This window comes from Cottoperca gobio, chromosome 24 (genome assembly GCF_900634415.1).
Source record: "Cottoperca gobio chromosome 24, fCotGob3.1, whole genome shotgun sequence".
NCBI classification, from domain to species: domain Eukaryota; kingdom Metazoa; phylum Chordata; class Actinopteri; order Perciformes; family Bovichtidae; genus Cottoperca; species Cottoperca gobio.
The window spans coordinates 11,580,350-11,717,069 of NC_041378.1; the positions used below are offsets into that span (position 1 = coordinate 11,580,350).

Here is a 136,720-nt window from a genome sequence, read left to right on the forward strand (position 1 = left end):
CTCAGCTCGCAGTGAAATGAAGGGAAAATGAAAATGAAATGAGCTGAGCTTCTCTCCTGATCCTGGTCTCAGCTCTGTCCTCTGCTCAATCTCATCACCCCCCCCCCCCTGTCTCCCCTCCTTCCCCTCTGTATCATCCTCCTCCTCCTCCATCCTCCCACCTCCCTCTCCCCCCTCCCTCCTCCTCCTCCCCCTCTCCCTCCCACCACCCCTGGGTAATCAGCGTGCTCTCTCATTCCGTGGCACACGGAGACACATTGATCTGGCAGTGCGCACTCACGCTCGTGAACACACACATATATATACACACACCCCCCCCCCCCCCCACACACACACACACACACATACATTGATCTGGCCCGCAGGTCAAGTTCAATAGGAACAGCCAAGCGGCCTTTTTTTTTTTTTTTTTTACAGACTGGCTCTGCGGTATACTGCAAGGAGCTCTCTTTTTCTCTCTCTCTCTCTTTTACACACACACACACACACACACACACACACACACACACACATACACACACACACACACACACACACACACACAAACACACACACACACACACACACACACACACACACACACGCCAATGCAATACATGCACACTCTTCCTTTCTTTCCTTTTTACACACACAGACCCTGGCACCTGAACTTGACAATAAAGGTACACTAAATAAATGAACTCAGATATTCTCAAGCATCCATCACCACTAATTTTAACACCTTCAGTGCAAAATGAGTCTCATGGTCATAAGTCAAATCCAAGGTTAAAATTAGATTAAAATATTTTGGTTGATGTCATTTGATGTCATGTCAAGTCTGGATATGGTTTTGGTCAAGGTTTCACCTATGTTAAAGTAAAATGAAGTCTTGATGAGCACACACGGTCCGCTTCTGTTTGGTTCATATTAGACACAAAACATGACATTTATTGCGAGATCAGGCTGTTAGGAACATGGTGTAAATACATGCATGGTACAACGAAAGAGACATGAACAGAAAGACAAAATCAGAGAAACACTCATAAGACACATAAGGCAAGATCTCAGTAAGCAGGAGCATGCTGGGAGTGTTTGGGAGGGGGAATCCCACTTGACTAAAATCTCTCTTTTCCTCTCTCTCTGTAAAATTTGTTTTACTCTTTTATGATTCTGAAGTAATTTATCCCTCAGAGAGAGAAGGAGGCAGACGGACAGACATACATAGAGGGAGAGACAGCAAGGGAGAGAGAGAGAGAGAGTCCCACATTTGGCACTACACTTTGATTTAGCGAAATAAATTTAATCTTGTTTGCTTTATGCAAAAGAAGCGGCGTCGGCATCGACTTCTGTTGATTTCCACTGGAGGCAGAAACATCGCTAATGGGAGCTAGCGCCGCACTCACCACAGCTACAGGGCTACGACACTAACCAAATTAGCCTCATGCATATATTTAATACAGACCTGCTACACAAATTAGCCGAGTAGTATGTAGCCTAGCACCTCTCCAGTGAGGCTTTGAGATCTGAACTGCAAATTAATTGGCTAGGTTGCCTCCAAGAGTAGCTCCTCTGCTTTTCCTCCACCCTGAATTATGCCTTCCAATTGCCGAAATACATTTGATATGCATGGAAAAAAAAGTGTGTAAAGCAGTGTTCCTTCACAAAAGCAGTGTATGCTTTCATTCTTTCACATGTGTGCATCTGCCACTCATATAATGAGAGCAGCGGTTATATTCTTATGCAAGTGTAATTTCCTCAACATACATGCTAATAACATAAAGAAGTACAGCCCTGAATGTAGAAAAAACTCTGTCTCATACAAGCCTACTGCACTGCTTTGATTCTGTATTTGACGGTGAATTTGATTGTGTGTAGGAGTCACACAAATTCCACATGCTGAGAGACACTGTAATGAACTTCAGCAAATCTGTATCCCATGGTAACTAAAGAAAGGAAATATGGGGGGGGATTACACCTGGAAAATGTGATTCCCTGAAAACTGTCACTGCTAAGTAAAGATACATATAGAGAAGGGGGGGAAACTATCTTGATAAGAAAGAGAGATACCCCATTTGTGCGTGTGTGATCGAGATAGAAAACAAGTAAGAGAAGAAGACAGAGATTAGTTTGATTACCACACAGAGAACAACCATCATTGCTCCCCAAGGTATCTCCCCCTATCCATCTTGGTTTCGATCCCTGGACATACATCTTGGCTCAGTTTCAGGACAAGAACTTTAAATGTAGTTGTGGTTAAAAATCAAGCCTCGCACCGTCACTATTAGGTAGGGCTAATTGTATTTCACATTTTGACCTTGATCTTGACCTTAGACAATGTTAAAGACCGTTTTGGTAGCATTGAGATTAATTTCAGTACATGAAGTGCCCAATTATGGTTACTGGGAATGATTCCAGATGGGGTGAACTGCTCAACTTATTTCATTAAGAATAACATGATGTGGAAAAGTACAAGAAGTTTTTCACGTTGTTATTCACGCTGACTTTTATGACAGGACATGAGGTTATAAACTTCTATTTTAGTTTCTGCATAAATTCAGAAGAACATATCTTACTTTTTCCAAACTCCAGCTTCTAAATGTGTGCCTGGCGTGGGTGCTGTACGTTGCAGTGGAGGGTGGGGGTTTGTGTGTTTGGGATTGGTTTAGAAAGGCGACACAAAAGTAAGAGGTCCATTGAATAGAGGCCTCCCTCTGCCCTGCCCCCCACCTTGTAGGCCGCAGTGTGGTGGCAGAATAACTGGGGTCTCTGGTGGAGGGACGGAGGGACGGAGAAGAAAGCTACAAATGTGGTAATGTGGAGACAGGACAAGTGATAATGTCACAGGAACATTTGTGGAATGTGTTTGTTCAGAGAAGACATTCATATATTGTATTCTGTGACTGAAATAAAAATCTAAAATTATATCTGCACGGTATAAAATAAAATCCACCTCTCATTTATTCATCTTAAGAAGGTGTGGACATAATTTCTAGCTTTGATATTGCAGTTTTCCTAATCAAGCATGTAATAAAAATGTAAAAAGAAAGTCTTATGTCTGTCATAATTTTTTCTTTTAAAGTCATATTATAGTATGTCTTATAAGATTCCATACAGCATACAGTATGGCATAACATTTTTATAAAAAGTAATAGTATAGTAAGCCATAAATGTCCTCATAAATTTCAGATTTTGAAAAAGTCATAATTGTTTTTATAAAAAAGTCATAGTATATGTCGTGAAAGAATCATAGCAGGTGCTCAATGATTGACAATGTTTCCCTGAGGTTGAATCTTTTATGTTAAAGATGTCGGCCATATTATCTGCCAAGAGAATTCACCATTGTTTTTTGTTGCTGCTGAATCCACCAGGCTTCAGGAATGAATTACTGTTTTTGTTCTGTTTTGTTTTGGCATGTCTTTTTTGTGTAGCATAAATGGACTTGTTGTAAAACCCTTTGATGCAGAATGACAATAAATGATTCTTGAATCTTTGAGCATAGTCAGCAAAAATACCATTAAGAACTGTCATAGTATAATATGAAATTAATTATTTTATAGTATGTAATAAAAAATCGCAAAGAAACGTCATAATACATTATATCATAAAAAGCCATAGTATAGTATGCCATGAAAAAAATCCAAGTATAGTATATCATTCATCATATTTTTAGTATGTATAGTATGTCAAAAAAAGGTCATAGCAAATTAGTGGCACTTCCTACTTCCTTACGTCAGGTGACGTTGCTTAGGCCACGCCCATCTACAAACTTTCATTTGGGTTTCAACTACAACCCTGTAAAGTTTTGCGACTGAAAGATCTGTCAACAGACATATAAACACCTGGACAGTAGGTGTCTCCACGACCACATTTTGCAGTGATGACACACACACACGCTCACACACACGCACGCGCGCACACACACACACACACACACACACACACACACACACACACACACACACACACACACACACACACACACAGAGAGAGAGACCCACAAGGTGTAAACAATAATGCTTTTGTGGCTGGAAATAAATAATACATTAAGCACTAAAATAATTAAGAAGTACGTAGGCTACCAAGAAAGTAAAGTGTAACTCACTTCCATATTCTCACTTTTTAAAGTACAATTATTGGGAGTTACAGAAAAGTAACTAGCTTCACTCTCAATAAACGGCGAAAATATGATCAACTGAATTGGCCCAGATCTCCAAAGTTGCAACTCCCTCTTCCTCTTTTTTTGCCATCCTCCTCCTCTTCCTCCTCTTCCTCCCCTCTCCCTTCCTATCTCTCTGCATCGCTGCCATCCCTTCATCTCCAAAACAGGAGAGCTCACCTTCGGCCCCCCTTCTCTAATTTGTAATTGATCAATTTAGTAACTAGTGTTTGCACCTGTGAGTCATCAGTGTAGCCAATTGATCATTTCGCTTCAGCATTTTGAAGAACAATGCTGTCCGCACGAGCACAAGAGACTTTAGTTATGAAGATTGTGCCAAATGCAGTGAATCGTGTGCAGGGGATTGTTTTTTTAAAGTGGGATTTAGAATTGGCATCTAAGTGAAAAGCGAAAAATGTGGCTGCATTTTTGGAGAACTGGTTTCAAGGGTTTGGGACGGGGGTGTCAGGTTTTTGTCATTGTGTTTCAGGTTCAGGTGTTAGCATGTAAACAGTTCAGACAGAAGATTTATTAAAACACTTGTGAAACAAACAATATTATTTTCTTTAACATGTAAACATTCTTGCTGAGAGTCAGATAAGAAGGTAGATACTACTCTCGTGTTTGCAGTTAGCTTAGCTTAGCTTAGCACATAGACTGTAAAGAGGGAGAAACAGCAATCTTGGCTCTTTCCAAAAGTAAGAAAATCATCAGCTCATTAACACAATACATCTTTAATCTGTATGAAGCATAACAACGACAAGTTGTGTTTTTTATGCAATAGCTTTTCCCCCTATTTACAGTCTTTGTGCTACGCTTAGCTAACCGGCTGCTGGATGTAGCTTCACGAAAGCGAGCGTATTTCTCAAATTGTTGACATCATCAATTTTACAGTTTCGTGCTTAGAAATCTGTCCATGAATAACCCGTTTAAGAAAGAGACATAAATCTCTGCATAGGTAGAATTAGCTGATCAGAAAATAGCCGTGCAACAGTTTTTCCTTGCTGTTGTCTGTCCATAGCTACATTGATTAGTATCGGTAATTGATACGCAGACCTGTGCTTGTAAGATCAATCGGAGCAGAGATGTCCGTCCTCCATTAGGTTGTGAAACAGTCAATCATGCGTATCAGCTCTCTGTCTATAAGTCATTCTCCCCTCTATTATTGCTGTTCTGTGTGTGTACCCGCAGACTTTGTTTCTCACACACATTGCACACACATTGGCTACACATGCTGCACCTCCTCGAACACATTTATGAAAGCTTTACTCACTCTGCTCAGCCCCATCGACGAGTCCAAATTTACTGCCTCAATTTCCTAACTAGACAGAGTGTATATCCACATTGATACAACTAGATATGTTGCTACTCAAGGCCCATACAGCACTCATTCATATCGACTACACTCACATGGTAACCCATTGTGTGTCAATTTGCATGGATAGCTGTAGATTTATCTGTACTGTAGGCCATAGTGCCGACTTGTGTATGGACGTGTATGGAGATTTACTTCTGTTTTAACCCCAGGGTTAGCCATCAGTATTGATTGGAACAGACTTAGCCTGATTTTAATCCCTGCTTGGCCCAAGACTATCGATCAGGGCGCTGAGCTTTCAAGTGGGTTTAACGACCTACCTGCCCCTCCTCCCGCCCCTCGCTCCCCTGTTTCTGATGCTTTCTTTTTCTACTTGGGTGGAAAAGGGAGAGGTTTATTATTACACCCCAAAGCAGAAGTGACGCGGGGTGTTAAGCTTGCACCCACAAGCCCACACACTCCTCTTCCAACACCAAGCCATTACAGTAGGCTGTGACAGCAAGCTGCCTATAAAATATGACTGCACTCCTGCTTTTCCTATCTGGAGTTTGTGTTGGACATTATAAAGCAGGAGGCGAGATGAATCTGTGCACCGCGACAGCAATGTCACGGCAAAAATACCTGCTGGTGAATTATGACCACTCACCTAGAGGTAGGAGCGTCCCTTTATGTCTTTATGGGTTCTATGAAGACAGTTATATGGGACAACATGGGAAGTCTTATAGGAGTCGTGGTGCCTTGGGAGTTGGGGAGTGTTGTGAATTTATAGTTCTACAGAATGGTCACCACTCTGATTGGATCGGCACAGTAACGATGCAAATGGATAAACCTGAGCTTTAAAAGTATTCAAGTGTGTGTGTGTGTGTGTGTGTGTGTGTGTGTGTGTGTGTGTGTGTGTCAGTGTGTGCATTTGCTTGCCTGCGTGATGCAGAAATACAAACATTTGTCATTGTGTGTTTATGGTGTGTGTGTGTGTGTGTGTGTGTGCGTGTGTGTGTGTGCGTGTGTGTGTGTGTGTGTGTGTGCGTGTGTGTGTGTGCGTGTGTGTGTGTTTGTGTGTGTGTGAGGGATGGTTACTGTGCTTGCCGTTTCTCCTCCATTTGTCCTCCCAGAGGCAGATCAGGCGAAGGGGAAATAAATTGGAGAAAGAGAATAAATCAATGCTAAACTGAGCACCAGTGAGACCTTCTAACCCTGAAACTGTCACACTCACACACACATACACACACACACACAATGTACAACCTGTCAAGGGAAAATGGTGTATAGGTGCACATATCCTTACAAACCTTAACTCACACACACAAGCTAAGAGAGGCGAAGAGAAAGGGGGTTTCTGCACTGGTGTGTATTGCATTTACTGGCACTTTCACTATTTACAGTGCACACACTTCAACTATCACTACCACTTCAACAGAAATTATAGCTGCGCCCAGCTTCTACACATAATTGAGACTTTATTCCATTTTTAATAAGGCCTTTACACAACGGGGGCGTGACAAACACGAAAATGCGAAATATGCATCTCTCACACTTGAACCGACAGTTCAATTGCTTTCACTGCTCATACTTTATGCTTACATACACTGACAATACATACTGTATGCCTACAGGGCTAAGACCTGAAATCAAAATTTCAACCGCTTTCTACCTCTGTGACTGACACTTCAACTAATTTGTACTTTTCAACTGGCAACTCCATTCACACTGCACTTAAACTATCTCTGGCACTTTCACTTTTGTTATAATTGCAACTGCATTCATTACTTTTAAATGGCAGTTCAACTGCTTTCACTGCTAAATTCTAAATAAAATTTTTAAATGTTTTCCGTTTCATTTCACTTTCAAAAGCCACTTCAAACCCTTTCAGTGCTTCAACTTCAGCTGACGCTTAAACCGCTTTAAGTGCTGCAACTTAAATAGAAACTCCCGTTCAACATGGCAGATGCAAATAAATTACATTTTAAGACATTTAAACCTGTTAACAATGTTTGCACCTGCAATTCTTAGCATAAGCGAGCACAATTAAATTAGTCTTTAGGATTGTCTCACACAACTCTATCTGTCTCTCAAACACGCACAGCAACAAATGCACACCAGTGCGCATCATATCAAAATAAAGACATCAAGTTTAATGAGTTTGAGGAAACAAGATGGATGTATTTTCTGACTACCCTAACCCTTCACAGATACTAGCTGCACTGTACCGAGCTGAGGCTACGCAGTTCAGGCTACAGATGGAGCCGAGCACTGGCGGTTGGGGGACAGAGGGAGTGTATAGATTGGGATTATGGGGGTGCATTGGGGAAAGGCTCTTCACTGTGTTTTCTATTCAACCTAAGTCCTCTAAGACCTCCTCATCTCTTCTGAGAGCAGCAAGCTGAGATCTGATCTAATGCCGAGTACCACATGTGAGTTAGTTTGTGAGAGAGACACAACACTTTGATGAGAGCCTGCTGGGGATGTGAGTGTGTAGAAGTAATGAACGAATTCAGAGTGCGTGTGTGTGTGTGCGTGTATGCTTGTGTGCTTACGTTTAGGGGTGATGAAGGAGTCCAGGGTTTATATATTTCTGTGTGTGTGCCTTGTGACTGTGCACTCTCCCTCATCTCTGAAGGGCTGTTTGGGGTATTCTGTGCAGGTTTTGCTCAGGGGGGAGGTGGGTTCTTGGGGTCTTGCATTCAGATGTAATTAGCCCAGACAATGGCCTGGTTAAAGCTGGAATCCTTCGAGCCCCCTCTCCCTTTGATTGTGTGGGCCAGCTGTGGAGGAATGGCCATTATCTCCCTGTGTCCGGCAGCATAAAGAAGCCCCCCTGCCCCAGTTACCCCTGTGTTAGGGTTCCCACAGGGGGAGGGACATGGACCGGTCACACACTAGTGTGGAGAAAGTGAAAGCTACCAGAATAGTGGTTTGCTTGCAAACATTCAATCACATAAATGGCTTCACCTCACACTTGAACCACTATTTCTTAAACTAATGTGGGAGAGCGGTTGGCACTATTTACACGACAGCAAAAATGTATCTTTTCACATCTGGATTTGACTTGAATACAGTTTTAGTGCTGCACTTCTACACTAGAAAGAAATCACTCTTAAAATCAACGTGTAAGAAGACACAGTCGCTATAGGTGGATACAATGTGTTTGTTTTTGTTCCACCTGTGTGCGTATGAATTCTAAATATCTCATAGAGAGTTCTGCCTGCGCATAGGGACACTTAGGCCCATTAGACTTGGGAAGAAATTGAATCTTTACAGCACTGGGGCCATATAATTACTGTTAATTTAACGCTCAGATTCTTCATCATTAACTCTCACTCTTGAATACAGAACACAGAAACACAGACAGTATGTGTGTGGAGCCACTGCATGTGTTGACAGCATACCCAGCCCTTTGACTGAATTAACAGCGACCCCTTCGTCTTGTAAGAACAGGACTTGCATCGTTTATGCGTTATTAAGTCCTATAATTGGGCAGCCAGTAGTTTGCATATTAGTCTATTAGGGTAATATGTTTTGCCTCTCTCAACACACGTCTTGCCAGAGCCCCTGGCGACACATTTGGTAATTCTCAGAATTACACCCTAATCATAACCCAGTGTTCTTTCGATCTCTATAACTCAATGTGCGTCAGTTTAAGTCTGCGCATCCTCAGCTTGATTACATTCAAAGTATTTATCAATTAACCTATCTCTTCAAATTTTGAATTTTATTGTAATATGGGCTTTAATTAATGGTATAAAAACACATTTATTTAAAACAAGTGTTATTGTCTTTATTTTTGGATATAGCTATGACTTTAAATTTGCAAAATGAAATGCACAAAGATTTGTATTTGTGTCCATGATGTTGCACGGCACCTCTGTTTGAAGGTGAAACTTGCATATTTTTTGTCCTTTGAGGTTCCTTTAACCTCTTAATTGCTGTTATGTTTTACAGCCGCTGTCCCACTTTGAGCCAATAAAATCACATCTCCTAAATACCAGTAGTTGACAAAGTAGGTCCAGGGACCCCCCCAGGGCTCTAAAAGGGTTTCAGGGGGGCTCAGCAGAATGAGGATTAGTTTAATTTCAATATTGTTGCATTCAGTTAAAGATGGGACCAGCAGATAGTGCAGAAATTAATGCTTTGATGAATTTTCACTAACCAACCTTATCTATCCAACTCTTCATACCAACAGTGCCAAGAGACAAACTGTTTGATCAGAGTCAACACCTTCCTGTGTTGCAATAATACTCAATAAGAACTAAGTTAAAGTAGTAATACCAGTGTATTTAAAATAAGATACTTGTAATACAAAAATTACCTGGTTGAAAGTGCAAAATTAATGTATATTACTTTATTTTGTTGGGCTGCATTCCCAAGTAAGCAGGATTTTAATGTTGCAGCTGGTCATGGTGAAGCTATTTGTTGCTAAGTTTTATATGTTGGGTAGTTTAATTAATGCTTCACATTGTTTAGGCTCTACATTTTAAGCTATTACATACAAAACTAATTAGGTAGTAACTATAGCTGTCAAATAAATGTAGTATATTAAAAAGTACAATATGACTGTGACATGTAGTGAAGTAGTAGTGAGTATAAAGTAGTATAAATACTCAAGTACACAAACAAAAATGTGTATTGTGTACTTGTGTATAGTTACTTTCTAAATATCAGGCAGACATTTTTAAAGTGTTTGTCATGGAAAAATTGCCATCTCTATTTTTGTGCATCAGAGGGTAACGATAATTTTTCCTCTTCAAAATATTGAAAATCAAGGCCTGTTTCTGTTTTGGTAGGAGGTTTGGAAAACTTAGCCTCGCGTGCCAGTGTGTGTGCATCCTTCTCAAAGTTTACCCAACAAGCAGGTGGAAGGGGGCACGGTGGGTGCAGAGCAGGCGGAGGGATCCATTCTTGCAGCCTCCTCTCTTTTGGCCCCGAGCTGCCCTCTCAGCTCGCCCCCCATTATTTGTCCCGACGGCCGAGCGCGCGGCCCCAATGAGCCCTTTGGAACGGAACGAAAAGAAGGAGCGAATTGCAGCTGTGACGTGGGCGTTGTTGTTCCATTCAACGCGTTCGCCATGGCAACGGGGCAGAGGCCCTGGAAGCACGCATCCCCTCTCTCTGGACAGCGTCCTGGAGGCAGAGAGGCAGCTGGAAGTTTCTCCTCACGATCACTGTTTACTGTTTCATTCGGCAAAATACCCCAAATTCTACTTAAAACGCATGAAAATTGTATTAAATTAAGGGTTGGCAGTTTTTTTTTGTATTTGGACCCTGAAAGTTCATAAATGTGGCCAATACATCAATTAATGGGCAAAGTCTGTATATCTTGTGCGCCTTTTACGCACCGATTCGACGCACGAAGCAATAAACGTGACCTACTGACCCAGATCAATAGTAATAAAGTACTTTTAAAATAAACACTTTTTTCTTTTTCTTATTGCTGAGCTTCTTTTCTGTGTTTACACTCTGCAGCCTGATTTCTCCCTCCACTTTGTACTCATGCATGCTGCAGGACTGCTAGTATTGTTGGGCAGAGTGATTGGGGTTTCTGTACAATCTCCCGTGACCAATGAGCGGGGTGCTGTCAGGGGTAACCACATCTGTCAACCGTTCTTGGCCAATAAAGAGCGGAGCGAGGCGGACCACAGGTGCGCGCCTCTGCGTCCCCTTGGCACAGCGCCCGGGAGATGCTGGAGAGAGACGCCGAGCTGCCCCGTGGCGCAAAAGAGTTACTGTCAAAGGCAGCCTCCTTTTAACTCCAGCTATCACTCTGGCTGCGATAGTTATGGCGACCGCAACATCCAACCACTACAGCGTCCTCACCACCCCCAGCAGCGCGCCGCCGCCGCACTCGGAGTCCGGGAGCATGCAGCAGGCGGCAGCATACAGGGACGCGCATACCCTGCTCCAGAACGACTATAGCACGTTACCAGGCGGTGGACATCCGCTCAGCCACGCGCACCAGTGGATAACGGCGCTGTCTCACGGTGACAGCGGGGCGCCCTGGCCATCTAGTCCCCTCGGAGAACAAGACGTGAAGCCCGTGCTGCACGACAGTGACCGAGAGGAGCTGCAGAACTCCAGCAGTCTGCAGCAGCAGCAGCAGCAGCAGCAGCAACAGCGACACCCTCACCTAGCGCACCAGCAGGCGCATCACGACGCCAGAGCATGGCGAACCAGCACAGCCACCACGCACATCCCCGGTATGGCGACATCTGAGGGCCAGAGCCTGGTTTACTCCCAGTCCGGCTTCGGTCTGATGCCAGGGGGAGAGCAAGGAGGGATGCACCACCACCCCCTGCGGGACGAGGACCACCACAGCCACAGCCCGCACCTCAGTGAACATGGAGGCGGCCCCGGGGCCCACCAGCAGTCTCTCTCACACCACCACCAGCACGGACATCAGGATCACTCGGACGAGGACACACCGACCTCCGACGAGTTGGAGCAGTTTGCCAAGCAGTTCAAGCAGCGACGCATCAAGCTGGGCTTCACCCAGGCGGACGTGGGACTGGCTCTCGGGACCCTGTACGGAAACGTCTTTTCTCAGACCACCATTTGCAGGTTCGAGGCGCTTCAACTCAGCTTCAAAAACATGTGTAAACTCAAGCCCTTGTTGAACAAGTGGCTGGAGGAGGCGGACTCCACCTCGGGGAGCCCCACGAGCCTGGATAAAATCGCGGCACAGGGACGGAAAAGAAAAAAGAGGACCTCCATCGAGGTGGGCGTCAAAGGGGCTCTGGAGAGCCATTTTCTCAAATGTCCAAAACCAGGAGCAGTGGAGATCAACTCCCTGGCGGAGAGCCTGCAGCTGGAGAAGGAGGTGGTGAGGGTTTGGTTTTGTAACAGGCGGCAGAAGGAGAAGAGGATGACACCCGCTGGGGCACTGATACCAGGAGGAGAGGACATGTACGGGGACACCCCTCCTCACCACGGAGGTCAAACTCCTGTGCAGTGACCCCAGTCCGATATTCTGAGCAAAACACGGACCCCTTAAGGAGGAATAATGCCTTCTTATTTTTTTTATTCTCTGTGCTGGACCGCTCGGAACTGGACCTCAGCCAGTTTAAATGTCGGACCCACGGACACACACACAGTGGGGATATACAGTGGCACTCAAGCACTAAAAATAACAGAGAGCTGTATGGAGAGGTTTCATGCCGCGGGACTGCCGAGCATATTGGGATATGCGGCTGGTGTGTGCTAACCAAAAAAAACAAAAAAAACAGCGACATTGAAATGCTTTTCTATACCTTCTACTGAGGTGCCAATGTGTCGTTATGTAATGTGTCATTAAAGAAAGGCAGACTGTGAAGTGGGCACGAGGTGTCCGCGGGGAGGGGGGGGGGGGGGGATATAAAAACAAGCTTCGGGCTGGATGATAAGTCGCAGTCAGTGTGGGTAAATAAACGCCATCTTTCCATCATAACAAAAGCAACAGGGGTTCTTCGCAGCTCGTGTCAAGAGAGGGCTGAAATGGCAGACACCTGCTGTACAATGTTCAAAATCCAAGCCAATACCAGCCAACTGCTTTTCTATTATTATTATTATTATTATCATTATTATTATTATTATTATTATTATTATTATTATTATTATTATTATTATTATTATGGTTATTGTTATTATTATTATTATGATGATGATGATGATACAATTCTGATGATACATCGACATTTAATGTGATGTATTAATAGTAGTGTCAGCTGCATAATAATAATTTATTTACATTTTAATGTTCCTCCCTTGCTTTAAAAAGTCGTGCTTTTAGACAATAATGATGATGATAATAATAACAATAATAATAATAATGTTATCATAGAGACTGAGCATTGGTTCACTTTAATGCTTTTTCTTTCTGTGCAGACATTCTGTGCGCCTGTTTACAGTGTGTTTTTGCTGTTCGTTATTTCTGTACTTTTCCAAAATGCTGTGAAGAGAAAGACCGAGACTGTCCGGCTGGAACACTCAAAGCAATCCAGCTCATTTTGCCTTCCTTTTACTAAGAAGAAGAACAAAACTGAATATATCCTGGTACCAGCTCTGGCCGCAGTGGCTATACTACTACTACTGTGTGACTCACTCATCCTCTGAGAAGACTATTTGTGGGATGTATCTCCAATTGTTTTGGTTTTTTTGTATGGCTTTGTTCGTTTGTTTGTTTGTTTGTTTGCTCAGTTTTTCTCTGTCAGTCTGTGCCAAAGCACAAACACAGACACGTGTTCTTGTGCCACTTAAATCCTGTGATTAATAACCTGGTCTGATTGTGGGAGGTTATTGAGGGATGAATTCTCTCTCTAAAATCTTAAGAAAATACAGAAATTCAGAAACTCAAATCCGACTGAAGGATGTAAATGACTGGGGAGAAAATGTAATATTTTAATAACTCATAATGTGAATTTTAGACAAATTCCATGAGTCGTTTTGTATTTCAAAACTTTCTGAATGTATTATGCCCAGTTTACAATGTCAGAGTCCCTCTTTTAATTATGTCATCGCTGAAAATATTTAAATTAAGCATAGCAATATTTTACGCATTTACACCCACCAGGGCATTTTCCTTATAAAAGGGTATATACATAATAATCTGTCCTTAATTTAAATAATACACACTATTTCAGTAATCTAAAAACCCTTATTATAATTCTGACTTCATACCATGTAATCCTTCAGCTGAATTTGAGCTTCTGAGGTAAAAAAAAAAAAATCAAAACCAAAACAAAAATATCATCGACCTGAAATCTGTGATCAAACGAAGAGGAAAAAGAAATCAACGATTGCACAATTTCTATATGCTTTTTTGTCATTAAATCGTATTTGTTTTATATAACACTGCAGTCTTTGCATGTTTATTGAGCCTTAGGAAAAGTCGCAACTCTGGCGACAAGCTTTTTTATTGATCTATGTTTTCTTCTTGCACGCGCGCTTTGCATTATAATTATGGATTTTATCAAACCGTCTCAGCTGCTTAAAATTGTCCTTCAAAGTGTTTACTACCGCTGATCTGCACTGATACTGTTGTGAGGACAGATATCCGTGAAGATGCTCAGACAGACGGTCAATGGGTTGAAATTGAAACAACCCGGAGCGTTAATTAATATTTTTATCAGGATAAATATGAAAACTAATGCTCAATTCTGTTTGCTCACAGGCCTGCTTATAAAGAGGCCTAAATACAGGTGTAGGGGAGAAACTGGTGCATTACACACTATAGGCCTATACTTATTAGTGTATTATGTGCAATCTGGCCTGCTGCCTTCATTATACATACTAACAAATATATAAACATGTATTATGTATCATTCTGATGTTCTTAAAAATAATTTGCATAATTATAGAAATGCTAAATTACACATATCACACTGAAATATTGAGTGAAAATTAAAATAGTTTTGCAATTGGAGAGCTAGGAAGCCTGTGACCTCAGTGCACATTTAAAAGAGTGGCATTGAACATCATCAGACATTTTTCAGTATTTTGTTTCAGTAGGATTTCTAGTCTATTTTTGACCTGTTAGAAATTGTGTTTCATATTCTTCAGCTCATCTTCTTCCTTACTCCTTTCACCCCATGTTTAATATTTGTTACATGTTTGGGCTGATTGAAATCAGAAACAGCCTGCTGACGCCACCTAGTGGCTGTTAGTAGTTAAAGGCAGGCTTGGGTTGGCTGGAGGGTGGTTGCTTGATCATTAGTGAATGTTGAGTGTTTATGTGACAATGCTCCTTTCTAAATTATAATTTATAACCAGGGCCATGGAAACAATTTAGTCATGCTCTCTGTATTTTATTCTGGGAATTTAGGGGGTTTATCAACCCGATAGGAGTTTTTACAATTATTCATTATTCCACTAGAATTAAATTATTGGCTGCTTGTGAAGGGCTATGAAACTTTGAAACTTATATGTTGGCAGATGAAACGCTATATTTCACAGATCGGTAATTTCCGAATCATTTTACAGTGCATTTCCTGGATATAATCATGTAATCTGGTACTAATTAAAGGGAAACTATAGACAAAGTTCAAAGAAACAGTTATTTATGTACAAGCAGTTAATTGATTTTAGTGGAATTTCTTTGAAATAGCTTATCCATTCAAATTAAATTTGAATGGGAATATAAATGAAAGAATAACTATGGAAAATATAAATAATTTTTGGTGGGTCGGGGGACTCATGACCTCAGTAAATCCCGGCTACGGCCCTTTATAAGTAAATAAGTAAGTAATTTAAGTAAAGACACTTTTATTTTTTAAAGCCAAAGATCACAATTAACACATTTGGTTAACTAGGCTTTACAATCTGTACATAATAATAATAATAATAATAATAATAATAATAATAATAATAATAATAATAATAATAATAATAATAATAATAATATTATATTTATAATATTGATAATATTGATAATAATAATAATCAATGATGGAAGAAGTACGAAAAGTAAAAGTACCGTGTAAAAATATGTACAGAATGGCACATATCAGAGTTATACATATAATATTACTGAATCATAATTAGTGATGCATTAATTTGTTCATCACTAATTTCAATTAATTTATATCTTGGTCATTTATTAGTTGATTTATGTTGTGTATTAATAATCTAAATCAGCGGAGTAAAAATCAAATCAAAATCTAGGAGTAAAAATATAAAGTAACATTAAATAAAAATACTCAATTAAAGTAAAAGTACTTCAAAACAGTACTTACATTACTTTACACGGTACAGTACATGAGTAAATGTTTATAGCTATACATTCCACCACGGATAACATTAAACTAATTTAAGAATAAATGGGAATTACAACTTCAGAGTTAATGAAAACAAATAACCATCTTTGTTTTCATTTATTTCCAATGAATTTCTAAACAATCAGTTACTTCTTTCATCTACACCTATAATATCCAGTCTATTATTTAGAACTCTAAACCAATATGTGCAATTTTAGTGCAAAAAAGAGAAAATTGAAAAATAATATTTAGTAAAACAAAATAAAAAATGAATATTTGTGTGTTGTGTGTTGTGTGTGCGTTACAACGGGTGTAAACTCCCTGGGGGGACCCTGTTGCCTGGATTATGTCCTATCAGCAGGCGACCATCTGCCCTGCTCACGGCCCTCACGCTTGTACAGGCATCCTCTGCATTATTCATATTTTTAAACACACACACACACACACGTTCACTCCTCCCTGCACACACCTCACCACGTGTTAGACACACAGACACACACATAGACACACACACACAACCTCTGACACTGTACGTCTCTGACTCACCAGAGATGGTTTTATACTCCGGTGTCATTGTCAGTTCTGAATAGTCTCCTCCGTCTAATGTGGAAGGAGATCTCCCAGGGATTCTGCACAATGGCCACAGAAATTCAACCAGCCAAAGTCATCAAATATCATTCCAATGTTTGTCTCTCTTCCTTTTCATGCCCTTTCCTCACCAGAACCCACACTCCGTCTCCACAGCGGCACTCCCACGACTTTCTCTTTCTCTGCCCTCCTTTTTCCTCTCCGTTTCTCCAGAGCTCCTGCACAAGCACAAAGAAAAGGGCAGAGAGCTAATCTTCAGCATTGTTGGGTGGGCTTTGTATTGTCATATGGTAGCAGGCACACAGGGAGAGGGATTATGAGACAGATTTATGCCAGAGCATATCCACATCTAAGTGTCGAGACAGAGCTTTTTCTTTAGGTACATGTGACTTTTCATACAACACAATAACTGAAACAAAACGAGAGGAAAATACCACAGCAATATTTAATGAAGTATTATGAGTAATCCATTGTCATACAGCTTTTTATCTCTAGATATGATACATTCATAAGAATCTTTTTTTTTAAATGGAGTACAGAGCTATTTATTTGCATGTTTGCGTTTTAAATTAGACTTTTTTTCCCCCCTGGTTCTCTTATTTACAGTTGATGAGATTCCACAGGTGTTTCAGCACACACGGCACCACGAGACAATATGGCTTCTACAGTCTACAAGCAGACATCTCGATGAGAGTGACACACACTGTAGGGCTGAACCCAGACCTCTGACCTTTGACTGCTTAGGAACACTGAGACAGATGAAGTTGCCCACAGACACAGATTTGATCCTGTTATAGGTCCACTGATCATCAGCTGATCAGCAAACGCTGACCTCACCATGCTGATCTGAGCTCCAGCAGTCAGTTTGGTATTTCACCTCAATCTTTCATGGTTTTTTTTATGGATTCAACTGGACATGAAGCTCTGCAGAGTAAAACGTTCTACTTTTGACAGTGAGATTTGCAGCAGAATGAGGGACTGTAATATTCGAACACAATGACATCGATATCATGATATGAGTATAACATTTACCACGTGACAGCTCGAAACATGGACACGCATGCGATTACGGCAATGACTGGCAACGTGAAAATATGCAGCTCGTTCAGTAGAAGTCAGAGAATCTACAGTATTGCACTAACAGACGGATCAATACACTCGATTGACTCTCGGCCGTAGAAGAAAAACATGTGTAAACAGAAGAAAAGTGCAAAACAATTCACAATATTATTGTTTCTTAAATTCAAACACAACCACCGTAAAAATCAATAAATATAAACACAGAATAGACCAAATAAATATGACATATAAAAACATAAGTCATATGCTGGCACTGATATAAAGTAAAGGAGCTTTAGGAGTCAGGTTCCATAATCTGACTAATGATGACAGAAAGCAAGAACATGCAGGCGAGGGTTTTTTAAGACACAGAATGTAATTTTCAGTTCATTTTCAGACTATATTATTGTATTTAAATTCCTCTGCAGCACACACACATAAAGGCTTCACCATCTTCCTGCTAAAGGCTTTGATTTGAAGCCAAACTTATTGATGTTTTCGACATTACTTTGTTAAACAGAGAACCCAGAATGTCTTAAAGTGAAGGAGCCACACAGAGGAAAATGGTGATCTTTGCTGTCATTATATTCTTTACCATCATCGACATCTTACTTAAACAAATTACACCAGGATCACATTTACGGAAGAATATTTCTGCCACGCCAGAAAAAGAAAAGAATCAGTGTCGCGTTGCATCGTGAAAAGTCTTTTGTTGGAACAAAATGTTTTTTCACGTCATAACACTTTTCTTGTTATACCAATATACTATTTATCTTGTTATATAACATTTCTTATTATAACGTGATAAGTGTTTGTCTTAATAAAGTGGAAATATCTTTTTTTAAACATTTTGTTATCACAATAAACATTTCACTTAATAACGTCACACTCTATCCATTTTTATTTTTCTGGCATGGCAGCAATACGCTGACGTCTTACTTATTTCACAACACCGCTACATATAAATGCTACGTATTTACGTACTTATTATACATTTCAAGGAGAGCCTGACTGATGCTAGATTTTAGATTTAAAAAAGATCTGTAAACAATATTTTGGCCTCAATTTGGTTATAAAAGAATTGCAACTAAGATGTGTAATGAGCATGTGACATTTCGCAGTTGAAACAAACTTATCAGTGCCCTCTAGAGGACAAACGATGTAATGGAGACAGTTTCTAAATGACATAACATATTTTTGGCGTTACTGTGCTTTCTCACAATACAAATACTATATATCTGCATTAAGGCCTGGTCACACTGGCATTTAAAGCGGCAGAATTTTTGCAGTGATTTCAATTCATTCCAATGGATCCGCTTGCAAAGTAAGTTCTACCACCTAACAAGAAGGCGTGTTAGGGAGGAAAGGATTCGGCTGTGAAACGTCACCAGTGTGCCGTCATCCACACACAGAGGGTGATTCACAAGCATACATACTGTATACCCCTCGCTTGCATCAATATTAGTAGCCTTAACACACAACATGTTGGTATGTGCATTTGCTGAGTGACAAACACACATAAAACTTGCGCCGAGGCATCACACACCCCAAACACCTCACAGCCTAGCATAACATTAACCCGTTATTGCTTCACATCAGGTTTTCTGAGCAATCCAGTATCCATCCCAAAAACAACTGCTGAAAGAAAGAGAAAAAGTCCTTCTTCAGGATCAATAGGCTACATCTGAGGCACCGACGAACAAACTGCATCATTAAACTGAAGGAATAAGCCAACAAACCAATGTAGATAGCATCATCTATGTGAAGTGTAAAGGGAGTTTTTATCGGCACGTAGCAGCTATGCACTTTCCTTCAGGCTATCTATTACATCTATTTCGATGATTGTATGACTCGCTCTCAATGCTTGAATGCAGGTAAAATGTCTTTTTAACCTAAAGCTACTGTCCTCAATGACATTCCTGACAATGTGTGTTGTAACATTATGATTCTTACGTGGGGAAAAAATGCTGCTGTTTTTTTTGGTAAAATAATTGTCTTAATAAGACAAAAGATAAGTGGTAATGGCAGATTGCAGTTTCCTATCCATTATCTTCCATTAACTTTTCCCTGCACTATTTAAATATGGGCAGCAGGCATTACTGTACACATAGCACAGGAGGTCATCATACTGATCCTGGACCAGCAGAGTGTATTCATGGAGACTACTACGAGACGATTTGAGTCATTGTGTCCAACACAGAGAAGAAACACCTACAGTATTTACACCATATGACAGAGGGGGTGATTCTATATATGCAGGCTATCTATACTATTTATACTCATATATAATCTATCTATTAAATCTGATCCATTTATATATTTACACTGACTTGCATTCATTCACATGAATCCCTGTACAGCTCCCTACGTGTCGATGTCATATCAGTACAAGGCGTTAAGGGTTAGTCAAAACACACACAAGGCTGGGCGGTGCAAGTTGCTACGAGGGACGGTGGGGGGGGGTCACGCACACACTGTGTTGCCATGGTTACGGCGACGCGGCGACAGGTGGAAGTTGTGACTGCAGATGATGTCGACCGCGTGGAGGAGTTTCTCAGCAGGAGCGTCATTTACTCCTGGTTTTTGAATCTTGTTCTTCTTCTCTTTCCCTCCACTGCAAACTTCTCAGCTTTCTTCTTCTCTCCTTTTTCAATGATTCCTCCACTACAGCGTGCAAGTTAGACCTCAACGTCCTCAACTTCTCCACTGACACAGGAGACACCAACACTACCTCCCCAGATATGTTCTGTTCAAAGAGGTGGTGGGGCATGTGTACAGGTGGGACGCAGCTCCCTCCTGTGGTGTGCGTACGATGTGCGGTGTTACTACACGTGGATGTTTTGTCAACACTTGTCTATTTCAGAGCACTCTGTGTCCATGTCAGAGTCATACAGCGAGAGGCCTGTTGGGTCGCTGTCGGGCGACAGAGGGTCCTTTGGCGAGTGCGTGTCTGACGTGTGTGTGTGTGTGTGTGCATCGTCCTGGAAGGTGTCCGTGCGGGAGTAGAGGCCCAGATCAGGGAGTTTAGAGGGCAAGCCGCTGTCCTCTGAGCTGTCGCTGTAGCAGAAGTCCTCCAGGTCCACGAACCACTCGGGCCAGAATCGCCGGCGGATGCGCTCGCAGTACATGGCCAGGTTGATGAGCTCACCTGGGGGAAGACAGACAGCTGAGTGAGAGAGGTGCTCTGAAAACATGTCACGCACAAATGTTTCTTTCTTCTTTTTCCTAAAGTTGAGTGTTTGAGCTTCACTGTGTAGAGTTTGACACCAGAAGGCTGTTTTCACATTCATTAATAAAAAGTGATTTATGTCCAGCAAATAAACTTGTGAAATTTTAAATATTTGCATATTCCCATAATCTGGGATTTTTAATGAGGTAGAAGGATGTCAATTATATTTTATATATTTTATTTCTTTAAATAAAACATGTCAGACAGAATATAAGAGTATTTTGTATGCCTTTGTACATGTGTGGAGGGGATTTTTAATAGAATAATTAATCATTTAATTAATTTCTCAGGCAAAATTACCAAACATTATCTGGCCACCCTCTGAATTTGCTTCTTTTTGTTTTGTCGTATGTGATAGTAAACACATTATCTTTAGAAGTGCTGGTAATAACTTGCAGATTAATCAATAATTCAATCGTAAAAACTGCAGGACTGACTAACATCATTTCTAAGTCCAGTGTCAGGAAATACTAACGAGTCACATGATGAGAGAAAGATTGAGAAAAGAATATTTCTTCTACACTAAATGTCTTCTCAAATCTTTTAGTTTTACTTAGCCTGTTATCTAAAATATACTATCACTTTTTGGTTGCTTTTTATATTTGTAGACATTGCTTGGCTTGGAAACCAGTGCTTTCATCAAAGAACAGATTTTTCCTTGTTCAGCTGGGCAAATATGCTGAACATAGTATATATAAAATATTCCGGCAGAGATTGATTGATTAAAAAATACAAGAAAGTGCCGTTAACCTTATAGTATGTATACATATAAAGTAGAGTCAGGAAGAAAATTGATTAAATATGTACTATATAGTATCTATCCACAGAAGTTGTAAATTCCTATTTTGATGAACTCACCTTTAATCAGATGTTCCGGTCGTGTTCCTGGTAGCGTCCACATAGCAGGGGCCAGGTGGCTGAACACTGCAGCGTCTACTGTTGAGAGCTTAGAGCCCATAAGATACTTCTTATCACCTTAAAGCGCACACAGAAAAACAAGATAATAACACAATACAATCCATTTGGAGACGTTCTTTTAGTTCAACCTTTTGGGAAAATGCACCTTTTGATATTCTTGCTGAAATTTAGATAAAAAGATTGAAACCACACTCATGTCTGTACGCTAAATATAAACCCAGAGGCTGGTTAGCTTAGCATAAATAGGTAGTTTGCAAACACGTGACAAAACTGTGTGACGTATGCGTGCGACGCCATGTTGGTTGGCAAAACAAATCAACAATGGCGTCTAAAGTGAACAACAACAACTCCGACTTCTTCAAAGTATTGTGACTCTCTGGAGTCCTCTGCAAAGGCAAGATTCAGAGAAAAAGTCCAAATTTGCGGCCGTGACCCGTACACGCTAAAGCCGTCGGATTATATTGAGGATTTAGATTCATTACCGCCGATTGAATATCCGGATATTGTGAACTACCTTGTGCTACAAACGTCGTGGGCAACCAACGCACAAATGAAGGCATACAAGAGCTTAGATGCTTATAATTTCTTTGTTTCTGGCTGGGTTGGTAGTCTTCTTACCAAACCAGTGAAAGATGACAGGGTGCTCGTCCATGCCCGTGTAAATCACTCTCAAAGAGCTCGAGATACACCGCTCAAGCCGTGGTTTGTGAGTGACCTTACTTCTCCATATCGCTGACCAGGTAAATAAGGCACTTTCTTTACATGTGATGGTAGCCGTTTGCTCTTTTCTTCTGTGCATGTTTTTGTTTTGCTTATTCTTGAGACTACTTCACTTGCGAAAAGCGAAGCACCAATGTGAGAACATGCTTCACTTAATCCAACCATACAATCACAGTGTGCGAGAATAACATCGCCGCTCTTCTCTTACAGTGTTCGGGTATATCATAAGCACAAATGTTTAACGTAAACATTGAAAACATAGCTTTAGCATGAGCTCTTACCAGATATAAAGTGGACGCCACACACACGGGTGAATTGTGCTTTTTCTTCTGTTAAATCCTCACGAGTTATGTTGCTAAACCACAGCTTACGGCGTTCGGTAGACAGAAATTCATCCCTCTTTTGTGGATTGTTGTTTTTGATGATTTTATGAAATCTAAAGAACCGTTTCTCTATCGCAGTCTTAGTTGTGTATTCCAACCAACATGGCTGACTTCCGGGTTGGGAAATAAGCGTGACGTCACATGGACACGATCTATACTGAAAACAGGGGCAAACAGCTAGCCTGGCTCTGTCCATACATACATTTGTACAGAAAATGTTTCCAAAGAAACTTCTGGCCACACTGCAAAAAGCATCAGAGATCAAATGAGTTATGAAACTTTTACCTTAGCGAGCACTTGTCATGTAACAACTTCACATCACAGCTCTACTGTTATGTATTGAGTTTAGGCTGCAATGCTACCTTTTCACCACAGGGGTTCAGTATTGTGCTATTACTTGATTTGACAAGTACAAACATGATGTCCCTGGTTATAGTTCTCATGGCACACATTGAAAAGCGATTTCAATGGTTATACTTTGCCAATAAAAGCTGTTGTTCTGCTTGCAGGGTGACTTGTGTGAACACATAGGCGACACAAATTGTGACAAAGTCTCACAATTATAAAGTGAATGTATTTAAGTCTCTTTGGATACAGAGTGCACTCATAAATGCTAAAGACATCATAAATAAAAAGGACTGATTTCTATACATCAACCAAATAAACAAACATTTTCAATCTGTCATTTCAATTAAATAAAGAATAATCCTTTTTTTGGGAACAACGCTATTATAAAGTCTGATCTAATTGGCTATATATATAGTCAATCTAGTTTTCCCAAATTCTATTAAATTTGTCCAGTTCCAATCTGAAAGAGAAAGTAAACTTCTCCATCATACATTATGTATTCCTGTGTAAAATTTTGAGGTAAAAGCTTTCTTTGTGTGTGTTTTATTTCCAAATTTAAGTTGACTGGGTTGTTTGGGTTAACTCATATTCTTCTCTGCAAAAACTACTCCCAGTCGATCATAATAACCCCCACATTAATATTATACCAGATTCTAATCTTCCAAATGAGGAGCGGCATTATTTATAAATTTAAAACTAAATGTTTCCAGATTTCTCACCTAGTAGAGTGGCCAGGGTGCGCATGTCCTTCTCCATCAGGGCGTAAACCTCGTCCTCAGAGAACCGTCCGATCCCGTGCCCGTACATCTCCCTCTTGACGATCCCGCCAGTCAGGTGACTCAGGATCCACTTAAGCAGGTCGCTCAGCGGCCCGCTCACTGACAGCATCTTCTGGGTCTCCTCCAGGTTGTCCACCCACTGACAGTAAGCTATGGTCCTGCAACACAAACACACATGTGCATTTGTACAGACGCACACACACATATATCAGGATGAATATTCTTCTACTGCTACTAGAATCGACAAAAAATAAAAAAATAGGCTGCAAGTTAGCAACATTTTACAATTATTAGTTTTAAGAATCATCTTAACTCTTATGCCTCACTTTGAAAAAGTTGCTTTGATGTCTTAGAGGACCAACATGTCCATGTCGGAAACCATAAACATATTATAGCCTATATTAATATTCTTTATCTACTTTTATTATTAAATATATTCTGTTGATTTTAAATCAACTTCATTCCAGATCATACTGTAAGTACCACATTTAAACATTTTTTAGAATAGTAACGCTTTAAATGCCTGTTTGTTTACATAATGCCACTGTTATGAGTCAGGAATATGATAAGCAACAACATTTCATTTTTTGTGCATGAAACCAGAAAGATATCATGTATTTCCCCAAACGGCAAACATTAGAAAATGGCTCAATCTGGTGGAAAAAAGTAAAAACTACAATTTTGAAGCCAGGGCTCTCGATTGAAAGCCTGATATAATAAAATGATTTTATGCTGTAATGGCTGAGGGATCAAATATTGTGGTAATGGGTTTCAATAGGGACAATATTCCCATTCCTGCTCCTTATAAGCAAACTGTCCTGTTCTAAGAAAACAAAAACATTCAGGTTGAACTTCACTGGTCCCTCACCAGTAGAAATGCTCCTCCACCATTTTTGTGATGGCGCGAGACATGGCCTTCTCCTGCGGCGTCAGGCTCTTGTTGAGGCTCGCGCCCAGCCTCTCCTCCAGGAAGTCTATGATGAATTCGGTACCAAACACCTGCTCCTGGTTGTACTCAATCCACGGCATCTTTCCCTGTGGTGAAAGCTTCCCGTCAAAGTAGTTCTGAGAGAGAAAAGGGATTCAGGAAAGAAGAAACAGAGAAAAGAGAAAGTGGTTGGTGATTGGTAATAAGTGAATTCAATTGGAATTCAATCAAGACAAAACCTTTAATTATCCCTTTCAGGAACCTGAGTGATGGTAGCAACAGAGACTCAGAGTTTGACAATAATTAAATCACCCCAAAAGTAATTACAACCAAAGAAGAAATGGGGATGATTAAAACATACTCACACTCGGTTATAAACATGCACCGTTAGAGTGTCACCTTAGGAGAACAAAAGACAAACAGGTGAGGTTGTCGTGCAGACACATAAGCACGGCTGTACCTGGTAGGGCAGGTCAACCATACGGAGGTAGGTCTCCACCTTAAGGCAGAAAGGGGACAGGGATGGGACGCCAGTTTTGGGCCTGGAGAACTGGTGGAGTATGATGGCATCTTTAGAGTCCAGCTCTTCCTCCTTTCTGTGTGGAAGACAGAATGACAGAGCTACAGATCACGCAGAAGGAGAGGCTTGAAAAAACAACAAACAAACGTGTGTGAGTGAGTGAGTGAGTGAGTGAGTGAGTGAGTGAGTGAGTGAGTGAGTGAGTGAGTGAGTGAGTGAGTGAGTGAGTGAGTGAGTGAGTGAGTGAGTGAGTGAGTGAGTGTGTGTGTGTGTGTGTGTGTGTGTGTGTGTGTGTGTGTGTGTGTGTGTGTGTGTGTGTGTGTGTATGTATTTGTACTTATGTTGTAGGAACATAATCCTTTTCACAGTCACATTAAGGGGACTTGCCTCCCAGTTAAGGACAAAAAGCAGGTCCACACAACATTGAAAATTAGATTCTGGTTAGAAGATTAGAAGTCTGGGTTAAGTACCTACTTTCTAGTGGTAATGGCTAGGACTGCTGGGAATTAGTAGTTTTATTAATGAATAATATTCCAATTTAGATTTTTTTTTTTTTTATAACATCACAAAATGTCAGTCACAGTTTGCCAGAGTCCAAGGTGGCACCTTAAAATGTCTTGTTTTGTACCAAACAAATTCAGTTTACTATTACAGAAGAATAAAAGACCGCACATATTCCAGAACATAAACTGTAGCCAGTGAATCTGATTTAAAAAGAATTAGGGCTGGGCAAAGTATTAATATTATATCGATATCATAATATGGGACTAGATATTGTCTTATATGTAAATATTTTGTGAAAGCATCAATAGTCAACCCTACAATATTGTTGTGGTATCGAGGTATTTGGTCAAACATATCATGATATTTGATTTTCTCTATATCGCCCAGCCCTATTAAGTTGTGTTTAATCAAATGATCACAAATTAAGATGTACTTCCATTGTGCTGGTTATACTGGACTTCGAGAAATAGTTCAACATTTTGGTATGTTATTCACTTAGATTATGTGATACCACTCTAACATCTGTCTGTTAGCTACAGGTTAGGCAAAAGCCTGGCTCTGTCTTCGGGTCACAAAATCCATCTACCAGCACCTTTCAAACGTATATCTCACATGCAAAGCCCCAAGTGTAAAAAAAAAAAAGGCAACAATGTGGTTTCATGAAGTTCAGACTATTTCTTGGCTGGTGACTTCCTGGAGTCTCTTTAACCCCACAGCTGCTAGCTGTTACCTCGTTTTCAGTCTGTATGCTAAGCTAACCTAAGAGTAGTAAGATAGTGAGCAGTAAATAAATCTAATGATCTGTAACCAAGAGTCTTTAACTGCGCCTGAGTGATTGTCAGCCATGGGGCATTTATAAGAGCCAAGGGAAGAACTGCGCTGTCAACATAATGAATCATACACTTGCTAAAGGTTATGGTGCATTGACATGGATACGGTTTGGAGGCTACTTCACGGACAAGGGCAGCAGGCCCTGCGAATGGCAACAAATTCACATGTGCACAACGCAGAATGAAAGGGACCTGTCCGCCGTGTGGAGTGCTGAAACGTAAAAACAGAGCAGAGGAGCTGTCTATTTCAGCGTGGTGCTGAAATTCCCGCTCTCTTTTAAATAGGCTGGTTTTGGTGCAATAAACTGACAAAGGTACCGTACAATGAAGCCTAGTCTACAGTGAGGGGCAGAGCTGTAATGTTTAACGTCAGACATAACCAAAACAACCGGAAAACATGTCCCAAAAGCGGGCCAGCCACTCCGTATGAGCTCCATCAAAGTGGATATTTCACTGCACAACAAACAGCCTGTTATTTCCGTATACAAATCGACCCAGCGTTAATGGTAGCTATGAGTATACCGGTATAATGTATGTAGGGCCTACACACCAGAATGTCACCCGCTGTGTGTTGAGCTTGAATAATTTCATATCACTTTAACATCATTTTAATAAACATTGATGGTCAATGATGAATTATCCTTTTATTTTCATAATGACTGTGTGTTTGCTGGTTCGTCAACAACAGTGGGCCTGGACTGCAGGTAACCCGGGCTTCTTCTTTTTTTAAAGGACAACCGACTCAAACCCTCCTTCAAAATTAATAATAGTGAACACAAATATATTCCTATATATCATATTACAAATCAATTCACAACAGCCCTGCCTGGCAGTTGTTAATAAGCTATGTGTGGGACTTTGGCGTGCGACTGTTTACATCAGATGGTTTTTTTCCACATAACTGCAGTGCTTTAGACTGAAACCAAACACCGGAACGTGCGTGTGGAGCAGGGAGGGGAGGTCACAATATAGCAAACACAAGATGAACCTATGTCGCCTCGTCCTTGAGATCAATTGAAAGTGACCCGATGTCAGAGTCTATTATGTCAATTCATATGACAAGAGAGCTGCTAGAAATAGGCCTGGAGACTAACCTCTGTAAAACAACATTAGAAATGAGCCGTTACCCTTTTGTAATCTTTTTAAATGACCGTGAATATAAACCGTGACCCTTGACGTATAGGTCGCTCGTGTCATTCGGCTAATTTACAAAAGAAAGCCAATAAATAAACATAATGTCCTAATGTGTTTGCCTGTTGGGGGAGAGGGGGGGGTTACGTTACATCACAATCCACCCACTCACGATTCCCTTATTCTCCGCTCTTACCCCGCCCAGCCTTAGATTAAGTAATATCAAACCACAGGGGGGAAATAAAGCAGATCTGGGAGATTTGGAGTGAAAACATGAACAGAATAAGATCAACAGTGCTGAGTGTGGATGCCTGAGTGTGTATTAAGACGATGAGCTCTGCAGCATGTACTGTGACTCCTCTCTTTGACTGCCTCTGTGTTGTTGGTACCTGATTGCCAGCAATTCGTGCAGCAGATAAGCAGCGGCAGCGAGCAGAGCCCCTCCAGTCAAATATAGCGTCTTCCGCCACCACGAGTCCGAGCCCAAAGCTGACATGATCCCGCCGTAGTCCTGCAGTGGGTAGGCGATGATGTACCCATAAAACGAGAGCAGCTCATCGGAGTCCAGCAGGCCGGAGGTGAAGCTCTGGTTCTGGGCAAGATCAACCACACAAGACCGCGTCCAGGCAAACCCGACGCGCCAGTACATGCTCTCTGTCTCCAGCCACTTTCCGCCTCACTCTGGCAGTTCGGGGCTTCATCAGCGGGGGCTTCATGGTGCAGAGGGCTGCAGGTGCAGAGCGACTTGGCGAGGAACAGCCGACTAGACACAAGCAGCCCGCCCGGAGACTGTCCCCACAGCGGGGTCGACATCCTCCGCAGCCCGCTAGGAGTCGGAGCTCGCTGGCTGTAGCCTCCCTCCTATCACTTGTCAAGTTAGACAAGTAAACAATGCTACCGGTTGGGTCTTTCAAAATAAAGGTCAATTATGCGTTGCAACATTTTAAGAGTAATGTTACCAATATGGCCACTAATAATAACCTTATAACGCAACACAAAACAGACAGGAAAATATGTTTGAAAATAAAATGCACGGCATAGAACATTAATAAAAAATACTTTTTTTGTGATATGGTGATTTTTGATTAGCTATGAGCTAAGAATAGTTTTAATATATATATATATATATATTTTAAACGTACACTATTTGAATAACAATTAAACTCCAGAGACGATGCATAGAAAAACACAAAACCTGTCTCTCACTGTTGATAAAGGCGGTGTGGTGTTGCTGGGATGCCACAATTTATCCATTATTCTTTTGTTGTGGCACAACTGTTACATATTATTTTAGCTTCACATGTCTCCACCCATAAAAGGTATTTATCATGAAGCATTATTCCCCATTCATTAAACTATTTACACCTGTGGTACTGCAACATGTCAAACTGTCTTCCAAGAATAAGGCCTACTAGTTTATCTTTACAGTTTCACTGCTCAACTCCTTACTCTATGCAATAATTTTTCTGGTTTTGCTACATTACGTTTTCCTTCTCTTAAGTAATAAAACTGTTTTATGTTGAAGGGGAAATGCTCCAGCTTGCGGCAGCGTTGACGTTTTCCTCTGCTGACTTCACGCAGCTAAAGTGACGTCACGGGGACAGGCTGTACCCCATGGTACAAACACCTAAAGGCGAATACAGTAAATACACCTTCTGGTGCTTTTCAGTGAACGTTTCTTTGACCAAAGACAGGAGAACATGTATAATTTATTGTGTCCACTTTAACTCCAACCACTCTGTTATGAAAAATATATACTTGTTCATGTCAAAACTGATTTGTAATATGTTTTATGTATTCTTTGTTTCTGCCACTAGGGGTCCTACCACAGCCTTTGTGTGGAAGTGACATTGAAGTTATTAGGTAATGGCAGTGAATATGACTTTTGTAACATGCTGGAAGATTCCCCAAAGTCCAGCTTGAATAACAGCAGTGAACCACTTTGTTTTGCACACCATACATTTTTATTACCATAAATGATCTTCCAAAAATGATAAACAGAGATTTTCAAGTAATAAAAAACAATGTTGGGCAATGTTTTTTACCAGAACCAGTAAGATTGTTTAGGTTTGGTGAAGCCCTTTACATTTTCAGACCCATTCCCCAGTGAACAGTCATGTAACAGATGGCGCCTGCTGAAGAGGAGGAAAATGCCTGACGGCAACAAGGCTGCATCCAACTTGCCTCAGTGGCTTCTCTGTCTCACTTCTCTTTAACTCAGTATGAGAGTGACGGGCTAGGGGTGTTTAACAACATGTTTTAGTACCTTTTCAGTCATTATTCTAATAGTGACACAATTAGGTGTACAGGAAGCCACCGAGGAACGAATTTAAAGATACATCCACGCAACGCCACAACATCCGTCCCTAAAATGCATTTTACAGTTTGCCTGAACAGGACAATGTGTTTTTATGAAGGGTTTTCTCTGTAACCAGCAGCTTTCATTTCGTAAGGCTTTCAAGCACCTTGTTTCGAATACAGCCACACACAGCTCCCACTGTATTACATCACAAAAATATAGACACATCTACAGGTATATGAACACATCAATTGCCACAATTCATCGATTAAATAGATGGCAGATTGAAAATAAGAAGAACGAACAGCCAAAAGTTTGAAGACAAATCTAGAACGATTGTATCCAATAAATCTAAGAACAGTCCCAAAAAAGGCCATTCTTTGACAAATTACAGACAAACGTTTTACAAATTATTGCTTTACGCAACACATTATTCTACAACTAAAGCAAAATAAATGAAAAAATAATTACAATAAAATGAAGAATAAGCTTTTAAGCAGATGAACAGAATCATGACGGTGAAAATAAAACAGGGTCACTTTTATCTGAAGCGCTAATACAAAGCTAAACCAGCTCATCACTTCCATTTCATTTTCCTTAATTAAGCCAAAACTTGAAAAATAAAATAAATGAATAGAATTATAAGGCTATTTACAAAAGATAAGAGGGAATGGGATGGACCAGGTGGAGTTGTCATGATTCAAAACAGTTGTTCCTGCCATTGTTCATGATCAACCAGGAAAGACCTCACAGGGTATTCAATCCCAGTTTGCACAGAGAGGTATCCAATCAGGTCGGCACAGGATCAAATCATTTTACAGAGAAGACTACTATAGTCCCTGAGGAATGACTGGCCACTCACAATGTACGCGCACACACACGCACGCACACACGCGCACACACACACACACACACACACACACACACAGTACTTGTGATAGTTTTCTCGAATCCCACGGAGCTTCATGAAAGGTCTCGCTCCTCTGGGCTGTTCAAGGATGTCAGGATCATCACAATGACATTAAAGCAGGTTTTCCCCACATTCTTAGCCCCCCACCCCCCCTTACTTCCAAATGTTCCTCAGTTTTTAGTTCATTTCAAGTCTGGAGCACAGAGTACAGAGCCTCATCCAGATGACAAAACTGTCAAAGATCATCGTGTGCAGAGAAGGGAAAAGTGAAGATGTGGCTCTCGGAGTTTGTTGGGGGGTGTTGGTCAACGCATCACAACATCACAATGGTCGTGCTGTGTGACATTGTGAAAAATTATCCACCCTTCTCTACATCAACATTATGGATTCGCTCAGAAATATAGACGCCGCGCTAAGACTGGCTGTAGGAGTTGCTTTGGTTTCCATTGGAGCTCTGGTCGCTCTCACTGTGCACAAGAGACAGATGGAAGAAATAATTACATACAGCTCATTGAGATATAGTACAACAAGTGCAATTTTGCTGCCACCACCTACACACATGCATTCGCACGCACTATTTGATCTTGTTTATATCTTAAGTTCTGGATCTTAAATAATTGTATCATGTTTTTATTGCAAAGCATTTTGTACCTTTATTTTTGAAAGGTGCTATATAAATAAAGTTATTATTATTAGTGTAAGTTGTCTAATTTGGCAATATGCAATGTAGTTATATGTTACCATGAAACCAAGTAACAACCGCTTTGTGTATGGTTCAAACTAATGTGCTATGACAGCAGTCAGTTTACCTGTTAGGAGGAGGTTTGGGCTTCGGCATCTTGTTTAGCACCGCAGCGATCTCCTTTCTGTCATCAAAGTTTTTCCACTGGTCGTAGAGCTTCAGAATGACACGGATGATCTCCAGGATCTTGACAGAAAACACACACACACACAAAAATAAGTTAACTTGGCGCCACAGCTGCCGCAGTGATGTTTACAAAACAGCTCCTAGTTCCAGTCCTAAACTCAGAGTGGCCAAGTAAGATCATTTTTTGGTAATCGACAAAGTTTTGTAAAAGTATACATCCTTATTTAATATTATCGCATTAAAGTAATAAGTCACACAACGCCATTCGCAGCGTTTCAGGGTTTGAGACTGTCGGCTTCGCCTCAGACAAAGCTTGGAAAGGGCCTCCCATCACCCCCTTTAGTTTACTTAGTTTCGCTCAATTCCTTTGTCCTATAGGATCGTGATTATGTTATTTGATCCCTTAGACACTCAACAATTGAGCGAAGTTTTTTTAGTTTCTGACTTTGGGAATTTGACCGTTTTTCCCACTTTCCCCAACAGTACTGTATCTCTGAACTATCTCTTTAACAAAACACATTTGGGCTATTCTGTGATCCTCTTTTGAGTCTACTTTGAAAACTCCTGCTCTACTTCACAATGAGCCGACACAATAATCCCCTTGTTGTGCCTTCAGATGGACAACAAACACTTGTTTCATTGCACAAATTCCCGGAGATACAGTGTTCGGTGTCACATCCCGCATAAATTCACTTTTACAGTCAGATGTTCTTAGATTTCAAACATCATACAGCTTTTCTCATGTTCAAATATTTACACATGAAGTGATATATTACACAGTACATGATCAGTCTGTGTCTGTCTGACGGTGCGTTTAATGTCTAAATCCCCTTCAATTGTCATTTCATTTATTTGTGTGTGATATTTGGGCATTAGCAATTAAATGTGTTTGTAATCCTTATGAAAAACACAGACAGCTGAAAACCAGACTGTGGCCACCAAATGCACAAAAGGCATGCCAAAAACAACAGTGGGCAATGTTGTAACAAAAACAAGTGACGCGAAATGTGCAAATCTATTACAAACAAAGATTAAAATCTCCTAACAGAAACTGCCTGCATTCATCAAGTGCTTGTACAACACCTGTGGTGATGTAACAACCCATAAAGATGACAACACTGGGAGGTTGCATATAACTTTCATTCTTAAAAAAAGGGGTAGACTAACATTTTTGATTCTGGGTATTAATATCCCTTTCAAATGTGACAGTTTCTACAAGTGTCCAGGATTGAGGCTGTGTCTCAACTTTAATCTTTAACTGAAGCCGTTCTTACTTTGTCCATGTCAACAGAGAGCTCGGAAAACCACTGCCTGGCATCTTTCTGCTGCACCACACAGGCGACATGCAGACAGGCTGCGGGAAGAAGAGAGCTGGTCATGTTACATCGAATAAATCTCATTTCAAGTCACTAACCGCATTGAATAGCTGCCATGAGAAAAATAAAATGGGGATAAATCTTACCCAAGGCAATCATGAAGGGAGGGTAGAGCAGACACAGATCCGTTCTGTACGTGTCGTTCACTATTCGCCTGGTTCAGATAGATCACAGCACAGACACTGAGTAAGTCTACCAATAACGGCTAAATCTAGTATTCAAGGATGTCAAAAGAGACATGTACACAGAGAGTATCGTACCAGGCCAGGGGCAGCAGCATGTCTTCCTGTCCCATATCCTGCACGTACTGCAGCAGTGGTCTGTAGGGGTGGTACACTATCAGGCAGCAGTCCTTAAAAAACAAAAGATTAGATGAACAAATAAGTAATTCAACCAAGCATCAAGCACTGAGCAACATACAGCCTACAGTACAGTAGCAATGATACAAAGCTCTGTCCACTCACCATCAACTCCAGAAGGTAGAACTCACATTCTAATATCTGTAAAGAGAGAAATTATCATCAGTCCGGTTAAACTGACTTCAATGCTTAAAAGAAAACAAACATGACAACTTCCTCATCGGGTCGAACAAGATTTTATTTTTTTGATGCCACTCATATACTTCATTTGCAAAAATAAAACCTTGCCTGGTTGAAAACAATGCAACTTCATGTCTCTTTAGGTAGATCATGAAGTTTCTTGCATTGTTGTGCAGTGCATGTTTTTTTACGAGTAATGTTGTGAAGTTCAAAGCTTTTGCTCTTCAATATAATTTATATGAAATATGTACAATCTATATTTTAATTTGAACTGCAATTGTATATACTTTATTTTGACTAACAGAATAATGATCAACACTCGTGAAGAACATTCCCCAATTACAAATGTAAGGAGTCGTACAGCCTTTTAAAGAGTAGAATTCAAGCTCTTTTCAAAAACACTCTCAAGGTACCCAAACCAAACACTTCCAGACTCTTGAGGCAAAATAAACAAGAATTCCTTTATATGCACAGCAATCAATGTATATTATCACCGTTTACTTTACCAGCTGTTCATATTATCATGAATGTTTGTTTTGATCATGATTATTTATTGCTTAGTGTCACCACATCTGAGGTCTGCACTCTGAAGAGAGTTCAACATACCCAGGATACCTTTTCAATATCTGGCTTCAATAACCCTGTGACACTAGGCACAACCACAATTCCACTAAGTGTTCCTAAAACAGTAGCTTGATAAATCAACCCAGGGTCTTTCAGTCTGGCTCTGACCAATCACAAACAGGGACAAGTCAGCTGTCAGCAGAGAGTCATCATTTACAAATGAAGAGCAAACTACAATATTAGACAAATACGAGGGAGTTCAACACATAATCCAGGCTAAAAGTAACACAGATTAAACTGCCAAAGGCAGGAAGGACAGCTGACAAAGTGTAAATAATAGATATATGATATCACTGCCCACCAACGGCACGAGTAGATCTCGCCATCATTACATTTGTGTATTCAATTGAATGAAAGTGTTGCTTAGATGTATTCTTATAGAATATAAAGAGACATTATTCATCATCTTGGGGAAATTATGATGTGTATGATAATATTTTAGTCTTTCAGCTGCAAGTGTAAAACAGACTTGGGAGCAAATTAAAAAAAAAATACAAAAACATAATTCAAAGCGGTAAGCAGACTTGCTTCCATATCTTTGTACTCTCCCTCAGCATAGGCCTACACTACACGACATCTCGCACAGCAACATACAGCTCATGAAGGAAAGTGAATATAAGATATGATTTGTTTTTCTTAGGTAGCATGACATTCAGGAGATGTCAATGCGAACACATTATTGTTATATTGCCCCCATATGTCTCCGTGCCACCATCACCGTAACCTTGTCAGCAGGTTGGATATGACGAATTACGCGTAGGAGTTGCAGCACCCCGCTAACTCATTCTCTGCTGTGTGAACCACTCCCTCCTTTTGTCGCTCTGCGGTGGCTCACTATAAATAATAGTTTACACAGCTTTCAGACAGGCAGCGTGTGTCAGAACAGCCCAGGTGACGTCCTGACAACCGGGAGGAGGTGCTGAACAAATAATATACTGACGGTGGACACCACTTGACACCAAAGTGAGAAATGTTTCGCAGAACAAATGCATGCTCGCGGGTAGCCGTGGTCGAAGCCATCTCCCACAGCAATTCGATTTTTATCGGAGGTTTGCGAACATTAGTTGTGGAATCTCGCATATTGATAGACACTGACATGGCAACACTGTGATACAGTGTAAGGAGCTCTTGGAATGCTGTAATGTAGCACAGCACTGCATAAATAACTTTGCAGAGGAAGCAGGAAAACAATCAGGTTGATTCATAGCATAGCTGATTATTGGACTGGTTTTGCAGGAATACTTCAAAATGACCATTTGTATATCAATTACTAAAGCAGTGTTACCTTGAATTCTTGAAGTAACTTTGTTTTTCTAAAATGCCTCCACGGTGAACGAAGAATCAAAAAACTGAGAGATCTTGATTAATTGAGATAAATTGGGGGCAGCATTTAACAACAGCAAAACATCCGTTTACTTGTGCAGTAATTTTCCAAGTCTCATTTAATGCTCACTACATCCTAAAACACAGAAATAAATTGTACTATTTAAAACACTTCCACACAAACAGTGCTCATACAGCCGTGTAGCGCGTCTGCACAAACTTGAGACTGTTTATGCAGAAGTGTTTTAAATAATAAGGTTTTAGCAAAAATGCATGTTTTCAAGACTGACCCTTACTCAAACTTTGTGATGTGCATCCTTTTAAACACACATTTAAAACACAATAATTTGTATCTTGTATTTGTCACAGTGTTTTTAGATCGCTGACAGCGTTATGACTTTACTGGTCTTCATTAATTTGCAGTATTAACTGTTAAATGAATGTTATTTCTATTGCTAGTCCCTCTGGATAACAGCATCTAAATGCTTGAAATATAAACTGTTATAAATGTTACTTACATGATTCATTCTGTAAGGGAACTCCTTGGGAAAGGCATAGGAAAATCTTGTTTTCACTGTTTCAGAAAAACAAAACATCATTATACATCTCCACTGAAGAAGAAATACAATTTGAGAGATTTGTATTACTTTCAAGTTTAGGAAACATGTTACTTGACACTATGTGACTTACACACAGATGTTGCTGCAGAGATCAGCCTGGTATTGGACACAACTCCAAATTCCTGAAAGAAGGTGAATGTTTGAGCTCAGTTCAAATTAATATAGCACATATACAACAGGAGATACTAATTTACTGTAAACATCTTCCCTGCTGGCACCACAGAAACTTCCATACCTCAACTTTAGAAGCCAAGAAAACACAGGTAGGAGCCATGAGCACTGGATCTATACTTTTAAGGGAATACCTGCAAGCAAGAGGAGATAAAGATTTCTCAGCTTTTGAAGAGTAGGATTTTGCCACAAAGAAATGCAAAGGAGATCGGGTAACAATGAAGATCATAGCTCAGAGCTACAATATGTATTATACATTAAGGGAAAAATAAAAAAGGTGTTCACAAGCTAAGCTATATTGAGAGTATCAAATATCAAACAATTGTTGCCCACTATCTTATAGTTTTGGACAATGATGATAATATATTTAGATGAGATTCTAATCTAAACTTGAGGTGTGTGATATGGGTTCAGAGAAAATGATAGCATTAATAATGTGGATTTGATGGCCGAGCAGACTTAGTCACCTATTCAGATAAAGGTGTGCAACATGTAGTGGAGCTGTAATTGAAGTTGTAGAACCACATTGCTATAACCTAAATCCCAGATTAAATGTATTTCAATATCAATTTGTGAGTATTATGCCAATATACATCTTCCTAACCTTGCATAGAAGCGTTTGAAGTAAACAGTTGCAGTAGCAATGACCTGCTGCCGCAGCTTCAGATGCTCCCCTAAAGCTTGGATCACTGAAATAGACAGAATTACAGATTAAATAACTGAAGACAAAATAGCCTGAATTCATTATCTAGTGTTGGGTTGTGAATAATAAGTACAAGTACACAGGATTTAAAAAAGGCAACTACAATAGCCATATAGGAAAGTAGGAAATACAGTCTAATATACTTCAGTAAGACTGTACAAGTAACATGCATATTATGATGTGTTATTTAATGTAATCTAAAGTAAAAAATAAATGTCGTTTATCAAATAACGTTACCATTGGCAAAGAAGATCTGCAGCTTCCAGTATTCCTCTTCGGTGAGAAACTTCAGGTCCTTCTGTCGCTCTTTCATCAGGTCCTGCTTGTCCAGAACCCACTGCAGACTTTGACGAGATAAAAAAAAACTATTTTTTAAAATACTCATAGATACGTTTGTTATTCAAACTGTCATCAACCAAGCTAGCGGGTAGCACAACACACACCACTGTTAGCTTTGTATATTGCCGTCGCAAAGCATGAACAATATAAAAGAAAGCTAGTCTTATTAAGCTTTTATATTGAAATGTTTTGCTTTCTGTCTTTACTGAAATTACTCTATATATATATATATATATATATCAGAGCAACAGTTCAGGAGAAGCTGTTAGCGTAGCCGTACGATGCAGCCGCACAGACACAGCTAAGCTAGGCCTCACAACACAGACAATGAATTAAAAATAAAGATGTAACATTTCACATTTTTAATACAAACTTACTAATGGGAACTTTGCCAGAAGTTTCCCGCCATGTTGTAGCAGTTGAGGTAGAGAAAGACACTTTAAATTGGTATAACTTTCCTACACAGAAACAGATAGCACAGCCAAAGTAGTTGAGCTAAGCAGACACTGGAGTGACATAAAGAAACGTCCCGCAGAAGAAAGCAGAATAAAATGGGATGGTTCCGGATTATTAGTTCCGCCTTTAAAACGTCAAAACTATTTTATAATAATAATATAAGTATAGGTTACAGTTTATATGGCTATTTTCTTGAATGAAAAATTATGGGTGGAGTGATGAATGCATGAATGGATGGGTGGGTGGCTTGACAAATTGATGTATGTACTACAAAATTAAATACACTGAGCAAAACATCCAACGTAACATTATTCATCAATGTACAATGTGTGTACAGTTAATGTGGGGGCACATATTCCTATGCAGCTGAGTCATCAACAGATAATGTCATTATTATACAATTAAGATTCTTTCAACCTCCTAAGGTAATTGACGTAACCTTGATAGATGTTTGTAGGGACATTCATCCTTGGGTTGGGAATGTTCAACATTCCTCTGTAGTGTTTAGGGAAGGGCTGAGGGTATAAAGACCTCACCACGGACTAAAAGGTATGAGTGACCCGTTGCCAGTCCACAGTTGAAGTTGCAGAAGTTACAGGAGTGTCAACATGAGCTGCAGTCCAGAGAGGATGTCTTCATACCGCCGCTATTTCGAGGGTGTCTTGGCCCCCCCTCCTGCCTACCAGCTGCGGGTGTCCAGTCCCTCTCCCACCCGCAAGGAGACCCGCCATCGGTCAGCAAGCTACACCCGGAGTGGTGGGTCGATGGGGCGCAGGGCCATCTCCAATAAGACTCGCATGACCAAGTGAGTCACCTGCAGGGGGGGGGAATTTACTCAGATATTTTACTTAAGAAAAGCTAGCAATACAAACAGTGAAATATTGTTTTACAAGAAAAAGCCATGCATTCATAATGTTACTTAAGGAAAAGTACAAAAACAATTATCATCAACATATACTTAAAGTACAAAAATAAGTCAATTTCAGAATAATATATATTATATAATTGAATTCTAGCCTAAGTATTGATGCATTAATGTATTTGTTACTTTGTTGTTGCAGCTGGTTAAGGTGGGGCTTATTTATTCATATATATCTACTGCCTGGGAGCTTGTGAATTAGGGACCAACAATGTATTTTCTTTATCCATAATAATACATGATAATTGTATGTATTTGTTGATTATATTTTGTATTAATAATCTGAATCTGCAATTAAGAATAAATAAGTGTACACTATTGTCCTTTTTGTGGAGTTGAAGTATAAAGTAGTATAAAATGGAAATACTCAAGGAAAGTACAAGTACCTCAAAAGTGTTCTTAAGTACAGTACTTCAGTAAATATAACCTACTTATTTACTTCCCACCACTGGTCACTTGTCATAATGTTGACTCCCATTCACTTGTATTTAAAAAGTTTTAAGTGTGCAGCAAAATTAAATACTTAATCGTAAATCACTACATTCATGATCCTTTGGGTTTTCGTGCTCCCTATGCAGCTTTAATGAGATATAAAGTTATTACAGTGTGTGTGTGTGTGTGTGTGTGTGTGTGTGTGTGTGTGTGTGTGTGTGTGTGTTTGTGTGTGTGTGTGTGTGTGTGTGTGTGTGTGTGTGTGTGTGTGCATAATAAGCATTGAATGGGCTTACATGTCTTATATCCATAAAATCAAAATGTTTCAAATGTTTAATCTAGTGGAAACGCATGTTTACAGCAGTGTGAGTATGGGAGCGCTTTGCTTTGGTATGACCATGGGGCTTGAACCAAAACTGGACCTGGATGCGGCTGCATCAGAGAACAAGGCCTTTATGACGACTCGCACCACCGAGAGGCAGGAGATGGTCGCCCTCAACGACCGCCTCGCAGCGTATATTGAAAAGGCAAGAGGACCGACCGCACACAGGCATACATTTGCACATTTGCTCATGTATCGCTCCTTAAATGCTACACAAAGCATCTTATTAATTGCTTGACATCTTTGCCATCTGACTCCTTTTTTGCTTTTTCCATCCTGAGCTTACTGTGTTCTTCAATTATTTCTACATAAAACATTATAACAAAAAGCAAAACATGTATAAAACCATCTACTGTATTTACTTAGTTTTTGTACTTTGAACTTGCAATCATCAGGTAGGTCTATGTCTCCTCCTTCTTGTAGGTGCGAACCCTGGAGTCAAAAAACAAGCTTCTGGAGGCTGAGATTGAGGCCCTGAAGAGCCGCCATGTCAGGCCCTCAGGCATCAGGCAGCTGTACGAGTCTCAACTGAAGGAGCTCAACAGGGACGCCGAGAGAACGAGAGTCCAGAGGGTGAGGGAGGTCATATCTCATGGTTGCAACATATTTAGATGATGATTACATGATTACTATACTACTATAGAAGCCATTTGTGGTAAAAAAAAAATGTGGTAACACTGGTACTGCATTTGTTTCATTTAACAACTGTCTGATCATTGCATATCTGATCTGTACAGGATATGTCTCTGGCAGCCAAGGAGGCGATGTTGGGCCAGTCGGACATGCTGAAGGCCAAATACGCAGAGGCTGTGGATGCCCGCAAACAAACGGAGTGTGACGTTGAGAATCTCCGTTCGGTAAGAAAGTGTTTTCACAACTTCGAATGTAATGAGAATTAAAACGAGGCCTATGAACATAATTTGGCTTTTATTTCAACAAAACCATTCAAACCTTTTGCGGTTCAATGTCCCAGGATGTAGACAGAGCAACCTCAGCACGGATTGCGCTGGAGAAACAGCTGGAAAACCTGGAGGTCCAGCTGGCCTTCCTAGAGAGAGTTCACAAGGAGGTAATGTATACTTGTCTCTCCATCCACACTGCATACTATATATATATATATATATATTTCAAGCATCATTTGAATGTTGTATATGAATTAATATACAATTATTATTTATACAGCACCTTTTTATGCACAGAATATGATTTATAATTCAGCAGCAAAAACTAAAACACAAGTTTAAAAGCCATACACAAGGAATAAGGGAGAAAAGGAGCGTTTCTATTATCTAAAAATGAGAGAAAATCATAAAAGATTAAAAACAGACAGCTGCTAGTTAAAGGAGATCCACTGAGAAAACATGTCTAATATTTCCATATTCTTTTGAGTGCTGTGGCTAAAAGTAGCATCCCCAAAGGTTTTTATGGCGGCCTTGGGAACAGTTACAAGAACATCTGTGGAGGATCTTAGTGTTTGTGGAGGTTCATAAAATAATAGAGAGTCTGTGAATAAAAGGGGGTGAGGCTATTTAGTGCCTTAAAAGAAAGAAAGAAGGACTTTAAAATAATTTCTAAAAGATACAGGGAGCCAGTGCAGGTTGCAAGAAACAGGAGTTATATGATCTCATTTTAGTTTTTGTTAAAACCCTGGCAGCAGCTTTCTGAATGTGCTGTAGTTTTGCAATGGCTGCTAATAGTAGGCCATTAAATAGAGAGTTACAGTAGTCAAGAAGACTAGAAATAAAAATATGAACTTTTCAGTGTCTTGCTGGCCCACCCTATATTACGCATATGATAAATGGCAGATAAACAAATTAAAATAATCTAAAATGACATATATCGCTATTCTTCTAACTCTGGTTGTTTGTCATCCATTGAAAGGAAATTGAGGAACTGGTGCAGCAGATCTATACAGAAACCTCCAAGGTGGAACTGACCTTTGGGCTCCCGGATCTCTCCTCTGCTCTCAGACAGATTCAGTCTCAGTATGACAGCATTGCTGCCAAAAACCTACAGGTAATGTGAATAAACCACATGAAGGAACTGTGTTGCGTTCTAAACAGCATGCAAGAAATACAAAGCAGTTTTAATCTCCTGAAACCGTTTGTTCTTCTCCAGGAAATGGACACTTGGTACAGCTCAAAGTTTCAGGACCTGAGCAGCGCCTCCTCCAAACACGTTCAAAGCACTCGAAGTATAAGAGAGGAAATCGCAGGCTATAAGAAGGATGTCAGTATGATTTCCTGTTCTTCTTTATGCTTACTACCAGTAATTGTTAGCATGAAACAGCTGTGGGTGTGTGTATGTGTATAGCTTCTCAACAAGCAACGTGGATTGGAGTCCCTGAAGACGAGGAACGAGTATTTGGTGGCTCAGATTCGTGATGCAGCTGTAAAATACAAGAAGGAGAAGGAGGCCCGGCAGGTGACTGACATGATGTGACATTTGCAGGATACAGTAGATATGTTAAATGCATTTAAAGACCTTTTCTAGTGATTCTCTGACCCAGAACTCCTTAAAATAAAGAAGTGTTGTATTGCATTGCATCAGGAGCGTATAGAGGCAATTAAGATGGATCTGAAGATAACCAAGGAGAAGATCGCTCTGCTGCTGCGGGAATACCAGGACCTGCTAAATGTAAAGATGGCCCTGGAGATTGAAATCACGACCTACAGGTGAACAAAACACAACCGCATGCTATTCCCGCAGTATGTGAACCGGACCTGTTTTACATTTAGTAGAAAATGTATCGTTTTGTGTGCAGCCTTCGTCCTAACTTCACTCCCCTGTTTATTTGTTTCAGGAAGCTGATCGAGGGGGAAGACAGCCGTCTGAGCATCATGGTCCGAGACCTGTCCCTAACTGGAGGCCTGCATCTCACCTCCGGTGTTTGCATGCATGCTGCCTCAGCTTCAGTCTCGGATAGCTCGGCCACTGCTGCCACTTCAAAGATAGACGGAGAACCCGGTGGCACGGGCAGTAGCGGGGCTGAGAAAGGTGACGCCCAAGTGGAGATGGCATCATCAGACACGCAGACAGACGGTGACTTAGGCGAGCAGGCAACTGAGATGTCTGAGAGGAAGACTGTCCTCATCAGGTAAAGGGTGACTTTGGCACAGAATGGGATCATGCAAAAAAAAAAAGTATTTCTTAGTTTTCTGTTAAGAGAGAGAAATTGGGGTCGTGTTTATTTATCATATCATAAACCATCTAAGAGCAGAATGTAAGCTGAACACACGCAATATCATCCCACAATGGTTTTTATAACTTTTATTTCTTAATAGGGATCAATGGACCAATAGTATTTCTTTACAAATCCAAATATTTATCAATACTCTAAAACATATACTGTAATATTCTAAATGTTAGTGTATGATATCCATACATTTCTTTATGTTGTTCAAATTTTATAACTTCTTTTACAACCAATTTGTGGACTGTGAAAACAAGATTTATTTTCTTGGTGAGAGTGCTCTCGTAAAATGTTCTCTTAGCAAAAGTAAGAAAACAGAAATCATTGAGCGCTAACAAAATAAGAACAAATCACGTAAATGAACAAAAACCGGAGGAAATGTTTTATTTTCTCGCTTCCTGCATGAGGCCCGTAGTCTAACATTTGTAATTATCTCTCAATCAGAATCTCTTACTGATAAAGTAACATTTCCTTTTTTCCCCAGAACAGTTAAGACAGATGAGGACACTTTTGAGAGCGACACACAGGAGCGCACCATCACCATTTCTGGAGCAGCCGACGACACAGATGAAGAATAAAACCGTTCATCAACCCCGAATCTCTCTGAGCGACTCCTGCTAACTATATGCTGTTCCCCATGTCGTGTTATTCAGGTTCTTTTCAATGCTTTGAAAATCTAAGAATTCAACATTGAACTGGAGAGAAAACACTTGTACTTGTCTCCATGGAGACTTTGCATTAGGAAAGCTACACACTGTGTCACTCTGCTCTGCCTGCTCCTAACCGCCTGTCGGCCTCACACTGCCTTTCTGCTCTTCTAATCCTCCTGTGTGTCGGGAACGTGTCTTTGAAAGTAACTAAATAAAACAGCAAGCAATCATAATTGTCATTCATTTAAATCAAAACACACAGACACTTTTCTCTTTACATTATTTATTTAAACCAAAGCAGCAACGGCTTTCCAACAGACAATCAAGGGGGAAACAATTGCTACGACTCCCCTCATGTAAACTTGTGTTTCAAGAAGTAAAGAAATGACATACAGTAACCAGTCAAAAATATTCCATTTAGTAGGAAGTTACATGATAACCATTACAACCTTCTTCATTTGTGTGTGAAGACAATTGATTATGAAAGGAATCAACTGTCAATATACAGAAAAATAGCACATTTTTGCGACATAGAAACCCATAATTTACCAATGTTTGAGAAACGATAACAAGCCATGAGTAGTAATACTTACAGTAAGATGAAGCCCCCTTATTGTCTCCGCCCGTGTGACTCATATCTCAACAATGACAGACATATACAAGGAAAGAGATTAAAGTACCAAGTGCAATTAACAGTACAAAATAATTTGCCACCTCACCAAGAGAAACAATTTTGAGAGAACTGTAGAGAAGGATTTTGTAAACGGATTGATTTCAAAAAAGGACCGATTGATTGGTCAATGTTGTGTGAATGTGTTTTCAGTGCAATGGTTTGGGTTCACCCCCGACTCCCCCGGCGAGACGATAAACCACGAGGCTGACTTCATGTGCCAGGCTGTCAGCGCTCTCCTGAAACACAAATATGTATCAAGCGAATAAAAAGCAAGAAAGGATAGGAAGAAAGTACAAAAGAGAACCACAAATAAATTCTCACCTGTGTTTCTGCCTCGGCGTAAACTCTCACCACGTCCTCGGTGCCGGAGGGTCTCACAAAGGAGCGGGCCTGTCTGTAATTCTTCACTAAACTGTCGATGGCCTCCTGCAGTCCCGCTGGACTCACCGCCCGCCTCTCTGCGTCTGTTGTGTCGATCACCCTGCGGTCGGACACCTACAGAAAACAAATACAGCCGTCTATGATCTGCTTATGTACAACATATTTGTATGGAAGTGGCACTGATGGGAGTACAGATTATGTACGAAACAGCAAAAGGGGTTAAAGTAGCGCGCGCGCACACACACACACACACACACACACACACACACACACACACACACACACACACACACACACACACACACACACACACACACCCTGAAGTCTTTGAAAGCGTCTTTGAGCGAGACACTGAAACCCTACTAGGTCTAGTGTTACTGCAGTCACAGGTATATCACATTTAAGTACTTTTTATTGACTATAAAAAGATATTTTAAGGTGAAATTTAAGGACTCAAAATGAATGTCATGCTTGGGCAAGAAAAGAAGTAAAGAAACAACAATAAAGCTGCAATTTAAAAACAGCTATTATATTAAAAAACATCTCTCAGAAGCAGCTATTCAGGATGTGAAGTTTGATAGAGAACTTAATCTAGTTCTAGGCACTTTTTAATTTTTTTAATATAATACATCCATTCAACTACTAATTTGTCCTATAATTCAAGGACTTTCAAGGCCTGTTTTGTAGCAAATCTTGCACGTTGAGAGAGGCAATGAACAACAATTTCCCCACAGGATTCACTGTCAGAAACATCATACATTATAAAACATTCATTAATGACTACCTTCACTTTGAGCTGCCTGTTTGGCAGGTCACTGTAGATGGCGTCCCACTGCTGGATAGTCATACCCTTGATGGCTAATATGGCTTCGATCAGCAGCATGTCAGAAATGGCATCACCTACAGTCTTTAGAAGATAAAAACATCAAAGTAACTCATCGGAACTTGCGAGTGAGTGTGTAAAAACACTGGTTCAACGGCTCGGTGAAATGTTTTAGTGTGCGTGTCCACCTGGTTGATGACGTTGATAGTGTTCTGCAGCAGGAGAGCGGCTCTCTTCTTCTCGTCGATGGTGCTGGAGTTCTCAGCAAGCTGCTGGATCTTCTCTTCAGCTGCCTTACTGAACAACACCTGACGGCAACACAAACACGGCTCAACACATCGCATAATGTTGAAAATGACCAATTCACATGTAGCACCGGGTATACTACAACCCTGACACAGAAAAGAATAGCTTTCTGGTGCTTTATGTGAACTATTTAAGTGAGTCTGATCTACTCACAGTTCCATGACCGTTGGCCTCGAAGTACACACCAATATCAAACTCCTGGGCTGCATGATGAAGGTGCTTCACTCCAGTTTTAGTACACCTCACGATCACCTAAATCACACGAAGTTAGTGTGAAATTATTCATATTTTAAAAAAAGAAACAAAGAAAAGAAACACACTCCAGTTTTCTCACCTTCATAGTGTCTTCCAAATAGTTTGTAGAGCTCCCGTTAGCATATGCGGTTTGCACCACCGCTATCTCCAAGTCTAGACCCGCCTGTATGAACAGAAACACACATTTTACATTGAAATGTTTGCGTACATGTGCTTACTTATTGTTGTTCGTACTTGAGAGTGTACCTGTGTGAGCAGCTCTTTAAGGAAAGTGCTGATGAGAGTAGCGACTTTGTCTCCATCCAGCAGGTGAAACCTTCCTTCAGAGTCAGCGTAGTAGTAAACTATCCGGTCAGCGTCACCATCAAAGGAACAGCAACGCTCCCCTGGGTTCATCTTAATGCCTTTACAGAGAGTGAGAAGAGGAGAGAGAGAGAGAAATGCAAGGGAAAGTGGTAAATTCGACACTTGGCTACATCTATTAGGGACACAGAAATTGGCATGGATGTCATTTAAAGTGAGTGTAAGACCAAACTTTGTTGGCAATTTGTAGATTAATAGTCTCCATCCTGTGGTCAAACATTGCATCTGTGATTTCACGTAACATAAGCCATTGTCAATCTATTTATGATACTATACTTAGTAAGCAGATAAAAAGTATTTCTCCTTTTGAGACGCATCATTTCCATCTGCTTCACAACATATATGGCTTTTTCTGAAAGGTCTAGAGAGCGCAGTCGCACCTGTTGGAGGTTTTTGCTGCACTTTGACAAAGTCAGCCCCACACAAGTGGTTGAGCTTCCCTTTACTGCCGTCGTTGAACAGCGATATATGCAGCTCCTTCTTCAGGTGACCCTCCATCTCGCGCACCTTTAGTGCCCCAATACCATTCGCGCCGTCAACAGAGAGGTGCTTCTGGTCGTCCGTACAGTTGGACGCCTACCAGAGAGGTGAGAAAAAGATGGAAGAAAAGCAGTGATTCCTAGATGGTAGGATATATTTAAAAAAAACACAACCTACACAAACACGGCAAAATGTACGAGGGCTTGATGAAGTCACAGCAACATATGACACAGCCTTACATTCTTTGAGAGCTGAATGAAAGCTTGGCAGAGTTTCTTATAGTATCCTTCCACTGTGGCCTCTCCGTATTTACCCTGTGTGTTCTGACAGCAAACCATGTAGTGGAGCTGCGGGGTGGTCACCAAACCATAGTCTGATGGAATCACATGAGAGAGTCAGATAAGGTGCAAAATTAGAGGAAAAGAAAGTGTAGAAATTAATATAAACTAAGTAAATGGATAAATTAGTTTAATAGGTGAGTATGTAGTTTAATTAACCGCACCTTTGCTGTGACCACCGAGTGCAGATACTCCATCCAAGACTGCCTGTGAAAGGCTGGCACTGCTGCTTCTATAGTTAGAGGACACATCATTATAATATAATATGATCATTTGCTGCCACAGCAAGTATTAATAACTACTAAAAAGCATAACAAGTGCAGGATAGTGTATCCTTCTGCAACTGTATCTATGAAATCCAAACAACTAATGACTCAAAAGATCATATACCTGGTGTCTTTTCCCACAAACACGTTCGCCTCCTGGCTCATGTTTACAGCCTCCTTCTCTATAATGACCTTCAGCGCAGCGAGCAAATCTTCCTGCTCAGCGTTGGCCAGCTGGGTGGCGTAGCCCTCCCAAGTCGGCGTCACCATCTCCCCCATGGGGTCAACCAGCTTCACCCCGTTGTCCTCCTGCACAAGTGCAGATATAAAGGGAGAGGCAGGAAGAAGTTGGAGGTGAGGATAATGATTATGTTGTTTTTAGAGGATTGTTTAAAGTGATAGTATCCCATAAAATGGGCCAAGGGAAATGGAGAGGTGGAACATGTCAATTTTCAACATTCAACAACATTGTGAGGTCAAATAAACAAGGTCATGACAGGAAAATAAACCCAATAATCTCCACATAGAATACAAATGTAATCATAGATCTATGGCAAAGAGAAGTTAACATTTCTCACCTCAGGGTTGTGTGAGGCAGTGACCATGACTCCGATAGTGGCTTTGGTCTTTTTGGAGCGGAGAGTGGCCAGCAGTCCCATCCTGAACATGATGTGGTCCAGCTGTTTGGCGTTGGTCCTGAAACCTGCGGTACCATACTGCAAAACCAACCCTGCAGGCTTTGGGTGCACACCGGACTGCTTTGATATTTCCTGAAACTGGGCCATCACTGTAACACATTACAAAGACACAGCACACAGACAGGTCAGTGGTGGAAGAAGTATTAAGGTCGAATACAAAATTATTTTTTGAAATAAAATTAATTAATTGGTATTTTCACCATCAATGTATGCATAGTATCACAAGTAAAAGTAGGCTTCTTGTTTTAATGTAGCAGAATGACCCTTGTCACAGTTATATCATCAGATTATTTTTATTACTTTATGCTACTATCATTACTGCATAAATAAGCATTTTTGATGTTGAAAGGTTGAGTCTGAGCAAATTCTTTTAACATACACAAACATAATAAACATGTCTTATTCCAGGCTAAAACGTCTAGTGAAACACCGCCTAGCCAAGCTTTCGTATAACATGTCAACAGGACAAGATGAGGGCAAAGTTTGCACTAAATCACAGCAGCAGTCGACTAAACAGAGAAACTCAATAAACTGAATCATATCATTTGAATGACTTGTTAGTGAATTACATTCATAGGCTGAAAAAACATCAACACGCCGTAAAAACGAGTGGCTCCAGCACTGTACGTAAGATAAAACTGCACGTTATAAATGTAAACGCATTAAGTTGTTTTTAATTCACTTACTGTTTTGTTTTCTGGATGTTCAGCACTGAAGTCGTCTGGTCAACGCTTCCTGTTTCTCCGGTTCCTCCTTCCCATTGACGACGTGGCTCCAGTTCCGTGTACGTCACGTGACGCAAGTACGCATAGCGTGCCTTTTCTCCACGCATGAATTCCTTCCATTATAGCCATGAGTATAGTACTCTGATGCAGGGACGCCCTGAACACCACAACTAAGTCAAATCTCTATGCAATTAGATTGTTTTGTTAATTTCCATTTGATACAATACAATAAACCTTCCGGTTAGACCGATTGTATGCTAAATATCTCCTTTGAAAGCATTGATATGCTGTTTTTAGGGCCATAGAGCAACACTATGGAGTCTGGACATATTTAAATCTACTCTGTTTGTTCTTGTCTTGAAAGTATATATAACCCAGCTCTACCTTAGCTGATCTTAACCACACATCTGAAGATTTAGAAAATAGAGGGTCTGCTTATCAGAAAATGTCATGCCGTGCGTGCAAAATCTGTGTGATGCATACATGCAGCAGCACAGTCACCGTCACGATCGTATATTAACCCTTTGGCGCATAGTGATATGAGTTTCTTATATAGTGACTCCCCTTTAAGAGACGTGTGATGCGACGTGTGTGATCCAACCCTGTCCAAGCACCCGCTGGGGGAGGAGAGTCTAGATGGACGTATAGATAGGCCAAATAAATAAACAAACGACAGGGGGGAAGGAGGAAAAAGGAAATTCCCTTCTGTCTTTCCTCTTCCCGAGCATCTTACGCTGCGCAGTGTTGGCGACACCACCGGGCAGTTTGCGCATTTTCCGTTGATTTGAGGAGAGGAGCATCTGAAGCGGCATTTCTGAGCCGAAACGGAAAGAAACACGGCAGTCTGACAACCAAGGAGGAAATTGCGGGTTCTTCTCTTATTTTGAAAGTGTTTTTTCTAATGCACTGACGCGGGAGGAAAGACAGCCAAACCTGATGCACCCTCCATACGGGATATTTGATCGACCTATGGAGTGTTGATTTACATTCCGTCATTTTCTAAGAATAATTTTTAGAGGAGCTTCGCTTGCACCTGCATTTCTCATTGGCCTATTTTTTCTTTCTTTTTAATAAATTGCTGCGGGGTGATAAAATAGCTTCCATTGTCGGTTGAGTATTACATAACCGAGTGGTATTAGCTGTCCAAGGTGCTGAAGTCAACGGTTGGAGCCTATAACGGGACGAGCCGAGGGGAATTCACAACCTTGCGTAAGTCTACTCATGTCATCGCGCACATCATCAACGTGACTGCACGATTTGATGCAAAAAAAAATACGTTTATGTTAGTGGTTTGAGCTCATTTTGTGTGCTTTTTTTCCGCCCACACAGAAGGTCACAGGCCTATCAGTCGGGGAAGAGGAAAGCACGGGATCCGCTCTCTGAACCATCGGGAAGCAACCGGGTGATATTCATTCATTTTTTCCATCGTCCCGTGCTGAAACACATTCCTGAGGTGGTCGATTCAACGGAGAGAAAATGTCGGGGCAAACGCTCACGGATCGCATCGCCGCTGCGCAATACCAGCTAACGGGATCAGATATGGCCCGGGCTGTCTGCAAAGCCACCACTCATGAAGTGATGGCGCCCAAGAAAAAGCACCTGGAGTGTAAGTGTAGTCCTTCTTCCTCGTTCCTACTGCATGGGCTGGCCTTATTGGGGCCTCGGCTGCCATACACATCCACTCAGACCACATGCCATCACTGGCATATGATTGTCACTAGTCATTGCTTAATTCCCTGATCTCTAATGGGTGTGGTGCGGTAATACATGGATGCAGTCATGGGGATGATGACACCTCTTGGTGACCCTTTGTGTCAGCCTCCAGTAAAGATGATGGAAACCCAGAGAGAGAGAAAGGGAGAGTAGGAGAGAGGGAGGGAGAAAAGGTCATATTTTAAAGCAGACTGACAAGTCATCCTCAGAACAAGACCATTTCATTTCCCTCCTCTGTGCTCCTGCAAAGCTTCACATTGAAGCTTTATTGTAACAGAACTAAGGCCTGCACGTCTGGATAATATGAAGGAAGTGTAAGTGTCACACATGCTAAATTAAAATGTAAATTCAAAGGTAATGCCGCTGAACATCATGCAAAGAGACTAACAGTGAGTACAGGCCTGTATAGGGCCATACAGTCACAGCTGAATGACATTATCAAACCTCACAGCTTTATTGACACATCTCCAGATGACATCAGGAGCCACCTTATGAGAAATCATGATTAATCACTGTCATCTACTACAAATAGTGAGTCATACCAAAGCAGCGGCGTGGCACTGCTTACAGATGGCGGGTGGTTTGATTGTATCTCCATGTCTTTTCTTTTTACGTCTGTCTGTGTCTGTGTGTGGTGGCTGGCCAGGTCTGGACTGTGTCTTGGACCTTATATCTTGTGATCCGCTCCCTTGCTGAATTATTTATTAATCAGCCAATGACTGCCTTGCATTATTTACGCAGCCAAAGGTGACAATGCTAATGCTAGCGATGCACCAGAGACCACTGCTTCCTCACTCTCTGCTGTGACCGGGAGTTTGTTTTCTGTGTGTCTTTACAAGCCATGACCTCTTTGTCCAACTATAGGAGAGACCGCTTCTGCTGACCTCTTGATACCACAAACACTCCCAACTGAGGAAAATTAATTGTCAACTATTTGATAGGCCTAATTGATTAATCGTCTTTTTAGTGCAATGGCAGAAAAGGCCTTCAAATATGGATATTTCTGCTTTTCTCTGCTTTATATCATGAAACAAGACCCCTTGGACTTTGAGAAAATTAAATGCATATTTTTCATTATTTTCTGACATTTTATTGACCAAATGATTAAGCGATTAATCTAGAAAATGATCTGCAAATGAATAGATAATGAAAATAATCTTAAATTGCAGCCCTAAGGCCCTGAATATCCTAATACACATTATTTATGTGATGGTTCAGCAAGATACAGTACACACACATATGGATATGTTGTCTTCCATGAGGTTTTTAGTCTATGAGGTTATGCTGTATCCATTTCTGGGGCAATTCAACAAGCTTCTTGTATGTAGGCCACTGTGCTTCTCTTGCATGCGTCTCTTGACTGGAGGAAATTCCTAACCTCAAAAAACTCTGTGTTGATTAATTTTTTATGTTTGATGTAGTTTAGGCTGGAAAAGGGAAATAACAGCAAAGTAATCATCGAAGAGTACGAGCAAAGGCTGCGTAAATAGTTATCTTTCAGTATGTTTAATTTACGGTATTTGATAATAGATCTACAGTACATATATTAACGCTGATCATATTTAATCCTTTTTCACAGTCACACAGTCAGTGACCCTTGGGGTGGGTGTGTTGTGGGTGGCGGTGGGGCAGTGCAGTTGCCATGGCAACAGATTGAGAGTGTCAGGGGATGGCACTGTAATGACAGAGGGCGATTGTGAGAAGAAAGAGGACAAATGACAGTCCTGTCATCTGTCGAGTGCAGAGACAATCATAATGACTGCATATTTCTTTAACTAGAATCAATACACTGAATGTATTTGAAACATTTCAGCAAAGTGTGCATGTTTATGAGGACACTGTCCATTACTTACTTCTGATTGTACATGGACGAATGTTAAAGTGACAACAGACAAGTTACATACAATACAATATACAATTGTGTCTGTCTGGAAGGCAATGAAGGCCCGATTGCGGTGTTTGGTGTGAATGCGAGTGTGTCACAGGTCCCTTTTGACCCATGATTCAACTACAAAATAAAAGCTACAAAAGTAATATATGTGTACAGGACTTTCCCCTGTATGGAGAGAAAACATCCTACATTGATTTGCCTTTGATGTCTGCATTTGATTTCAGTGCATGGAATAAAACCCAGGTGTAAAAGGAGTGTTATTTCTCGCTTTGAGCTGTAAAACACACTTGAATTTCATATTTCAGTGTATCTAGTTGTTTACTGTATAAAGACACAGTAGGTGTAGTAAAAAGAACATTTCTAGAGAACATGTGGTCCATGCAGGGTCAACTCAAAGGGAGTTCAGACAACACCAAAGGCAATAGGTCTAAATTAATTTGAGGATATGTTGAAAATACACCGGGTATAGAAATAGCTGTTTTGCAGAGTGGAATCAATGTAACAACCTGAACAGGAAACTGATGACCACATGTTGGCCTTCATGGTAGTTATAGCAGTTAGATAATGTGTCCGGTCTGTATGGTGTGCATGTGTGAGTCACTGTTGGTGGAGCAACACTCTCTGGACGAAATCTAGTCAAAATTAAAGTAATTGCAGGACTGTAGTCTTTGAAGGAATTGTTGAACCTTTTTGGAAATGACTCTCATTCGTTTTGTAGTTGAGATGAGATGATGTTCCACTTCATGGAGAAGACCTTCCACTCTCATATGTGTCAGCTAGATATGCAGCTAGAGCCAGCAGCCAGTTAGCCTAGCCTAGCATGAAGAGTGGACACAGGGCAGCTCCTCCAGATGTACGATCTCCGTACAATGCACGATCAATAATGCCAAAAAGTTCCATAATGTACGATAATTTGAACATTTTATGATGCTTAGTAGTTGGTTTAAGTCTGCGCTATTTAATTTTAATTAATTTCCTGATTAATCCTTTGTCTGTGTTTACGCATGTCTTCTCACGTAACCTCTTTCCAGCCAATCATGCTAGGTGTAGGCTATGATGTTGATGAACGTGACTCTCGAGCACGGCTGTCACCTCCAGCACCTCTAAAGCTCTCTGATTACCACGTTGTATCGCTTTAATTTAATCCACGACAAAAACTGTGTGACTGTGTGGGCAGTTGATTGTGTTACCATCAGACAGAGCCAGGCTAGCTGTTTCCCACCATGTTGCCAATGTTTATGCTATTGTAAGCTAACTGATTGCTGGCTGTAGCCTTATATTTCTGTCTGAAACCGCTCCCTTTACACTATAACAGAGCACTATATTTATTGTCTGGCATTTTATGTGAGTATCGGACTTTCTCACAATGCTAGCATACCAATCCCAAATGCAAAGATTAACAGTTCTAGCCTACACATATACACCTGTGTAAGTGTTTGATAGAGTAACCCATTAAATGTCTATTATAGAGAGTAGGGATTGATTGAACGAGGGAGTAATTTTGGACACTTGGTGTGAAAGGTCCTGAGAATGGCTGTCAGCCAGCACTGTAAATAGCTGCCAGGAATTAGGTTACCTGGACAAATCTACACATCAACACAATGTTAACTAGTCTGTCTGATTTTATCTGGAACCTTCTGCCTACTACTAGAGTGGTTTGTTGTGCAACAATAAAAAACGATTACAACAGACACAGACTCGAAAAAGACGCAGACAGTGTCACACACAAACATACACTCGCACAGTATGAGGCCTCAGTTCATTCTTAGAGCTTTCCTGTAGGTCGTGGATTACCGTCTACAGTCTTTATTTAGCTCAACCAATCCTAATTACACACACACACACACACACACACACACACACACACACACACACACACACACACACACACACACACACACACACACACACACACACACACACACACACACTAATGAAGTGTGAACAGAAAGCGTGGATTATATGATATGATACGCCCCGTAAACAGAGACCAGTAAACAGATATAATAACATTTATGTATACATAATTGTATGAGCAGTGGGGAGTACATTTACCCAAGTACCCAAGTACTGTTCTTAAGTACAATTACTTGTACTTTACTTGAGTATTCCTATTTTGTGCTACAGTATAACAGTATATAACATTAAATTTGCTCCATCTTTAACTAACGCATCACTATTTATAATCTAGGAATATAACATACATTGTTCAGAAATGGGCCACTTATATGTATTTACATATTTATATTTATACATTATATTGAATGAAGGACTATTACTTGTAACAGAATATCTTTACACTGTGATATTACTTTTACTCCTCTAAAATCTGAATATTTCTTCCACCACTGATTATGAGCGCTGTGTTCATCGTGCTAGTATGAATATTTTCTTGTAGCTGTGCCAGTGACATGATAATGTTACATAATCACATTTCAGCCATAGAAGATCATCTCTCTGTATGTGTCACTTGAAAAGGGTGCAGGAGTAATATTCAGCTATTTGTGAGGCTAAAGGAGGAACAGAAAAGAAGAATGAAAAGTAGATTCAAGCTGATATTGTCTGTTTTATTTTGTGCTAGGAACATAAACCTGAATCATTATACTGGTGACAAAAATGAAAAATGATGTTACAACAGGTGTGTATGTATGTGTGCTTTACGGGGGATGGGCAGTGAGACGTGATTAGTAATAATCTGTTTACAACCCCCCCCCCCCCAACCCCAGACCCTCTGACCAGCCTGTTATGACCTTGAACAGCCTTTCCGTGTCTACATGAGAGCTTCTGAACCGACTCCCTGCTGCTCTCTTGCTCTTGCTCTTCCTTCCTGTCCTTCCACTGCTCATTCCCTTGCTGTATTTTTGGTTTCCATTTACAGTATATCTCAAAAGTGAGTACACCCTTTAGATTTTTGCAAATATTCTGTTATATCCTTTCAGGGGATAACATTATCCTACTGAAACTTTGATATAACTTAAAGTAGTCAGTGTGCTGCTTGAATAACAGTATAGATTTATTGTCCTTTGAAAATTACTCAGTACACAGCTGTTAATGTCTAAACAGCTGGCAACAAAAGTGAGTACACCCCATAGTGAACATGTCTAAATTGTGCCCAAAGTGTCAATATTTTGTGTGACCACCATTGTTATCTAGCACTGCTTTAACCCTCCTGGGCATGGAATTCACCAGAGCTGCACAGGTTGCTTCTGGAAATCTTCTTCCACTACTCCACGACGACATCACGGAGCGCACGGATGTTGGACACCTTGCACTCCTCCACCTTCCTCTTGAGGATGCCCCACATGTGCTCAATTGGGTTTAGGTCTGGAGACATACTTGGCCAGTCCATCACCTTAACCTTCAGCTTCTTCAGCAAGGCCGTTGTCATCTTGGAGGTGTGTTTAGGGTCATTATCATGTTGGAAAACTGCCCTACGGCCCAGTTTCCGAAGAGAGGGGATCATGCTCTGCTGCAGGATGTCACAGTATATATTGGAATTCATGTGTCCCTCAATGAAATGCAGCTCCCCAGTGCCGGCAGCACTCATGCAGCCCCAGACCATGATGCTGCCACCACCATGCTTGACTGTAGGCAAAACACATTTGTCTTGGTACTCCTCACCAGGGTGCCGCCACACACGCCGGACACCATCTGACCCAAACAGGTTTATTTTGGTCTCATCAGACCACAGGACATGGTTCCAGTAACTCATGTTCTTGGATTCATTGTCTTTAGCAAACTGTTTGCGGGCTTTCTTATGCATCGGTTTCAGAAGGGGCTTCTGTCTGGGGCGACGGCCATACAAACCGATTTGATGCAGTGTGCGGCGTATGGTCTGGGCACTGACAGGCTGACATCCCACTTCTGCAACCTCTGCAGCAATGCTGGAAGCACTCGCACGTCTATTTTTGGAAACCAACCTCTGGATATGACGCTGAGCACGTGGACTCAACTTCTTTGGTCGACCCTGGCGAGGCCTGTTCCGAGTGGAACCTGTCCTGGAAAACCGCTGTATGATCTTAGCCACTGTGCTGCAACTCATTTTCATGGTGTTGGCAATCTTCTTATAGCCAAGGCCATCTTTGTGAAGCGCAATAATCCTTTTTTTCAGCCGCTCAGAGAGTTCCTTGCCATGAGGTGCCATGTTGTCCAGCATTCAGAGAGAATTGTGCCCAAAACACCAAATTTAACAGCCCTGCTTATCATTTACACTTGAATCCTTGTAACACTAACGAGTCACATGACACCAGGGCGGGAAAACAACATCATTGGGCACAATTAGGACATGTTCACTATGGGGTGTACTCACTTTTGTTGCCAGCTGTTTAGACATTAACAGCTGTGTACTGAGTAATTTTCAAAGGACAATAAATCTATACTGTTATTCAAGCAGCACACTGACTACTTTAAGTTATATCAAAGTTTCAGTAGGATAATGTTATCCCCTGAAAGGATATAACAGAATATTTGCAAAAATCTAAAGGGTGTACTCACTTTTGAGATATACTGTAGGTATCTACTGACTCAACAGGCCAAGGCCTGTTCAATATAACGGCCTTCCTCTCCTTCCATTATCAGAGGAGCCTGCCAATATATTTACTGCTTCTCTCTGGCACTCTGTATAGATACACTTAGTCCTGCCCTTGTAGCTGCGCTGTCAATGTCAGGGGGACGGACACAAATAAAAAGCATTTTTGGAGGATATTGTTATTCCGATATATTTCTACTACAACTGTGCCCTCAACAAATGCAATCTGTGCGTCTGTATCTTTTTATGTCATGTATGTCAAACACGATTTAGGACTCGTAATGATGCACGATTGGCAAACATTCTGCAATATACTTCATGAGAGAAATATCATGTATCCTTTTTTCAAAGTGTTAGCTCCTCTGCCTGACCAAATCCTCTCACACTCTTTTTATATTTGCATGACTGTTTCTCTGGCCATCTGTCTGCCCGTCCCTCTCTCTTTATCTAAGAAGAAACTCCCACATCAGACAAAGAATAAAGGAAATGTAAGATATGTTGGATTTGCTGCTTGTCTTTCTCTTATTTGATAATTAATAGATTATCTTTTGGTTTTGGACAGAATTTTTCACTATTCTTCAAAAACATTGGCAGATTAACCGATAAAATAATCATTAATTCAGCCCTAATATAAAGTATGTATCCTTAAAAAAATGTTTGTCTAGAATATAAATGTTCTCAATAGGAAATAAATGAGAGAAATGTTCTAGTAACTGGCTAACTGTTAGCATTTCCTCTAAGTAACAATGGACCAAGAGAAACAGATGCAGTACACCTCTTCTTACTTGAGAGCAGGAAGAGAGTTTGGCAGAAGATATTGCAGATACAGACAGAGTGGACTTGAATTGTGTATGAAATGGATTGAGAAGTTAGACGCAACACACGTTCCTTCACTTATATTCCACCTTGTACTGATGCAATGCTCTGGACACTTACTGTTGGACACCTGTCTGAACTGGCATCCAGGGAGGAGAGCTGACAAAGCATTATTCTGTTTTTCTGTGTTGTCAGCGTGTGTGCGTGCCTGCATAATGTGTGTGTGTGTGTGTGTGTGTGTGTGTGTGTGTGTGTGTGTGTGTGTGTGTGTGTGTGTGTGTGTGTGTGTGTGTGTGGGCTCGTGCACCAACATAATTTCGTATGCACATCAGGTCTTCCTCCTCCTGGCTTAATATTGTCATGGGTGTCTGGAGCAGCTCTGCAGTGTATACTTAGCCTGCCAACTTAATCAAAGTTTAATCTGAGTCACTCAAATTATGTAGCCATTTGTCTAACACTAGACTAACCGTGACTCTCCTCTTACATACCACCTTGTATGAAATGTCCCCTTCTAGAAAACTGCTTCAGACCTCCAAATTTCACATGATGTAAATGATGATGTTTCTTTGTTGCTGTGTTGCAGACCTGGTGTCAGCCACCAACACCACCAACGTGAACATCCCTCAGATGGCGGACACACTGTTTGAGCGAGCCACCAATGCCAGCTGGGTGGTCGTCTTCAAGGCCCTCGTCACCAGCCATCACATGTGTGTCCACGGCAACGAGGTTAGTGGGCGAGACCCGGGCAGACCAATCACATGTGGTGCCTGTCAAGCTTGAATCCAGTTGTATTCAGTTGTATCTTACTACAATATAAAAAAGGTTGTATTCGCAAGGTGAGGTTTTATTTGTAGTTCGCTCCTCTCCTTTCCTCCGCTCTGTCTCTGACTGTAGGTGTGTGTGTGTGTGTGTGTGTGTGTGTGTGTGTGTGTGTGTGTGTGTGTGTGTGTGTGTGCGTGTCGGGAGCGAAGCCCCGCCCTTCGCAAAACAGCGGAGGAGTGAATGTGTATATATATAAAAAAAGAAATCCAGAAAAAAACAACCAAAAAAAACACCTTGAATTTCAGAATACACATTTAGGTGTTTATCTACACTTTGTCTATTTGCGTCTGTAGATTTCTCCTAAATTCACCAAAAGTTAGCGTTACATAATGCCTCATTTGCATATTTAAACAAACAATTTCAGAAGACTTGTAATACAAAAATAAATGGTCTTAATGTCAGTAATCAACTGAGGAAGTTTCATGGTGACATCTATTAGTTACTTTTTTTTACCCTATAATAATATATGCAAAGTAAATGGAATTTTAAGGCTGTTTTTTCAAAATGATCTTTTTCTTGTACTCTGAGCCAGACATTTCCACTTCAGTAGCACATATATACACCACACTTTCCATTTTCATACCTATCTATATACTGAAGATTTTTAAATAGGGGTTTGTTCAGATATCATTCAGAGCCTGATTTATATAACATTGTAGTTCTAAGAATCTCGCTTCATCCAATGTTCAGATTTCTGTTCTGGAAATGTATGCAAATCAGCAAAATATGATAATGCCTCATTTGCTATTTAAACTTAACATTTCAGAAAACTTGTAGTACAAAATGAATTGTCTTAATGTAAGTAATCAACTGGGGACGTTTCATGGTGATATCTATTAGTTTAATTTATTTTGCCTATTCACCTGGAGAGTGACCTTTTAACTTTAACTGTTAATTGTGTTTCCTTTTCTCTTCCTCAGAGGTTCATTCAGTACTTGGCTTCCAGGACTTCCCTGTTCAACCTCAGCAATTTTATCGACAAAACCGGCTCTCACGGTAAGAAAAACATCACAGAGGTATCTGGCAAAAAAAGAGACAGGAAGAGATAAACACCAAGAGAGCCATCTGTCAAATGAGTAGAAGGGACTGGACATGATCACACACACACACACACGTAATTTTTCACACACTCATACACGTTCACACATTCATGCAAACAGATGCTGGAAATCGAATGTCTAATGTGTCATGTAAAGCTACGCTCTAATATTCTAATATTTACCGCTGCAAGAATCCACTGATTATTAGTCCAATTTTGAAGAAAACATTGTTCCCTTGGGATAAAGAACACTTTATTAATTTGCCGACTATCTCTAAAAATAAAAAGCTAAAGAAACTAGGTTTAGAGCATGCAGACCTCTGCCAAGGTCATGCCCTATCTTGCCATGTTAACGAAAGTGAAAAATAAGTTGTGTATTCCCCCCCGTGAATTTATGGGTTTGTCCTTGGCCCGTGCTTCATGAAAATTGGCCCAGTAGTAGAACAGACATACCAAACCGAAAACATAACCTCCTTGGCGGATGTAATGAACCCTGCCTGCTTTCTGACATTTAATTTTTGTTTAGGATATGACATGTCTACATTCATCAGACGGTATGGACGATACCTGAACGAGAAAGCCTTCGCCTACCGCCAGATGGCGTTTGATTTCACCAGAGTCAAGAAGGGGTACGTCAAACACGGTGTTCAGAGAGGCTTATAGGCCCTTGCTTCCTCATACCTCTACTTTCTACCATCAAGACTTTTTTTGAGATATTTTGGCTGTTCTCATCCATGTGAGCATCTAACGCTGTGTTGTATTCTTTCAGTGCTGAGGGCGTAATGAGGACCATGACCACTGAGAAGCTGTTGAAAGGCATGCCTGTGCTGCAGACTCAGATTGACACACTCCTAGAGTTCGATGTGAGTCAGACTTTAGGCTTGTTATCTGCACTTATTGAACAGTACCGGGCAGCAACACAAGACAGAGGTTTTCACAGGGCTTCCAATTCTCACATGTCCTCATCCTTCACTCAGGTTCATCCCAAGGAGCTGAACAATGGCATCATCAATGCTGCATTCCTGATTCTCTTCAAGGACCTGGTCAAACTGTTCGCATCCTACAATGACGGAATCATCAACCTATTAGGTCGGTAGTCCATGAGCATCTTTCACTTGGCATCTCAAATATGAAAATGTGGATCAAAATGAATCCTAAACCTGCTGTTTACCGTACACAGAGAAATACTTCAAGATGAAGAAGAGTGACTGTAAGGAGGCCTTGGAGATCTATAAGAGGTTTCTGACCAGGGTGACAAAGATTGGAGAATTCATGAAGATGGCTGAGGTAAGGGTCAACCAACAGTCCTTAACACAATGATGCATATACGTCATGACAAAGCAGTGTGTGGACTGTGCAGTGCGCTAACTCTTTTTCCTTTAACAGACAATTGGAGTTGACAAAAACGACATTCCTGACATCAACTACGTAAGTTAAAAAATATCAGGGCTCTTATGCCCAGACTAACTATGTGAAGTATGCGGGACCATTCGCGGAGCAGCTGATGAAGCACTACTTGTCTATTATAAGCAATGAAACCAGCAACATCAGGCTCTACGAATGTACAAATAAGCCAGTCTGTGTGTGCGAGGTCTGCACTTTTGCACAGAAATAGGTCATAAAGTGTCTTTTACATTTTTTAAATTAAACTACTGATACACAGAAATGACCTCCATTTTGGGGTGTTGATCTCTGGCGGCATTTATTTTGACAGTACCAGCTGTTGGTTGCTTTGTAAGTGTATCCCTTACATAGTTTACTGTAGTCTGTAGATGTCTTACCCATATTACACAAACACAGTGAAAAAGTTTCACTGCGCTGGATGCAGAAAATTAAGAAACAATTCCACACAATCCAATGACAAAAGCTTGTCTTGTTTTGCTCACACAACAAGATGCCGTGTGTGTGCGCTGCAGCCAGTAAAAAGATACGTTCTGTGAATGGTCCGCATACGTTTCGTCTTCAATGTAGCTTGGGCATTTATTTTTTTGCTCATGAATACTACCCATCCCACCTCTCTCACACACACACACACACACACACGCACGCACGCACGCACACACGCACGCACACACACACACACACACACACACACACACACACACACACACACACACACACACACACACACACAGAAACACCCACGACTCACCACCATATATCTCCCCACCCCAGTGTCTCCACCCGGGGGTAGTGGTGGATCTAGCAGACTCAGATGACGAAGACTGTCCCTTTACACCTCTCGAGGACCCGGTAACCACAGAAACACAGAGTGCCCTGGCAGAGTGCCTGTTTACAGGATGGAGTGTGGACATGTTGATCCTAATTGAATTTCAGACAAACAAATCGTGTGTGTGTGCATTGCAGTGAGATTTTCCAAAGCCCTGTCTACCCCTACTCTCAATTTCACCACTTTCTGTTATTAAACGTGGACTTGCACAGCCTAACATTGCGATGTAGGAGACAAGTGGAAATTATGATTTATTGATTTATCCACTTTCAATTTCTTTGTCAGGCTCCCAGCAGTATCCTGGAGAGTCTGGAAACACACATGAACGGTTTAGAGGATGTGAAGGGTGGAAAGAAGGGGTAAGTAATTGTCAGTTTGGGTGATTCTTACTCTCAGTGTGAAGAGTTAGGATCAAATGACAACAAAAGTAAAAGAAGTTCAGATCTGAGAAACTCCCTTTTGGTTTTTCATGAAAAAAAGAAACGTACGTTGGTAGAAACAGGCCTAAACAAGTGCTATATTTCTATAATTTCCTTTAACCCTTCCTCTCTTTTATCCCCCTTTATGTTCATTTGGAATCACCAGTGAAGGGTGAGCATATACTGTATGTTTTGTTTGGAGTTTACTAACTTCTTAGAAAACTGTGTAGATTTATTTTACTGTCATGCCTCCCACCCCCCTCCCTCAGGTAAACTAACACTGTTATTCACATGTGAATTACACTAGGTGATCTCCATGTGAATAGAAACATAACAGGGAAAGGTTTACGTACATGTGGAAATGTAATGTGATTACATGTGAGAAACAGTAAGTCACCTCGTGTGTATGATCACATCCTGACATGCAATGTGCATCAGTATATGAAGGTTTTCTTTCCAAAGTTAAATTGATTATTTGCACAAAATGTAAAATGTTAGTTGACAAAATGAGAGTATTTTAGACAATTGGACAAACAGTATTTTGCTTTGGAAATTAACTCTTCATATGATCACATATGATGCAATCTGACATATTTCTTCTTGAGGGGTTTTTTAATCTTCAAAAATAGACCCATAAAATAATTTTCAGTCTGTCTATTTCAAGCAAGATTACTAACAATGTATTCTCCTCTTTCACTCTTTCAGGTCTCCAACAAAGGTGAGATGCACATTCAACACAGTCTATATGTTTATTGAGCTCTTCCAGTCTGATGCACCACTGAAAATGGGGCTTCTCTGTCCAGGGGTCTCCGACAAACAACGTGTCTCCAACATCGACTCCAGCCAAATCTTCAAACGCCGTTCCCACACTGCAGCCTCCTCCTGGGGAGAGTGCTGCCGCTGCCGCTGCTGCTGCTGCTGCTGCTGCTGCTGAGCCAGCTGAAGAGTGAGTGCCTGTAAACTCTGTGACCTCCTCTCTCTTCTCTGCCTTTCTATGATTCATTTGACAATAGATGGTCCTTGCAGCCTTTGTAAACCATGCTTAAAAAGGCACAATGAGTAGGATTTTTCTTAAAAGCAATGTATAGACTTATACCTTGTTGAGCCTGAGAGGAGGGGACAACTTTAAATGTTGTGATTACAAACCGCAACCTACTCATGTCCCTTTAAGAGATCATTTTGCAGCGATTATTTGGACTATTTGCTGATATAGTTTGAGTATTTGATAAACCCTAAATAGTTTGTGGATGAACTTATCTTATTTTTTAGCAACAATTGTGGCTCATCGGTTGGTAGGTCCACCACTTTTTATCCAGACTGAAATATTTCTCATCAACTATCAGATGGATTGCATTTCATGGTGATGGTGAATTGAATGTTTGCTCTCTGTTTCTGCCTCCTTCTGCAGTTCCTTGTTGGACCTGGATCCACTGTCCTCCTCGGGTCCATCAGGAGGAACATCAGCTGCCCCCACGTCTTGGGGAGGTAAGTCTCCCTCCTTCCTGTCAGCTGCTGGTTCATCTGAAATCCACAATATAGCATTTACAGTATATTAAGCCACTTTCTAAGTAATCTATTTACTTTTAGTGAACTGTCAAACATCGCTTTAGTTTGGGTTTGAACTAGCATGTATTTTCCTTGTTCCCTTGTTTTCTGCTTCCATAGATCTTCTTGGATCAGGTGAGTCTCACTCTGCTCTTCACTCTCTTCACAATCATTCTCCAAGACACCTCGATGTCAGTGACTTTCTTTTTGAACAAACTCTAATCTGACATAGAGGCGACTTGGAAACAAATCTCAGTGTTTTAATCCAAATTAAACATATGCATAGACTGTAAATGTACAAATGTGACATGGTTACCTCCCTGTTTGTCTCCTCAAGCTGTTCACTTTAGTCTGAGTAGTGTCTTTGTTTCTCTCTGCCTTCTCTCTCCCATCCCTCCACATACTCCATTGTCTGTTTTTGGTTTACAACGGGGGCTATTTTTGGTTGGTTGTTTTTTGTTTATGGTTATGACGGATGGTGTGGGATAATTTCACTTTAATTTGGTTAAATTTGCTTTGCTCTCCAATACTTCTTAATTGGATTTAATTTGAATTGGACCTTACTTTTGGCTTACTTTTGTTCACTGTTGCAACGGTGACTCAATTGGTTATTTTGGTTGCTCTTTTGGGGTTTAATTTGGTACCTTTCTTTGGGGATTTCGAACACCCCATTGGTACTCGCAGAAATGGGCGATTCCTTGCTATCTGAACCCACCCTCACGGCAGAGCCCGCCCCCTCCACTGCAGCAGCAACGCCCACTCCTGCAGCAGCAGAACCCGGAGTCTCTCTAGCTCCTCCCACTAGCACAGCAGCAGCCACCTCCCCTGGCGCCGCCAATATGGATCTTTTGGGAGGTCAGTGAGCTTCCAGAAAATTCTCTACGAAAGAATCACTCTGGGAAGCTCAAACCTAAAACCATCACACAAATATGATAACACAAAGACGACTGCATGCTCAAACACATACAGTATGTAGAATGAACAATGCTGATTTATCACTGATATTGTCTATATTCTGCAAACAAATTTGCATCATGAAAAACATTGACGTCTTTCAACTGCCTAGAAAAGTATTCAATATAGAATAAATAAATAATTGTGAAATAATCAAATGAATGCATTGTGTAAAATATATAAATGAACAAATACATTGTAAAGTAATTTAAGAACTCATCACATTAGAAATGTTATTTAATTGACTTTTGAAATTATATCAATACAGCTTTTATTTAGAAATGCCCCAATAACACATTTAATTCCCCTTCCCCCTCACCTTTCAGCCAATCACATGCCTCCCGCCTCTACAACTGCTACCATATTTAGCCAGTTAGCTCCTGTTAGCTAGTTAAAGTTATTCTGAATCAACAAAGTGCAGTAAATAAACACAATACACACACACATTTTACTTACCTCCCCTTTCATTTCACTCAGCAAGGCTGCACATGCTACCCACCTAGCTGAGTTTACATTATAATTACTCAACATCAAAGTGAAGAGACAGTGTGTTAGCGGTGTTAGCTTGCACCTGTTAGCTTAATGGCCACAAAAAGAGGCTCTTTGTCTTTTTGCTCGACTCTGTAGTTGTGTGTCTTTCTTTAAAAAAACATCTTTAGAGTTAAAACATTGCAACGGTAACTGTAAAATGACCAGCTAACTGCTCCTGTCAATAATGGGCTCAATTGGCTAAATTTGGTAGCAGTTGTTCAGCTTGCTTGCTTAATAGAGGCAGGAGGCAGGTGATTGGCAAAAAACGTGACTGATGATAACATCGCTATCATTAAAAGTGACCTTTATCAAATATAATGTGACATGACATCAAAGTGGCAATGGGGAAAATACCATTATTAAATAAAAACAGACTTTTGAAAAATGGACAATAAATAAACAAATCAGCAAATAAATAAAATCATTAATATGAATGATGAAATAACATTTCTTAGTAATGGGTTATTTTATTTCACAAATGGTTGCTTCATTTATGAGTTTTCCATAAACTATTATTACTGTGATTATATATTTTATAATACTTTGTTATTAATGTATTCAATATGACCAACCATATGATTGCACACACACCGATACAATATTCCACATACTCACAGACATTTCTGCACTATGTAATTATGTACAGTCACACACTCACCTTCGGCTTGCACATAAATATACTGCTACAGTCATACTCCACATGCGTCTTGTTTGATAGGCAGACATGCTTTTCTTTGACCTCAGTGAAAAGCAATTCTATCAAACTCTGTCACATGGCTACAGCTACAGATGGCAGCTGTAACACTTGTTCTGTACCTTAAGCAGTAGATTAATACTTGCTGTAGTGCCTCCTGTCTGTATTCCCATTTGTCCATTCACCTGTCAGTCATTAATGTCCTGTATTAATGCTGCAAGCTACCATTTGTTACTGTTGAATACATAGTGTAACAACACTATTTTCTATTTTCGACTTAAATGCTCTAAGCTTACCTTTATTTTCCCGATGCTCTCTTTTCCTCTTCATGTTTCCTGACTTATTTTCTCTTTTCATCTTTACTTCTTCATCTTCTTCGTCCTCTGCTGGGGTTGTGTGAACCCCAGATGCCTTTGCAACACCTGTTCCTGCCCCTGAGGCCCCTGCAGCAGCTGCTGAAGGTGGGGCCGCCGCTGCCACGTCTGCCCCTGCCGCCAACGCTGGAGCTGGTGGGTGACTGAAAGTTTGTCTGTGATGTGCGTCTGATTGAGTGAGTGAGTTTGAGTCAGTGTAATGTATACTAATGTATACTATTCCCTTAAGTATATTTTGCTGACAAACACTTACGCACTTTTACTTAAAGGCAGAATTTGCAGGATTTGTAGGTTGCGGTTTGTAAACACAGCATTTAAAGTTGGCCCCTCTTCCACAGCTCAATGTCACCAGAAGCACACACTCCTGACCGCAGTTAGGGCACTCACCAGCAGGTGAAAGCCAACCCCAGATTTACTCTAGCTTTGGTACGAGCTTTGTCCTCTTGCCGTTTTGCCTCACTTTTTCAGCACTACTTTCCTCTTAGATACGTGCTTAAGATCTGGCACCTGGTCATTACGTTACACAGCAAAATAAGAACAATTCAGGCAGACGGCTGCAGAATCTGCAGATACAGAAACCGTGACGCACTTCTAGTGGGTCAGAAGTGATGATCGAGAGGGATTATTTATGTTTGAGTCTATAAATTGTTTTTTAGGAAAACCTTACCCATTCTGCCTTTCAGTAACGGATCTGAATACTTATTCCAGCCCTGGTCACGTGACCGTGAAGATGTTTAATAACCTGTTGGTGTCGGTGTGTATGTGTGCATATCTGGTTGGTCTCAAGTTTTACTCAGGGTTTCATCTCAAGGCTTTGTGCAGCGACAGTAGGCGTACAGATTTGCTTTTCGTTACCGCTGGTGTCTGGACAGTGCTTTTGTTGTTACTATGGCGATGGAGGACAGCGCTCTTACTTGTCTCTTATCTTTTGGCATCAGGAGATTCGTGCATTTTCTGTTATCGTGAGGCTTGCCTGTTGCAGTGCTCTGGTTTTACTTGTAGTTTAGTTGTGGTTTGTTCCTTAAGTGTATATACTGTGAAGGTGTTGTATTGTTGCTTTAGTTGTTTGTTTTTTTCCATCACAGATGCTATTTTTAGATGTTTCGACAGCAGGAGTGTGTTGGATTCTGTCCTATCATTCCTCTCCTCCCTTTTTCTCCTCAGCTTTCATGTTTATAGCAGTATTTTTATTATCATCACATAAAACGTGTCTATTCTGTGTTGTATTAAAGTCATTGACTAACATCCTCCCTTCCTATTCATGTTACATTTATGCCTCCCCCCCACCCTACTTCTTTCCCAAAGACCCCTTTGCTCCCTCGGATGGTAGCACCAACGCAGCGTCTTCAGGTCTAGACCTTTTCGGCATGATGACAGTGGAGAATAATAACCTGGATGCCTGTTTTAGCTCTGTGGTGACCCAGCCTTCCCCCTCCCCTTCCCCTTCACCACTCTTCACCTCCACATCTAGCACCATCACCACCACCGCAACCATTTCAGCTCCCAGCGCCGCCAACCCTGCGACCGACCTTTTCAGCGGTAAACGTTAGAGATGTGTGTGGTCTCCGGTTTTAATCTAAATGTCTTATGCTCTTATTGATTAGCATCCTCCTGATTTCCACATCCACTATCTTTTCCTCTCTTTTATTCTTCTTCATTGGACTAATGTTCACATATTGAAGGCCTTTTTCTGTTGGCTGCTGTGCGTGAGACCATCCTCACCATTTTATAGTGTTTGTGCGTTTTAATATTCCTGTCTCTGGGTGCGCATGTGTTCGTAGATCTCTTTGATTCCATGCCAGACACGAGCTTCACCAAAGCAGACCCCGCTCCCAGTGTTGACTTGTTTACAGCAGGTACCCTATTGCACCTACTCTGCCTCGTGCGCTCTCTCTCTCATATCCTGTCTTGCCGTGTCTGTTCTTCAGCTTTGTCCTTGGCTTTGATCAGGGAAGGGGAATAAAAGGAAATGAGATTGCTCTCTTATGGGTCAGCTCAAAAGCTATTGAGCGGCCTGAAACGTTTGCTAAATCACTCTTACCTACTTTCCCATTCCAGCATGTACTGCGTGCACTGCAACTGCAAGTGATAAATGTGCATTATAATGAATCACAATCAATAGTTTGTGTGCGAGTGTGTTTGGGCTCTAAACACCATCTCAACCTTGCCCTCCCCAGCGGATTTGTTCAGCTCCCCTGCCCCCATCCTCTCCTCTGCACCCCCAACCAAAATTGACACGGGAGCCATCATGAACCTGTTTGGTGGTGGGTAACTCACATGACTGCAGCCTGCCCTCACTATGCCTCCCCTATTCATGAATGCATCATCAAAGAAGAGGAGTCAAATCTGGGAAACATCAAATTAAACAACTGATATTGATCCTAGGCTTTATCGATGGTATAAATGCTGGGTAGTTATGTTGTTGCATATTCTACTTTTGTGTTGAACCTCACAGATATCTTGTAACAATGGGGATTCTTTGTGGGTCGATCTTGGAAGTATTACAAGCAGACAGCTGATATAAAGCTCGATTTTGTTGAAGTAGTGAAATGATTTATGAACTGCAAGCACTTTTGTTTTTTTACTTCCCTGTTTTTTTGTCTTTGAAAATGCACATGGGCGCTTTACTACGACTGTCAAATGAATATGGCATTATGCTGAGATATGTGTGTGTGTGTGTGTGTGTGTGTGTTTGTGTGTGCATACGAGTGTGTGTTTTGAATTTAAAAAGACAATGTTTCCTGGTTTATTTAATTATACATATAATTGTGTATTCAGCCTTCCTATCTAACTCTAAGCACTTTGTTTGACATTACCAGCGTGAAGCCGAAAGGCTGACTGTTACCCCTTCTTTGCCCTTATGCTGCGATGGGATTGGCTTATCGACCTACTTTGACCTGGCATGGCATGGTTTGGTAAATTTTGGGTTGACTTGCCAGAATCCACAGGAGGAGATGCCACGGCCGCTGTTGCTCCTGCCGCCCCCGGTGCTGAGCTCATGTCAGGTAAAAATTACAACTAAAATATGAAATGTCCCTCTGCATGCTTTGTGCGTACAGTGAAGGGAATTCCAATATGTTGCAAATACTGTGCTGTAGTCATGGGTGGATTACTTAACAAGCTTTACGGGCACAGACCAAGGAGTATGAAGTGACTGAAGTAAAGTTCTGTAACCAAATCTACAACTCCAATATTTGTATAAGTAAGAGCTGCGGCGTATACTGAGGCTACAGTAACATTTAATTTCAACATTACACCTCAGGCTTTCTTTAATGGGTTCCTATATGTTGTATAGTGTTCCTCTCATCAGTGTTAACTGAATACTGAAGTGCAGCAGCACCTGAGGGCTCTGGGTTACCTTCAAAATGTTGTTCAAAGACACACATCGTTTTATTTTTGTCTTTCAGTCTTGGTGTCGTGCTCCTATGCAGGAGGGGTGGGGGGGGGGGGGGGGGGGGGCGTTTTACATGTTTGTGCTGAGGGCCCAATTGCCTCATTATCCATCCATGATTGTAGCTATTATTAATTCATTAATAATTGCATGAATCTATAGAAGCCAATAGGGGACTTTATTAAAATGATAATGTAATTATTAATAATGTGTTATTTGAGTAAAAATTTAAATGAAATTGCAATAATCCAGTTTTTTACTTTCCACATACTCGTACGTGTTCTATAACTGTATTCAAATGGAAATGCTTTTACACTTTACATTTTCAAAGTCGTAGCCCACAAATATTCAAACATTAATTCAAATTTGAAATTGAAATACAATATAAACTTGTAAACAGATTTTCCATTTATTCAAGCAATATTTAAGTTAAAATTAAAATAGTATTTGACATTTATTTAGGATTTAGGACGTCATTTATCATCTGTAGGTAGGCCTCACATTATGACATTATTAGTTTAATAAAGTCCCCTATAAGCTTCCATATAACGCCTTCTTATTATCCTTATAATATCATGTACAGTACTTTAGAGCCACTTTATTGACATCTTCAAGTGTTTGCCTGGCAAAATGGCTGTTTTGTCGAGTCAGTCACTGTTTCTATTAACTTTGGTAATGGTTAATGAAATAGTTTGCTGCAAGCTAATCTGCGTTTTTGTTTTTTTTATTTGCTGAATGTAACACTGAATACCGACTCGTTAATCAGTTCAAAGCTTGGATGTGATATTTCTTTTTAATGCTCATCATTTTGTTCAGTATTAAAGCTAATTGGCTGTAGAGTCCTACGGATTTAAACTATGTCCGTGTATGGTTATATTAACGTCATCGTTGCATCACCTCATTGCATAGTGCTACTGTGACCATTAGTCTCGGGGGGACTTCCTCCTACCGTGGCAACATGAACCCTGCTCACCTGGTTCCCATGTCATCTCCTGTCCACTGCCATTGGTCTTCATGTTATACAAGTGACGGTCTGCAATACTACTGCTGGCTTAACTCTTTCTTTCCCCTCTCTGTCTTTATCATTCATGCAATAAACTCTAATGGTTTCACTGTCACCCGCTCCTTTAAAACCTCATTGCATTTTTTTTTCTCTCCTTCGCATCTGTGCTTTTTACTTTCCTCCCTTTCTCTGTCTCGCTCTCTCTCTCTCTTTCTCCTTTCCTCACTCTCCCTCTCTCCATCTGGCTCTTGGGCTGGCTCATTGCTTGCTTCCTGCCATTTGATTGGGTGAGTTTCCTTGCTCTTTAACACGCTAATTTCCCACAGTGCACTGCTGCATTGCAGTGGTGTAAGGCAAAGCTCAGCTGCACTGTCCCTTCCACCACGAGATGCTTGAGGGTTACAGAGAGTGTGTGAAGTAGCTTCTTTAGCAATTAACCCAGCTTCATTGTAATTGTGGTGCTTTTGCCCTCATCATAATTTCTGAAGCAACCACATACATAGCCTTGAATTATTTCAAATTTACCAACAAGCACTAAAAATGTATTCTTGACTGCATGTTGTTATGATGGTACGAGGCAGCACTATATTTCACATATATAGTCTCAAATTCTGCTTTAAATTTATCCCACATACTTTTTTTAATGTATTTATTTTAAGTTGGACTAGTTGTACTTCCCTATGCCCATATGGAAACCATAGTAGCAGCTGACCTGACAGATGTCTCCTGACTGTTGTTTCACACACTGGTGGCACTAAACATGACAAAGCATTAATCTTCATCTACACTGAGATAGTCTATTTGCTTTAGATATATATTTAATGTTTTATAATATTAATTCTTTAGCTCACATGCCAATGCCCCTCTCTTCCCACTGTTGTCATGGAGACATCTATTGGTTGTCATGGTAATCCCCAGTAGTAAGGAGGATTGCTTGCATTGAAAGATGCTAATATCTCCCTCCTCTCCCCTGATCTCCCTCAATGCCCCCTCCTCCCTTCCCTCCCTTTTGTAGTATTTGATGGACTAGGAGATGTAATGAAGCCCACTTTGACCCCCCAGGGGGGGGATGTTGACACCTCCATGGCCAACATGGCAAGTAGTAAGTAGTCATTTACATGTCACAGAAAGTGATGGAAATACTAAGAGAAATACGCTTATTTGCTTTCTTTGTGAGAGTTTAAGATCGATGCCACTCTCATGCCCGTCTGCTAGATATGCAGCTTCCACCAGAAGCCTGTAAAATAGTTTTAGCAAAAAATTAATCTCATTTAATTATTACATTATATCTATATACATGAAATCTAAGTGTTAAAACTACTATTTTATGGAGTTGTATCGATCTTCTCATCAAAAAAAGCTAATAAGTGTGTTTCTAACTGTTGTATTGATTCTAGTGCTGCAAATAATCATTATGTTTTATTATCGATTAATCTGCAGATTATTTTCTAGAATAATCTACAAAATGTCAAAACAAATTGACAAATGTCCAAAGGTGTTCTTTAAATGCCTTGTTTCTGTCAGTCTAAAACACAAAGATATTCAGTTTAATATTATATGAAACAGAAAAGCAGGATATCTGAAAACAGCATTCTCTGCCAGTTTAGCATGAACAATTAGTTTAACAATAAATTGATAATCAAAGTTGTTGGCGATTCTTGCTCAGTTGATAGACTTCTCGATTAGTCGACTCATCAATGCATTTCTAATTAATACAAATATTTTTGTAACCCCTTTATTATCCTGTCATTATAATGTCAGTAAATGAAAACAGTGATGTTGCAGTATCTCTCTCTCTCTCTCTCTCTCTCTCAGATCTCACAATGGGAACCCCAGCGGCACCTCAGGTAGCTCCCCCCTGTTGGGGTGCTCCCATGGTAAATGTTGTCTGTGTCTTATAGCATGGAGTGGAGCCGCATGGCAGCGACAGTCAGGGCATAGCAGCAATCACAAGCATTGCCTTCATCTGGCTCTCCAGGTTCCAGGTCCAATCATAGACCCAGGAAACTGAGGCGTGGCAGTGAAAAAAAGAAACATCACTTGTACTTTAGAAAACCTACATAGAAGTTACTGGTGGATCTTATTTAAGTGACACATCTCGTGTAACCTCTAATAGAGCACATGCACTGGTTGTAGATGTTTAGAAAATACAAACCAAAGGCCGACATTGAAGCAGATTTCAACATGCAGTCTGACTCAAAATAATTCTTATATGTCTGGAATATATACTGGAGAGTGATGAAGTGGCAAAACATAGTGTCAAATTAAGAAGCTTTCTTCTTCTCTTGCATTTATATTTTCTTTGAAGTCTGTTAAGAGTCTAGTTCATAGCTGCACTCGCACCGTCATAGACACATTTCCTGCTTTTGGATATTTCCGGTGTGTTTTTGGCAACAACATAAATTACACTTTCATATAAAAGGCTACATGCAAAAAGCTTCCTCTGCTCTCTAAATATCCTTGTGCATGTGTAAAACAAGGACTATTATGAACCTTTAGGTCAAGTTAGGTCTCTTGTTGTGTTGTTTTTTTTGTAGTGTGCCAGCTGTATTTGTCAATGTTGGCCTGTCTGTCTGTCTTCACTATCACTTTAATGTTGCAGGAAATCTTTTTTACGCGTTGTGTAATTTATTTAGACATTTGTGTTTGTGTATTGTTTTGCTGTGTGTGTGTGTGTCTGTCTTATATGTAGTGTAGTAACATCCCAACTCGTCCTCTCACCCCCTCCACACCTTTAGACCGTACCCATGGGTGTTCCTCCTTTTATGGGGACTCACCCCAGCTTCAGCATGGTAAGACCACCAGTCCTGTATAGTCTAGTAATGTCTCTGAACCAGTCTGGACATTACTAGACATTGATGGACAATTACCCTTTTAGGTGGCCCTCACACCAATCAGATGGCCGACATTGTGTCTTACTTTCTCTCTTTCCTTCCGTTTGTCTCTGTAAGTCTGGAGCACCAGGAGCTCCCATGATGCCCATGGTGAGGCCGGGCTTCCCTGCCACCGGAGCAACCCCCGGAGCACCGGTAACGCACTCGCTCTTAAATGGATTATTCACGCTCGTGACAATTTCATACATAAAGGTTACAGCTGCTCTAACAAAAAGGAGTTTAAGTGCTAACAAAGTAGATATGTTTGCAGATGTCTCCCGGAGCGGCCCAGAGCCCCAGGAAGCCTCCACCACCGAGGAATGCTCTGGATGACCTCAACATTAAGGACTTTATGTAGACTGACCTGTAAACCCCCAAAGGTATATAGAAACAGAAAATAGAAAGCTGCAACTTAAAGAATTGAGATGTTTTTGTTTCGCTTGTCATGTCATTGCAAAGGTTGTGGAGCAGAATCCTCTGTTGCACCAGAAAGCACAAGACACATGGGAGACATGTTGGATCCTGCAGTCTTGGCTAACTAACAGGGTTCATGTGCCCTGATTGTGACGTTTCAAGAAAAAACTGTCAAATTAAATATCCATGTTATTTAATATGAACAGAATTATGACATTGACGTCCAAGAAGATGTAGTGATCGTGTGAGCAAAAGTCAATATTTTATTGGTTGGCTTGTTTTTATCAGCGTCCGAAATTCGCAGAAATCGACACAGCCGTGGCTGAAAAACCCCCACTGTGAAATAGAAAGGTTTCGGTGCGGATAAGCACACAGAGATAGATGGGTTAGAATTTTGAATTGACGTGATTTGTCCTGAAAATACCTTAAATATCGTTCAGTTTTGACCATCTTTCTATCTCTTGCAAGTCCCTCTACTTAATGGAATTTCTTCTTCTACACATGCCAATAATCTGACTGTGCTGCCAGTCATGTCATTGTTTTAGTCTCCACATTTCTGAATCTCTTTCTCTGTCTTATCAGAGCATACATAATTAGACTTCACCTATTTCTATTCAGAGCACTTGTTTTAATCAAGTCTCATTTTCTCTCCCTCCCCTGTAGGTTTGTCATTGTGTCTGAAGCTCTGTGGATGTCTGCACTTCCCCCACTGCCTTCCCCTCAGTCATGCCCCAGCCCCTTCTGCCAACCAGCCATTACATCTACGATCTTTGCCCTCTGACCTCCTACCAGCGGCGACCCCTAAAAAACCCCCTGCCATCCTTATCTAATGTTGTAGCACAACTGTGAATGTGAACCCTAGATACAGAAAAACAAAACTCTGTTTATGTGTGTGTGGGTGTGTGTGTAATTCAGTGTTAACCTTTACTTAATATACTATGGAAAAATGAACAAAAAAAGTAATAAATGTGTATTTAGATTCATTCTGGATTTCCACGTATCAGCTGACTTGGAATGGTGGATAAATGTTGGTTTCTTTGCGCATCTCCCAGACGAGGACTCTATTGTTAAACGTGGACTGTGTTCGGTGTGTGTAACTTCACTGGCCAACCCCCACTCTTCTACCCCTGTTGTCTAAATTAATACCGGGCTATGTTTATGTCATTAAAAACTTGGTTGTACCTATATCTGCTCGGTCGTCCACCCACCTGTCTACTTTCACGTTTTTGGAGAACAATTGTACCTGAAAACAACTTGCACTTCAAATCTGGACTTATCATTGAACACATCAAATTGTGTTCAGTTTTTTTTTTTCTTTACGGATTGTATGAAACATGCAAAAATTTGTGAACTGTGTTCAAATTGACATATGCATTTTAGACTATTTTAAATGATAGATTATACATATTTTCTTTAATCTTTATTTTGAGAGAAAAATGAGTATCATATATTTTTAGTTACTTTCAATTTTATGGTTGGAAATAAGGCAAGTAGATAAAAAAAATTCCCCGTCTTCTCTGTACATACCGCTCAATCTGTAATCAGAGGCAGTGTAATGGAAACTTTGGCCGGAGTGTTTACTGTTGCGCCCTCAGCTGGTGTGGAGTGATACAGCATCGTAGCATGCGACACAAGTCAATCTGGGATACATTCTAATACTCTCAGAGAGCTCGTTTCCTTGTCTCGGTCTCCACACAACTTAATGTTAGGGTGGAAATCAAAGAGACAAGGAAGCATTTGTGTATGTGATTGGGACGTGGCCTCAGTCCTCTTTGAGTGACGCATCAGTGGTCGGTACATTCGTTCATGTACTGCCACTGGAAGTCTTGAGGACTCTCACTGTAAAGCACTCAAGTATACGCTGGATGTTCTGTGTGTTGTTTATTTCCAAAAGTGACTGTATCTTAATCCATTGTGGCATTAACAAAGTGTTGAAAGAAAAATAAAGATGACAATGACACATAAAAAAAAAGAAAAAAAGAATGTGGATAAATAATGTTTGCTAAGTATTCAAATGAAGGCTGTGTTGTTTTTTGGGGGGGTTGTTATGGATGGCATCGTTCTTTGTCCCTCACCCCCACCTGCATGTGAGTCCAAATGAGATGCAATAAAAGACAAATACACTGATCCAAACTACCCTCACGGCTCATCACTTTTTGTCGGCTTGTTGTAAAATTAAAACATTTTTAATTTATCAGCATGAATACTTTTTTTGACAAGAAAATGTGTTTGTGGCATGAACATTTCTGTTCAATAACAGACAAAATACAATACAAGATCTTTTAAACATCAGAAAAGACTATTGTGTAGACCTTTAACATGAAGTGAAATGAGCACCAACAGGTTTTACTTATGTATGCTTCTATAGAAAAGTAAACAAAGCAAAATCTTTACATTGTGCAACATAGGCGAACAAATAGGGTTTTGTTTTTTCCTTTACATAATTACAGTTTCAGAGTTATACAAGTCCGGTGTTTCAGAGACAGACAGACAAATGTAGTGTTCATAAAAAAGGTGACAATGAAACTCTAATATCACATTCAAATACTTCTCAAGTTTTTAGATATTTTTGACGCATTCACAAGGATTTCCCACAGCCTCTAAATCAAAGTGGCTCAAAAGTTCAAACATGACATAAAGTAATTTTGCTCTTATTCTTGAGCCCGACGGACCCGGTCCCGGGTCCACCACTGTGGTGTAAAAAGTTATGATGGAAGATGGTCGTTTTTTAGAATATATGCATGTTATACTGTTTTGAAAACATGGGTTTCAACTTTTAGAATCCTTAAACGAACCGTTTTTTAGTCACAATTATATCTTATTACGAAACATTTTAATAATAAAAGGCATACAATCATAACCTTCGTAAATGTAACACCAAATTATGTTCAAAAGATCCGGTATGATTTTCTTGTCAGTCTTTAACATGTTTGCTGGATCGTAGAAATTCCGAGCTTTCTAAAGCATTTAAACGCAGCTATTACTGGGTAAAGGAAACGGTCCCAAAGGTCACACTGAAATACATCTATGTTCATGCCAATATATTTCACCAAGACACATGATATTTTAGCCCAAAACGGCAGACTTTAGTTATTTACGGTTTGGGCCGCTGGGACGTTTTAGGGAGGAGACAGCAGCCATCTTAGTGAAGTTTGAGTGACGTTCACTGGCGGGCGCTCTGGGTGCTCGTGGCCACCTGGTGGTTGTATCGAAGCACTGACAGCATTGAGTCTTATATTATTGTATTCGTCTGATTGAGACGCATCTGTGGACACCTCATAAAGCATTGTGGGCCCTTACTCCATTTATCTGCCTTTATAGCATGGGGCTCTTCAGTCATATATGAGTATTGATTAATATTTATGGTGTTTATTACTATTTCAAGGTTTTGGAAGATTAATGTTTTTCGTAACAGGGTTATATGGAAATACATTGTGTTAAACTCCCAGAAATCAGTCAACATGTAAACAAAAAAATGCAAATAAGCCTTATGGTTGAGGAGCTACTCCTAATTCGTTTTGGATGTGTTATTTTAGGCGTTGTTTCCTATTTCTAGTGCTAGGCCTTAAGAGGTTAAGCATAAGTGCCATGCATACACAATATTAAATGTTAGGACTTAAGTCTCAGTTCTGTCCATAGGTCTGCTACATTGGTTTGGAGTAACCAGCAGAGGCAGTGAGAGCGGCTACACATTTTCCATATTCTGGAATTATTAATAAATAAAAGATACATGCTGTCTTTTTACAACCTGATGATGACACGACAGCGATGATGTGCGGTTTGTTTTGGGAAACAATAAATAATAAAAAGTGTACTTAATTCACATGCAAATATTTTATGGGACCTCAACAGATGAGCATCATTTAAAATAGGTACTATATTCTTCTTGAACTCATTTAAAAAAAGCCCGAACAGCACATATTAAAATGGTCTTTAAAGCTGCAAGCATAATATTTTCTACAATTTTTTTTTTTTTGCATGTTGAACCATATTTTCTTTTAATGTTGGACACAAATAATGATCGGTAGGCTTAACCATGTTAGTTGTGCCTGAGGCTTTGATGCAGCCATCCATGACATGTAACCTATGGAGGCGTCCTATTGGCTGTCTAAGTGCTTGAGGAAGAGTATGATTTTAGTCCTTAATTGACAACACTGCAGTCTGCATTTAGGATTAACAATTATACTTTGATAAAAGTCACTTTTGGCTTCTTTGTACAATGCTTCTAAGTCCTACTTTAAGACATAGTTTTATCACAGATCGTTGAGTCTCTTTGTAACTGACTACAGATATCTCTTCTACATGTATCTATCGCTTTGTCAAACCTCCTTACAGAGACTTGGATCTCCATGGATCCAGTGACAGATCTGGGCATATTTGAGTGGTGTAATCCTCACTGCAACATTATAGTCCCTCTGCTCACCTCCCTCCACCTCCACCCACTGATGACCTGAAAACACCCCAATCACCCTCCGCTGCCACTTCCCTTTCCTGCCTTCCTCTCCCACTTTCTCTCTCAGACGAACGTAAACACCTGCACCTGTGGCGCCCGGCTGTGAGTCACAGTGCTGGTACATCAAATCGTCAGACTCGTTTGTCACCGAACAAAACCGGTAAACCACCTTCTCATTTCCACGCCCGTCCAGTAGGCTTTTGTCAGCGTCATAGCCTGAGAAGTGGATCCGTGCGAGGGGGGTGGCAGAGGGCGCCACTCCTAGCTCCATGTACTTTTGTTTGAGGGGTCGCTTCAACTCCAGGACAGCATAATCGTAGTCAGGGGACACTGAGCTGGTGGAGCTCTTGGTTTGGATCCATCCTTGAGGGATTCTGGTTTGTTTAATTCGCATCCAACGAAAGACGGGCTGCTTCCTGGGTTCAACACTGCGTTGCTTACGGCTGAGACCTCTCTGTTTCCCTGCTCCTCCTCTCTCTAACTCACCTATATTCACATGATCAGCTACACCCTCCACGTCCTCTTTTCTTCCCCTGCGCCTCCTGCCTTTGCCTCCCTTTCTCCCTATCACAACATCTCCATCTATACTATTTTTCTCCGCACCTTCCTCCATTATCTGCTCCTCACCTTTCTCCCCTTCTCCTTTCCTCCCACCTCTCCGCTGCCCTCCTCTCCTCCCACCTCCTCTTCTTCTTTTAGTCTTGAGCTGCAACACCCCTACTCTCAGACTACTGGCACTCTCTAGGTAGTCCCTCCCGTCATGGATGCAGTGTGCGGCTGTTAGCACGTGTTTCGGGGATATTAGGACTCCAGAGCAGCCTGTGGAGAGACGAACCGCCGTTGAGAAAGGATAGTTGGTGATGAAATGCGAGTCAGAGATCACAAAGCGTCCATCTGCTCCATAAACCTCTCGTTTCCTGCGGGTGCGAGCTGGTGAGTGGGCTGGTGTTCCTGTCGAGGTCTTGCTGAAACCCTGCAAGCTGATATCTGTATGTGTGCGAGTACCATTCTCAAGCATTGTCTCATATCCCAGAATCCTCTCTTGCTCAGTTTGGTCCATAGACGGTAGGCTGCTTTGACACTCTATTCCACAGAGTGTCTTTGACTCTCCTCTCTCCTCATCCTCCTCCTGCCCTCTGAACAAAGGCACATCTAAAGGCTCCGTGTGTGTGTCCAGCAGCAGCGGAAGGCTCTGCCTGGTCCACCTGTTCGCTGTGTTGTTTTCATCTTTACCAAAAACTCCAGAAACTGTCAGGGCTGCTGCACAGAGCAGCAGACACAGGAAGCAATTGAGTCCCATTCCACTGAAAAGAAAGAGACACAGAGATATAAATAGCAAATAACAAGGTCTTATAGAGAAATACTATGGATATAACCTATTTAATGTCTCATATTTATTTAATCAGGCTGAGAAAAATCCTATGCATGTTCCCACAGCTCATACTACCATTAGTGTTGGTTTTATATGAGTATATAGCCAACAGAGGGCGCACAAGCTCAATTTTTAAACAATAAAGCACTGAGCAGTAAAGTTTAACTGTGATATTTAACTTATATAACCATAAGGTGCAATTGAATTAATACAATACATAATTAAACATACAGGCAATGCTATCATTACTACATGCAACATTCATTGATATTGAAGCAAAGAACATTTTTAACATTAGTATTAACTATTTTATGATATTAAGTCAAAAAGTCTGATTATTAGTTATTCAAAAAGTTATACATAGAAAAGAAGTCAGTACGAAACCCAAGATAATTAAGAAACAGTACTTTTTAAATTACTGAAAATCTTAAATTGCAGAGAGAACATAGCTTTTATAAACAATATTAAGAGAAAAGATAATGTTATTTTATTTTTGAAAAAAGATTGTCAAGAATAGAAATGTCTCAAACTTTTCCTACCTGCAAACATAAAAACCCAAAAAAAACTTCCAATAAATGTTCTTCTTCTAATCAATAAAAAATCCTCTCAATCCAAACTGCTTCCAGCAGACTGGCTTCCATCATTAACTGGACTAAAAAAAAACTGGAGCGCAAGGAAAGCTGTGTGCAAGATCCTCATAGAAATCTACATCCCACTCTGAGGCAGAAAAAAGCGACGAGCAAACAGGCAGAAAGGGGGAGTCAGCCAGGAGGGGGCAATGAATGAAGTTTTTGATCATGTGATGACTTTGGATTTTGGGTCAAAAGTGGAGCCATGCAGAGAGAAATGTGGGTATTTTTTTATCAGATTCTGCAAATATTTCGTTTACGTCAAGGATACGCGCAGAACAGTGTCGCTTTCAATACAAGGAAATACATTTAGATGTAAAGCTATTTAAAGAGGGATCTGCCAACAAAATGTAGCCTTTGAGTGCGTGTTTATCCAGTGCTTTTGCGGTCAAAAATATAAGTTTAGATTTATGTCAGGTGACGTTTGAAGTGGGTTCAGACACACACAGACACACACACACACACACACACACACACACACACACAACGCTACACTTCTGGGGAAACTGTATTTTAACCCCTGGTGGTTGATTTTGAAGTGTCTCTCTGCACACATATGCACCTACAGGCACACACACACACACACACACACACACACACACACACACACACACACACACACACACACACACACACACACACACAGACTTCCTTTGGTATATTTAGTTAAATTAACATTGTGTGTTTACCCTTATTATCTTTTAAATAAATACTTTTTTAATCTACATGCTGGTCTGTTTGATGTTGTACAAGAGTGAATGCTCTTAGTCTCTATTCCTGACTCAAAAATCCTTCAACCTAGATAATCTATTGATATGGTAATGTTTAGTTGTAGTTATTTATGTAATTATTTATTAGAATTCCAAATTGAGAGATTAGTATATTTTGTTATAGATAATTTTCCCTTTTTCGAAGGGTAAGACTCAATCATTACTATTATACTGATATACTATCTCGCAAGGATAGCAGGGTTTAGTTAGACTAACGCTTCTATTGCAAACAAGATATGCAAATTCAGATGCAAAGTTCGTCCTTGGGTTTAGGAACAGTGACTAAATGGCTTCAAAATGGGACTTGTTTGAAGATTATTTTGTCGAAATATGGAAGGTTTTATTTGAATATTTTGATGTCTGTATCATACAGTAATATATAATAAATTGAACATTATTTCTGAATCCGACTAACACGCCCTCTATGGTAGAGGCAGAGCTGGAAGCTGATGGGGGACCATCGTCAATTTCCCTGACGGAAGTCACTGAGGTAGTCAAACAACTCCACAGTGGCAAAGCCGCAGGGGTTGATGAGATCCGTCCAAAAATGCTGAAGGCTTTGGGTGTTGAGGGGTTGTCTTGGTTGACACGCCTCGTCAACATTGCGTGGAAGTCTGGGACAGTGCCTAGGGGTTGGCAGACCGGGGTGGTGGTTCCCCTATTTAAAAAGGGGGACCAGAGAGTGTGTGCCAACTACAGGGGTATCACACTTCTCAGCCTCCCTGGTAAAGTCTACTCCAAGGTACTGGAAAGGAGGGTTCGGCCGGTAGTCGAACCTCTGATTGAAGTGGAACAATGCGGATTCCGTCCTGGTCGTGGAACAACAGACCAACTCTTTACTCTTGCAAGGATCCTGGAGGGGGCCTGGGAGTACGCCCATCCGGTCTACATGTGTTTTGTGGATCTGGAGAAGGCGTATGACCGGGTCCCCCGGGTGATACTACGCCCAAAGCGAGAGTTGTGTCCGGATACTCGGCAGTAAGTCGGACTCGTTTCCAGTGAATGTTGGCCTCCGACAGGGCTGCGCTTTATCACCAATCCTGTTCGTGATTTTCATGGATAGGATATCGAGGCGTAGTCGTGGAGGAGAGGGGTTGCAGTTCGGTGACCTGAGGATCTCATCGCTGCTCTTTGCAGATGATGTGGTCCTTATGGCATCATCGGTCTGTGACCTTCAACAGTCACTGGATCGGTTCGCAGCCGAGTGTGCAGCGGTTGGGATGAGGATCAGCACCTCTAAATCTGAGGCCATGGCTCTCAGCAGGAAACCGGTGGATTGCCTACTCCGGGTAGGGAATGAGCCATTACCCCAAGTGAAGGAGTTCAAGTACCTCGGGGTCTTGTTCGCGAGTGAGGGGACGATGGAGCGAGAGATTGACCGGAGAATGGGAGCAGCGGGGGCGGTATTACAGTCACTTTACCGCACCGTTGTGACGAAAAGAGAGCTGAGCCAGAAGACGAAGCTCTCAATATACCGGTCGATCTTCGTTCCTACCCTCACCTATGGTCATGAAGGCTGGGTCATGACCGAAAGAACGAGATCACGGGTACAAGCGGCTGAAATGGGTTTTCTCAGACGGGTGGCTGGCGTCTCCCTTAGAGATAGGGTGAGAAGCTCAGCCATCCGTGAGAGACTCGGAGTAGAGCCGCTGCTCCTTTACGTTGAAAGGAGCCAGTTGAGGTGGTTCGGGCATCTAGTAAGGATGCCACCTGGGCGCCTCCCTAGGAAGGTGTTCTAGGCATGTCCAGCTGGGAGGAGATCCCGGGGAAGACCCAGGACTCGGTGGAGAGATTATATCTCCTCACTGGCCTGGGAACGCCTCAGGATCCCCCAGTCGGAGCTGGAGGATGTGGCCCGGAGAAGGGAAGATTGGGGTTCCTTACTGGAGCTGCTGCCCCCGCGACCCGATCCCGGATAAGCGGTAGATGATGGATGGATGGATGGATTATTTCAATTGCTATATTACACTTGGGTGAAAGCCCGGGTGCACGTATATATGTTGTTTTATTATAAACAAACATGATTAGTGAGGTAGGATGTGGAAACAAATTGGGATTGTTGTGTGAAAAATGCTTTTACTTTGACATCGTCTTTGACAAATACTGTCATTTGAACATAATGGAGTTTTCGCTGTTGCAGTATATCTAGATGTGAAAAGTGTTGCCCAGGTTTTATACATACAGGTTATTTTACTTCTATTGTGGTGAAAGCTGTTACCAGGTAACAGCATGTGGAAAAATGCATCGAATAAGTAAATCATGCAAAACTATTCAGCAATTATTAAACATAATTTGCATATAAATATACAGTTCCTTTGTTATTTGTTCCTCTTTGAAAGCATCAAAGGGGAATCTTGTTCTTCTGACACAATGAAACTGTTTCAATCCTCACTCGCTCAATGCACAACGTTTAGCTTAACTGCCAGCAGGTTTGCAACATGGAACAACTCAACTCCTCCATGGTCACCTTTAACGTCTCCTCTCCTGGACATCCATCTAATGCCTCCTGGCTCTCCATCCATGTGGTCCCTATGCTGGTGCTGTCTATCTGCTTCCTGATAGGAGTTCCTGGAAACATCAGTGTGATCATCCTCAAACCAAATTGGCAGCACCTATCCAGTGTGAGCCAGAGTCTGATGCTGAATTTGGCCATATCAGACCTGATCTGTCTGCTCCCCGTGCCCCTGTTGATTTACGCTCTTCTGTATACGTGGAATCTCGGTCTGGTGGCCTGTAAGCTCATAGCGTATGTCTTGTACTGCTCCGTGAATTGTAGCTTGCTGATTGTGACCGCACTGAGTGTCCAGCGCTACCTACAGGTGGTGCACCTGCAGAGATGCTTCGATCGGGTAGGAAAGAGGAAGATGCTGGTTCTGGTCTGGCTGCTTGCGATGCTCCTGTGCATCCCTACTTTACTGTTGCAACAGGTGACCGCAGACCAGAATGGGATGATCTGCGCTCGTACCCAATCTTCCCCAGCCCAGCTGATGGCCGTGCAACTGGTAGAGTCCCTGAAAGGATTTGTTTATATGTCTGTCGTGGCATTCACATACATCGCCCTTCACCGAAGAGTGAACCAGGCAGCTTTCTTCAACAACCCACAGACGACCCGGCTGATTACAACTATCATTGTGACTTTTTTTGTCCTATGGATGCCATATCATATCACAAATGTGCTTGGTGTTGCAGCTCATTTGCTCAAAAACAAAGGTCTGAGTAAGTTTTGCATAGAGAGCCAGAACATTGTTTCCTCACTGGTAATTGTGAATAGCTGCCTCAATCCACTCCTTTATGCGTTTACTTCCAGAATCATGTGCACTGTGTGCCAAGAAAGGGAACATTAATACTGTTGGTAATGCAGAAGCTCGCCGTTACAGGAAGTCTTATCATTGGATATAGTATGATCGATGAAAACCCACCAAATAGCAATACACAGCCTTGATGATGATAATGTTTAGAGAAATTATTTTTGTTGTTGTGGAACTGAAATGTTTTTAATCAAAAGATCTCATCTCCACTGCTGATACACAGTTTGAGGGTGTGGTTCTCTCATTTGTAACAGTGAGCTGCAAATGATTTGTAGTTTCATGATGAATTATGAGGTTATTAAGCAATGTCTTCCCTCAAATCAAATGTGTACTGATTACAGGTAGGTGCATTTAAATGACAAAATATAAAAATAAAAAAGACATTCCACAAGCCTTATCCAGTAATTAAAAATAATGCCATTTTCCCTGACAATAACATTGTCTATCTAAGCATCTTAGCTTTAAATGGAGACATCCTGTCAGAGGAAACAACAGTTTTATAAAACGATTGAATAAATGTTTGTGTTGGAGCGCATCCAACCTGGGGAAAGACCATTTGTCGCCCATGTTTAGCAACAGACAGACATAGAGACCGACAGGGAAAGTGTACTCTACCGATAATACAAACAGATGTGTAAACTAATTCATTCATTTAACTTTTTTTACCTGTTCTTATAAACACAGGAGAGGAAAAATTTAGATGAGACTCAAAAATTAGATCACAAAATCTTACCTCGCCTCTCAGGGCTTCTGTAAAGTCCACTAGAATTTAAACACATTTTCAGACTACACTGTGTTTTCTTTGTATATAATTTTGTCTCTTGTTACATGTCATTTTACACATATACCAATAACAAACAAAGAAGAAGATATATATATATATATATATATATATATATATATCTCTATATATATCTCTCTATATATATATATATATATATATATATATATATATATATATATAAAGCATTATCTTGCTTTTATACTTTCATGGCTAAAGTGGTAAACAAATTCCAACTGAAAGTTCTGCATTGAAAATGTTTCGTAAAGGAAAAAACACTCAAACGTTTGTGCAGTAAGAACGAAGCAACAGCTGGCAGCTGGCTAACTTAGCTTAGCACAAAGACTGATAACAGGGGGAAACAGCTAGCCTGATTCTGTCAGAAGGTAAAGAAATCTACCTACCAGCAGCTGTAAAGCTCATTTACGAACATGTAGTAGGCCTATATTGTTTGTTTAATCTGTACAAATCACCGTTTTACAGGGGATTATGCTGGGCTATGTTTTGGTTAATGGTACAAACGACAGATGCTGGTAGATGGATTTTGTTATCGGCTAGCTGGTCCCCCTGTTTCCAGTCTTTATGCTAAGCTACCCTAACCGGTTGCTGGCTGTACATTCATATTTATCGTAAAGACATGAGAGTCATAGAACAATAATTTCTTCTTAATTAAAGTGGAGTAAAAAACTATGTAGGCACCACAGTTCTTGACCTACACCTACTATCTTTGTCTGACCGTGTGCCCATATTATGTTGGTCATTGTTGTTTCTTCTTAATTGTAAACGGACAGTTCCACCGCACAGTCGCAATGTGCTTCCAACAATAACTTCCAGATAATTTCTCTGTTACTGTTAAGTTTCATTTAATTTTCTTTATGACCTCACATAATTCTCAATAAAGCTCTTTGTTATTCTTCTACTTATGTGTCTCATGACAGTCGGCTACATCCATCACTGCATCTTTTTGTTCTCTTTTCTTTCACTCTCTCTCCAGCCTTCACCTTTTGTGCTTTCTTTTCATTAATTTCCTGCGGGACTTGAACTGACACGTTGATATGTTTGGTGAACCAGGAGGTCATGGGGGGTCTTCCCCTATGTGTGGCTGAGAAGAGAAGCTTTTTTCCTGGAGTAACTCTGACGGTCGTGCCCTCAGAGGCCAAGAAAACGCCATCATTTACGTTCCCTCCTCAGGCTGTGTGGACAGCAGGCTGGGATCAATTTATAACCTCTTATTGTGCTGAACTCTGTCTAGACATCGCTGTTAATAAAAAAACAAAACAGTATAACCGAAGGATCAGGACTGCTGTGGGAGAGAGTTTGTGTATGTGTTGTTTGTGACTCAGTATTTCCCCCAGCTGCTCCTTTGGGCCCAGGCAGGGTGTTCTCTGGCCGGTTCTCAACAAGGCTTGCTTTCCCAAGCAAGAAAGACTTCTCCTCTAAATTCAGTGTATGTACTGCTGCCAAAAGGTTTGCTTACAATTTTCATGACCTGTAACCCACACTTTTGGTCATCAAAAGGGGGTTATCTTAACGCTCGGCAGACAAAGGAAGAAATCATCTAAGACTGAATCATTTTTAAGTGGAAGTGAAAGGCTTGAAAACAAAGGGGAAAAAAACAACCTCTAAGCAAATTATATTAGTTTTATTATTTCTCTGTCAATGCATTTCATACAGCGTGGTGTAAAGATGCAAAGTATGGGGTAAGTGTGGTTATGATGCCTATCAATCAATACTACTTTAAATTACTCTTTAAAATATAATTAGATTATCTCAGATTGCAACATGATAAATTCCAACTCATTGCTAAATCCATCTAATCCGGGAGTGTTTACAATAACGGAAAGCTTATTAAAAAGCAATAAACTTCGCTTCATTTTTGTTTTAGCTCAGCAGTCTGATGTTTAATTAATCGTTTTTACCTGTTGAGAAATACCCTTATTTGCTTTCTTGCTGAGAGTTGGATGAGAAGATTAATACCACTCTCTACGGTGAATTAGAAGCTACAGCCGGAAGACACTTAGCTTACCTTAGCACGGAGACTGGACACGAAGCAAACAGCTAGCTAGCAGTGATGACAGGACTCCAGGAAGTTACAGGTCCTGGTCAAGAAATAGTTCAGCAATGTGCTGTTTTTACCTTCAGAGGCAGGCTATATTTGTTACCCCATTTCCGGTCTTTATGCTAAACTAAGCTAACTGCCTCCTGCCAGTGGTCTCATAAAACTCACAAATGCCCCTAAAAAGCATTTGTTTCAAGTGTATTTCTTGAAAGTTCAAACTATTCTTCCTAAAAAGGGCTCATTTGTGTTTCTTTGGACACAACCAGTCAGTAAAATGTAAAAATGCTTTAGTTAGGGGAAGTTAATTATTTAATAACTGAAAATGTGGGAAACAAGCAATGGGAAAGATGCTGATACTGTGACGTAATGAGAATTATTTTAATACGTTGGGCGAAGTCTGTGGAGGACTAGTGATAACAGTCACATTATGGCCCTGGGACGGTAGATGACTCATTACTGCCTCCTCATTTCTCTCTTCTCACGCATCTTGGATTTGCTGTCCTTTTCCTCTCTCCTGTCCTGCCCCATCCTGCCCTTTCTTTCACTCTATCAATTTTCTTTCTATTACATTTTATTAAAAGACGAGTGACATTTGTTTTTCTTTCTTTTTTTCTTTCTCTCTCTACTCCCCGTCTGGTTTCTTCCAGCTGGCAGTATTCACAGAGAAACCAGGTGCACGAGAGAGTGATGAGAAAGCAGAGGAGCTGGTTTATCTTGGCTCTCTGCACCGCCCCGTGTCTTGTAATGGAGCTTTACTGGTTCCTGTCCAACCGTAATTCTTAGTGTGAGTGGGATTTTGCAGCTAAGTGGAAAGTTTCCCCCTCATCACCATTATTAATTCAGACTTGGTGTGACCTGTTGAGTCGGAGGGTTTATATATTTTTGATAACGTGGCCCTGGGAAGCTTCGATGTCTCCAGCTGCCAGTATTAATCAACAAAGACGTAAATATAGTTCCAAAGGTTTAAGGTTATGTAATTAATGTCATCGGAAGGAAAAAAAAACATGATTATTATTACTTGAGGAAAGGAACATACATTTGCATATTGTGTAAAACTAAAATTGACAGAGCACATGACACAATCTGTGTGTGTCTCCCTCAAAATGACTGACAGAGTGCCTCGACCTCTGATTGTGTGTGACCTCTGGCATCTACAGGGACCCCAGTTGGTAGGATGAGGGTTAAGATGTGATGGTAAACAAATCAAATTCAGACATAATGTCAGTAATGGAAGAAGTACTTTACTTAAGTAGAAGTACTAATAACACAATGAAAATAATCCACTACAAGTAAAGTGTGTAAGTATTATCAGCTCGATTTACTCAAAGTATCAAAAGTACTCCTTTTTGGATTAATATTGCATTAATGGGTATGTTGCATTTTACTGCTGTACATTTGTTACGGTTGTGTTCATGTTAACTCTTTTATATTAGTAGTTTAATCTACAGCAATGCATATTCTGTAAGAACATCACATGTCCAGCATCGTGTATCTCGAGCACCATCCATCACGTTTCACCACATTGTTTTCAGCATTTTCCAGCTAATTCAAGTGTGGTTTTAATTTGTTAATTTATCATAAAAAGTATGCGCATTTTCTCAACCCCCTTGAATGAACACTTCATCCTCATCAGAAACATTCAAATTCAAAATCACAAAATCTGGAGATTTGTGGTTTTCACTAGACAGGAAGTATTCTGAAAGATAGCTCACCTAAAGCTGTCAGACAAATGTAGGAAAGTAGAATGTAGCCTAAAATATTGAAAAATAGTTGATAAAAAGTTGTGTAAAATGGAAATACAGTACTTAGTTACATTCCATCACTGGACATAATGCACACATGTGTTGAAGCACTCATCAGTGCAGCAGACGGTGGCTTCATGCAGGTGCCAATGACAGTGACTTGAGTAATGGTGAAAGCAAATGCTCTGAATGCACATGCACGATGACTCCACAAAGTAGGCAGATCAAACTATTCCAATGCATTTTGACACACAGGTGGGTTTTATTTAGGATTTTATGAGCAAGCATTGAGAAAATGCATTTGATGCACAAATTTAAAACCCAGAACGCACATGTGCATCCACTTATTGAAACGCATGTGGGTCGCAATTACCCATCAGTGTGTATCTGTGAATTCCTATTTTGAAAACACAAACTTCAGGCATGATCGATACCTGCTTTTGTTAATCAAGTGAAAAACACTAAACTTGACGTCAACCAGTAACACAAGTGCTGAGTAATCAAATTATTCAAACCACAAAGATTTTAGCTGAGTAATTGTGATTAGTCTGACATTGTTACACTACACTGTATTAAAGGAACATCTGTAAGCCTTTGACTGGCCTAAGACCTGCTTGAAAAGCAAGAAAACATTAGCCTGAAATAAAGCTGACAAGAGAACAGCTTTCCAGAAACTCTTGTTTTCATTTGAATGAGATCCGATGTTTTTTAATATCAGTTCAGGGACATTCAGCTTGAGTTTCAATGACTTTCAATGACTTTCCCACAGCTGCCTATGGATGCCTTCATGGACATCTTTTCAGAAAAAGATTAACAAATCACCCACAACTCTGAAATGAATGGAAAACATCGATGTTACAGGCAATTTGAGCTCACTGTGTTTTTTTCCGGCTCTCTGCTGTCTCAGTGGAGGATTTATATTGCAGGCCAAAGAAAGGGTTGTTCTGAAGAAATAGGTGTATACTTTCTATTCCAGTGTGTATCTCAGCTAACAGAACACAATGTTCCGCTAAACCGAAGAGGATACAGACAGTAGACACACTGTAAATCCCTCACGCTATTTAACAAGGGCTTAAGATGTTACAAGTCATGTGTGTACAAGTTTGGACGTGAGTAATGTTACCAACAAAGCATGGCTGCCTCATAATCTAATAACGTTGTAATTAAAAAGCAATGGTTGTTGTACACAGGATTGGTTCTAAGCCTCTGGTTTTAATTATTTAAAAGAGTTTTATTCCACTAGACCACTAGAAGCGAAGTATTCCAAGATTAGATGCCAATTAATGTGGGTTTTGCAGTGTGTTGGATTTAATTATACCAATATTCAGAGTGAGTAGGAGGTTTTAATGTACTTGTTGTAAAGTATGACAAATGCAAATGCCTAGGAAATAAAGATTTATTTTAATAATTTAGGTTACTTGTTGTGTTGTGTCATAAAGTTTATATGGCAAACAAGTTAGCAAGCAGTTGTTTAAGTACGCACCCAGCAGTTACACCGCACCATTAGTCATCATTCAAGTCATGTTACTGGCCAAGTGGTGAAAGTAAATCCAATATTCACTATACTTTTAGTTCTGTTTTTGGTCTCCACTAACACCAGAGAGAATTATCCGACTCTTTACTTGCTAAATGTTCGCCCGCTAGCTAGTTGGTGACTTTGTCTATCTGCTTTTTGGTGCTGTGCACATATCGTACCTCATTGTGCAGGAATGTTAAAATAGTTTTTTGCTCTCTAGGCAGTCACTTTAAAGACTTAAATACTCTACTTAAGTGTCCATTTACGAGAAATAAAGTAGGACACTGTTCATTAAACATAACTACCTAGGGCTAGCTGTACTGGCTTCAGTTTAATTTTGTGCAGCAGTATGAGATATCGCAACTCATCGTCTTTCAAGTTATTAAGTCTTCACACACTGGAAGGTCAACCATCTGTGAAGCTTTCGTGTCACTTTCTACTCTAATAAGCAAAGTTCTGATAAACAAGCTGACGTGTGCGCTGACTCTCATCACTGCAACACCAGGAAGTTTTGTTGTTCCATCATTCCAAATCAAAACAGATGTGTGCATCTGAGTAGGCGTGTGTTTGACAGACTTGGACGTCCACCCTGCTGCCTGTATGTTTGTTGGTGTGTGTGCGTTTCTATTTGTCTGTGTGTTCCAGTACAAGTGTGTGTGGTCCATAGTTTCTGTTTATAGACTCTCTGCCATGATAAAGGTCACTTGTTTGTGCTGTTGTTGTATTTACACTCTCAGGGTTATGCATTAGAAATCTGACCACCATATGTTTAGCAGTTCTGAAGACATGTAATCCTTACATGAACCTAGATACTGATGCGTGGCAAGACAGGCCAGTCCTCACAAGAAACATGTCCTTAAATAAACCTCTAAATTCCTGCCAGCTTCAAAGGAATAGATCTATGAGTGACAGTTAATCTTGACCTACACATACTTCCCTATAGCCGTGGTTCCCAACCTTCTTGGCTTGTGACCCTTTGTAGCACAGCAATGCCTACTCGCTACCCCTCGTTAAAAAGTGCCTACGGTCTGTGTATTTCCAACTTTGAATCAGCAGTTCTGAGAAGGTCCTTTCCTGCTTAAAAAATGCCCCGGTGCACAAAGCCAGGCCCATTCAGAGACGGTTTTCCCAGTTTGGTGTGGAATAACTCGGCTACCCTGCACAATCATCAATCAACGCATTGTCACTCCCAACACGTCAAATACGGCAGCTTGATCAATGGCCATACGTATCAAACTATGACGGTCCACGTACCCCTGAGCAACAGTTTTGCACGTGCAGGGCTGCCTCTAATGGTCTCAGTAATTAGGATGGAAGAAAAGAAGACAGTCCAGTGACGTATTATCAAGAGCAACTAATTCTAGCTAACTAGTCTAAATAGGGAGGCGGTCGGGTTGGATGGGTGAGTCAAACAAACAAAGGACTTTCATCCAGGACACCGATGTTCGTGTCCCGTGTGAAACCAAAAGTCAACGTTAGCTTATTTTAAATTAACTTACGTTACATACTTAACTTCCGTCACTTACGTGATATACTTAGCACGTAACTTAGCTTACATAACAAACATACATATTTTAGCTTGATCCATGACATCTTCCTAAACCTAACCAACTAGTTTGTTTGAAATCACAACGTTAACCACGTGTTGAAGTCGGACAACCCTACACATTGAAAAAGGACGCTAAAGGGGTAGCCGAGTGCGTTAAAAGGCAACCCTGACCAAGCATCCATATGCGATGAGTTGGTAATGAGAACGTGTTGATCTGACACCTTTGGGATGCACTGGAACGCCGACCAGAGCCAGGCTTTATCGCCCATCATCAGTGCCCGACCTACCTAATGCTGTAGTGGCAAATTAGAGCAAATACCTCCATCCAGGTTTGTTCTCAAGAGAGGAGACTGTTATAGCAGCATATTACTGCTCATAGTTTTGGAATGATTTGTTCAATAATCACATATAGGTGTTATATTCCAGTGTCCACAAACTTATGGCCATGTAGTGTATGTCTCTCTTTTCCTCCTTGCTGAATAATGGCTCACTTGGTGGAGGTGAGAAGGTCTACTAAACCCTCATTACTTTAATAAAAAAAGACTGGAGTCATGGGCTATTTACACACTACTGCCCCTGTTAAAATGGTGAGTTAATTGAATCCGTATTTGTCTGAAGCTGAAATTCATCAGCTAGGGAGTTGTAGTCTCGGTGTAATAACAACATTTGACATCTTGGAAAATGAAATCAGTTATATTGATAGCATATGTACTACATTTTTTTTAATTTTGAGGGAAAAAAATTGTCTGTGAGGAGCTTTCCTTAGAAACTAATCTGGGTTTGAAAACCGGTTACTTTCTGTTGTTTGATTGGAACGCACAGGCCAATATTCTTTTTGGATGTTTACTTTGTAGGAGACAGACTTTTTAACTAAACGGCATTTTATCTCAGGGTGCGGTGTTAAATAACATGTGTTGTTAGCACAATTATGAGGATTTAGTACCTTGAAAAGTGACACTACGACATTACAATTTAATTTAAGGGCAATTTTGTTGCATGGTAATCTCGCCTCAGACACGACGCCCTCTAGCTGGTGAAGCTCTCAGATAAGGAAGTGATTAAGCAGAAGACGCACACACCCTTTCAAATTTTCCAGAGAATGTTGCTTCTGTTTAAACTCCAACAAAAGAAATATAAGAGTTGATGGCAGCCAATTTCAACCAACTTCTGTGGAGACTTTGCAGCTCACATTTAATATAAATGTTCAAACCACTGCCACATGTGACTTTATGTGACTATTAACAATGCATGCTTGGTTGGATGAAGAACTGGCACTTGTAATGGTTACTATGAGTTGTGTTTACCAGCACAAAGCCTTTGCATGTTGAATGCATTGCAATAAGTGAACAGTTTGAATGCTTACAGATATAGTCTGCATGATCAAATTTATTTTAAATAAATAAATAAAACAATTTGAGTGTAACCTACCCGGCATGAAACATGCTGGTTAACCATTTATGTGCCCAGATTCAGTCTTGTTTGCCCCACTTCATCTTTCTTTTAGCAATTCCTCCAGTCTTTGTGTTTCAGCTCTGCTATATCATGCTTTATGCTTTGACAGCCGCCAAGCTTGTTTAAGTAGTGGTTTCACTGTTTTGGGATTGAAACAGAAAATCCCACTCCGTCATGTGAGATAGTGGGAGACACTTTGGCAAAGTTACTAATTACATAATGACACATGGATAAATCATCAACCTCCTTACTGTATGTCTTTGTCGTCTTTGTGTATGTCTGGATCCATCTGTATGAAAAAGATAGCTAGCTTTGTTGCCAACTTTCACAAACAACTGGAGTTACAGCCAAATTATAATGTCACTTCACTTGATTGTTATTTAAAATGTCTCTGTCCTTGTATGACCTCTGTTTGTTCTCGCTGTAGTTCAACAGTTCATTTTTGTTTCTCCATCTGAAGTTATTTTATTTTGTTTAAAATGCAAATGTAAATGTGCAGCTCTTGCCTTGTGGTTCCACCTTTAGACTTCCATTAGCCGAAACGAACAGATATAAAAACTCTTTAATACCCTCTGCAATCTCTCGACTAATCACCAGGTGTGTTTCCATCCATCTTTTTTGATGCACCTTTTCAATTTGCGCCTACAAATAACATTATTGGAATTGACAACAATAAAATAAAAACTCAAATGTTGCAAAAAGGTTTGATATCTTGTCTGAGGGAATGAGAGGTGGTGTGTCGAAAAAAAAGTGCAATGAAAACAGACTTGGCTTGAATTGATCATGACATACATGAAGCATGTGACTCAAGGCAGACGGTGCATTTTTTTCTGTGTAATTAATGCGCATGTCAACATTTTTCAATATATTCAAACTTGTTTCTTTTCATGAATTCCTTCAAGTGTGCGTGTTGCAACTGTTGAACATTTGCCAGTATGAATAGTTTCGATACAAAATATTCGCAGGCATTTTGCGTCCTCGTGCTGTTTTTTCGTCCAGCCCCCAGTTATGGTGCGGTGTAAAGGGGAGGACCCAAACGCAGTACAGACGAGTTATAACAAAAAGAGAGCTTTATTAATAAAAGCTTAAGAAAATACAAAACAAGGTAAAAAGTAAAACTGAAAGAACCAACCAGGGAAGAAGACACGAGGAAGCACCAGGAAACACCAGGAAACATGGATGACAAACCGACAAGGAACAATGTGACAGACAGGGATACATACAAAAACTAATCAAGGGAACGAGACACAGCTGGAGGAGAAAGACGAAGATACAAGGGCAGGGTGATTGTGCTTTTCTTCATTAATCTTATGTCTTGGTTTCACCGCTGCACAACCAAATAAAGTGATTGATTGAAGTGCCAATAACTTGGACTGATGCAAAGTGCAAAGTGCAGTATCACTCTTGATTGAAGAGAGGAAGAAGAAATAATTAAATAATGAGGGAAAACAGCTACAATGAGAACAAAACACCACGTCCATCACACTGCAGATGCACATACTTGATCTGTGGCTGGTCAAGAGGTTTTATTGGAAGAATAATAATGAAGTGAAATGACATGCAGATGTTGATCTTAATCTGGCTTTTTGCACGTTCCCATGATTGAATTGCACAAAAACACCATGAGTCAGCTGGCAGGGGAAAAGATTGATTAGATTTGTCTAACGTTGATATGCATTAGAGTGTGCAGTCCATTGCTTTAATTATACTGTAGCTTCACGAAGGTGTGATGACCTAATCACTTAATATCAGGGCATAAATAACAGGATGGATCACTGAGTTGCATTAAAATCAGCTGTTGGAACAATAACTGTATTAAGGGTATCGGTCCAACACAATTCATTTTAATGAAAGATATTCCCTCTGGTATAATTCTTGCCATTTCTTTCCCAACACAAATATGCAAACACACTAACACACACAGAAACATTTCTCCATGACCACGATCAAGTGTCTCTTCCTCTCTGCTCCAAACAGGAAAGGCTCTGATTATAAACACACAGCAATTATTTATGAGGCAACAGCGAAGAATCCAGTCCAATAAATACTTTACGTTAAACACAGTCCAGCAATAGTTGAAGAGTCGATTAAGTTCAAATGATTACTGAAAGTTGTTGATGGTCCCTTGGTCATGTCAAATATTGGTACAGATTTGAATGTAAAAGACGTATTATGTGACACACAAACAGAAACACACAAACAGAAACACACAAACAGAAACACACATACACTTTCAAACAAACAATGACTCTAACCTGCTCGCATGGGAAAATGCAGAGCCTGCCAACACACACAGCATTATCTCCAAACAGACTCTTACCTACATTCAAGCAAAGCCCGCTCAAGCGTGATATGGAGATATCTTTTTATAGAGATAATATGTTAGCTAGCTTGAGACGACAGATTTTGTGTCATTTGGTGTGTCAGTTTCTATTTCTAGAATTTTATTAGAATTAAACTAAATACATTTGTCCTGTGTTGTACAAAAAGAGCAACAGATGTCATTTCTTGGATGGAAAGTAGAGTCGCAGTTTATAGGATAGTTTTATTGTGCAGCAGACGGAACACTTTTTCATCCAGATGGTTGGAAGAGTCTTTGAGGATATCTTCACAACAGAAATACATTTTTTGTCGAAGAACGCCCGTATATAAGATCGGATCCATGGCTCCGTGACTCGAATGTAACGGTAACAGGTGAGGGAACAAACGACGGTTAATATGCCATATGTAGCCTATGTTATGTGCATTCAATCTCTGGTGTTCTGGATGTTCCTTAAATCACAATATTTATTTATCAAGCCTTTCTTATTCAATGAAAGACATGAGCATAGAGGTGAAGAGCTAAACATTGGACTCAGAGAAGGATAAAAGGGTACTTTAAAAGGGGAAACAAAGTTAAGAGGAAACATGGACTAGTGTGAGAAGTAGGCCGTAAAGCAAGTAAATAGAGAACGCTCTGTATGTGACACCAGGCTTCGACGGACCCAGCTGGCTGGATGCTGCATGTAAGGAGGTGACGTGGTCTTCTGGGGCTTGAGTTAGCAATTTTATTTCAAGATCCTCATCATCTCTCCACCTCTGCTCCTAATGTTTTGTTTATGCTTCCCAACCCACTCCTTCTTCCCCACCCTTCCTTGATGTCCAACTCATCATCACTGCATGCAGTCTTCACTTTATTCTACTCTTCTGTCTCTTCATCCAAGACCTCAATTATACACCAGAGACTATTTTTATCGTTTAATCTTTCATTCGCTGTCCTCTTCCCTCCCATCGTCCCGCCACTGTTCTGCACGGTGGGAGTGAGACGAAACACCTCACCCTAAATCACTATTCACCAAGGTCGTACTCTAAAAGCCGTCGAGACAGAAGAGCAGAGGAGTGGAGCTCCACCCTAAACCTTTCATGATAGAGCAAAGAGCCAAATGACCGACCATGGCGTGAAATTACTGCCACATCACCTGCAGCTGCAGCTCGCACAGGGCTTCACCAAAACCAAGTCGGGGTGGATTTCCTGCAAGATCTTACCACTAAGATCCTCTTTGTTCCCCTGGAGCCAAACACATCTCCATAAAACCTGGTCTGAGCTGTAAACTGTCATATGTTGATGATCCAATGAGCTGACGTGGGTGTGACTGCACATGTGTTTGCTGTGCTTTTATTTTCTGTGACATTTCAACATATTGTGCAACTGAGGTTTAGTCATGATGGAAGCTAACAGGTCGCAGATGCGGAAGCACAATGGGAATGTTATCTTTAACTCCGTTTAAATGTGCACAAGCATAAGATACGGACCGTAAGATGATGTCAATAATTGCAATGGTTTCTGAATTTGGCTGATACCTCACAGGCATTGGTTTCGCCATAAATCATTCTGCAGACTCAAACAAAAGCTGAGTCTAAGCATTCGTCTCTGCTATCGTTTGAGTCATCCGTCCCACAGACAAGGAGCAGGAAAAGTTCAGAGCTGTTGCCGTGGCTACATAATAATGCTGAGACGGGTCTCAAGAACAACAACAACAACAACAACATTGCAGAAAAGAATGCAAATGTTGAATTGCTGAGACGGCGGTCAAATCAGTCATGCAACCTGAATGAGCTAAAGTCTTCCCACAGCAGATACCTGCAATATCTCAAATGTCAGCATTAATCAAAACCACTGGTTCCCAACCTGGGGGTCCAGACCCCAACTGGGGGTCGCCAAAGCTTCACAGGGGGTCGCGAGGCCTTCTTGATTTTAAGGGGTGTAAGAAAACGTTTTCTTTTTTAAATATACAGTCGGCCGATATCTCAGGTTATCAATCATTTCTGTGAAGAAATCTGAATGAAATGAAAGTTTAGATTAAGTTTGTTTAACATACAAATTTAAAAATCTCACAGGATAACGGCAGGAAGACCTGGACACAAGCTACTGTATTCACAGAGCCTTCGCAGTTAATAGAACAAGGGCCAAGCGCCAGGTAAGAGAAAACACTAAATTTGTCTAAGTATGTATGATTATATAAATAATTAACAATATATGATACAAACAGAGAATCGTATTAAAAGTTCCTAAAAATAAGAGGAAAACTCATCTCTGATGCAATAGTCACAGGATATAATCGGATCAAAATGCATCCAAATCGCTTGTTTTACACAAACCTTTGGGTTAATTGTACTTGTGAGATAGATAGAAAAGGGCTCCGTAAGGGAAAAAGGTTGGGAACCACTGATGTGAACAGAACAAGAGCTGAATCACACAACACAAATGATACATATGTGAAGAGAGAAGGAGACTCTGTGAATGATTTATGGCTAATTTGTGTGGTTTTGTCATAGTTGCATACATTTTATTAGTTCATTTTACTCGTTACAGCCTTTAATACCAGAATCAAAATGCGCCGCATTAAAAGATAAATGACCTAACTTGGCTCTTGGATGACACTGTTTACCCAACACAGCTGTACAAATACATGTGCTAATGTTTCAGTGCAGTCTGGAGTGTGGGAAAGAGAGAAGAGGGAATATAGAAAGAGTGTATAATGAAATAGTGTGGAAGCAGCATGAAAAGAGCGCCACCTAGTCAGAGGAACGTTTCAACAGAGTCAGTGGGTTCATTCCAAAACCTTAATTCACCTCCTCGTTTCCCCCACTTGCATTTCTTCCTATTGGGTTTCTTCCTCGTGTCTTAGTTCCGCCCTCCTAAGATGCGAGGACAGAGGAATCCTCAGTTGCGATATGGGATATCCTCGTTTACTCGAGCGTCACTTTTAAACGACGTCCTTTACTTGTGGCGTGTGCACAGCCGTATCATCTGTCACTGAGCTTAACTCACAAGAAGTCCTTTAGACCCTGTACAACTTAGTTTTCACATGTTTATTGAACAGATTTCATCCATCTCGTTTTATTAATGGGGTTCAATGTATTATTTCCAGTCCTGTATTAGTTTTCATGCATGAAATGTACATTTTAATTAAAAATATATATATATTTGTAATAATAATAATCAGTGGATTAATGGAGCTGTCATTAGGTTATTGGAACTTGGTTTTGTTAAGTTTTATATTGGATGTTGTAAGTATTTGAAATTGTCACTACACTCTTGTTCTGTCATTTTAATTCAATTTATACCACAGAAGACTGACAAATGGGACTAGAATATTCATTCGGCATAATACTTTTGTTATTGTTATCCTTTACCAGTGACCTGTTTGACATTCAGTGTCCTATAGATCCACACGTGCAACACAAACCACTAAGTAGGACTGTGAATCAAACTATTAGTAAATGTGTAAGTATATTTCACACACTTAAATGTTTGTTATAAAGTAGGATCTCTTCATTCATCAAAGAGAATTCTATGTTTAGGAGCAGAGTGATAGCACTTGCGCATAGGCTGCACTCGTGTATCCTCTCTCTCCTCTCTCCTCTGAAAGCCTCCTCTCTCCTCTCTCCTCTCTCCTCTCACCTCGACTTCTCTGCACGCATCTAAGCAATTGGGACGTCCTATAACATGGCGTGTCTCGATCGATTTCCGTGTCAAGTGATCCAGGACAGATGAGTCAAGGAGGGGCATTGGGATTAACCTCACGTCTCCGGTTAATTCACTACAAAATGAGTTGCTTGCTGAAATCCAGCAGATGGCTGCTGTAGTACCTTCATGCAGTGTGACCATTGTTGAGACTCTTCAGGGGATTTCCAGCTTCTGCATGAAACTGGAAGAAAAGAGAAAAGAGAGTAAATCTGCTCAATATAAGGTACTCATCTTTTGTTATTTTAGAAATAGTTCAAATTATCTACAATTAATTCTAATTAATTGTCATTTTATTTCTGAAGATCTATGTTGGATCGAAATGTTGCACAGTTAAAATAGCTGGGAGCTTTAAATACAGTGTGCAGATCTTTTGTCTGATTCTTGCTTTAGTTTGATCTTTTGATCCATCACGTGTAAAGGTTTTTTGGATGTGCGTACCTTGCAACCTGTAAATCAGATTTAACACACTCATTGAGGAATTTATGACAAATACACACAAAACGGAAATAATGAATATACTAAAACTAGATTTTGACACAGGAACTCTCTATGAAACGAGATACGCTCTCAAGCATTTTAAATTGCCACAGCAATTTAGACCTGGAGCTTTTGGGGCCTTGAAGTTCAGGGGCCAACTTAATCCATCCTTGAATATAAACCCATTGTAACCAGTTCTACTAAAGACTATTTTTTTTAATAATTCATAAAAGGAGAGGCAAATATCTGAGAACATGGACAGACATTAGTGATTTATTTTTCCTGCTTTCCTATCCTGTTAATAATCTCAGGACCACTCAGATTTAACTTGCGACTGCTTGTGGTGTCCGGACACCTAGGTTGGGAACCGCTGGTTTACAAACTGCCCATAAAATTTAATGTTCGTCACAGCTGATGGCCAGTAGTCAATTCCTGATACGTGCTTATGCATGTGTGTCTCTGCATGTGTCTACATGGGGCAGAGATCATCACAGAATATCACTGTGGTCTTGACATCTCCAGCCACAGTAGCATACAGGAAGCTGAGTCACAGATAATGCAATTCACTTCCTGTTTATCTTGTCAGCAGCAGTCATGACAGCTCAAGAAAGCAGAACAGTCTTGTAACAAAATAGAGACATGTATTGTCAGGGGGGGTTGTATGGATCTCTAGGGCTGCATTAAAATACTGAGTTCAGTTCAGTTCACACTGTGTTTTTGTACAGATAATATCCACTCGGGAATATGTAATGATACATGAATTGTAAACCTTTGGACCCTGTTTGCATTGTATGACTGCGGAGACTTTTAGAAACATTTTCCCAGACAATATGTGTTTTCTTTTCATGTGCATTGCCATGAGTGGTCAGATAACTATCGTATGTGTTTATTGGTGAGAAGCAACAACTTGCACAAGTCAAATTAAATAACGGAAACATTCCTTTTTGTTTTGATGAAGAAATGTGATACGAAACCACCTTCACTGTTCAAACTGCCTTCTTTTCAACACGATATTTTTACAGTTTATATGTACCCTTAACATACTCCCACACGGAGCACCTCCTTGGAGCGCTGCAGTGTGGCTTACAGTGCAGGGCACGTCAGAGAATCTCATTAGCGGCTGTGGAAGAGTTTAGTGGGGGCTTACACTACTACTCAGCAAAGGTCTCTTTCTGAGGTCAGGGTTAAAACTGATTGGAAATACTGTTGAGGTTTGTCTTAGCGTGAAGTGTCATTAGCGAAATGAGCTACTGTGTGCTTTATATCTTCTATACAATGTATTTGTCAAAGGGCAATGAACTGAGAATGTGACTTTTATGCATAGTAGGAAGAACAGGAAGGTCTGTAACTGCTTGCAGATGAATCAGTACTTGTGCTACAGTGTAAGGTAACAACTTTAACAGTTATTGTGAGAGAAAGCACGAACCAGTATGAATCCAATAGGCTACCGTTTTTTTCCCTCTCCTAAATAACTAGTATAAGTATAGCATAAGTAGATATATAAAGCACATATATGGTATGAATGTAATACATTTGTATGGATACACTTTGCTTAACCTAGCCATTGAAAAAGCATCATGCTCAAACTGTGAAACAAATATTCTACTTCTCTAAATAGATAAATACATATCCCAAAATATGAGTTAGGCACTACTGCTGCTCTCTTTCAACTTTTTCACACACTGAGCTTTTATTAGCATTTTTGATTGGTTAGCACCATTCAAACAATACAAGTGAAATTTAAAGTGCAACTTTGCGCAAAAGTTTAAATCTGAGTATTTAGAATAACAAAGGAATTATAATTCCTGTGTAAAATAGTAGTGAAGTTGCCTATTCTTAGTTTCAGGTAATAATAAATATTATATATTCCTTTATGCCAATAGATCCACCTAAATCCTACACACTGGTCCTTTAAGGTGCAGCAGTTAGAACAGTTGTGCTAACATCAAAACCATTGCTAGCTAGCAGTTTTGTTTAGCAACATGGTGAAGTAGGTAAAAAAATAAGTTTTCCATAGAGCCCTTAAAATTAAATCTCACTGTTAATGCAATCTTGCTCAACGTTAACGCCACACACGCCACATTCGACATAAAACAGGTTGCTGAATTTCAACCAGCTAACGTTAACATCTTCACCGCGGTAAAAACACAAATTAGCTAACCACTAGTTTGTCTTTTTTGTTAACTCGCTAATCTCTTCATACCGTTAGCGCAAGTCAGCTAAGGTTAGCTAGGTGCAAGATACGATTGTTGGTCGACATCATGCCGCAGGGTAACTGATCATAAGAATATCCATACCAAAACAATTTTCTTTACTAAAAATGACATTGTAATACATCCCTGTCCACTTTGTACACCAACACCAGGATTGAAATGTAATATCAAGTGGAAGCCAGTGGAGGAAGCGCAGGAGGAGGTTGTAGTGTCTGTTCTTATTTTAACCCTCTTACCAATTTAAACAAAAGCGGATTACATTGGCTTTTATCAATTGTACTCCTCAGTCTACAACTGTAGAAAAAGTAGAGAATACATGTTAGATGGCCAAAGTATACAGTGCATGTTCAGTCAACGTGGACTCAAAGACAAATCTGTTCCCCTTTCTAATGGAAATCCAGATTAAAGAACAAAAATAATAAAAATAAAAATAGAAGGTGTTAGTGAGGTGGGAAAGGGAAGCACCAAGAGAGTAGATGTAGTACGTTTAGCTAACGGGCTCACTGTAATCTCATAATGAACTTCTACGTGTGGGAAAAGTGGAAAGAAAAGAGGACAAGCTAAAAAAGAAAGGCAGAGTGGGGTAGGACAGAGGAAGGGAATGATGTGAGCGGAAAGCAGGTGGCCACAGATCAAAGGATGTGTTAACCAAGTCCGTTTATTGATTTTCAAAAGAAATCTTGTTTTCATTTATTATTATGTTTCTGAGTATAAAAAGGGATGTATGGACATTCAGCTCACTCACAAAAACACACACACATTTGCTTCCATATTTGGCGATCGTTTTGGCGACCCCAACAAAGGGGTCTGTCTGAAATCCCCTCGTCAATCCTCTGATGTCGTCACACAGAGGAAACCAAAGTGTCATCCACTTGATAAGTCAGAGGTCAGGTAAGTAGAAGCATCACGGTAAGCATCTCCAGCAGTAAGCCTGACATTGAGCCTGTTGGTGAATGGGGAAAGTGCAGAGTGTGACTGGCTTCTCTGTCAAACTACAGAGCTACTGGCAATGTTGAGGCAAAATGGTCTATAACTGAACAAAGTTTCAGTTTTCACATTGCACTAAAATGATGTTTGATTATCACACACTTATAGACATTAGTAGCGGCAGAAGTGAAAAACGCTCCACTTCAATGAATAAACAAATGCCTAAAATTAGTTCTAGTAAATTTGACCTAAATGCCGTATTGTTCAATGACATAGTATGCATGTGATATATATGCATTTATCACTTAAATTAAAAGGTTGCTTATCACAAACATTACTTTTTACAATATGCTTCCGTCAATGTTTTATTGTGGTAATAATACCTCAAAGGGGCAAAAGCATGGCATTATCTTGCAATATACAGTATATGCATGAGTCTCTATTCATGCTTGTTTGTGTCTGTGTGAATTTGTGTGTCACTGCATATACAGGGTAATCTGCGGTAAGCTGGTTTATGGGCTCGTCTGCAATGACGCAGATATCCGCGCCAAGCTCTGCACTGATGGATTCTTCCTGACAACTAACCTGCATAGACTACTCTATACTACTCTATCTAGACTACTCCTATACCCTACAGGCTGACAGACAGCTTAAATCCTACATATCAGAGGTGGTTTTTGCAGAAATGCACCTAATGCAGATACTTTATAATTGTTAATAATACACTTTAATATAAATGCACTTGCACAAGTATGTAAAATAAACTCCTAATTGGTGCACATAAATGCCTGAAGGGCCAAATGATAGGGGGTGAAAAAAAGAACCTAGACGGAGTTGGGTGTATATGCATTCCCTGCCTCACCTGTGAATGATCAGACACCTGAGAAAGTGTCATATAAGAGTAGAATTATTTACATTTGTGATGATGTTATCCAGAGTGAATTTCAACAGACCAACTGCTCAGTAGTGTTCATTGTGCAGCAGCCAAAGCATCCCTTGTGATGTCTGGCCATAATTGTACCAGATTAAAGTTTATCACACACATCAAATATTGGGATTGTACTTCTGAGCAAGTTTATCATGCTTGCAATTATCAAACTGAACAATGAGTTACTGAAAATACGACCAGTATCCCAATTGATGGGTGGCGTTTTGGAGTGCCGAGAAATCGATTCAAAGCTCTCTGGTCTTGTAACGCCCATTCTCCAGACACGCTTCGATCTCCAGGGTTGCAGCAACTCAAAGTAACCATGGGAAGCGGCGGCAGCTATTAGTAGGTGTGGTCTGTCAATCAAACCGACCCGCCCCAACGCTTCCCAGACGGGAAGCGCTCTGTTCACAACTTCTCCTGCAGCTGTGGAGTGGGACCTATGTGGCACCACGCAGTACCAACCAGCAACAAACGGGCAAAATGTGAAGATTAAAGCCGCCATACACCACTTTCTGAAAGTAGGAGTGCAGTGGAAAAGTGTAGGAGTCTTAAAACGAGTGCCTAAAGTTGTTGTTACGCAGCAGGGACGCGCAGCACTCAGTGCGTAAAAGTAAGTCAGAGGAGAGAAGTAACACTTCTGCGGTGGATGACACGTTTGTCTCTGCTATAAAGAAGCTGACACTGTGAGGAACAATCTTTTCGACCTTTACTGTCGATGTCTGCTTTCCAGAGTTTGTCGACAGCGCCGGAGCGGAGCGCGCAAAGGGGCAATAGGTGATGGACAGTGACTAAGCCTTACGGCTGGGAAGCTAATGAATTGAATTTCTCTGGACTGCAGACTTTATATAAGAAGTAGGACAAGCATAACACCGCCCAACTAGTTATTTCCGCCATACGTAGTGACTCGTTGTCGTTCAGCATCTTGCTGTTATGATCAGCTCTGAACTCTCAATTATTCACAAAGTTGCAGCTGGCTGATGCCACTACTCCTGCAGGAGTGAGTGGGAAGTTTTACATCCTTCTGTCTACCTCTTCTCAACATGGACGAGAGTGTTGAGTCCGCTGCGGCAGACAGCTGCTCGGACGGGGAGAGCATCAACCTCAGCGTGCTCAACTGGGAGCAAGTGCAGCGGCTGGACACCATTCTCACAAGCTCCATCCCCATCCATGGCCGGTGGAGCTTCCCCACTCTGGAGGTGAAGCCGCGGGATATTGTCAAGGTGGTCCGGAGCCGCATGGAGGAGAAGCGGATACATGTACGTGAGGTGCGACTGAACGGCTCCGCAGCCAGCTACGTCCTGCACGAGGACAGCGGTCTGGGGTGGAAAGATCTGGACTTAATATTCTGCGCCGACCTGAAAGGAGAGATGGAGTTTCAGATTGTGAAAGATATAGTGCTGGACTCTCTTCTAGACTTCTTGCCCGAGGGGGTGAATAAAGAAAAGATCACACCAGTGACCTTAAAGGTAATATACGGAGTTATTACATGTTGATTTTGTGTCAAACTTTCAAACCTGACAGGACAGTGAACGCCTATATTTTGCATCCATTCACACTTATTTACATACTGCTGCATTTGTGTGCATGTTCTGTTTGCAAATGCATTTCAATGAAATGTAAATACATCGTACACAAACAAGATTGAGATCTGCCCTGAATACATCCAGCCTGCACAGAGACATAAGACTTCAAATAGTAAAAAGCTCAGTTTCCAATTTGAAGAGGATTCTGTCTAATCCAATTGGAGTCGGATACACATTAATAAGTCGATCTCAGTTACCTAGATACCGTTGACTACCCTGGCTACTAATGGCCCAACAGATGTGATCAGCAAAACATCCTGACTAACAGACTAAATCCAAGATTTGTATCTGCCGCAAATATCATTAATGTCCCATTGTTGAAGCCAGCTCAAACTGCTTTTTAACATGTTTTATCCAGAAGATCTCCATGTAAGACACACAGGGAAATTATTCTTAAACATCACCATGGGTACATGTGTGGTTTTCAGAAGAATAAGCTGTAAAAGGAGGAACATAGAGGAGGAGTTAGTTAGACAGAAAGGCAGTAGACCGCAGTGTGGTGGAAATAAGGAGATATATATATATATAATAAATATAAATAAAGAGAATCTGACATTCACCACTGTAGATTACTAGTTGCTCTGATTATGTTGCAGTGTTCTTTATAACTTAAGTATAGGAAACACATAGCCAAATGTTTTTATTATGGTTGATTATATATGGTTAACTATAAGCATGTGTGTTCTCTGATTTACAAGTATGGATATGGAAGTTAAATCTACCTCTGTCCATTTATATGTACGTATTAACTCCAACAATGTCTTTATTTTTTTAACTTCAGACTTAAAACTTGCACAAACGAGAGATGCATTACTTAGTTTGTGATGACAATTAATGTTTCCAATTTTGTTTTAGGAGGCCTATGTGCAAAAGATGGTGAAAGTGTGCAATGACTCAGACCGCTGGAGTCTCATCTCCCTCTCCAACAACCGTGGCAAGAACGTGGAGCTCAAGTTTGTTGACTCTCTTCGACGGCAGTTTGAGTTCAGCGTGGACTCCTTCCAGATCCGCCTGGACTCGCTTCTCCTCTTCTACGAGTGCTCGGAGCACCCCATGGCTGCCACCTTCCACCCCACGATCCTCGGAGAGAGCGTCTACGGTGACTTCCCAACCGCCCTCGATCACCTGCGCAAGCGCCTCATCTGCACCAGAAGCCCCGAGGAGATTCGAGGCGGGGGTTTGCTGAAGTACTGCCACCTGCTGGTGCGGGGTTTCCGTGCAGCCTTTGACGCTGAGATGAAACTGCTGCAGCGCTACATGTGCTCACGCTTCTTCATAGACTTTCCTGATGTGAGCGAGCAGAGGAGGAAGCTGGAGTCCTATCTGCAGAACCACTTTGTGGACCTGGAGGACAGGAAGTACGACTATCTGGCCACGCTGTACGAGGTGGTGCAGGAGAGCACAGTGTGCCTGATGGGCCACGAGAGGCGCCAGACGCTCAGCCTCATCTCGTCGCTGGCGTTGCGGGTCCTGGCCGAGCAGAATGCCATCCCCAACGCCGCCAACGTCACCTGCTTCTACCAGCCGGCTCCTTATGTCTCAGATGGCAACTTCAGCAACTATTACGTAGCACAAGTTCAGCCTATGTACCACTGTCCTCCCTCGCCTCCTCAGCAGTACATTCCTCCTCAGCACCATCCCATGTACGCCACCTGGTTGCCCTGTAACTAAACTTTGTGCACATTCATGCACTTTTGTGTAACTGGGGAAACCTTCTTGAAAAGGGACCAATGATGATCTTATAATCTCTTCCTTGAGATGGGAAAATGAGGGGGAAAAGAGAAGGAATGACATGAGACATAATTAGACAGATACAAGAAGGGAATAAAGAAAGGAGGGGGAATTAGGACAAAGAACCTGGATCCAGGCAGTGGGCCAGAGTAAGGCTTTTCCTCGGGTTAAGGTGCCTCAGCAGGAGGAGCTGAGCACACAGGGAGAGATGCCAACGAGAGAGGCTGACCCATAAGATTTAGGGTTCTTTCATCAGCGCTAAAATTGATTTGGTGACCAACAGCCCGGATACGACTGTTGTGAGTCACAGGAACTCGCATTTGAAATGATGAACATGTTTAATATCCACATCCTCTTCATATCAAAACCAAAACAGACTTGCATACAGCCGCAGAGAGTAAAAGAGGACACACATGACATGCTGATATTGATTTATGGTCAGACAACGGTGGCATGTGCACTTTGTTTGTGTGGGACTCCTTTTCACAGACAAAATGAGGAATTGGGTACTGTTTACAAATCCAAAGATCTACTTTGATACGCAACTTAATCTGAATTCTGAGACCAAAAAAAACAACAAAACAATGCATGCTTTATTTCTGTACAGGAATAATTTTAAGTGCCTAGATAAAGCCTAAAGGGAAGAGGATATTTTTGTGATTCTTTATCGTAGAGAACTGTTGAGTCGTCTTATTGATTTTTAAGGTGATAATGAATGTACTGTGGAACAGAGAGTTGACCTATGCTGAGTAAGGTCTCTTACACTTTTACAATTGATTTTGACAATGTTTAGTTCAAGAATCTGCTCTTATCTGCAGGCGTGCTAATTACCAAAGAGGAAGTAGCAATATGATCTCATCATCTATACAGAGAGGGGGGGTGGAGGTTACATCGAAAATGCTTATGAGAGTAAAGTAGATGGACGATTTTGAGAGAAATATACAGAGAAAAAGGTTTGGCAGCAAGAAAGCAAACTAGAGAGAATAAACTGCTCTTATTTGCAGTTTTATTGAAATGCAAAATAAGGTAGAACAGTGCAAAGCTTCATAACCAAAAAGCAAAACTTATGTTGAGTGTCCCTTAATTATTTTGTTCCTCCTCAAACATTTGCAAAGCCTATTCTTGGAATATTTTAAACATTGTTTACATCCATGTTTGCTTCTTCTTTACTGCCCTTTAATGCAGGAGTAGTAATCAGTGGAATAGTAGGAAATTGATCGCAGGATATAATCAGCATGGTCGCACGCTGCAAAAAAACGAGCCCTCTGGTAAAAACATTGCTCATAGAGCTACTAGTGGTCAAAAGGTCCACAGGGTAACTTAAGTTTCAAATACATATTAAACCTGACAAAAGCAGCATTGAGTTTGAAATGCATCAAATTACACTGGAAGGTTTTAATACACTTATATATGATTATATTCATTTTATATTTTCCTCTCATCAAATATATTAAAAAAAAAATTTCTTTACATAATTTGTAAGCCATTAAATAATATTTTGACATGCTGTATGCACTGTACAAATATGTTTTCATGTGTAAGAGAGAAAGAGAAAGTCTGCAAATATTTGCAGGACAAAACAAACTGTATGTTTGTCTGAGGGGTGGGGGTTGGATTGTGTGGGCAGGGATGTAGCAGCAGAGCAACTCTTGACTGAAGTGGAGTAAAAGCATACTACTGGTAGAGTCAGAGGACAAGCAAAGGAGAAAAATATTTTCAGAAAATGTGCTGCATGAAGCCTGAAAAGCTTCAACGAGGATGAAAACTCAGTGAATATTGGCCAATGTATATTTCATCTTTTCTGGGCTGTATGAGCAGCATTGAAAAACATCAAACAATGAGAAAATAATGCAAAAAATGTAGAGTGCAGATAAAAACCATCACATGGATATTTGAAGGGCAATAAGACAAGTGTTTGTGATAATCATGGAAATAACAGTTGTAACTTTTCAGCTTTACAAGTGCAAGAGACTCAAATGTCCGATCTCCTATTTTTCTATCAATCTCTGTTTTTGTACAGTTTGTATTTGGCTGAAGTAGCAGTCAGTTCAAAGCTGTGTCGTTGAGTATTTTGTGATGTGTGCAAATTTGTGTTTTTTGGCTGATAAAGAGCAGTGCAGGTGGGCACGGCGGCTATGCTACAATGCAGATTTAGCTTGTGTTCATTATATGTGTGCTCTGAACTGGGAGAGGTTTCTGTTGCTCTAAAGAGATTGTTTCACTGTGCTACGTGTTTTTAACTGCAGTCCCGTTTGGACATGAAAATAATGATCTGATAATTGTGTTAATTAAAAGCAAAAGCAAAAAGATCAACAGACAAGAGTTTTCACCCTCATCACATACACAACGTTTCACCTTATTGAACTTCAGCCGAGGTAAATAGCCCTGACATTTGGGCTTTGTGCCAAGGCTTTGACACACAGGTCAGCGCCCTGAGATGACCGCACAATCCCAGCGGGCACGACTGCTGCTGCCAGTGACAGTTAAACTGGGTTTCCCCTCCAAGAGGCTTCACAACGAGCGCCTGCCGGCATCATTGCACCGCTTGCCAGATCTCATTAGCTGTAGCAGCAGGTAGATGTCATGCATATTCACATATCTTATTACCAGCAGAGCCTTGGTCTCCAGGGACACATGGTAACTGATTGAGTAGATTGGCTCCAGGTCTGCATTACTCTAATGCCCGAAGGCCTCAGCCTCCAGATGTCACTTTCCCTGCTGACATTGAAAAAAAATATTTTCCTTCGTCTCTCTTTCATGTTTTATTTTATTTCTTCCGCCCGTCTGTCTCTTTGTTATCCTGTTTTTTTCTCTCTTCTTTATTTTCAACATTTAACTTTCTTTGCCAGACACACTGCTTTTAAGCTGCAGTGTGCATAAGTCTAATGTCACTAGCGTCACTGTGCAGCTTTGTGCCATCTTTACCCTCTGTTTTGTTTTTTTCTCACACATTTCTCTTCATCTGTGCCTGCATGGGCCTCTTGGTGAATTTAAGCAGAGAGATGAGCTATGGAAAGGAGAAGAGGGCCAATGTTATCCCCTGTTAAGAGGGAGAGAGTGGACGCTAAATATAGGCCCCCCCCCTCTCAGCCACTGTAAGGACATTAGGGCCTCTGCAGAAAGCTGATTAGCTTCCATACATAAGCACGTACTCAGTGCTCTGGTGTGGTTACTGCAGAGAGACTTACCGGCTATTGTACTGTAACACATACCTCCCCCATCTCCCGCCGTCTTTTAGGTCACTCTCGCTGGAAGGGACAAAAAAAAAAATTCAGTCCACTTCCTTATCAAGGGCTTAAAGGGAACTGAGAACAAGGGATTGAGACATTTAGTGTGTTGCACAACGAGGAAAATAGCTAACCCAATAACAGGCAGCTTAGGAAGTGTGTTACTATTGCTTTTACTGTAAGTAGTAACGTCCTGGTTTCTATCCTTGAAAGTGCACCGTTCCAGAAGAGCAATTTGAGAGTCAGATGAGAAGATTGACACCACTCGCATCGCTGTGCATTTAAATCATAGACTGTATAAAATATGGACGTAGTCTCCGTGACGTCACCCATAGGTTTCTGAAGAAGCCTTTGTCAAGAGATGAAATTGAGGGATAGCAAAGCAGACAGCAAGCGGCTAGCAATACGAGACGGCACCCAACTGTCACTCAAAGCAGCCACGCCACTAATAATGCATACATTTAAGCCTTAATATAATTAAAACTGAAAAAGCTAGTCTGTTTTGGTACAAAGGCAACACAATCTACCTACCAACCTCTCTAAAGTTCAATAATCAACACATTATATCTTGGTTGTTTAATCCGTGCATAAACCATCGTGAGACAATGACCAGTAACAATGTTGGTCACCTGGCAACTGCTCAGACTGTAGACACGTTTATATATCAGTTGGGCTTCTATGAAAATTGACGGTTAGCTTACAGTTACTGACTGCTGTACGCAAAGTATGAAGCTACGCTAAGCTAAGGTTCTATCTTCATATTTACCGTACAGACATCAAAGGGGTCAATCATCTCATCTATCACTCGGCAAGAAAGCTAAAGCGTATTTCCCAAAATATCCAACTATCGCTCTAAAACAGGGGTAGCCAACGCGGTGCCCGCGGGCACTTGGTCACAGGGACTACTGAGTCGCCCGCAGGTCGCACTAGTCACCATGGAGCACCGTCTAAAATGTGTATTTAATTGTTTTGCTGTTTGAAAAAAAATCATTAACACTTGAATTATTCTTTATTTTTAAATGATAATATTGAATGAAGAATTAAAAAAAACAAAAATGTTTTATGTATATAAGAACTCGGTCAAATCTCCGCAAGCCAAATCTCCATTTCCCTTTTCGCTGAGACAAGCTAGCGGGAGCAGCTACGATGCGGCGCTAGGTGCGTTTTCTTACGCTAAACATGGCAGAAAAGCGAAAGAAAACTAACTATTTGCACAAAGATTGGGAGGAATCATTATTTGTTACAACAGTGAAAGAAAAGTGTGTGTGTCTCATTTGCGGGGCGACGGCAAAGCGGCACATTGTGGAGAGACACTTCTGTACGTGTCACAGAAGCTAACACGCTAACTACCATGCTAACTAACTAACTACCAGCTGCAGCACTGCGGGAGCCGAGAGTTAAAGGCAGCTTTGAGTAGCAGCATCTCTTTTCACGAGGCCGGTGAACAAGTCACACAAAGCATCGGACGCTTCATTTAGAGCTGCACATAAACAAATAAAGAAGAAGAAAGACGGAGAGGTCTTGAAAGGTGCAATGATATTATTGAAAACAATGTTCTAAGACGAGAAGAAAGGCTCCGATGTGATCTCTCTCTGATGTTACAAAGTTAGTGGTTTGTACAAACAGGATATGATTTGAAGATGTGACAGTTGATGATTTCCTTAATTTTGTAATTATAAAGCGATACATTGTACTAAAATATAACAGGTGTAATTTTGAACAAAGTGCTACAAATGTTTCATTCATACAAGACTGTCAATAAAAATATTTACAAAAATATTAGAGATGTGATGACCAACTTTCAAATGTTGAAATAGATTGAGAACATAAATAAATAATGTTTAAATATATCTGTGTTTCCTACCATGGTAAATCATTTTGAGGAATAATTAACATTAACATGTGAACAGTCTCTTCACATATATGAATATTTATTATGATTATTATTATTGATAATATTATCATTAAAGGTGAACCTTGCAACTATGTTATTCAGGAGGTTTGTATCAAACAAGTAGCCCTTCGTTTTATTCAGCACCCTTGAAGTAGCTCCCAGTATCAAAAAGGTTGGTGACCCCTGCTCGAAGATGTAACCAACAGTGAGTGTCTTTATGAACTCCATATTTTGGGACTGCATTTGTGAGACATTGGGAATCCCACATCTGTTTAAGAACTCAGAGCAATTATTCAAAGATTCAAAGATGAGTTTAGAAAAATACCACAGCTACGACTTTAAGAGGAGACATCAAAGAAGTACAACAACAAAAGATTCCTTTGTGATCTGTTCAAATAAGCACTGACAGATTTATTTACTGCAGATTTAGTTATTTCTTACAGTCCAGGAGAATATTATATCTATCACCACACTGTTTTGTTTTAACTTTTCAGACATTGTTGCAGATTAGAGAGACAGCGTGATGTCATGATAGATGTCCACATTGTGCCAATAGATCGTTTGAGGCCGACTATTAGGGACGATGAATGCGTAATATATTTAAAGTTAAAACGTCAGTTAAAATGTAACTCCCCAGACGATATAATTGTGTAAATTAAATGATAATCACATTTGGTTTGGACCTCCATGAAGAAGCCTCTATAATGTAACATAAAACAGATGGGGTCTGAGATCAGAAGATGTGGTTTGAAAAAAAAGTGGGCTAAAGTGTCAAAGTTGACCGCTCAGTCACATTTTAAGTAACTTTGTTTTCAGTGTTTCTTTTAAATAGAAAGTTACTTCAATATTCAACAATATGCAATATATAAAAGTATTTAAATGGCCATCTAGCGTTTTAATGATCAAAACCCTTTCCTTCTCTCTCTGGGTATTTTCACAGGCTGAGGTTGGATGGAGTCACATCACTGTTGCCATCTTTAATTAATTTGAGCTTCACAACAACAGGAAATGAAAAGCACAGCAAAGGTCAGTTAGCAGCTTGTAAAACACTGGACTTACGAGTGTAGTGCTGACAATAGGTTTTAGTTTGTACATGAAGGAAACTTTAAATAGTTGAACTCTTATTTAGAAGAAGCGGGTAGCACAGGTGCAGCTTCTAACACATTATACAATAGATTTATCGGGCAGGCACTATCAAAATAACAGAGATGTATTACGCATAAAACCTTCTCTTTTTGTACCGCAGAGTGACACAGGAATTGATAGCACATGAATATGTGCATTTAAACATGCAAACACACACATACTCACACTCAGGTCCAGCAGGGTTTTGTTAGCAATGAACCAGTTGGAGCAGCAGCAGGGCCAAGAGTCCATCCAGCTCAGCCCAGGGTCAGAGGTCACCGAGTAAATCAAACAAAAGCTGGACCAGACTGTGAGAAACAACTATGTGTGTCTGTCTGCGTTTGAAAGAGAGCAAAAGAAAATAGTGTATGTGGGCATGCATGTCTACATTTGTGTATTTGTGCTGTTTGTGTATTTGTGTAACAGGAAAACTTGGCTGGTTTTCAGTGTGATACATGTGTGGATACAGTTGCTTTTAGAGATTATGACTAGCAGTCATAAGCAAAACTTGATCCTCTTGATTACAAGGCAAAACAATAATAATAATAATTCTTTCTTCGGGAACAAACTAATCCCAAAAGGGTTTTTTCAATGACATCAGTAGCCAAACAACTTGCTGACTGGAGCAAGAAATCATATTCATCCCTAATCTTAAGTGTTTATGCTGTAGTGTAAATAGTTTTACCAGCTAAACCGGTGCTTGAATACAGATTGGCTTGTTGCGGTGCAGAAACCAGCCGGTAAAAGAGAGGCAGAGACAGATGCTGCTAGCGTGGCTAATAGGATTTGTAAGTAGTAAATAAGTCAAGCCAAAGTTCAGTACCTTCTTAAGACTTTGCAACAAAGAAACAGCGAGCACAACAAGATCTGAATCAACAGTGGGAATCAACATCTTGTATTGGCCGTGAAGTGCAGCATGTGAAACATGGAGTAACGCTCTACTATCAGCCTCCTCGTGGCCGCATGGAGACAAAGACGGAAAATCTTGGAGTGGTGGCTTGCATATAACTGCATTACCATCTGTGATGACGAGTTGCTTTTTATCCCTGTCAAATGAGTTGAGCAGGGCCTCAGACAGAAACTTAAAAGGTTCTGTCTTTTTTTCATCAACACCCAAAAGGTTCTGCCAGTGTGGGGGTAGGCTAGAGCTGCTTCAGCCACCACAATTATTTAGATTTTTAGAAGACATTGAAGGCGTAACGCACATTATAAATCTGTTGTCAAGGTTAATAAATATTTTTTCATTCAATAATTCATCAAGTCTGCAGTTGTAAAGAGCTAGCTTAAAAGAGCTCATTTTAAAGACCTAGCTCAGGGGTCGGCAACCCGCGGCTCGGGAGCCGCATGCGGCTCTTTCATCCCTCTGATGCGGCTCCCTGTGGCTTTTGAAAATAATTAATGAGTATTTAATTAAAATGTATTTTATTTTATTTTGTTCGTTTTTAAAATGTCATTCTCAATTTGAAGATTATGGTGATCTTGTAACATCTAAATAAAACGTGTTAAAAAATGTTATGTCGCTGTTACGCTGTTACTATGCGTCACAACCGCCAATGTGCGACACCCGCCAGCGCGCGATTTCTTGAACTTTTGGAATCCCAGGTAGGACAACTATGGAGAATTCTAAGAAGAGAAAAGTGTCTGAAGAAAACAGAACGTTCAATGGTACGTGGACAGATTCATTTGCTTTCACTGCTGACGAGACTGGTTTACCAGTATGCTTAATATGTAATGAGAAACTAGGAAACAACAAAAAGTCAAATGTCGCAAGACATTTCCAGAATAAACACGCAGCCTTTGCTCAAAAATATCCGGATGGAGATGAGAGAAAAAAAGCCGTTTCGGAACTGATGCGGAAGGTTGATCTGAGTAAAAATCACTTCAAGAAGTGGATGAAGTCTGCAAATTCAAGTACATATGCGAGTTTTGTAGCCGCTCAGGAAATAGTCAGGCACGGGAAGCCGTTCACAGATGGAGAATATATAATAATACGACTGCATTGGCAGGTGTGAGTCAACCTGATCTTGAGATGGAACTGGCCGACATAGCCGACAAAGACATATGGGTGTCCAAGTTTAAACGCTTGACAGCAGACCTTGAAGATGTTGCCCGTCAGAAGGCCGTTCTTGCTCAGAATCACAAATGGCGTGATATTGAAAACCTCCCAAAACGGACCAACTTGTGTTCGAAACTTGGAATGCTATCCCCGACGTTTATGTGAACATGAAAAAGTATGCACTTGGAGTCCTGTCGATCTTTGGATCCACATATGTATGTGAGCAGGTGTTCTCCAACATGAACTTTATTAAAAGCAAACATCGCGCACGCCTCACAGATGACAGCTTACGATCCTGTGTGAAGATGAAGGTGACGGCATACAGCCCTGATGTGCAGACGCTGTGCGCTGAGGTTCAGGAGCAGAAATCACATTAACCAAGTATGATAAATATTTTAATTGCCTATTATTTTGCACATATTCATATTTTTTTCATTGTTCAGTGAAATAGTCCTTTTATTTTTCAGGTTGACAGCTGACTGCACGCGCCAGTAAAAGGATGACGGCACACAGAGAGAGGACGGCATTTTTGGTTTGCTGACGGTGGATAATTTAAGTTCAGCGTTTTTTTTTCATAAATACAAGAAGGACTCAAATAGACATTGAGTATTTTACTTGAAAGTAACCTTCAACCCAACGTCAACGTCTTTTTTTCGGAGCTCAAAATGTTTTGTTGCATGCAGAAATGTAATTTTGTTTTCTCTGCAGTCGTTCATTGATTTCATAAATGCAACACATTATAGTTTGTTTATACATAGCATAAAGGCAAAAGGGTTTTGTGGCTCCCAGTGTTTTCTTTACTGTGGGAAACGGGCCCAAATGGCTCTTTGAGTGGTAAAGGTTGCCGACCCCTGACCTAGCTAAACAGACAATGCAATGGTCATGTTCTTATTATTAGCTTCACTAATCTGAAAATACATTAATGAATTATTAATTAACAATTAATAAAGCCATTAATTAAAATATATAAACTCTTTATTAAGGGAACCTTATTAGAAAGTGATTGCCGTTTTTAAATCAGACGTTTCTCGACTGTCGTGGCCTTAAACAGTATTTTACCACAACAGTGTTGTAACAATTATCTTTTTCACAACTAGCCATGAGTCTCCTCTCTCTTGCAAAAATAACATCTGGCCCATTGCTTTAACACACACACACACACACACACACACACACACACACACACACACACACACACACACACACACGCACACACACACACACACACACACACGCTAAAGTAGCACTTAGCTAGCACACAGTCAGAGCGAGAAGACAAGACTGAGCGTAATGAAAGTACAAAGATGGGACAAACCCTTAAATTGTCACATTCTGTATTGAAGCATCTCAGATGTATTACCATTTTAAGTGCATGATGACTTTGAAAACATTAAAAGCTACACAACAAGCTGCTAAGAGTGCAAAGAGTCAGTAATAATACCCACTGAAATATTAATTACAAGCCGATCAGGAATTAAAACCGTCGCAATTATCATCAATATTACCATAAATGGGATAAAAAACCAAACCCATTTGCTGTTATCAGCGCTGCAGTCAGTGCTTATCATGCCATATTATTTGTCTTGGCCCCAGAGTCCAGTCATTAATACGTCACTTTAGAAAATAATGCTGTCTTTGGAGCTTTTCCCCAGAAAGTGACTTTAGTACAGTCGGGCCTAAAGTTTGTTTTAGTTATGAAAAATAAATGTGCTTGCAATCATAGAAACATGATGACATTTTGCTGATCCAAGCATACTTCATAAGGGTTAGGTTTATGTTGGATTTAAGATTCAAGATTACAATGATTCAAAGATGTGTGTTTTTCGTGTGTGTGTGTGTGTGTGTGTGTGTGTGTGTGTGTGTGTGTGTGTGTGTGTGTGTGTGTGTGTGTGTGTGTGTGCACGTGTGCAAACATCTGCTTGTTTCTGTTTACAGCACCCAAGGAGGTACTGAAAAGCTGTGAAGGATTTTCCCCAGATGGTGAGGCAGCAGAAATGAAGAGCAAGACTGAGAAAATATAATTTAGTTACCCGGATCTGTGCTCATGCGTGAATGTGAAACATAAAACAATATCCTAGTTTTACACATTTTGGTGATTTAAATAGGCAAAGCTCTACTGTAATTACTCATTTATAAATCATGACTTTTAATAGAACTTAGGTTCTTATGCATTATATTTTTATGTTGCACGTTATGTACAAGCAGTTATAGTCTAAAACACTGATTTGCACTTTCCTCCTTCCATGAAATGACAGTAATCTGTAATGGGCATTTATTCTCTGCACAGATTCCCTCTAAAGGGTTCATTTGGAGCTAAATTTATCTCACCAAGGTGCTAATTTGTGTGAGTCATATGTCTCTTATACTGTTCTGATGGATGTGTGTGCGTTTAAGGTGCAGAAATGCCAGTTGTGCGCTCACATCCTGGTAAAAGCATTATTGTTTTCCTCTCCTGCCAACACGCCTGTTCTTACTGCACTGTAATGATAGACATTATCACATTGTAATAGCAAGCACACCTGCCAGCTCGCTGCTCGTGCCAAAAACACACCTGTATGTGGTTAAGTATAGCTTTGTCGCTATATAAGGAAACGGAAAGTTATACCTGCCGTCAAGAAATGACCGTGCATGTGTTTAGTTTTCAGCTTTATGGCATCATATATCATCATATCTATACATCTGTATGACAGATAATGTATGTGGCATCACTTCCTGAAGCCTCTAACCCTAACCCTCTTTATGGAGGAAGAAGAAGAGGTGGGAATGTTTTAACGGCTGCACACTGTGATGAAGGACTCTTTGTGTAATTCATCACAGAAAGCTTGTTAGTCACAACAGATGGTCTCCAAACAAGAAATTTAGGCAAATGTTTTCAAGGAGTTATGCATTATTACTGCCGGTGGTCAGAAAAACACGAGCAGACTAAGTCTGCAGACTTTATTGGTTCCAGTTTCACAGCAAATGTTCCCGACCAGAGACAACCAAAACAAACTTACCCAAAGCTCCACAGTTGTTCGGTTTTCATCAAACTCAGCTGCTGCAGCAATATGACATTTGCAAATTACATTAATAATACAGACAAAAACAAAATGCCAGTCACTTTTAATAGGGTATATTGACTGTAATGTTAAAGTTAATCCAATAAGTGCAGTATACATATACCCGACAAGCAGAGCTTCAGGGCCCTGAAATAGAACCATAGATCCTATCATGCAAACCTATTGACATGTGTTTATGTAATGTAAAAGGCCTTTTTGCTGGATGCTGCATGGAAATGGACCATGAATCTTATCAGATAAGTCCTCCAGGCATCCACTCAGACTCTTTTCTCACACTTTGAATCCAGCTGTGTAAAGGATTTATCTTGGACTTGAAGTAGAAATTATTCCAATCAGTCTATGCAAAGCTTGTAAAAATACCAGCACAGCCAATTCTGATACGACTACTAGGCTTATGATTAACCCTCATGACCATCGCTAAAATGATTCACATTGGCATTTTCTAATCTGTCACCTCTATGGTTAGGGTTTGGTTTGGCAGCTAAAACTACTTTGAAAGGTTAGGCAAAGATCACGGTGTTGATTATAAGAAACCAGTTTTGACTGCTTGAAAGAGACGTGTTTACTGTACAAACCGCAGTCACTGGCATCAAAGTCAGACACTTTGTGTACCCATCCACCCAAACCCAAGAGCAGCTCTGTAACTTTGACAAGCTACTTCTGCTTCTGAGACACAACAGTCATTACTCTTTATTGGTGTTGGCAACCAAGAGAGATGCAACCTGTCAGGCCATAACATGTTAGCAGAGTATCTGACAGTTTGGATGTTACAACACAGAGATAGGTTTTATTGATTAACAATGCTAAGGATACCAGCTTTATATCATTTTTCCTATGGATATGATATATAGTACCTTACATTTTCCTTTAGTTATCGATAGTCAATCTTGTAACTAATGCACCAAAGTACTGCATTTGAGTGCTCGACAAGTGAGCCTTGTGAACTTTCAACTCTATCAATCACAAAATGGGGCTTGGATTGTTTTGAGCGTCCTTAGTCTCTTTTGCCGTATCACTAGCTCTGTGCATGTACATGTGTAAGTGTTTGAGAAGAGTATATCCGTCACCAATCAGTTAATACCGGGGGGGTTGAGTTACTCTGCAGAGACACAGTGTTAATCACTTCACATGCTGCCAAAACCAGCTAAATTAATATTATTTTTATTCAATTCTTTCTAGTCTACCATCAGTTAATTGTGCCAGCGAATCATGGCTGCCAATAACACAGTCAAATAACAAGCTAATCTACCTTATCGTTGACTAATGATAAACGAGAGTGTGATAAAAGAGAATGAGTTATAGTGTTCCTTCAAAGAACACAGCTGGCTGTACCTCCCAGTTCCTGGTATTTGGTAAGCACCAGCATGCATGGAAAGCATGCAGCGGGCATGACGGTGTCTGTATGTGATTGTGAGTTGTGTACATGCATGCCCCTGCAGGTCATGCACATCTTCTCCGGCATGTTTGCAAAGTGATTATCTGAAGTCTGTGGTGATGTTCCTACTGTATTCATTAAGCAAAAGCTAATTAGGTTTTAAGAACTGCTTGACTCCCAGCAGCTTAAATATGGTGCTTAGATACTAAACATGTTGAAAGATAAACTAATGGGTACATACAGGAGGAATGGGGCATTGCTGTACATAAGTAATAGGTTTTAGTCGGACAAATATGGAATAGTTGAAAGCTATTTTCATGCTACAAAACAAAACATGATATGCCTGATTCAGCATACTCAGTTTATTAAATCAGCTTCATTCTTTGTTTCCCCTTCACTCATGGCCGATATCATTCCCAAACAATTACTGAGTCTATATTTATGAAGTTTCTCGGACCGTTAATTTGTTACAGAAGGTTACAATATCAACATCCCATTCTGAGCTGTCATACAAACCAGTGATTCTAATCCAACCATTACCAATCTGCACAAAAGTTACTTCCTTTTCAGATCGTCTGGTCAGATGTTTGTCTGTATTCCGTACCGTTCTTTGCTTGATTTGGAAAACAGATGTAGATGGTTGTTCGCAGATTATTTACAAAAAGCAAAAAGTATTTTAAAACAGAACGACTAATTGCATGGCAATGTGTATTACAATTGCAGTCAAGTAAACCATAGCCACGGCGTGACCGAAACGGCCGGACGATACCCATGCAGCCTTCAACCGAGTTCACCAACATGTTTTCATTTCTTTGAAGAAAAAGAAAAAATCACCCGGAAATTTCAATCCACTTTTCTTTTTATCCATATTTGACCCTTTGTTTCTATTCTTTGCTCACTTTCTCCTTTGCATTCCTCTTATAATTTATTTGGTGGTTTCAGGATTTATGGAGAATATTTATTTTTTGCTTTGTTTTGGTTTGTATATGTTTTTCCCACAAATCTCAAAAAGAAAGAACTCTCTTTTTGTTGTGCTCATCAAATGTTCCCTTCTGAAAATTGGTAAAATGTGCTGAGAAGAAACTTTGTTTGGTGGTTTGTACTTTTTGGAAGGTAAAATGTCCCAAGCAATTGGCCTTAAGCCGAAACAGCTGTGCACATTTAAAAAATAAATGTTATTTGTGTTTTCTTTTGTGAGAATTTGGGCCTCAACCGAAAGAATATAAAAATCCTCTGTTTAAAGTTTGGATTCCAACAAGGACATGCACATTTGAACTAAATTACTCCAGAGTTTGCACTGACTGTACTCAGTATAGACTTGTACTCCTCTTGGAATAGGAGCCTTTTCCTGCCTTTTCCCCTTGGATTAAACTGACTCCCTACTACACACTTATTCTCTTACTTTTGGACTGTCTTTCTTTGGTTTTAGATTATATTTTAGAAGTTGTTGCCTTGTGATAGTTGACAGTGTAGGCGGCAGAGGGAATTGTATTATGCAACAAAGATCCCTTGCTGGACTCAAACCAGGGATGTTGCAGTTATATGACTTAACCACCCCTGTGTAGTTATAATACTGTCACAACTTCCTGCTCATTATTTTTGTAACTTCCCACTTAGTGTTACTGTTGCACACCATCCATTTGTTTTGTTTGTTTCTTCATCTGTCTGTCATGAGGATTACGCGAAAACCACTGGCCCGATTTTTATTAAATTTGGTGGAAGGGTGTAGCATGGGCCAAGGAGGGCCCCATTCGATTTTGGAGTGGTTCGAAATCACGGGGCGGATACACACATTATTTTTAATTTATGGAAAAGGCCATTGTCGGAGATCTGTGCATTCTGAGTGCCCTTCTAATTTTAATAGAGAGTTTGGGTTGAGTCTGGAAATGTTGTTGATGAATGACTATAAAGCTCAGGGAGACATCATATGTGATAACTAACTTGACTTGAATTGCAAATGTTTGTGTGTGAACTTTAGTTAAAGAAAATGAGGGAGGCAGTTTTCTGAATTCTCACTGAGGGACTACTGCCATGGAAACGTTCTATCCAAGTCCAAGATAATTACGTAAGCATCCTGCAACCCAAACTGTACTTTATGCTCTCCTACTGGACAACACATTCTTTGAAAACTGAGAAGTCTGAAAGTGAAGTCCAAAACTCACTGATCTGCTTGTGTGTGTGCCTTGCTCTCCAATGACCCCAGCAAGGGTCAAAGGTCAGGGCTGAGCAGTAGAACAAAGAGGATGCAGAAAGCTGAGAGGAGGGCGTGAAAGAGACAGCATAGTGTCAGCAAGAAGCTGTAGATCTGACCAAACACTTTACTCTTTCATGCCTGGAACCTCTCATGTCCTGATTGATGATCTGAGCTGAAGATTTATCATCTCAAAGTTAGGAAATCCAAGGGGATGTTCAGAAGGAGCTGGACTGGAGCACTATGGGAAAGTATTTCTGAAGTGCATGAACTTGTTCAGTCCGTCCACCCCATGACCCTACCTTCACCTCTCTTTCCTCCCCTTCAACCCCTCCTGTACCCCCACCTGTCTTCCCAACACACACACATACTTCCTGCTGGGAGGTCAAGAAGACGACCCCAGCAGTTATGTCACTATCAAAAGTCGATCAGAGGGAAACCTCACAGAAGATCTGGTCACGGTTTACTTAAGGTCAGAGGGGCTGGCATCACACGGTTTTCCGTCAACATGGCAACAACACAGACTTGAAACATAGAGTGCCACTTTAGCAGAAAAATGAGAACATTTAAATCAGTTGACTTCCCCTCCCCATTAATCTAACCCCTGTCTTGGTTGAGCATCCAAACAGGGTTTTTTGGAATGTAATAAAAGTCAAATCCTATATTTCCTGTAAAACTAGCTAACTCTACATGGAAATACAAGAAAAATGCTGTTACTTCATGTATTTGCCTTCTGTATGGCTTCTCTCATCTATTTGCATGATCTGATGTGTGTAGCCATTAAGTGTAGGACTATATTAAATACCCTTTTTGCAAGGTTTACATTATAAAAGCTAGTCAACAAATTAATTAACTAGGTAGCTACAGCTGATCATATCTGAGACAAAAAAATGAGAAGCCGGCTTTAATCTGCGTCTTCTGAAGACATGTGAGTGCTAAAACTGCAACTTTGATTATTGTAAACTGTTATTATTATTGTAATATGTGCCATGCAAGAACAGAAAGCCTAACCGGCATAGCAACGGTAACCAATAGGGGCGGAGCTTAGTCAACAGTCAATTGTCATTTGGTGTGATAAAATGAACTGTGCAGCACTGGGATGCAATGACTTTAGCTACATAAGTGATGTATGTGTGTGAATGTGTCATAGAGAGAGAGACAAAGAGGTTGTTAAGAGGCCCTCTAACACAGGGTTGTCAAATTCATTTTAGTTCAGGGTCCACAAACAGTAACATCACAGCATAATAACATATAAATACAGACTCACAATGTTCCCCTTTTTTGTATAAAAATACAAAATTGTGCATTTATTTCTCATAAGCTTTGGGATAAATTATATTGAACTCTATACAGAAATAAATACTGATTCAACATTAATAAAGCTCATTCAATCGACCCTGTTTTAACCAAAAACTCTCGCCATTCTCTGGACCCAAGGCTGCAGTCTAATCACCTTCATACTAGTCACACACACAAAAACAAACGCTAATCCGATTAGAGCAGAGAAACTGCCAAATTCCTGACCTTCTCGGATATCCCATGCTTGTGTGCAGTCCCTCGTGAGTGAGGGTCATCTGTTTCATATTGATGTGGTCATAGACAGTGAAAAGATGTTGAAAGATTATCACAGAGAAAAATATTTTAACTTTGGGACAAAAGTGCTGGACTCCTACTGTGGCGGGTCACTGTAATACTCTTTGCGTGTTTGCTTGCTCGGGTCTTTTTGTGTGTGCACTCTATAAAAACTCATCCCGTCTGCTCCTCTCAGCCATCTGAGCGCAGCTGGTGAGCAGACATCTGGGGAGAGATAGAGAGGAAAGAGGGGGACAAAGACAGTTAGACAGAGAGAGAGAGAAACAGAGAGAGGTTGATAGCGGGGACAAAGGCAAGTCAGGGTAAGATAGACTTAACTTATATAAAGAAACAATATGGATGTGCAAGTCGGAGTTCAAGCAGCGCCAGGGCATCTGGAAATGTGTAAAGATGTGTGTGAGAGTTCGGTTTCCTTTCTACTGTTAGATGTTAGCTAGCTTGACATGCTTATCGCTTAAAGAATGACACATTTTGCTCCTTTCAGCTTTTGCTTTGCAGGGATTAGGAAGGAGTAGATACTCAGGTTTGAACGGGTTTTGCAGTTGCATTTTTCAGTTTTCCCTGGGAAAGTTTGTTTAGTTTCATTACTTTAATGAAGTGAAAGCAGGGTTGTCTTTAAGAAGCACATTACATGAAACACTACTGTTTGTGTATGCTTTTAAGACTACATGTATCCAATACATTAAGATTGACTTTGTCTCACATTCTGACCCTCTTTCACACCGAGGATCTTTCCACTCTTTTCTCCCTCCTTCACTCTGCCTTCCTCCCTGAAAGTTTATGAGCATGTTATTACAATCCGAGGGTAGACTGAGCGGCTGAGGCAGAGATACCAAAGATGCTGGAGATTCCACCTACAGCGAACAGTTTGTCAGAGGTGGCGACAAAAAAAAAGTAATTTTACCTCCATGATGTCACAAAACCACAAACAAAAGCAGATCAACACACCTCAGACAGTAAGAAGCTGCTGGTCATAAATTGAGTGTGTGCGGTTACTGCAATGGAAACTGAGATCTAATACAAAGTCTTAAAAGAAAAAGATGGATAGAGAAGGAATGAGCTCCGGTGTCTGAGTTAACTGATTACTCTCGTACAGCAGGAGGGAAGACATCACAAGAGAGCGGCGAGGAAGACGAGCAAGTTTTACCTCTCAGCGAGTTCGCCATTTCTTATCAGAAAAAACAACAAGAGCACTGAAAAGATGATTCATGGTCTGGAAAGATAGAGACAGTTTTTCCGTTTTGATGTTTGACGAGGTAAAAATAAGAAATCATTGCTGAACCAATTTTCCTCTCACAAGGACACACCAGGTCAAAAATGTGGCACGATGAAAATTCTTGTTTACAGTTACAGCTTTTATGGGACATGACCATTTTAAATCAAATAAAATGGTCCTCAAAACAGAAAGCCCCATAAAGTTTCAACTTCAAACATTATGATGGATAGAAATGCCAATTTACACCGACATTTCTATTTCAATATAGCTACAATCTTTTGGAAACGGGTGACTTTTCATGTTTTAATTCACCCTAAATGGTTGTGAAACTCCCCATACGACATGCTGCTGATGTTTTAATGCTTACAGTATGGAACTAATTCCACCTAAATATGGCGTGTGCAAGAATATATGCACTTAAGCCGTAGCCCCAAAAAATACGCAGAAAATGATTTTGTGTGCACAAAACGAAAAAGAAGACGTGAGCAACATGCACATAAGTTTAACTCACTGTTGATCTATGAATACATATAAATATACGTTTTTGCAGCTTTTCCATTTCGCCTCACACTCATACATAAGTGACTCACACACATAAAAGATAGAAAGGTTGGAAATAAATAACACAAGAAATAGATTCTGTTTATGAAATAAAAGGTCGCTTTATTTACCAAAGTGAATTATCTATAATATAGATTATATTAATAACAAATAAAAAATGTATATGTAACATTTCAATGAGTAATGTGAGTGGTGATATATACGTATGTTTTATTCAAGAAGTTCCATGAAAAGCTCAAAAGCAACAATAAATCCTACAAAATAAGTGTGTATTCAAAACATGATGTATTGTATTACATCACCGTAGAGCTCCATTATTAAAAACACATCAGTGATCCACAACTTTGCACTCTCTGACATGTTTCTTTGTTACAATCAACATGGGCACTGTGGTTTATTTTGAATGTCCTGTTGCCGTACATACTCACTAGCTCACATAATGTGTATTAATCCACGGCTGAAGATAGTCCTCAACAAATGCACCATTTACTCCAATTGGAGTAATGTTTGCTAAAAAACTACAGTACCCAGCTGTTTTAGGAAATGAATGAGCCTTTTACAAAATGATTTAAAGATGTACGTCTTCAGTAGGAATGAATGGACACATGGTACGGAAGGAAGGCAGTGAGAGACGGGACTAACGCATAATTCATTTTGCTCTTTTCATGGGATTTGTTGACATTTCCAGATTGTGATATACAGCGGGCCATCCCCTTCCTGCTTGTAGGAACACATCGAGATTTCGTTTTACATCTGTGACAGAAATATCCCAACTCCTCCCATGTACCCTGCACTGACAGAATCATAAATAATGTGGTGATAGCTGGTGTGAAGAGCCATAAAAATATAGCAGCGACTCCGCTCATCGCCCAAATTATAGGCTTTACTTTCCTTAATCGCATAGTCGCAATTTATCTATCAGTATAACACAGATGATTTATTGACTCAAAGAACTTTATCTTTATTCTTTGCTTCAATTAGTTTACTGGAAAACAAGACAGGTGTCTTTCTGTGTTCCAGATAACTTGAGGGCGAAACACGAAACACTAAAACAGGATAAGAATCATTTGAACCCCTTGTTTTACATTTTTGCAGCTGGGGTCTACATCTTTTTAGACCTGGATTCCGTCATTTAGTGTGAGCAAAACTGACAAAATGGTTGCCTTAGTTAGGCCATACACTTAGGACCACAACAACTTTGTGACATTGGCTCTTTTGGCAAAGCCATTTTACCACAACACAAACAATCTACATATAATAACAGATTCTGATGTTCCAAACAAATTTCATTTGTTCAATTTTATCTGGTTCTCATTTAGAGATGAGTGATTAATGTGGCTCAACTCGTGTCCTGGTGTTACTGGAGGAGCCTTGACCTTCAGCACTACGTGAAAAGGTGCAGCGCATGATGCTAAAATGACTCTGCACAAACAAAAGTGCTCATCAAAGTTACTGCGGTGGAAGGCTGCTGATTATAATTGTTTTAAAATAAAATTAAAATATTTGCATGTCACACTAAAAAGAAGTTGCCTGCGAAACTTCCCACACATTTTTTACTGTTTTAACAGACCTAAAATTGTTGCCTGCAGGCACATGCTCCACCGACTGATCAAACAAAGAACAGGCCTATCTGCAGTTTGGATTTCTAATGGGTTTTGAAAATGCATATTTGAAGATAAAACTTGAAAGTGAAACATTCATAGATTATTTTCTCCCTGACAGGCTTAAGTTTGTTGGTTCAAAAGTCACAGTCTTGACTCCTTCAGACATGTTTGTATAATGAAGAGCTGCACATACCACCACCACTGGTCTGGTAAATTATCAGAAGGAATAAAGGAATTTCAGTGACGGCAGATGTCTGCGATGCATTCAATCATCTCTTATTTTAGTACAATCTCCTCCAGACATAACTGTAACTGTGACAGACACACACACACACACACACACACACACACACACACACACACACACACACACACACACACACACAATTATAATGTATTTGTTATTCTAAATAAACTAAACTTTTGCTCAAAGTTGCACTATAAATTTCATTTTGAATGTTTGAATGGTGATCAAAAAATGCTACCAAAAGTTGCATGTGTGAGCAAGTTTGAATACGAAGAAGCAGCGGTAATGTAATAGGAGTGCAATTTAAAGCCTTGTTTAGACCAGATCTGTAATGTATAAACTGCTGAGCCATTGGAAATATATTAAGATGTCGCGTAGGACATTAAGAAGTCTAGCTGTATTGTTTCACTTCTATCATGGAGTCAGTAACCACAGGATAAATCGTGGGAATGAAGGAAACATTGTGATGACTCAGCTAAACACAGCTTCTCAATTTATCAAGTCCCATGTGGCTGTGAGGGCAGATTCTGAGCAAACACGGAAATACTGGTCGTCGTTAACCACATCAGACCCTGGATGATTCATCTCCGAGGAAGCTCAAAGGGGAGACTGGATGGTATGCATGTGCGTCTGTGTTTAGGGGTATGTGGGCATGTGGTTTCTGTGTCCTCCACTGTATAAGAATTCCCTGTGTCCTTGGTGTTTTGAGAAAAGACCTTAAGGGTGTTGTGTGTTGTCGTTGAAGTGGTATGAATCTTGGTATTTGTGAAATTTTGCCAAAGGGAGGAAATATTTCCCGGCATTGCCAACTATCTCCCTTTAGATGTATTAAGCACCATTTAAAAAACAATCAAACCCAGCTTTTAGATTTGGTGACGAACCCTTTCTTTGGGATTAAAATGAGAAAATAAATTCAACAATACAGCCAAGGCTTCTTTGGCTAACTCCTCAAGTAAGAATGTTTGTTTCACAACAGCAACAACCCCTCCAATGACAGCTGTGTCTCTCAGAGGTCTCATACCTAATCAATAATTCATGAGGAATGGTGTTGGCTGGTGTTGAAACAACCTGATTGAGTAATAATCACAGCACGCTCGTGCAAGTTTCCAATTCAGATAGACAATAGTTAATGGTCTGAAACTTTAGGAGCATGCTTTAATAGTGACTGATATTGTCTCTTTTCATCTCTAACATGCAATAATGTGGTTTTGTGAAACATTTGAAGAAAATGGGACGCTTTTAAGTGGCATTTCTGTTAATGCGCTCCAATTATGAGCTCTTTAGATGTAGGACGTAATCTACTGTGTGTCATTTTGAAAACAGTTCAGTAGAAAAATCTAAATCGCCCGACAAGGTTTTACATACTCAGTATGTTGTTGGTTTCAAAGAAAGTATACCACATTTACTGCAGTTCAACCGAATGTATTTTTATACACATGCAGTTCTGTCAACATCAGCTCACATCCACACGGTGTTGGACTGTTTCTGAACATTGTCGCACACTTCTTTTAGGGTCTTCCTTTTCTTTTTGAGCTCTTCTAACTCATTTTCAACTGCTCTCCTCTTGAGGCTCTGATTCGGATTCTTCAAGTAGTTTGCCGGTTTCAACCTCCTTGTTGACTGAGATACCCGTTTCAAGCGTGGCTTGTCCATGGTTTTGGACAAATTACAATACCTAGTTTGATTCCAGATGTTCCCTCTCATGTTAGAGGATATTTAAGGTCACTTAGGTCAACCACTAACATCTTGAGTGTCTTTTGGTCAGGTCATCTCTCCAAAGACTATCACTCATCTTTTAGTCTACCGGAGCTGACGGCCCACAGCTGCAAGATAAGAGTTGAGATGGGCCCAGTGTGTTCAGACTGCCAAGGTCCCGGAGATGCTATGACGGTCTTACTTAGAAGGTGTTGACTAGGATTTGAGGAGCCATCGAGGTGATCCATCTTTAGGTAAACAATTGATGGAAAGCCTTGTTTAGGATAAATATCGAGGGAGAGCGGCTGGTTGGCAGAATGGATGGTGTCAGACAATGTGACTGTGACTGTTCATTATCTGTTCTCCTTGTACACAATCTAATAAACTTCAGCTTAAAACATCACTTCGGTCTCCTGCTGCTTCTTTGGTTTCCCGTACTCTGCTCATTAAGATGTTCCCTCACAGTACAAGGCTCTGGCAGAATCTCAACAGCTCATGGTAGGTGCTGAGAGCTTCATGCAGGAAAACATTGAGCCACTGCTAAAATAGCTGGAAGGAGAGGAAGCCAATACTTGTTCCCGTCAACTGTTTGTCCTGCAGCAATATTCAGAGTACACTCTTCAGCTTTCTGATGCACCACTCTGGATCGCTGTTTATCTTTATGTTACAATATGCCTGACGACTTACATGTTCAGGGGGATTTTCTCCTGCACTTTCTTGACTATGGAAGCCAGCCCCTGCATGCACACTTCCCTGACTGTGTGCACAAAAAGCTTACCTACTCTGCTTCGCAGTTTGCTCTGAGGTACCTGACAATTAAGGTGCAAAGATTGCAAATTCTGCAGAAGGGACACTCTATAAAAGACAGTTTGTAACCAACTCTCATTGAACTGTCAAAATGAGATTCAATACAGGCTACATTTATTACTAATATTAATAACTACACAACCTCCTTCTTCACAAACCGTCTCAGTAGACCAGGGGCTAGGAACCTTTTTGGCTGGGAGAGCCATAAAAGCCAAATATTGATATTTCCTTGTGAGCCATACTGTCCGAAGTCCCCGCCCTTGGCGAAACAGAGTTCAAAATTGTCTACGAGCCATAGGTTCCTGACCCCTGCAGTAGACTCTATGAAATTATAAAGAAATAACAATAAATTAATGACAGAATCATTAATGTGGATTCATTAAATTCAGTTGAATTACTGTCAGTATTACCTCCAGCAGCTCTGCCAAGTCTTTGGCTAAGAAAGGCAACACATCAATTGGGAATTTTGTCCAGAAGAGGTTGAAGGTCCTGGAAATCGCCAGGAAGGACTTTAGCTTGGCTACGATGAGTGGATCCCCTTGTGTTGCCTTAATGGTGTCATAAGAGGCGGGAGCAGAGTTTGGGATATTCTTCTTCTTGACAGCATCCACATACTTCTGTGGCATTGACCAAACCCCAGCCACTCCCTCTGCCACAGGGACATTTTCAATCCATCTGTGGCTGCAGAATGGTAGTGGGAAGCAGGAGGACCCTGACCCTGACCCTGACAGAAGTCCTCTCTCCTCGCAGGCACGTTGTGGAAAAGGTGGTGCATTGCTTTCAGGAGCCTTTCCAGCTGCCAAATTGTAAAGCCTGCCTTGAGATATTGCTGTTTTGCTGCTGTATTGAGACACCACAGAATCCTCTGCAGGCAGCAGTAGATTGACGGCCATCATAACTCTGAGTTCAGCAGTAATGTTAGATGATCAAGCGGCGGCCGTTGCAGTAGCTTCAGCGGTGGTGGGTAGGGACAGTGGTGTAGCACACAAATGTGAGATATAGATGTTTTTCATAGTGACTTTGTGGCTAGCACTTAGCATGTGGGACCGGACAGCTTTGAAGCCGTCGAGGCTACACACACCACCTTTCGGTTTACCACCATGATTTAAATTCACGCACACTATAGCATATTGAAAAAAAGCTACAAAATGTAATACCTAGGAAACACATTTTTGGGACATAATAAAACAATTTGAGAGCCATTATTGTCGCTAAATTCATCAACTTTTAACAATTGTTAAGACCCCGCGGACACCATGGATATCAATGTTCTTGTGTTAAGTGCATCTCCTAAAATGCAACTATTCCTCTAATGTTGCTTTGTAGAACCTACTCTCACATGTAGATCTTCTCCTTTGTTGCTAAATAAAACTCAAAGAGACTCAACCCCAGAGAAGAATGATAATCATGCTTTTCCTCAGCCACAATCACACAACCAAAACAGAGTTTTTGGTTAACTGTTCAGGGAAGGATCAATTAACATAGAGTTCTGGTGTAATTGAAATGAGCAATTTCCATAACTTAGTCTCTCATTAAATATAACGAGACAGATTTACTGTATGTAGGTAAGAGTTATGGTAGAGTGGGGTTAGTCAACCAGCTGGTAACAGGCTAGAAAATATGCAACAAACATCGTCTCAAACAACAAACACGCATGAACACGCTCGCACATACACACTCACACGTTATGCCTGTCTCACTTTGTCCTTTATTCATGCATACCAAATACCATATATTGTTAATGCTGTAAGTGTAACTGCAAGAACAACATAATGTAACTCATCAAATTAACAATGTAAATGTGTTTGTGGAACATCCAAAAGTCCTTAGGACAACTAGGACAACTTGAAAGTCCTTTTCATCCAATCAAAAGACAAAACACTAATCATGTCTCTTTAAATGCAAAGCTTTTAAATGACATCACAGTCCACACACAACAAAGACTTTCTTAAAAACGGTTTGCAAAGGCAACCATTCAACCAGTTTAGCATCCATCACAACTAAACAGCATGGCTTCATAACAGGCCACTTTCTTTAAAAAGAAATCCTTGTTAAAACTCTTTTAACAGGGAACTGGAAAATGTCTCAAATCTGACATTTGGTATGTAGCCTTTGATATGCTAAGTAGCTCGAACATGTCTAAGGCCAGATCCTACAGGGGAAAGTGTTGGCATTATTTTGTTCTGTTCTACAGTACTGTGTATAACTACTGTGGTTTCAACATAATTTTACCATGCAGGCTTTTTAAACTTGTATGTTTTAACCTTAATTTCAGTAGCTGTCTTCAAGCCAATGCAGTACATGTTCTAACATCAAACTGAGCTGTGATCCTATATTACCACTGTAATGATTTTGTTATTTTTTTATGGCTTCCAAATTACAATTATTAAAGCATGGACAGTGATTTTATGTTGGTTTGATAGCTAACTAATTGGCTAAATGTTATATTCCAGAATTTCTATTAAAATCTACTTTTAAACTATCCTTTTTCTTTTAGGCTAAGGAGGAAAATTGCCTCAGATATTTTCAACCACTTTTAGAGCTATGGAGACATTTCTATGGACGTTCCCTGTTTTGTTTGTATGCCATGAATGCCCACCAGGACGTGTGTGTGTGTGTATGCGTGTGAGCAAGCTGGCAACACGACACACTTTTCTGCAGGTCAACAGTTGGTGGCGGTAACGCGCAAACAAGCGTAGCAATGCACCAACAAAAAAAGGGAAGATGACTGCAGTTTTATGAAGAAGTGCACTCATTAACAGGTCCGTTAGGCCTCAAGGATTCACACAACATGTTTTGGTGAGAAACCATAAAATGTAAACAAAACCTTTGTTTGTTTAAAATTACATTTCAGAGTACACCTTTAAAACAGCACAATTACTGTATCTTTGTGCCTCCTGTATCATCTAAATATACCACAGGTTAAGGGTTGTATCTTTAACTGGATGCTCCATTCAAACCAACGGTTAGATAAACTGATATATTTACATTTCATCATATAAGAACATATGCTTGTCTATGCATATCTATAGCAAAGACATTGAATGAAGAAAAAAGGTTCCTGAAATATCAGATCCAATCGTAGAAATAGAAGATTAAGAGGAGCTAAAATATATGTATTACTTTTTAGATACATATCTGCAACAAAATGAAGGCAACCCAAGATACATTTTGTCCATGATGTATTCAAGATCCACTCCATGACTTTTGGGAATTTAAGGCCTTAAGCTCAGTCCTCAGTGTTGAGGAGTGTATGGCTCCACATACTTCGTCTTATCACACTGTTGGATGAAATATTCAAAATGAAGGTGAGAGCCCACCTTCACAGCAAATAATAATAAGATGTGTTTGTCTGCTTGTGCTGTTAAATCCATATGCGTAGACATAAATATGCACATAAGAACAAGTGCAAAAGAATACTCCTACGGACACACAAACACGTAGACCACAATGTATATACTGTCACATCAAACATCAAACATCAAGGGCTGTAGATGTAATGTGATGAACATGCAAAGTGAAGGTAAATATCCAAGGTATTTATTGAAGGTGTGGCTTGAGATGAGTGAGCAGAGACAGCACAGGCTTAAGATCTGCTGCTGCTTAGAGATATTACTTCAGACATTAAGCAGCAGGAGTAAAAAGAAAATACAGTTTTACTGAAGCCAATAAAACAGCCTTAATTGGTTGACGGTATAATTTAGTAATTAAAACATTTGGGATGTAGTATTTTGACTTTGTACATCATGCGAATCACAGGTGTAACAAATAACATTAATTATGGTGCACCATTAAGCCAGCACACGCAGTGCCAAGGCGCTGGAACTGGCACACCTCGCTGGAATGCATCCAATTAACCAGTAATCTGTTTTCCATCTATCAACTGGTATTTACTAAATAAAGATTAGTAATGTTATACAAATTAAAATCGAATATAAATTGGATATTTATTGAATATAAAATAAAAATGATGCCCCCCTCTGACATTGTAGCAACACCTGCCTCAACGTTTTTTCCACCTGCTCTCCTGTTGTACTGCCTTTTCAGTTAGTGTTATTGCTGAAGAAAGACTATGCTACAATGACAAGACAGGCCCTTGTGGGACTCTAGTTGCTCCAGAGCAGTAGTTAGCTTGTCTTCATACCTGGCGATGCGGTAAAAGGATGTTTCCTGACTCCTAAAACACACCTGGTATGTTCAGAATGTGTTATGAGATATAATTTAAGGTTATGCACAGTAGTTCTATGAGCACATGAGGAGCCGTTTCTAGGCTTTTTCCATTTTACCAGCCGTTTTTATACAGGTGATGTGACCCAATCCAGCATTTAAAAGTCATTGACAGTTTTACTTTACCACTGATCTATTTCACACAAGCTTCCCCTACAATGGACCCCATAGGCTTATCATTTATCATAACAACCCGTTTTTCAGTTACTGTGAGTGAAGGCTCTTAGTGTATACGTTTGGCACATAGTCAGTAGAGATATTTAAAGTAGGCCTAGGTATAGTGCTGTACAGTTAACCCTAACTTTAATTTAATGGCTTGTCTAATATTAGCTGCTATATACACGCACTCAAAAAGGGAAGGCATTGTGGGTAATATGCTCATCCTTGGGAAACCACCAAAGTGGTCTGTTCTGTAAAATCCACTTGGATATTCAGCAGCACATTGAGTTAACACATACCTACATGCCTTGTCTATTCTGTGCAAACATGGGCTGTACTGTAAGCCAGAACATTTCTGTGTGTCAGTCATTTATCCAACAAGACCCACTCAAACAACAGAATTCCTTCCTGAAAACAACCACCGCTTTAAATGTGCCTCCTCGACGCAGCTATTTCACAGAGCGGCTGCCTGTTTGGTACAAAGTGGAAGCAGTTGTGTCCTTTATTAAAGTGCTTCCCTCTGTTCTATGTATCTTTTCAGACCACCTGTCCATCACAAAGAGTGAGCTGACAGATCTTGTGCAGCAGCAGTACACGGAACAGCAGACATCTGCTTTGCCTCTGAATTAATAACTCACCTCAGCGGGTCTTTGAAAATTAAATTCCTTTAAGAAGTTATGTTTTTGTTTAGTCTCTTTCATTGTCTGTTAAGCAAGTACAATTATGTGTATATTTGAAATGTGGCAATAATTGAATTATACACCACATAACTTTCAGTTTCAAAGGTCATTGGCATTTTAAATGCAGGTAATTGGTGGGCAGCACACTGGCACAGGTCACCCCTGCCTCTCTGAGTGACGTCAGACGCTGACCTCATCAGTGGCAGGGTCGCAGGCAGTGGGTCAGTCCGTTGACAGTGCATCCAGTTTAGATTAACAGTAACAGAACGTGACAGTGCTGAGAGGCTTTGAGCTCTCTGGGGCAGAGGATTAACTACCTACATACCTACTATACCTGCAGTCAGTGCCTACCTACAACTAATGCTGTCCCAATTCCATACTACAGACTAATATAAGCTTGAAGGGCTTAAAGTTTGTAGTGCGGTCACACAAAATTAGGTATACTCAAAGCGGACACTTACAATAGTAATAATGAGGAGCTACTCACAGATGCAGATTTCAAGCTCCTGTCAGAGGTTCCTGAATAACACCTCTGAAAAGGAAGGAAAATAAATACAGTTATACAGTTATATACAGAGTCTTTGGAAAAACAATTTGCTTCGTTTCGCTTTTGGCACCCCTGGGAAACGGCGTGAGCTGAGTTAGCAGTTAGCTCGAGTTCAGCCACAGCACCGGGGAACTGCAGACTCATTGTTTCTGCCGTTACACAGTGCCCCAGTAAACACAGAAGATCAGCTCCACCTGAAGATTATAAGACAGCAGTGTTTCCAGACCGGCTCTCAGAGTTTCAGCAGTTTGGTAGAATTTTGGTATTGTTGCCCACTGACTAACTGACTGACACAGGATCCACAGGAGTGAATGCAATACACAATATAAAGACTACATTAGAATACAATACATATGCCAAACTACTACAACTAAAATATAAACAGTATCGTATGGACTCATTTAAGGGTGAAATACTGACCCCTATTTATTTAGAGCAGAGTATGGAGTCTGAAAGATGAGGGATTATGATTAATTTGCATTGTGGGAGTTGAAAAT

General features: G+C 40.5%; 9 protein-coding genes and 1 long non-coding RNA gene across 19 annotated transcripts; 5 read left to right on the forward strand and 5 right to left on the reverse strand.

The window, feature by feature from the left end:
- The first annotated feature begins 11,007 nt into the window (after positions 1-11,007).
- Positions 11,008-14,223, forward strand: pou3f2a (POU class 3 homeobox 2a). Its single transcript, XM_029462606.1, has one exon. It carries the CDS (start codon positions 11,008-11,010, stop codon positions 12,394-12,396), a length of 1,389 nt encoding a protein of 462 aa, XP_029318466.1. The 3' UTR covers positions 12,397-14,223.
- A 2,957-nt stretch (positions 14,224-17,180) lies between these two features.
- On the reverse strand, positions 17,181-28,978 carry faxca (failed axon connections homolog, metaxin like GST domain containing a). Its single transcript, XM_029425598.1, has 6 exons — positions 28,498-28,978; positions 25,584-25,719; positions 25,064-25,260; positions 24,136-24,353; positions 21,906-22,022; positions 17,181-20,966 (listed from the first exon to the last, which is right to left on the reverse strand). Exons 1-6 carry the CDS (start codon positions 28,755-28,757, stop codon positions 20,662-20,664), a joined length of 1,233 nt encoding a protein of 410 aa, XP_029281458.1. The 5' UTR covers positions 28,758-28,978; the 3' UTR covers positions 17,181-20,661.
- A 1,071-nt stretch (positions 28,979-30,049) lies between these two features.
- On the reverse strand, positions 30,050-38,425 carry ccnc (cyclin C). The gene is made up of 12 exons (XM_029425758.1): positions 38,258-38,425; positions 37,779-37,885; positions 37,443-37,527; positions 36,903-36,972; positions 36,738-36,789; positions 36,566-36,621; positions 34,026-34,061; positions 33,822-33,913; positions 33,648-33,715; positions 33,460-33,539; positions 32,127-32,245; positions 30,050-31,784 (listed from the first exon to the last, which is right to left on the reverse strand). The coding sequence occupies exons 1-12, from the start codon at positions 38,287-38,289 to the stop codon at positions 31,730-31,732; spliced, it is 852 nt and encodes a 283-aa protein (XP_029281618.1). The 5' UTR covers positions 38,290-38,425; the 3' UTR covers positions 30,050-31,729.
- A 419-nt stretch (positions 38,426-38,844) lies between these two features.
- ngs (notochord granular surface) lies at positions 38,845-44,102 on the forward strand. Its single transcript, XM_029426017.1, has 11 exons — positions 38,845-39,141; positions 40,049-40,214; positions 40,493-40,642; positions 40,807-40,926; positions 41,043-41,138; positions 41,951-42,085; positions 42,188-42,298; positions 42,383-42,493; positions 42,620-42,744; positions 42,873-43,166; positions 43,747-44,102. The coding sequence occupies exons 1-11, from the start codon at positions 38,945-38,947 to the stop codon at positions 43,838-43,840; spliced, it is 1,599 nt and encodes a 532-aa protein (XP_029281877.1). The 5' UTR covers positions 38,845-38,944; the 3' UTR covers positions 43,841-44,102.
- A 76-nt stretch (positions 44,103-44,178) lies between these two features.
- Positions 44,179-49,337, reverse strand: pgm3 (phosphoglucomutase 3). 2 transcript variants are annotated; one of them, XM_029426015.1, is made up of 13 exons: positions 49,182-49,337; positions 48,376-48,584; positions 47,922-48,106; positions 47,696-47,763; positions 47,433-47,566; positions 47,094-47,289; positions 46,597-46,754; positions 46,430-46,513; positions 46,249-46,347; positions 45,978-46,097; positions 45,751-45,873; positions 44,907-45,080; positions 44,179-44,821 (listed from the first exon to the last, which is right to left on the reverse strand). In XM_029426015.1, coding segments are annotated over exons 1-13 (1,641 nt in total). In that variant the 5' UTR covers positions 49,183-49,337; the 3' UTR covers positions 44,179-44,731. The 2 variants fall into 2 exon arrangements, with proteins under 2 accessions (XP_029281875.1, XP_029281876.1); XM_029426016.1 differs by lacking the exon at positions 49,182-49,337 and adding an exon at positions 49,065-49,167.
- A 520-nt stretch (positions 49,338-49,857) lies between these two features.
- Positions 49,858-76,593, forward strand: LOC115028938 (clathrin coat assembly protein AP180). Of its 9 annotated transcripts, XM_029462878.1 has the most exons (24): positions 49,864-50,429; positions 50,550-50,826; positions 58,752-58,894; positions 59,911-59,986; positions 60,556-60,658; positions 60,799-60,892; positions 61,007-61,118; positions 61,210-61,316; positions 61,416-61,457; positions 62,545-62,618; positions 62,845-62,850; positions 63,384-63,396; positions 63,482-63,624; positions 64,087-64,163; positions 64,344-64,358; positions 64,908-65,078; positions 66,810-66,911; positions 69,716-69,781; positions 72,186-72,272; positions 72,986-73,047; positions 73,909-73,962; positions 74,122-74,199; positions 74,315-74,423; positions 75,121-76,593. In XM_029462878.1, the coding sequence occupies exons 2-23, from the start codon at positions 50,697-50,699 to the stop codon at positions 74,399-74,401; spliced, it is 1,842 nt and encodes a 613-aa protein (XP_029318738.1). In that variant the 5' UTR covers positions 49,864-50,429; positions 50,550-50,696; the 3' UTR covers positions 74,402-74,423; positions 75,121-76,593. The 9 variants fall into 9 exon arrangements, with proteins under 9 accessions (XP_029318739.1, XP_029318741.1, XP_029318740.1 ...); XM_029462882.1 differs by lacking the exon at positions 73,909-73,962 and having other exon boundaries at positions 49,865-50,429; XM_029462884.1 differs by lacking the exon at positions 73,909-73,962 and having other exon boundaries at positions 49,867-50,429; positions 72,201-72,272; positions 72,986-73,017.
- A 125-nt stretch (positions 76,594-76,718) lies between these two features.
- LOC115028940 (serine protease 23-like) lies at positions 76,719-80,913 on the reverse strand. The gene is made up of 2 exons (XM_029462887.1): positions 80,822-80,913; positions 76,719-80,214 (listed from the first exon to the last, which is right to left on the reverse strand). Exon 2 carries the CDS (start codon positions 80,208-80,210, stop codon positions 78,777-78,779), a length of 1,434 nt encoding a protein of 477 aa, XP_029318747.1. The 5' UTR covers positions 80,211-80,214; positions 80,822-80,913; the 3' UTR covers positions 76,719-78,776.
- Positions 80,914-84,095: 3,182 nt separating this feature from the next.
- LOC115003950 (C3a anaphylatoxin chemotactic receptor-like) lies at positions 84,096-85,025 on the forward strand. The gene has a single exon (XM_029425892.1). The coding sequence runs from the start codon at positions 84,120-84,122 to the stop codon at positions 85,023-85,025; it is 906 nt and encodes a 301-aa protein (XP_029281752.1). The 5' UTR covers positions 84,096-84,119.
- An 18,424-nt stretch (positions 85,026-103,449) lies between these two features.
- Positions 103,450-112,101, reverse strand: LOC115003733 (uncharacterized). The gene is made up of 3 exons (XR_003831699.1): positions 111,954-112,101; positions 111,149-111,208; positions 103,450-103,731 (listed from the first exon to the last, which is right to left on the reverse strand). It is a non-coding gene; the product is annotated as an uncharacterized LOC115003733 (long non-coding RNA).
- On the forward strand, positions 105,083-110,269 carry LOC115003732 (terminal nucleotidyltransferase 5A-like). The gene is made up of 2 exons (XM_029425630.1): positions 105,083-106,112; positions 107,085-110,269. The coding sequence occupies exons 1-2, from the start codon at positions 105,687-105,689 to the stop codon at positions 107,898-107,900; spliced, it is 1,242 nt and encodes a 413-aa protein (XP_029281490.1). The 5' UTR covers positions 105,083-105,686; the 3' UTR covers positions 107,901-110,269.
- Positions 112,102-136,720: the final 24,619 nt, after the last annotated feature.

Coding starts and splice junctions, on each gene's coding strand:
- pou3f2a (XM_029462606.1), top strand. CDS start 11,008: ATGAGCGGGGTGCTGTCAGGGGTAACCACATCTGTCAACCGTTCTTGG.
- faxca (XM_029425598.1), bottom strand. CDS start 28,757: ATGTACTGGCGCGTCGGGTTTGCCTGGACGCGGTCTTGTGTGGTTGAT. Junction 25,720..28,497: donor CACGAATTGCTGGCAATCAG/GTACCAACAACA, acceptor TCTTCCACACAG/AAAGGAGGAAGAGCTGGACT. Junction 20,967..21,905: donor ACCGGAACATCTGATTAAAG/GTGAGTTCATCA, acceptor GTCTTCCCCCAG/GTGAGCTCATCAACCTGGCC.
- ccnc (XM_029425758.1), bottom strand. CDS start 38,289: ATGGCGGGAAACTTCTGGCAAAGTTCCCATTA. Junction 37,528..37,778: donor GCAGATCTTCTTTGCCAATG/GTAACGTTATTT, acceptor TGTCTATTTCAG/TGATCCAAGCTTTAGGGGAG. Junction 36,973..37,442: donor TTCAAACGCTTCTATGCAAG/GTTAGGAAGATG, acceptor TCTTGCTTGCAG/GTATTCCCTTAAAAGTATAG.
- ngs (XM_029426017.1), top strand. CDS start 38,945: ATGAGCTGCAGTCCAGAGAGGATGTCTTCATACCGCCGCTATTTCGAG. Junction 41,139..41,950: donor TAGAGAGAGTTCACAAGGAG/GTAATGTATACT, acceptor ATCCATTGAAAG/GAAATTGAGGAACTGGTGCA. Junction 42,745..42,872: donor ATTGAAATCACGACCTACAG/GTGAACAAAACA, acceptor TATTTGTTTCAG/GAAGCTGATCGAGGGGGAAG.
- pgm3 (XM_029426015.1), bottom strand. Junction 47,764..47,921: donor TTTGTGGGAAAAGACACCAG/GTATATGATCTT, acceptor CTCTAACTATAG/AAGCAGCAGTGCCAGCCTTT. Junction 46,514..46,596: donor TTAAAGAGCTGCTCACACAG/GTACACTCTCAA, acceptor CTGTTCATACAG/GCGGGTCTAGACTTGGAGAT.
- LOC115028938 (XM_029462878.1), top strand. CDS start 50,697: ATGTCGGGGCAAACGCTCACGGATCGCATCGCCGCTGCGCAATACCAG. Junction 61,317..61,415: donor AATTCATGAAGATGGCTGAG/GTAAGGGTCAAC, acceptor TTCCTTTAACAG/ACAATTGGAGTTGACAAAAA. Junction 73,963..74,121: donor CTCACCCCAGCTTCAGCATG/GTAAGACCACCA, acceptor TGTCTCTGTAAG/TCTGGAGCACCAGGAGCTCC.
- LOC115028940 (XM_029462887.1), bottom strand. CDS start 80,210: ATGGGACTCAATTGCTTCCTGTGTCTGCTGCTCTGTGCAGCAGCCCTG.
- LOC115003950 (XM_029425892.1), top strand. CDS start 84,120: ATGGAACAACTCAACTCCTCCATGGTCACCTTTAACGTCTCCTCTCCT.
- LOC115003732 (XM_029425630.1), top strand. CDS start 105,687: ATGGACGAGAGTGTTGAGTCCGCTGCGGCAGACAGCTGCTCGGACGGG. Junction 106,113..107,084: donor TCACACCAGTGACCTTAAAG/GTAATATACGGA, acceptor ATTTTGTTTTAG/GAGGCCTATGTGCAAAAGAT.